Raw genomic sequence first — 121896 nt, forward strand, 5'->3', positions numbered from 1 at the left:
ATAACTAAAAACTGGTAATGTCCTAAATATTCAAAACAATGGATTTTTTAAAATAAATTATTTTTAAACTGAGTATTATATGTTACAAAGTGGTGATAGAAGCCCATAGCTTAAGATAAAGTTGTCTGTAATATTCTTGAATAAAAAAGTATAAGTACTTTTAATATTTGACTTATAAAAATATTTAAGAAGATGCACATATAAGTTGTTATCATAGACCTTCTTTGGGTATTATGATCAAGAGAATTTTTTGCTTTAATTCTTACATCTTTCATGGTTCTTAGATAGTTTAGTATGTATTTCATAGTACATTTGAATAAAAAAGTACTTTTTGAAAATAAGAAAACCATATGTTTAATACTAAACATGTGGTTCCCAGACATTCTTCTTGCACATGAATTTCAGAATTATTTCCCAATTCTTCTATGTCTCAAAAAAAAAAAAACTTTGAGTTTACATTAAATATTTAAACATATGAACATTATTGATTTGGGGAAAGAATACAGTAAAAACTTAAAACTGGCTTGTTTCCAGTTGTTTCTTGTTACAATTAGTTCTGCTATTAATACTTTCCTACAGTGTATGTCCATTGTATGTATATGTGCACATTAACGGTACACACCAATGAATGGAATCTGGTGGCTTATGCATTGGCTGAAATGTAATCAATTCTGAAACTTTTACAAATTGATTTTGCAAATTTATGCTCCTTCCAAGGGTACATAAAACTTTCAGTTGTTATACAGGGCTGGCTATTGTTATAATATCATAGTAGTACATATTGTGTTTTTGATTTGTGTTTTCCACCTGATTATTGAGGTTTAGAACATTTTTATATGTGCATTGCTCAAATTCTCTTTTGCAGTACATATTGAAGTATTTTACCTATTTTAATCATTATGCCTTTCTTTTACATTGTCTTTTGTAGGAATTCTTTTTGCATACCATTTATGCAGAATGTAAACAAGTATACATATGTTGAATACAAGTATGTCTTCCAATCCTGTCGATAACATTTTTACTCTCATAACTGTGTTTAATGACTAGAAACTCCTAATTTCAACAAATCCATGGGTTTTCTTTTATGGTTAATATTATTTGTGTCTTACTAAAGGTAAAAACAATATTTGATATTTCCAAAGATTTTTTTTAGATATTTTCTTATTTTATTTTTCACATTTATATCTAAAATAAGATTAGAATAAGTTTTTGGGGGGCGCATATTTGAAGTTGTTTTGCATTGTGTTTGTGTGTGTGTGTACAGATTTTCAGGTAGTAGACAAGATTTTTTCCATGAAATTTTTCAACCAACTATATATTAAAACCATAATTTTCATACTGCACTGAAATCTCTCTTTTGTCATGAACAATTGAGCTTAAAAAGTCAGTCTTTCAATTTATAAAAATAGCATATTCAACTATTTCTTTGTAATTTCTTTAATGCTATTTCACATTGTATGTCTTTTGATGTGTATATGGACTGAACATATGTCCATAGCTTTCTAGATATTTGATGTTTCCAGGTATTTATATAACTCATACTATTCTAGATGAAATACTTAAAAGTATTAAAGCGTACAAAGTCTTAAGTGTTAAATTCAATTTCACAAGTGTATTCATCAATGAAATCATAACTCAACTTATATATAATTTGTTATTAGTACTTCAGAAATATATTTCATTTTACTTCCTAGTCAATGGTACCTAAAGGTGTCCACTATTATATCTAGAGATTTGTTTTGTCTTGAATCACTTTTTATATAACATGAATAATCCCATCTTGTTTCTGACTTCTTTCAATATTATGTCATTGAAATTTATCTTGGTTGTTGTACCTAAATAATGTTTGTAAATTATCACTGCAGTACAGTATTCCATTAGATAAACAGGGCAGGATTTATATATTTATTCTTCTGTTGAAAATTTTTGCACATTATGAATAAAGCTACTGTAAGCATTTATTTACTTTCAATTAAAAAAATCACTCATTGCTATTGGAGATAGAGGAATTGCTGAATCATAGGTTTACCTATTAACTACATAGTGCCTCCCAGATTGAAATTCACCTTTACATATACGTTCTGCAATTTTTAGTAGAATCTCTTTAGGCATTTCTCTTTTAAAGTGAGCATAATCTCAGGAGAGGGCATCAAGGAATGGAGAATGCAGAAGAATGGAGCATTACTGTAGTTATCATCTGCTGCATGTAAGTCAGCAATATGAGTGTGTCCTCACATTGAGCCGCTCCACTCGGATGCATACCCAGAAACTGGAAACTGCTGTCTTTGTAAGTAGTTACCCTTGCTCCTTTTGGTGCCATTCACATAGAATAGTTTCATTCATCCCTTCATTTTGAGTTGATGGGAGTCTCTAAATATAAAGTTAGCATTTTGGAGTTAAAATAGAGTTGGATTTTGTTTTTCATTTTTTTTAATCCATTCATCTCTTTTGATTGGGTAATTTAATCCATATACATTTAAATAAATTGTTACATAAGGACTTAATAGTGCCTTTTGTTAATTGTTTTTCTCTGCTTGTACTGCAGTTCTTTTGTCCTTTTTTCCTTTGACTTTATTCCTTTGAGTTTCTGTTTTTTTTTTTTTTTTTTTTTCTCCCCTATGGATATGTTCTTATTCTTCTTTTTCTTTCGTGTAACTTCCATAAAGTACTTTCTTTGTGTTGCTAGGTGGCTTATATAAAACAGCTTATAGTTCTTTTAAGGTGATAATGAAACTGGAGTATCTCCACTTCTGCTGGTGTATGGGGTCTTGAATAAGCTTCAGGCTTCTAAAGCTGAGAAACATGTTGCAACTCTTAATGGTGGGCTATGTCCTCCAGTATTACAGCAGACCCCAGATGAGGATGAACAAGGGCACGAGTGGTCCTAGAGGACTTCCCACTTGAGTGCTAGTCTAGGGGTTTATATAGCACTTGGGTCCACACTATTGGTCCAAATTTATGCTAATAAGGGTTTGGAAAAGTATTAATGCTATTGGTTAAAATTTATGCTAATCAGGTTTTGGAATAGTACTAATGCTATCAGTTAGCCCTTGAGTCTGAACTTCCATTCAGGTCTGCCCCACTTTGTTTTCTCAATGCTCACCTGCAATCCCACTTTCCCAGTAGGTTGAGGTTGGAAAATCATGGATACTCAGGTGGTTTAGGCTATGGTGCTGTGTGGATTGGGCATCTTCCACAGGCCAGGCCACCATGGGGTGAAAGGTCTTTGTGCCCTGGCTTGCCTTGACCTTGGTCCCCCACACCTTAGGCTCACATGCAGGTGGCATCACATGCATCCTGTGGCTACAGCCAGTGCTCACTGCCAGACACCTGACTGCCTAATTCGCCACTTCCCCACCACTTCTCTGAGGGCATTCACAGGCCAACTGTGTGACTGGGCAGCTGGGGAATCATGTCAATAAGAATTTAACCCGTGTCACATGAAAAAAAAATACTATACTTTTATCACTCTGTCCCATGTTTTATGATATTGATGCAACCAATTACATTGTGTACACACTAATGAATATTTTACTATAGTTTATTACTACTTTTGACTTTTGTCTTTCATACCAGAACTAAAAATGGTTTATCTTTCATCATTACAATATTCTGAATAATGTCAAAGCAAGATGGCCAACTCTAAGTGCCTAGTGCTCATCCTTCCCCTCAAGAAAGGGATCAGAGCAAAAACTAAGGATGTATGTTTCAAGTAGAATGAATACAGGCCTTGGTCCTTTCTGCCACCACCTTCAGGCTTACAGAGCCTAAACACTGATGTTTTCCACTACTTTGGGGTACACTGCTGTACACATCAAGAACCAGAGCCAGTGTACCCTGCCCAACTAACACCACAGGACCCCATCTTCAAGCAAGAGTCTTTTCCTGTAAAAGCCTGTCTAAAAAGTAGAAGCGGTAACTATTTCACCAGATGTGCAGAAATCAACACGAGGACACATGATACATGGGAAAAAAGGAAACATGACACCAAAGGAACACAGTAATTCTCCACTAACTGACCCCTTCATTCCCCTTTGTCTAATCTACTGAATATCTATTCTTCTCCTCTCCCCGCTTATTGTGGATTAGTTTCCATATATCAGTGAAAACATTCAACCTTTTATTTTGGGGGATGGTGTATTTCACTTAGCATGACAGTCTCCAGGTCCATCCATTTACCAGCAAATGCCATAAAGTTGAACTTCTCTATGTTCTATTATGTATATATACCACATTTTCTTTATCCATTCATCTGTTGAAGGGCACTTAGTTGGTTCCATAGCTCAGTTATTGTGAATTCAACTGCTATAAATGTTGATGTGACTGTGTCATTGTAGAATGCTGTTTTTAAATCCTTTGGGTATATACTGAGGAATGAGATAGCAGGGTCAAATGGTGGGTCCATTCCTCGTTTTTTGCGGAAACTTCATACTTCTTTCCATAGTGGTTGCACCAATTTGCAATCCCAACCAGCAATGTATGCGTGTACCTTTTCCCCAACATCCTGGCCAACATTCATTGTTACTTGTATTATTGATGATTGTCGTTCTGACTGGAGTGAGATGGAATCTAGTGTTGTTTTAATTTGCATTTCTCTACAGGCTAGAGATATTAAACATTTTTCCATGTATTTGTTTACCATTCGTATTTCTTCTTCTGTGAAGTGCCTGTTCAGTTCCCTTGCCATTTATTGATTGGGTTATTTGGTTTTTTGATGCTAATTTACTTGAGTTCTTTATGTATACTGGAAAATTAACACTCTATCTGAGGTGCAGATGGCAAAGGTGGCTCTCTCTTCATGTTCTTGATTTCTTCCTTTGCTGTGAAGAAGCTTTTTAGTTTGATGGCATCTTATTTATTGATTTTTTATTTTACTTCTTGCACTTTAAAAAGAGTGTTAAGGAAGTCAGTTCCTGAGCCAATATTTTGGAGTATTGGGCCTAAAATTTTTTTGTAATATGTTCAGAGTTTCTGGTCTAATTCCTAGGTCTTTGATCCATTTTGAGTTTTGTTCAGGGTAAGAGATAGGGGCTAAATTTCTTTCTACTACATATGGATTTCCAGATAATTCTTTTTCATCTATAAAAATGATAAGGTTTTGCTTTTTTCCTTCTGTTTGTTGGATTATATCATAAACCAACTTTCTGTTTCTAGATTACCCTTTTTCCATGGTCATGATAATACTGTCCACTTTTTTATTAACTGAATTTATTTAGAAATGTTGTGTTCAGAATTTCTGCATCTCTAACTACAAATCAATCTACAATTTTCCTTTCTGATAGGTTCCTTAAGTTTTTGTATTAAAGTTAGGCTGGTCTCATGAAAAACTTAGGAAATGCTTCCCTCCCACCCTTGTATTCTCTGCATCAGAATGTATGGGATTGGCATTATCTGTTCCTTAAGTATTTGGAGGAGGTAATCATTTAAATTAGTTCTCCAGTTCTTTACTAATATCCTAATATATCATCATTTATCTGTTTTATTTGTCATGTGACAATGCAGTACATCCCATTAAAGTGAATGCAGCATGTTATACACACTTTTCCTTGGATGATGAGTTTGGTATTGAAATTCATTTGATTAATCAAAATATAAGCTTACATGAATATGCAAGTGTTGGCTTAATTTTCCTTAGTTGTTGTGTCCTGATGCATGCCATGAAAAGAATATCAAAGTTGCCAAAATATCAACTTTGTAAGGAAATTTAAAATTATAGCTTGCAGATATGGAATAATATGGTCTTATTAATATTTTATTTTTTTTAATATTCCATTTTGGGAAGATAGAAAATGTGTTTTTAGAAAAATGTGTTGTATTTTATCTAAATATTTAAATTTATTGACTGATTTATTCAAATGCCCAGAATATTTTAAATAATGGTTTTTTATTAGCTGATATTAATAATTTGATTGATTTCCTTTTATTTCATGTTATTTTCTTATTTATATAGATTTTATTCATCTTTTCAAAGAATTAGATTTTGTCTCTGCTTATGTTATTTTTCCTGTTTATTTTTCTTTTCATTTATTTCTGTTCTTTATTATTTTGCCATCCATTATCTTTAAGTGCAATTAGCTCTTCTTCTTTTTCTACCTTTTTTATTATTATCTGTTCTGTAATATGAATCTTCTTGTAATTTTTATAGAATCTAAAACACCTTCAATAAGAATACTTTACAGTGCTTCTTTTAAAATTTGCTCAGGATATTTATTCTCAATATTTTAAAATCAATAATCATAATCACTGTGCACTTTTGTATTTTGATGATAAAAAAAGAACCTGAAAAACAATCTTGGATGTTATATGAATATTCTCTCCTTTTCTATTCATCATTTTACAGGTAAATTTTTATGTACTGATAATAAAGAGGGAATATCTAATTTTATAAGATGTCTGATTCTTCCATAATCTGATTTTTAAATCTACTATCCTGGATAAATTAAGACAGTGTAAATGCATGACAACTCCAAGGTTTTATCTTACTAATAACAATTATCTTTGAGATAATAGCACAACTATAAGGACATATGTCATCCTTTAGAATATCAGTAAAATGATATGTCAGTAAAATGTCATTGATATATAAATGCTCTTCCCCAATGGTAAAAAGAAGGAACAATTTATATATTCATAAATACTAGGGTGCAGAGACATCTTTCTTTTAGGATAGGACAGTGAGAATCATAAATAATATTATGAATGAATATAATTATTTTTAAAGTAGTCCTAGACAACAATCAAAACATAGGTCACAAGGTGATTAATTACATTGTTCCATACTCACTTCTCAGTGGGGGATGACTTGATGCTGCTACTGATGGTGTTCTCTTCTGCCACAGATCTATAAAATTGATACATTTGTTCAAAAGTGGAAAAAAATTTAAATCTCAGAACAGTTAAATTATCATTTAAAGACTGTTCTTCAAACAAACAATGTCAAATATGTAAAATTTCTTTTTCCAACATAAAACAGGCACTGTTTAGAGTGAGTGCTATCAAGCACCTTGCTTTGTTGATTGGTTCTTTTTACTTCAGTGTGTACTTACTCAAGCATTTCGGCCATAAGCCCATATTCGTATAGGAAGGCCTCTGTATTCTACAATATTTCTAATTCTTCAGGTCAAATTAAGCCAAAACTATAAAGCAGCACTTAAAAAAATTCAATTAATCAAGACATCATATGACACCCCATGTGGCAAAATCCTGCAAATTATGTAAAGAAACTCAGTATCATATTTTAAAATGTGTGTGATTGTTTACGATAGTATGGTGATTTCACTTATTCAGTTGATGCATCCAAAAGCTTTTGATACATTAGAAAGCCATTATCATCTTCTACTTTATAGAATAGTTTTAAGTACATAAAAATTAAATCATTTGTTCAAGATATCAGTTTTACATGCAAGATTTACAACTTATGAACAAGTTTTCCAAAGAGTGATATTTTAGATGACATACAATATTGCTTTCTGTCTCTTAACCTAATATTATTAGCCATACATATAATATCTATTTAAGAAGTGACATATCTATCTATTGTGGAAGCAGATTCAAAGATATATCATCTCTAATGAGGAAAGATATTGTGTTCAAATAAAGATGTTGTGTTGACTACTGACCTGAGAATTCATATTTAATAAATTTATTTTTAGCAAGTTCCCTTGAAATGCAGTGTCACCTGTTCTTTTAAAGCCTATGGGGAATATGGCTGTTTTGACAGGGTCAAGAACTAAAGGCTAAATACACTTCTAAGATATCCTTGGCAGCCATGGTTCCTCCTGCAGAGAGACTGGTAGTAAACTTACGGATTCTAGTGACGAGCAATACTGGAAAACACACAATGGCCATCAAGCCAGTTTGAAATGTGTCTCCAGACTTCTCCTTATGTTGCCTTACCTATAGTCATAGCTGTCTTTGATAAAACATGAATATTGTTTTCTTGATTTGCTTAATGTTTTAAGAATAAATATATGCCAGTACACATGTAGATATATACCTTTCAGTTTCAGTTCCCTCTTTGAAGCATCGTTTTCTTATTTTATTCTGATTAATTAAAAGAGCAATAGTAATGATAAGCAGAGGCACAGAAATGTACAAACTGACTCGAAACTGTTGTTTTTGTGAACTGCCAGGACTTCCTTCCACATATCTTGGAGCTGGAACAGAAAATATCCATTTTAAACTATGTCAGAGATTTTATTAATGAAATGAAAAGGTGGAGAAGGCATTGTGATCAACATTATTCCCAAACCTCAAACACCTCATTTATATATATATTGTGAATAAAATAAAAAAACAAAAAATGAACAAAGTCTATAAATGTGCTATTGCTAATATTTTACTGATGTTTTTATTGCTCAATATTTATGTGATGTTTTCTTAGATTATATAATATTTGCAAACATTTATTAAATTATTTTCCAGGCTGTCAGTTCACCTTTTAGATCTTGGAATTTGTTAACTTCCATATGGCAATTGAGCCATTTCCATATTTGTTCTGTTTCTCTGAAGAACCCTTGACTATTATTGGTTTTGGTGCTGGGAAGTGGGTTGCTGTGCTAACAAATACCTAAAAATGTGGAAATGACTTTGGATCTGGAAATGAGTAAAAGCCAGAGTAGGTTTAATAAGCACCAAGAAGAGGGGTCAGGGCCACCACCTTGAATCGTGGTGGGGACATTGCGATCTTAGTGGACCTGGAGAGAATGATATTAACCAAAATGGAATTATTGAGAAGCGGTAGATACAAGGCAACTTGCCTTGCTAGATATTGGACTTTCTTGGAACCTAGCGCCTCTTCCTTCTTTCCAATTTCTCCCTTTTAGAATGCCTCTCCTGTGCCTATCTAACCATTGTACTTTGGAAGCACTTCTTTGACTTCATAAATTCATAACTCTAGAGGAAAACCGTCTCGAGATGAATCATAACTTGATTCTCTCAAACCTGACTTAAACTATATTCAGAAGAGATTTTTGGACTTAGAATTAATGCTGGAAGAGGTTAAGATTTAGAAGTCTGTCGTTAGACTGACTATATTTTGCATGTGAGAAGGATATAAATTTGGAAGGCATTGGGTATAATATTATGGATGAATTTTCTCCTCCTAAACTCATATTTTGAAGCTCCACCCCCAAAGTAATGATGTTTGGAACTGAGGCCTTTGGGAGATAATTAAGGTTTAATTAGGTCATAACAGTAGGGCCCTATCCCAATAAGATATTACTGCCCTTGGAAGGAAGACTAGAAATAATCTCTTCTCCTGTGTGCGTCTCTTTCTCTCTCTCTCTCTCTCTCTCTCCCCAAAGGCTATATAAAGATTCATCAAGAAGGCAACTTTCTGAAAAACAGGAAGAGAACTCTCACCAGAAACCAAATTTATCAGCACCGTGGTGATGAACCTTTAATCACCAGAATTGTGAGAAAATAAATATATGTTAAGATGCCCAGTCTCTAGTATTTTGTTATTTTGTTATGACAACCCAAGAAGATTAATATAGTATGTTTTTTAAGAAGAAATAATGTCCATTTAATACCCAGGGCATCCCTTGAAGGGAGAAACAGTTATGGAATGTGTGAAATTTCTGTGAAAACTTCTTTTCAGCCACATTCGCTATGTAATAGCCTCAAGAACTTCAGGTTAGGAGACAAGGTGCTTTAGTATTAGAAAATCCTCAAAAGCAATTATGAGAAATAATATAATTGTTGCAATAGATGCCATACACATGTGTATTTAATAAAAATCTAAAAGGCATTCCTATTTTTTTAAAGTTAAATTAGAAGACATAAGTATTTTCTCAACAATTGAATCAAAGGTAGCAACCTTTTCATGACAACACATTGGAAGTTTTCCTAGGAGTAATGAACATCATATTCATGATTATTTTCTTTTATTCTGAATGGATTACCTGATGCAACTTTGAGGCAGAAAGAGAAAGAGACAGAAGTACTAAGAGAAAGAGAATGGGAGAGAGATTAACTTAAAAAGAAGATGGAGAGATAAATTATTACTTAAAAGATGTAGCAATTAATTACAACTTATAATATTTAAAAAAGAACCCTCCAAAAAATCAACTAAAAGATTTCCAAAATCAATGATAGTTAATTAATACATTTTATGCATAAAAATCAGGAACACTCCTATCTGTAAGTAGCGACAGGTTAAAAACACAATAATATATGTTCTCCCCATAACAATTTTTGATAAATTCATAACAAGATCTATAGAACTGGAAACATAATTCCATAGATCCTACTCCATGTATAGAGGAATCAAACTCACAAGAGGTTATCACCTCATACTCATCAGCCAGATGGCTGCTACCAGGAAAACACACATATGCAAGATAACAGATGTTGGCAAGGATGTGGAGAAATTGGAATCCCTGTGCACTCCTGGTATGGAATTTTCTCAGAAAAATTAGAAATAAAATTACCACACGATCTACAAATTCACTTCTGGACAAATATCAAAAAAATTTGAAAGCAGGGTCTTCAAAAGATCTTTGTGAATCCACAGACATTCAGAATAGGCAACAGGTAAAAGCAACTCAAGTGTTTATCAATAGATGAATAAATAAAATGTGGTATATATTCATAATAGAAAGTCATTCAACCTTCAAAAGGAATGAAGTTGTGACTCAAGCTACATGTCTCACATTAAGGACATTATACTAAGTGAAATAGGTCAATCACTAAAACACGAATATTGTATGTTTCCAATTATGTGAATAGTCAAATTCATAGAGAAAGTAAAATACTGATTTCCAGGGCCTGGGGACAGGAACTGACAATTGATATAGTGTCTCATTTTTACAAGATGAGATCTAAAGAGGGATGATGGTTGCACAGTGATGTTCAACAATGTACTTTAATGTCAGTGAAGTTTACACACTGAAACACATTAAGGTCATAATGTTATGTATGGTTTGCCACAATTAAATGTGTGTGTGTGCATGTGTTTTGAAAGGTCAAATAAGCCAATAGACTAGATCAACAAAGGTTATTAAAGGGCATGTCACAGAATTATAAATGTCCTAAGACCATAAGGGAATGTAAAGCCTCATACAATTAAAGAATTTTAAATGTAATATTTCTTTGGTCTTTCAGCTTGTCAAAGATATTAACCCCTGAAAATAGGAAAAATTTATAGCATTATTAATGGCAATCTCTAGGGATTGGAATTATATGAAAACTGTTGAATAAAAATCAATAATGTGAGATTGAAGTACACTTTTTCTAATTTTTTATTAGGGTATAGCTCAGTGGTAGGATGTGTGCTTCGCATAGGTGAGGCCCTGGGTTCAATCCCCAGCACCACCAAAAATAATTATAAAAACAATTTTATATAAGCAGACAGGTAGATTTGAAGATATTTGCATTTATGCCCTAATATGCAAATAGGTGCTCCTATCCACAAGTACGCAAGTATTAAATTACGTACATATGCACAGCTAATTTTATGCATATATATCGCTGTAAAAGCAAATTATGCTTTTTTGAAAATATCCATGAAATAGAACAAAAGTTGACATATTTAAATATAAAAAAGGACATCATAAAACCTGCAATTTGAGATTTTTTATAGCTCTTATTCTATTGACATAAATCAGTCATATTCAAAATCAGTAGAACAAGGATAATAAAACAAAGTAGGACTCCATAAGATTATTTCTTACTTCCAAAATTCATTCAGGATCAACAAGGGCCTCTCCCATGTTGAGTGCAGGACCCATGAAAAGTAGTTAAGAACCTCCTTTACTGAATCCTGGACCATTTGGTGGCAGAACATACAGCCAGTTGTCATACCAGCCCAGGACTTTTAGGGTAGACCTGCAAGCTCTAGAACTGAGGGGATAAAGGAGAGCCCATGGAGACTGGCTAAAGAAAACTAACTGGGTTAGTAAGTTTTCTCTGACCTCAGACTCATGCTGCCATCCATAGTGACATGTGGACCCAGAGAGGCAGGCCTAGTGTACCCAGTCATATAGGTTTGCCTGCGACTGTTCTACTTGTATTACTGAAAGTCTCAAACACTGGTGGATTCCTCACTAGGCTAAGAAACTATTTCTTTGCAACTGGTGAGGGAAAGAACAAAATCCACATGGAAGATAAAAAGGAATTAAAAGCAACACAGTTTTAGTGTCAAATGAATACAGCACCTATTTCCCACCTTTTGTACTCTCTGCTGATATTGACAGCCACGCTCTGTGGTTTACTCTGAGTGATGTACCTAAATGTGCAATTTTAGGGTATTGCAGTCATGAGGGTTAAAAGTCCATCTTTGAGTTAGTCTGTATGTTTTAATTAGCTTTTTGGTCACTGTGACCAAAAGACCTGACAAGAACAAGAGAGAGAGGAAGATTATTTTGGTTGATGGTTTCAGAAGCTCAGTCTATGGTCCACTAAATGCATAGCTCTGAAGCAGAACATCAGGGCAGAAGGGTGTGGCAGAAGGAAGCACCTAAGACATAGCAACCAGGAAACAGAGAGAGCTCCACTCACCAGGGACAAAATATAAATCCCAAAGGCATACCCCCAGTGACCTACTTCCTCCAACCACACCCTGCCTGCTTACAATTACCACCCAGTTAATCCATATCAGTAGATTAATCCACTGATTAGGTTATATCTCTTATAACCTTATCATTTCACTTCTGAATGTTCTTGTCTTGTCTCACACATGAGCTTTTAGGAGACACCATATAATCAAATAATAACACCATTGCAAGAACTATTATGCTTTATATTGAAATAGTGCTATTTTTACTATTGGAAATCCTGTAACTATGTTTTCTACAAACTCAGATAATAAAACTGAGAAGAGTTAGAATACTGACACCATCTTGAACAGGGCTAAATGACTATCTTCTTTTAATGACAGATGGGAGTTCCAATGAACAGTATGCCAAGAATGATTTGGCATTTGTCAGGGTAGTAAAGGGGATATGAAAGCACACATTTCAACTAAATTCAAATGTCTAGAATGAGACAGTACTTTAAATCAACTATATAGATAGATAGATAGATATAATCAATCATGTGTGTGTGTGTGTGTGTGTGTGTGTGTGTTTGCGTGTGTGTATGTGTATTTCAAACAATAACAACAAAATGTCTCCCCAAAAGACACCAATGTCCTGGCAAAACAACTACATACACTAACCTATCATTTATTTCCTTCATTGTTCTATGAAAGTAAATGAAGCAATCTTTCCTAATTGACAGATTGCAATCAGCATGTGATATGGGAGAAAAGGGAGAAATTTTGAGAAAAACTGTATTGTCCCTTACTGTGTAATTAAAGATGATTCTACCAGATGTTATCAAGTGAGTACAGCAGCAAAACATTCCCCTGCTAGCACTTAGGTAATGTGGATTCAAATATGGAGTTTTGAATAACCTCCTCAAATTCTATGAAATTTCTAATTAAAATACAGAAAACCTAAAATAAAAGACTGCTACCTTCAGCAAATACAAAGCACACTTTGCTTATCTACATGCATACTTAGCTGATGGTAGAAAACCAAATTTTTGTAACTTTCATTTAGTCTATAAACATTTTATGGGAAAAGATCTTACACGTTCAATATACTGCATACCTGGTACACTACTCTAAAGGGAGTATTATTTACTTACCTGTGATACAGAAGATTTCATAAAAGTCTTTGGTCACTTCTATTACAAAAGCATTTAATGATTTTTCTTTTACTTTATAAAATGAAAACAGGTAACTTTTGTAGACATATACATGTACAAAGTGACTAATACTACTGCCAAACATAGAAAGTATATTTACATGAGCCTGCCATAAAACCTTGAATTTAAATTGTGGGAAAATAATATTATTCTTCTCTAATTTTTAATAACATGGAGGATGAAAAGAGAAAAAAGGGGATACAGTAAAACAAATTTATACACTCTTCGACACAGTTTGATGATCTATAAAGATTATGCTAAGTGAAATAAGCCAGATATGGAAAGACAGGTATAACATGTTCTCCCTCATACATGGAAGTTTAAAAAAAAAAAAGAGGTCAAACAATATAGGATAATGAATAGTCTAGGCTGGTAAGGGTGTGGTGGGGTGAGGAGAACAAAGAGAGGTTGAATTTTATCAGTGCCTATTGTATGCTCATGTGCATGGGTAACACTGGACGCCACAAATATGTACAATGAATACAAAATAAGAAGAAATAAATAAGAAGTCATTAAGATCCCAGAAAGAGATAAACATACTGCACCTGAGTGATTCCATGTATGTGCAAGTTACAACCACTCAGACAATAAGGAAATGACTCATGTTTTTTTTAAATAAAGCTGCTTTCCAACTCAAAAATTGTTACTAGAAAAAGGCAAGCAAGTTAAATGGGATTTTCATACTTCCTTTATTAAAAAGATAATTTATTTGGAATTCAACTTAGATTTCACAGATTCAAATTACCTCTGATTTAAACCACATCCCCTAAGTGAAATTTCATTTACAATCACATCTAAGGTACTTTTGGAGTGTTTAAAAATGACAAGCATTTCAGACATGGATAACCTAGAAAATGAAGTTATAGATGCAAAGGACCTGACACAAATAGCTGTTCTGCCAGTACAAGCCTATATATACAAAGTTAGTGAACATGTTTTGGAGATCTGAAAAATAAAACTTCCAAATCTAAAAATCTGCTTCTGGTAAATAAAATTCCAAGTATTCCATGCTGAAATACTTTTACTACAAAGAAATTTTGCTTGATGATATCACCTGCTTTGAAAGCACTTTGCTTTGCTTACATCAGCAATCAAAATAATAATGGCTTGATATGGGGTAGAGTTGCAAGTCAAAATGACTTTTACTGTTGAAGTTTATTCAGTTTTGCTAATACATAAAAATGAAGGATTAAATGCTAGAAGCAATTCACAGAAGTATAATTGGAAAATAAAATGGAAAGGATAAAAATATCTGACTGTATCATGGGACAAAAAGTTATTTCTATTTAATATAGGGAATGTCTATTTAATTATTCCTATTGTACTTATGTTTTTTAAAGTCTTGTATTTGTTACCTTAATAAAATAGCCAGCATAATTTACCCAGTAAAGAGTTATTAAAGTTAAATTGCAACATTGGAGGACTTTCTGTTTCTCATTATAAAATACTATTATATCTTTCTCAGAAATAGCATTTGTTTATGTCATAATAAACAAACTGACACTGTTAACTAGTCCTATTATTTTTTAAACAATAATCGTGGAAACACCCCTCCCCCCGCTGGAGCGGTAACACGGACCACTGGGATCATCGTAGAGGAGGCGACTCAGCACAGCGCTTGGACTCGGAGCAACCACTGGGGCTCCGGGCAGCTGCCTGAGGAGGAGTTGCGTAGCGAACTGTTTGGACTCAGAACGACCACTTCTGAACACCAGGGGGTTGCCGGGAGGAAGAGGAGAAGTGCAGCGGGTCGCTTGGTCTAGGAGTGACTGCATCAGAGCCACAGGTAGTTGCCAGAGGAGGAGGCAAGTGGTGAGTTGATTGGACTCAAAGCGACCGCTCCTGAACACCAGTGGCCTGCCTGGAGGAGGAGAGCGGTGGGTCACTTGGTCTCGGAGCCACCGCTCCTGAACACCCGGGGGGGCTACCCCGAGGAGGAGGAGGAACAGGAAGGGTCACTTGGACTCGGAGTGACTGCCTAGGGCTACGGGCGGTTGGCGGGAGGAGGACACGCGAAGTGAGTTGCTTGGACTCCTAGTGACTGCGTCGGAACAGCGGGCGACTGTCCAGAGGAAGAGATGTGTGGCGGGTCTCTGGGTCTCAGAGCTATTGTACAGGGCTCCAGGTGGCCGCTCAGAGGAGGGGCCGCATAGCCAGGTGATTAGGTGCAGAGCAGGGTCCCAGGACCCGCTTCTTGGTGGAAGAGCCGCACAGAGACACGCCTAGGGGCGGAGCGAAGTTTCCAGGACTGCGGGCAGATTCTCTGAGGACAGGCAGCCTAAGGAGACTCGCCTGTGAAGGGTGAGGCTCCCAGGCCCAGGAGGTAGGTCCAGGACCCTGAGAACATTGCAGAGGAAGACAGCCCAGCCCAGGTGGTAGTTGTAGATTGAGGGGAACCTCTAGGAGGGGAACTGACCAGTGAGACCTCCCCACCAGGTGAGTCTTCCCCGCCGGGTGAGGTTTTCCCACAAGGACGGTAAAACCAGAGACACAGGCACAAACAGGCCTTGTCTCAGCCCGCAGCCTAGTTCCCCATTGGATGACCATTGGTCAACAAGTGAAGACACCTCTGCCCACTACCAGGGAATATACCCCACCTGAGGGTCACCACCCCTAGAGAGGCAGCTTCTTCGTGGAGCTCTGCATTATCAACTTCCTCCAAGACTTCAGGCTACTGAAGGATAAGAGGGGATATACTAGCAATCTTCAGGGACATTATAAGTCGATAGAGGAAATCTGCAATATCTTAATGACCCACTGATTCCTGAACAATATGAGAAAACAAGGGAAGAAAATGCCCCAAACAAATCTAGATGTTACATCAATAAAATCCAATGACAGCATGGCAGAAGAAATGACAGAAAGGGAGTTCAGAATGTACATAATTAAAATGATCAGGGAAGCAAACGATGAGATGAAAGAGCAAATGCAGGCATTGAATGATTGCACAAATCGACAGTTAAAAGAGCAAATACAAGAAGCAAAAGATCATTTCAATAAAGAGATATTGAAAAAAAAAACAAACAGAAATCCTTGAAATGAAGGAAACAATAAACCAAATTAAGAACTCCATAGAAAGCATAAGCAATAGGATAGAACACCTGGAAGACAGAACTTCACTTATTGAAGACAAAATATTTAATCTCGAAAGCAAAGTTGAACAAACAGAGAAGATGGTAAGAACTCATGAACAGAATCTGCAAGAACTATGGGATATCATGAAAAGGCCAAATTTGAGAATTATTGGGATTGAGGAAGGCTTAGAGAAACAAACCAAAGGAATGAACAACCTATTCAATGAAATAATATCAGAAAATTTCCCAAATCTGAAGAATGAAATGGAAAACCAAATACAAGAGGCTTATAGAACTCCAAACATACAAAATTACAACAGATCCACACCAAGGCACATTATTATGAAAATACCTAACATACAAAATAAAGACAGAATTTTAAAGGCTATGATAGAAAAGAATCAAATTACATTCAGAGGGAAACCAATAAGAATATCAGTAGATTTGTCAATCCAGACCCTAAAAGCCAGAAGGGCCTGGAACAACATTTTTCAAGCCCTGAAAGAAAACGGATGCCAACCAAGAATCTTATACCCAGCAAAACTTACCTTCAAATTTGACGATGAAATAAGATCCTTCCATGATAAACAAAAGCTAAAAGAATTTACAAAAAGAAAGCCAGCATTACAGAACATTCTCAGCAAAATATTTCATGAGGAAGAGATAAAAAACAACGATGCAAATCAGCAACAGGAGGCGCTAGTCTAAAGGAATAGCCAAATAAATGAGGAACCAAGTTGTGTCAAAAAATAAATAAATAAATAAAATTTTAAATATGAACCAAATGACTGGGAATACAAATCATATCTCAATAATAACCCTGAATGTTAATGGCCTGAATTCATCAATCAAAAGACACAGACTGGCAGATTGGATTAAAAAGAAAAATCCAACAATATGCTGCCTGCAAGAGACTCACCTCATAGAAAGAGACACCCATAGACTAAAGGTGAAAGGATGGGGAAAAACATACCATGCACATGGACTCAGCAAAAAAGCTGGAGTATCCATCCTCATTTCAGATAATGTGGACTTCAAGTCAAAGTTAGTCAGAAGGGATAAAGAAGGACATTTCATACTTCTTAAGGGAAGCATAAATCAGCAAGATATAACAATCATAAACATCTATGCCCCAAACAGTGGCTCATCCATATATGTCAAACAAATCCTTTTCAATTTCAGAAACCAAATAGACCATAATACAGTAATACTAGGTGATTTTAACACACCTCTCTCACCACTGGACAGATCTTCCAAACAAAAATTGAATAAAGAAACCATAGATCTCAATAACACAATCAATAATTTAGACTTAACAGACATTTATAGAATATATCATCCAACCAAGAGCGAATACACTTTCTTCTCAGCAGCACATGGATCCTTCTCTAAAATAGACCATATATTATGCCACAAAGCTAATGTTAGCAAATATAAGAAGATAGAGACACTACCTTATATTCTATCAGATCATAATGGATTGAAGTTAGAAATAAATGAAAGAGTTAAAAACAGAAACTACTCCAACACCTGGAGATTAAACAATATGCTATTATATGATGAATGGATAACAGAAGACATAAGGAAGGAAATTAAAAATTCTTAGAGGTAAATGAGAACAAAGAAACATCATATCAAAATCTCTGGGACACTATGAAAGCAGTACTTAGAGGAAGATTTACTTCATGGAGCGCATTTAATAAAAGAAGTAAAACTCAACAAATAAACGACCTAACACTACAGCTCAAAGCCCTAGAAAAAGAAGAACAGACCAACACCAAAAGTAGTAAAAGACAGGAAATAGTTAAACTCAGAGCTGAAATCAACGAAATTGAAACAAAAGAAACAATACAAAAAATTGACAAAATAAATAGTTGGTTCTTCGAAAAAATATACAAAGTTGATAAACCTTTAGCCACACTAACAAAGAGAAGACGAGAGAAAACCCAAATCACTAAAATTCGGAATGAACAAGGAAATATCACAACAGACACGACTGAAATACAAAACAGAATTAGAAGCTATTTTGAAAATCTATACTCCAACAAAATAGAAAATTTTGAAGACATCAACAGGTTTCTAGAGACATATGAATTGCCTAAACTGAACGAGGAGGACATACACAATTTAAATAGACCAATTTCAAGTAATGAAATAGAAGAAGTCATCAAAAGCCTACCAACAAAGAAAAGTCCAGGACCAGATGGGTTCTCAGCCGAGTTCTACAAAACCTTTAAAGAAGAGCTCATTCCAATACTTCTCAAAGTATTCCATAAAATAGAAGAGGAGGGAACCCTCCCAAACTCATTCTATGAAGCCAATATTACCCTGATACCTAAACCAGACAGAGACACATCGAGGGAAGAAAATTTCAGACCAATATCCTTAATGAACATCAATGCAAAAATTCTAAACAAAATTTTAGCAAATCGCATACAAAAACAAATTAAAAAGATAGTGCACCATGATCAAGTGGGTTTCATCCCAGGGATGCAAGGTTGGTTCAACATCAGGAAATCAATAAATGTCATTCACTATATCAATAGACTTAAAGTCAAGAATCACATGATTATTTCAATAGATGCAGAGAAAGCATTTGATAAAATACAGCACCCCTTCATGCTCAAAACACTAGAAAAAATAGGGATAGTGGGAACATCCCTTAACATTGTAAAGGCCATCTATGCTAAGCCCATGGCTAATATCATTCTAAATGGTGAAAAACTGAAAGCATTCCCCCTAAAAACTGGAACAAGGCAGGGATGCCCTCTTTCACCACTTCTTTTCAATATTATCCTTGAAATTCTAGCCAGAGCAATTAGACAGACCAAAGAAATTAAAGGGATACGAATAGGAAAAGAAGAACTCAAACTATCCCTATTTGCTGATGATATGATTATATACTTAGAGGAACCAGGAAATTCCACTAGAAAACTTTTAGATCTCATAAGTGAATTCAGTAAAGTAGTGGGATATAAGATCAATGCACATAAATCTAAGGCATTTTAATACATAAGCGATGAATCTTCAGAAAGAGAAATTAGGAAAACTACCCCATTCACAATAGCTTCGAAAAAAACAAAATACTTGGGAATCAATCTCACAAAAGAGGTGAAAGACCTCTACAATGAGAACTACAGAACACTAAAGAAAGAAATTAAAGAAAACCTTAGAAGATGGAAAGATCTCCCATGTTCTTGGATAGGAAGAATTAATATTGTCAAAATGGCCATACGACCAAAAGTGCTATACAGATTCAATGCAATTCCAATTAAAATCCCAATGATGTACCTTACAGAAATAGAGCAAGCAATTATGAAATTCATCTTGAAGAATAAAAACCCAGAATAGCTAAAGCAATCCTTGGCAGAAAGAGTGAAGCAGGGGGTATCGCAATACCAGATCTTCAACTCTACTACAAAGCAATAGTAACAAAAACAGCATGGTATTGGTACCAAAATAGAAAGGTGGATCAATGGTACAGAATAGAGGACACAGACACAAACCCAAATAAATATAATTTTCTCATACTAGACAAAGGGGCCAAAAATATGCAGTGGAGAAAAGATAGCCTTTTCAACAAATGGTGTTGGGAGAATTGGAAATCCATATGCAACAGAATGAAACTAAACCCATATCTCTCACCATACACGAAACTAAACTCAAAATGGATTAAGGACCTCGGAATCAGACCAGAGACCCTGCATCTTAAATAAGAAAAAGTAGGTCCAGATCTTCAGCATGTCGTCTTAGGACCAGACTTCCTCAACAGGACTCCCATAGCACAAGAAATAAAAGCAAGAATCAATAACTGGGATAGATTCAAACTAAAAAGCTTTCTCTCAGCAAAGGAAACTATCAGCAATGCGAAGAAAGAGCCTACAGAGCGGGAGAAAATCTTTGCCAATCATACTTCAGATAGAGCACTAATCTCCAGAATCTATAAAGAACTCAAAAATCTCTACACCAAGAATGCAAATAATCCAATTGACAAATGGGCTAAGGAAATGAATAGACACTTCACAGAAGAAGATATACAAGCAATCAACAAACATATGGAAAAATGTTCAACATCTCTAGTAATAAGAAAATGCAAATCAAAACCACCCTAAGATTCCATCTCACCCCAATTAGAATGGCGATTATCAAGAATACAAGCAACAACAGGTGTTGGCAAGGAAGTGGGGAGAAAGGTACACTCATACATTGCTGGTGGGGCTGCAAATTAGTGCAGCCACTCTGGAAAGCAGTGTGGAGACTCCTTAGAAAACTTGGAATGGAACCACCATTTGACCCAGCTATCCCACTCCTTGGCCTATACCCAAAGGACTTAAAATCAGCATATTACCGAGATACAGCCACATCAATGTTCATAGCTGCTCAGTTCACAATAGCCAGATTGTGGAACCAACCTAGATGTCCTTCAATTGATGAATGGATAAAGAAACGGTGGTATATATATACAATGGAATATTACTCAGCCATAAAGAATGATAAAATTATGGCATTTGCAGGCAAATGGATGAAAGTGGAGAATATCATGCTAAGTGAGATAAGCCAATCTCAAAAAACCAATGGACGAATGATATCTCTAATAAGTGGATGATGACACATAATGGGGGGTGGGAGGGGTTAGTGTTAGGGTTGGAGTTAGGGTTAGGGAGGGGGGCAAGAATGGAGGAATGAAGGACTGTATAGAGGGAAAAGAGGGGTGGGAGGGGAGGTGTTTACGCCATGTACAAACAGAGAAACAACATGTATCCCATTTGTTTACAATAAAAAAATTTTAAAAAAAATTGTAAGCAATACAAAATAATATATAATCAAATAAAGACCTGCTTTTCATGCTTTTGTGAAAATAATAATATATACATGTGCATATGTCATATCTTAGCTTTTCTTGTAGCATCATATATAGTTGGATATAGCTATACATTGTCTGTTTAAAAGTTAGTCATCTTATAACAACCAGCCTCAGAGAAGTCTGACTAGGACTTGAATGATGGTCTTATAAAGCCCCACAAGGAAGGAGGATAATGTGGACAGCTCACCAATGTTCCCAGTCAACTTGAGTGGGCTTGATATACCTTGTAGAACCAGGGGATGCCCCCTAGTTTACCCCAGTCTCATCCATGCTTATTTATCTCAAAATACTACTCAGGAATAGTAGAGGTGAAATGCAAAAGAGGAAATATCATAAGATTACTTGGGAGTCATTATGGCAAGAGAAATACAACCAAGTATCAAGTCAGTAGAAAGAAAAGATAGTCTAAATCCCAGGAGTATTAATGTAAAAATGTCTACTGACACTATTTGAAACTAGGAATATCTGAGAAAATTAAAAGTGAACAATTTGAATTAACTGGTCAAATTATATGCAATGGAATTTCTACTTTTAAAATTACCTAATATTGGGCACACTTTTTCTTTCATAAACAATGTCAGTGCTAATATAGAAAGAACAATACAAACATATGCTATCAGATATTTTTAAAATATCAGCAATATCTGTTGACCTAAGGTGTATGCAATCTAACTTCAAACTTACTATTTACTCTCTTATATGCTATATTTAATTAATAAAATATTAAGGACACCAACCCATTTTAATCATATGTCCATCATCAATACTTCCAAACTCTCCACTTTTTGCCTGGCAGTTGGGAGGGACAAATCCTTTATTACAATGGCAATGGTTTAAATTGTTGCAAATCTGAAATAATAAAAAAATAGAATAATTTTTGTACAAAGACAACTTTCTATTAAGACTGATAGTCTATGATTAATTCACAGAATACATCATTCTAAAGAACTTATCTTAAATAAACAAATTCATCAAATTTTCCCTTGCTATGTATAACTTCTATTGCCAAATCAACTTTTTAAAATTCTTTCAACTCTATCCACAGCCAGACTCAAATACCTTGCAATTACTAATAATATGCCACTGATTATCATTTACTTGCTAGCTTCACACAACAGCCCATACTAAATTAACTAGCTAGCTGAGCAATAAAATTATGACACTTTTAAACACTTTCTGCCTTCTCTTTGTTAAAAATAAGATCAATTTTTTACAAGGTGACACAAACACATCCACTACATGCATTTATTAAATCTTATACATCCAGAATCATCTTTAATTTCCGTAACAGTTTTGCAAATTTCTTAATACAAGTTTGAAGCTATAAATTATAGACTATGAAAGAACACATTGTAGCACATAGTGACAAAAAAAAAATTCAAATCATTTTTTAAATCCCCCAGTTGTTTATCAAATTGTTAATAGTATGCTGCTTAAAATGAACACCGAAGTCACTTACCCCCTGGTCACTGCAATCTCTTGAAACATGGCAGCCCTCCTCATCCACAAAGTGTCGAATTTCTCTACAAACCATTTGGAAACAAAACTAAGGTAAAGCAAAAGGAAGTAAAAAAGTATGCAATCAGATTGTGTGTATAATAACACGTAAGAAAATTTCAAGAAAATTCCAGAGTTAATATTATTCAGAATTGGCATAAAAATCCATGAGTGCACCATGAAGAAAACGGTAACTGTGACAATACTGAAATAGTTATGCATTTCAAATTATAAAAATATTATCATATATTTTTTTGTCTTACCATCTAGCATTAGAAGTCCTCTTATAAAGACAAATGACTGGGAAAATCATTTGATTAGCCCCTTGAGTTCAATAATTATCTCAGGAGCATCTTAACAATACCTATGCCTGGGTTCCACCTGAGACCATTATATCGAAAGTTCTGGGGACAGGCTCCATCAATTTTCATGAGCAGTCAGGGTTCAGAACTATTAGGTAGCGAGGCACGATCTTAAAATAATGAATAACTACAACAAAATAAGAGAGTTGACTATTCCATATGGAAAAAATGAGGAGGAAAGAGTGAAGGATAACAGATAAGTATAAGAGGTAATAGGACAATGAGAAATGCATAATGATGAGATTGATAAAAGACCTTCTAAGAAAAGGAATGTTCAATATACAAACTTAAAGTCTTCTAACACATGATGTAAATTTACATGATCTTTCCTAATTATCTAAAAACAAAATTCAGGATTTGGTGAATGAGTTTCATAGTTTGTAGTTTTGTCTTTGGATTGTAGTAATGACAGAGTTTACAAAAAAGTAATCAGAACTCTGGAATATAGGTTCAAGGTAGTATCATTTCTATCACAAGGAGGAGGGACACTTCAGGTCATATATGAACTCCACAATGTTTCAAAATGAGCAAGATATGACATATACTCTGTTTTCTTTCATGTGCTATTCTCAAAATGCTATTATATAAAATAAAGTTGTATTTAGCAAGCATACATAGAAACTTGCTTAAAAATCATGTTAATTTAACTTTACATATTATCTCTTGGACTTAAAGTTACTAGGATCAAATAGAATATTAAAAAGTTAATAAATATATTATTTATAGAAGTTTCTAGTGATATTGATAATTGTTATGACATTAATTACTAATACTGTTTTCTTATTCTTATACATAATATACATAAATGATCACTGTAATATGCATTATAATATTGCAGAATATAATATTCTAAGTGTCATCTTCAATTGAATTATTCACTTACCAAACAGAAAAAATTTGAATCCATTATAAAAAGTAAAAATCAGCAAAATTTGACTTTTCAACTGAAACAATGAATACAACTCTAAAAAAATGCTATTATAAAAACAGTCAAAGAAAAATGTTTTATAATATTTGTTATTGAGCTATACTGACATCATTCTGTCATACTCAGGTGACTGTAAGTCTACAACTCTGGAAAATCAGAACTCAGAGGAACAGCTTAGTGCTATTCTCTGTGGATAGCACCTGACCCCCCAGAAATAAGCAGCCATACACAGTGGTGAAGCTGAGTCAGTAATCCCACCACACATGCCCTTGACTTAGGAATCAGCCTAGCACTCCACGCCCAGCAAGGCTACCTTAATGTGAGAACAACCCTGGAACCCCCATCCCAATAAGACCAATCCCCAAGCTGGTATAGCTTCAGTACCAAGCATACATCAAATTTAAGAATCACCCTGCCCCAGAGAAGACTCACCAGTGTCCACATAAACTTCTGTAACTTTTGCCACAGAGGCACACTTGGTATTGCAGTCATGGACTATTGCTGAAGAAACAGCACTAACACTACACTACTTAACTCATGCAGAACCAAAGCCAAGGCACCCTACGCAATTAAAACTCATCTGTAAAAAAAAATCTTTTAAAATTCTAGGAAAGAAATTGTAAAGTTGGGAGAGACAACTGTTTCAACATAGGCACAGATATCAATACAAGGACACAAGAATGATGAAAAACAGGGAAACATGACTGCATCAAAGGAATCCAAGAACTGTGTTATGATGTCTTACAAAATAATAATTAAAAATAAAAGGTTCTTTGGAGTCTAATCCAATAATTCAAAAAATTATCTTTAGGATACAGAGTAAGATACAAGTGAATATGCATAGAAAATTCAATGATATTAGAAAAAATTCATGATTGGAATGAGAAATTCAACAGAGAAATAAATACATAACAAGAATTAATCAAAATATTGGAATTGAAGAATTAAATGAATGAAATAAAAAATGCAATTGACAGCTTCAACAGCAGAGTGACCAAGCAGAAAATAGAATTTCCGAAAGTGAAGATAAGTCTTTTTAAATAATCCAGTCAGAGGGGAATAAAAGAAAAAAGAGTGAAAATATTAAGAACCCCTGCAAGACTTGTGGGATACCATTAACCAGACAAATAATTGTTCATGGCAATCCCAGAAGAAGAAGAGATAGAAAAGCACATTTAACAAAATAATAGCTAGAAACTTCCCCACTCTTTGGAAAAATATTAAAATCAACATCAAAGAAACTCAAAGATCCTTAAAAATATTCAGAACAAAGAAGTTCTTTCTGAGGCACATTACAATCAAACTGTCACAGGTCAAAAAAAAAAAAGAAAGAGAAAAATTTTAAAATAGCAAGAGAAGAAAATATCAAGCCAAATAAAAGGAATCTCTATTAGACCATTAGAAGATTGCTCACAATAAATTTTGCAGGTCAGAAGAGAATGGAATAATTAATGTATTCATAGGGCTAAAAGAAAAAAGAAAGTCAGCCAAGAATATACCAAGCAAAGCTACCTTTAGAAATAAAGAAGAAACATTAAAGTCTTTAGTAGACAAGAAAAAGTTAAAGAAATTCCTCACAACAAGGCTAACAAGAAATGCTTAACTGAACAGACCAATTGGAATCAGAAGGATAATAATATCATGAAACCAAATGAAAGTACAAAAATTACTATAAATTTATACTATAATTCAGAATACATCATCACTTTCATGGTGTTGTGTAAATCTTCCAAATGTCCAGTGTGAAGATGAAAAGTCAAAAGGAGGGCTGGGGATACAGCTCAGTTGGTAGCATGCTTGCCTCTCATGCACAAGGCCCTGGGTTCAATCCCCAGCACTGAAAAAGAAAAAAAAAAAAAGAAAGAAAGAAAAAAAGTCAAAATGATCAAAAATAACTATGGGCCATGGGCCTGACTCCTGCACCGAGGACGGCCACCATCACTGGTCAGTCGCAGTCGGGCGCAGCAAGCTGGCAGGTGAGTAAGGCCACCTGCATCACGGAGGTAGCTTTTAGGCTCCCAACCCACCTGCCTTGCGGAGTTAGGCGGCAGAGAGCCAACCCGCCCAAACACCAAAGACAGACGCCATCACTGAGCAATCCTGCCCAACCACCACGCCAAGGTCTGTCTCCATGGCGGAGCAAGCCAACAGACAAGCCAGCCTGCCTGCATGCGGAGCTAGCCAGAGGCTTCTTTATAGGCTGGTGCAGGCATTTTGAATTATTCCTGAGGGCGTGGCCATCATCATCGGAAGGGCAGCTCCCTTCCTGAGACACCTACAGGAGGCTAGAGGACCTTTGACAAGACCAAGGAGTCAACAAGAGGAGGTATTGAGAGACTCGGGACAAACTCAGAGCCACTGGGTGAGTCTCTCCCAGTGGTCGGGCTCCCCAGATGGGGCAGTAGTCTACTCCCCCGGATGGAGTAGAGGGCCCAGTGAGACTCCACTGCTGGAGCCAAGAACCCAGTCAACCGGAAGCATTGCCGAGGAGGGCCACACAGCAAGAGGCTTCGATGCAGAGTGAGGGTCGGATGAGGACCGCTCAGCAAGAGAATCCCTCGCAGGGCCAGGCTCCCCAGCCCAGGCAGTAGGTCAGCACCCCTGGGAATATTGCAAAGGAGGGCTTCCCAGTCCAGGTGGTAGTTCTGGACCAAAGGGAACTTCTCAGAGGAGAGCTGCCCAGCGAAACTTCTCCAACAGGTGAGGCTTCCCCGCTGGACGAGGCTTTCCTGCCAGGGCAGTAGAACCAGAGACGTGGGCCCAGATCAGACATGCCCCAGTCTGCAGTCTAGTCCCCCTTTGGCTGACCATCAGTCAACAAGTGGAGGCACCTCTGCCCACTGACAGGGAATATACCCCACCTGAAGGCCACCACCCCTAGAGGGGCAGCTTCCTAGTGGAGCACCACATTATCAAGTTCCTCCAAGACATCAGGCTACTGAAGGATAAGAAGTGAGTTATTGGAAATCTACAGAGACAATATTAATCAAAAGAGGAAATCTGCAATATCCCAGAGTTCCATTACTAGAGGGGTAGATACCTGAGCAATATGAGAAAACAAGGGAAGAAAATGTCCCAAACAAACCTAGATGGTATAGCAATAAATCCAATAACAGCATGGCAGAAGAAATGTCAGAAAGGGAGTTCAGAATGTACATAATTCAAACCATCAGAGACGCAAATGATGAGATGAAAGAGCAAATGCAGGCATTGAATGATTGCACAAATCGACAGTTAAAAGAGCAAATACAGGAAGCAAAAGATCATTTCAATAAAGAGTTAGAGATATTGGAAAAAAGCAAACAGAAATCCTTGAAATGAAGGAAACGATAAACCAAATTAAAAACTCCATAGAAAGCATAACCAATAGGATAGAACACCTGGAAGACAGAACCTCAGATATTGAAGACAAAATATTTAATCTTGAAAAAAAAGTTGACCAAACAGAGAAGATGGTAAGAAATCATGAACAGAATCTACAAGAATTATGGGATATCATGAAAAGGCCAAATTTAAGAATTCTTGGGATTGAGGAAGGCTTAGAGAAATAAACCAAAGGAATAAACAATCTATTCAATGAAGTAATATCAGAAAACTTCCCACATCAGAAGAATGAAATGGAAAATCAAGTCCAAGAGGCTTATAGGACTCCAAATACACAAAATTACAACAGACCCACAGCAAGGCACATTATAATGAAAATACCTAACATACAAAATAAAGACAGAATTTTAAAGGCTGTGAGAGAAAAGAATCAAATTACATTCAGGGGGAAACCAATATGAATAACAGCAGATTTTTCAATCCAGACCCTAAAAGCTAGAAGGGCCTGGAACAACATTTTTCACACCCTGAAAGAAAACAGATGCAACCAAGAATTTTATACCTGGCAAAACTTACCTTCAGATTTGACGAGGAAATAAAATCCTTCCATGATAAACAAAAGCTAAAAGAATTTACAAAAAGAAAACTGGCATTCCAGAACATTCTCAGCAAAATATTCCATGAGGAAGGATGAAAAACAACAATGTAAATTAGCAAAGGGAGGAACTACCCTAAAGGAATACTCAAATAAAGGAGAAACCAAGTCGTGTCAAAAAAAAAAAAAAAATGAGCCAAATGACCCAGGAATACAAATCATATCTCAATAATAACCCTGAATGTTAATGGCCTGAACTCATCAATCAAAAGACATAGACTGGCAGATTGGATTAAAAACAAAGATCCAACAATTTGCTGCCTGCAAGAGACTCATCTCATAGAAAGAGATACCCACAGACTAAAGGTGAAAGGATGGGGAAAAACATACCATGCACATGGACACAGTAAAAAAGTCAGAGTATCCATCCTCATCTCAGATAATGTGGACTTCAAGCCAAAGGTAGTCAGAAGGGATAAAGAAGGACATTTCATACTGCTTAAGGGAAGCATAAATCAGCAAGACATAACAATCATAAACATCTATGCCCCAAATAGTGGCTCCTCCATATACATCAAACAAATACTTCTCCATTCCAGAAATCAAATAGACCACAACAAAATAATCTAGGGGATTTTAACCCACCTCTCTCACCACTGGACAGATCTTCCAAACAAAAATTGAATAAAGAAACCATAGATCTCAATAACACAATCAATAATTCAGACTTAACAGACATTTATAGAATATACCATCCAACCAAGAGCGAATACACTTTCTTCTCAGCAGCACATGGATCCTTCTCTAAAACAGACCATATTTTACGCCACAAAGCTAATGTTAGCAAGTACAAGAAGATAGAGATACTACCTTGTATTCTATCAGATCATAATGGATTGAAATTAGAAATAAATGACAGAGTAAAAAACAGAAACTACTCCAAAACCTGGAGATTACATAATATGCTATTATATGATGAATGGATAACAGAAGACATAAGGAAGGAAATTAAAAAATTCTTAGAGGTAAATGAGAACAAAGAAACATCATATCAAAATCTCTGGGACACTATGAAAGCAGTGCTTAGAGGAAAATTTATTTCATGGAGTACATTCAATAAAAGAAGAAAAAATCAACAAGTAAATGACCTAACACTACAGCTCAAAGCCCTAGAGAAAGAACAGAACAACACCAAAAGTAATAGAAGACATGAAATAGTTAAACTCAGAGCTGAAATCAATGAAATTGAAACAAAAGAAACAATCGAAAAAATTGACAAAATAAATAGTTGGTTCTTTGAAAAAATAAACAAAATTGATAAACCCTTAGCCACACTAACAAAGAGAAGGAAAGAGAAAACCCAAATTACTAAAATTCAGAATGAACAAGGAAATATCACAACAGACACAATTGAAATACAAAATATAATTAGAAGCCATTTTGAAAATCTATACTCCAACAAATAGAAAATCTCAAAGACATCAGCAGCTTTCTAGAGACATATGAATTGCCTAAACTGAACCACAATTTAAATAGATCAATTTCAAATAATGAAATAGAAGAAGTCATCAAAAGCCTACCAACAAAGAAAAGTCCAGGACCAGATGGGTTCTCAGCCGAGTTCTACAAAACCTTTAAAGAAGAGCTCATTCCAACACTTCTCAAACTATTTCATGAAATAGAAGAGGAGGGAACCCTCTCAAACTCATTCTATGAAGCCAATATCACCCTGATACCTAAACCAGACAGAGACACATTGAGGAAAGAAAATGTCAGACCAATATCCTTAATGAACATTGATGCAAAAATTCTCAACAAAATCTTAGCAAATCACATACAAAAATATGTTAAGAAGATAGTGCACCATGATCAAGTGGATTTTATCCCAGGGATGCAAGGTTGGTTCAACATCCGGAAATCAATAAATGTAATTCACCGTATCACAGATGCAAAAATTCTTAATAAAACACTGGAAAATTTCATACAAAAACATACTAAAAAGATAGTGCACCATGATCAAGTGGGGTTCATCCCTGGGATGCAAGGTTGGTTCAACATATGGAAATCAATAAACTAATTCATCACATCAATACACTTAATCACATGATTATCTCAATAGATGAAGAAAAGGAATTTGAGAAAATACAGCATACATTCATGTACAAAACATTAGAAAAACTAGGACTAGTAGTAACATACCTCTACATTGTGAAAGCTATATATACTAAACCCAAAGCCAACATCCTTGTAAATGGAGAAATATTGAAAGTATTCTGTCCAAAAACTGCAATAAGACAAGGATGTCCTCTTTCACCACTTCTATTCAACATAGTCCTGGAAACTCTAGCCAGAGCAATTAGACAAAAGAAAGAAATTAAAGGGATACAAATAGGAACAGAACTCGAACTATCCCTAATTGCTGAAGAAATGTTTCTACATTTAGAAGACCCAGAAAACTCTAGTAGAAAACTTCTTGAACTCATAAATGAACTCAGCAAAGTAGCAGGATAAAAAGTTAATATCCATAAATCAAATGTGCTCCTATATATCTGAATCTATAGAAAGAGAAATTAGAAAAACTATCCCATCTACAATAGCCCCATAAGAAAATAAAATACTTGGGAATCAATATAATAAAAGAGGCAAAATCCTCCACAAGGAAAACTACAGAATACTAAAGAAAGAAATTGAAAAAGGCCTTAGAAGATGGAAAGATCTCCCACGCTCTGGGATAGGCAGAATTGTCAAAATGGTCTTACTACCGAAAACTCTATATAGATTTAATGCAATTTCTATTAAGGTTCCAGTGACATTCTTCATAGGAAATGAAAAAGCAGTCATGAAATTCACTTGGAAAAATAAGAGGTCCAGAATAGCCAAAGCAATCCTCAGCAAGAAAAGTGACAATATCAGACCTTAAATTATACTACAGAGCTATGGTAACAAAAATGGCTTGGTATCAGCAACAAAACAGACATGAAGACCAATGGCACAGAACAGAAGACACAGAGTTATCTCATAACTCTAAATACAGTTATCTCACCCTAGACAAAGGCAGCATAAACCAACAATGGAGTTTTCTCCAGAAGATAGCCTCTTCTACAAATGGTGCTGGGAAACCTAGAAATTCTTATGTAATACAATGAAATTAGACCCCTATCTCTCACCCTGCACAAAACTCAACTCTAAGTAGACCAAGGAGCTAGACATTAGACGGAGATTTTGTGCCTACTAGAAGTAAAAGTAGACCCAAATCTCCATCATGTTGACTTAGGAACCAAATTTCTCAACAAGAGTTCTAAAGAGCAATAAGTAAAGTAAAGGAAAAAAAAAAATAAGTAAATGGAATGGTATCAAAATAAAAAGCTTCTTCATAGCAAAGGAAACAATCAAGAACATGAAGAGAGAGCCAGCAAAATGGGAGAAAATCTTTGGCACCTATACCTCAGATAGAGCATTAATCTCCAGGATATTTAAAGAACTCAAAAAACTTAACACCAAAAAATAAAAATCCAATCAATAAATGGGATAAGGAACTGAACAGACACTTCACAGAAGAACAAATACAATTGATCAACAAATATATGAAAAAAATGTTCAATATCTTTAGTAATGAAAGAAATTAAAATTAAAACTACACAGATTTCATCTCATTCAAGTCAGAATGGCAATTACCAAGAATACAAGTAACAATATTGGTGAGGATGTGGAGAAAAAGGTATGCTCAAACACTGCTGGTGGGACTGCAAATTAGTGCAACTATGGAAAGCAACATGGAAATTCCTCAGAAAACTTGGAATAGAACTGCCATTTGACTCTTGGCATATACATATTGAAGTGGCCACATCAGTGTTAATACCAGCTCACTTCACAATAGCTAAGCTATTGTGAACCAACCTAGGTGTCTTTGAACAGATGAATGGCTAAAGAAAATGTGGTATAAACACACAATGAAATATTACTCGGCCATAAAGAAGAATGAATTATGGTATTTGCTGGTAAATGGATGGAACTGGAGACTATCATGCTAAGTGAAATAAGCCAGTCTCAAAAAACCAAAAGTCAAATGTTCTCTCTGATATGAGGATACTGGCTCACAACAAGCAGGGGGTAGGGAGGAGGAGAGGTTCACCAGATTGGACAGAGGGGAATGGGGGAATGAAGGGAGAATCAGAATGGGAAAGACACTAGAATGAATCGAACATAACTTTCCGATGTTCACATATGAATACACAACCAGTGTAACTTCTCATCAAGTACAACCACAAGAATGGGAATTTTGGGCTGGGGATATGGCTGAGTTGGTAGAGTGCTTGCCTCACATGCACAAGGCCCTGGGGTCAATCCCAAGTACCACAAATGGAAAGTTATACTCCATATATATATGATAAGTCAAAATATATTCTACTGTCATGTATAACTAAAAAGGACAAATTTTTTAAAACTAAAAAAATTAAATTATTACTATAAAAAAAGAAAAGATAAAAATAGAAGAATAAAATAAAATTAGAAATGAAAAAGAAGCTACAACCACTGATTATCATAGAAATGCAAAGGATCACAAGTAACTACTATGAAAAATTATCCATTTGGACAATCTAAAAGAAATGGATAAATCCTAGATACATAAATCTTACTAACAAAATCAGGAGTTAATAGAAATATTAATCTTAATATCCCAATTAATTATTAAAGAGACAGAATCACTAACAAAATATAAGCTACCAACAACATATCAGACTTAATTAATTTATCTCCCTCATCCATCTCTAGCCTTTCCTTTGACAGGGTACATTTTACTACTACAATCAATCTTTCTCAAAACTTTTTCAAATATTTAAGGAGTGAAATATTTTAAATTCATTTTATGAGGCCAGAATTTCTCTGATATCAAAGTGAGACAATAAAATTATAAGAAAAGAAAATTAAAGGCCAATATCCCTCTTGAAAATAATTCGGAAATCCTGAAGAAAATAATAGCCAATAGAATTCCCAGCACCATAATGGGTCATTCACAATTATTAAATAGGATTTATCCCTGGAATTCAGGGATAATTCCACAAATATAAATCTGTCAGTGTGATATACCACATCAGTAAGAATGAGGGGGAGAAATGGTATGATTGTCTCAATATATGCGGGAAAAGTTTGACAAATCCTAACATCCTCTCATGATTAAGAAAGAAAAGAAAAGTTACATACAGAAGGAACGTACCTCAACACACAGACAAAAGGAGGCCATATGTTAACACCTACATCCAATAACATACTCTCTGGGGGGAAGGTAAAAATTCTTCTATAAGATCAGGAAGCCAAGGTGGGGACAGAATAGAAGTTCATTGGATTAAACAGAGGGGAACAAAGGGAAGGTAGGGGAGATAGGAATTGGAAAGACAGTGAAATGAATCTGTCTTAACTCTCCTATGTTAGTATATGAATACACAACCAGTGACTTTCTGCATCATATACAACCACAAGAACAGGATCCTAATTAGAATAGTTATATACTCCATATCTGTATAACTTGTCAAAAAACACTCTACTGTCATGTACATCTAAAAAGAACAAAAGAAAAAAATTAAAAGAAAAAGAAACCTGCCCAAGTCGCACAGAGAGTAGATGATGGAGCAGGATCTGAAGCCATGCCACCTTTCTTCAGGGTTTGCCTCTTTGCTACTCTACTATCAAACCTCTCTTTGTGAAGTGTTGGGGGGAAATGGTAATAGAACTTAATTTTGCTATTGCTCTTATTATATTATTACATCTCTTCTAGTGTCGGTGTGAGAAATAAAAGTGTCAATTAAGAGAAAACCTGACACATGCAAAAAAAAAAAAAATCAGGAATCAAGAGAGTCTACTGTCACCAATTCTATTCAACATAGTAATTGAAGTCCTGTTGAGAGCAATGTGGTTAGAAAAGAAACAATAGGCCTCCAGATTGGAAGAAAAGAAATTAAACTGTCCCTGTTTTCAGATGGCATGCTCTTATATGGAGAAAATCCTAAATACTCCACCCAAAACTTTAAACTATGAACAAATTAAGTAAAGTCATAGAATCCAAAACCAACATGTAAAACTCAGTAGCATGGCAGTCATATGCTAAAAATGAACTACCTGAAAAAACAATCAAGAGGTCAATCCAATTTACAACAGCTAAAAGTAAGATTCTTAGGAGTAAATTCAACAAAGGAAGTGAAGTCCTATACACTAATTATAGAGCATTGATGAAACTATGTGGTAATAAATAGGAACATTTAACTTTCATTTTCCTCATTAAGGGCTTCATCACTCTTCCAGTGGCTATTTAATAGGCTGGTTTCTGAAAAACTTGCATGCAAGAGCTAACAGTACAAACAATGGCTCTCCTGCAACAGGAACCGGTGCACAGCATTTCATGAGTTTTCCCTATTGCTTACTCCAGGGATAAATTCTGGACGACTCATTCTTCCTGGAAGGACTATGGTCATGCACTCAGCAGTACATCTATGGCTCCCACTGTTAGTACTATCTCCTTAATGACCTAATTCTGGGACTCGATGGTTTTGCATAGATCACAGAAAATAGAGAAGTGAATGCACAAAAATCCCACTTTCAGCAGTTATCTCCCCAGAATGTGCATCCCAAATGTGAATACGGCACTGGCCACAGATCCTCTTCTAGTTAGTGCAGAGGAAAAGGGAGATAAATACCCAGAATCAGCACTGTCATTAATATGGAAAAAAACTGGAAAACACAGCTACACCCCCAACTTTCCAGCTACTTTTAACTAAGTTTGGTTCTTACTTTACCAGTGTTGGGATACTAATAGGACAAGGTACATTCCTAAGCTCCAGAGATCACCAAAAAACAGACAAAGGTCTGAATAAACAGAAATATTTGAGGAAAACCTTAACATTTCCCACCAAGTAGATTGTTGAGATCCTTCTCCTTCCTAAGGCCAGCATTACAAGACTGAGCAAAGTAGTTGTTTATCAAATATGTAGACATCAACACAGAGAGTGAAGGAAAATAAGAAACAAAAGAATATAGTCCAGTTAATGGAACAAGATAAAATCTCTGGAAACCAAGTCAAATGAGTTAGTGATATATGACTTATCTGACAAGAATTCAAAATATGGTTTTACAAATGCTCACCAAAGGCAGGAGAGGAAAGCAAGAATAAACTGAGAGTTTGATTTTAAAATTAGAAAATATAAAAAAGTGGCAAATAAAAATTACAGATCTGAAGAATACCTTAATACTTTAATTGCTAAAAAAAAAAATCAATGGAGGCACTCAATAGCATACTAGATCAAGTAGAAGGAAGGATAAGTGAACATGAAGACAGGTCCTTGGCAATCATACAATCTGAGGATCAAAAAGCAAAAGAGCAAACATAGTTTAAGAGACTTATGAAACACTGCCATTCATAATAACCCAAGCAATTATTGCTATACCCAAACAATAAGAGAGAATAAAACAAACGAACAAACAATATATATATCAAATAATAATGGCAAAAAAATGTTCCAGTCCTGGCAGACCTAGATCAAGAAAGATCACAAGACACCAATAATATAAATCCAAATGATCTCCATCAAGGCACATCATAATCACAATGTATAAAGGTAAGGACAAAGGGATAATATTGAGAGCACCAAGGGAAAAGTAAATTGTTATGTAAAAGGGAACCTCTATAAGATTATTAGCAGATTTTCATAGATCGAAATGGAATGGGATGATATATTCAAAATACCGAAAGAAAAAAGAAAGTGCCAAACAAAAATATTACACCCAGCAATCCTGCTTCTCAAAAACTAAAGAGGCTCTAAAGACTTTCCCCAACAACAACAGCAACAAAAAGCTGAGTCTGACGGTTTACCACCACAAGAACTGACTTACCAAAATACTAATGGGAGTTCCTCAAGCTGGAGGAAGAGGAAGCTGATTAGTAAGATGAAAACAAAATTCACAGGTACAATGAATACAAAGAGAACAATGTCATATCAACAACAATCTGATGCTATAATGATGATGGGTAAATCAATTATATCTGTAGTATAAAGTACTAGTAAAGGTTAAAAGGTAAATTATTTAAAAATAACCAAAGTTGCAATAATAGGTTAAGGATAAAAATTAAATATATTAATTGTAGCATAAAAAAAAAACCCACAAAAAAGTGGGAGAAGGGAAAGTAAAAGTAACAGTTTGTATATGAAAAGTTAAGTTGTTATCCATTTAAAATAGTCATGAATAGATACAGAATATTTTACGTAACCCTCAGAGAAAAGTGAACACAACTTATAATAAAACAAAAGCCTATAACAGACATAAAAATTAAAACTACAATGAGATAACACCCATAACTGTTTAAAAGGAATTATTATCAAAGGGTAAAGGATAAGTATTGATATAGGAAGAACACTTATATGCTATTATAAGATCGTAAATTAATACAACCATTAAGGAAAAACACTATGGAGATTCTTCACACACACTCATACAAAAAATAGAATTGCCATATGAACTAGCTAGTCCACATCAGGGTATCATATGTCAAAGAGATATCCCCAGGTTGATATTTACTTCAGCATTATTCACCGTAGCCAAGATACGGAAATAATCTGAGTATCCTCAGTGGATCAATGGATAAAGAAAATGTGGGATGAATACATAATGGGATACTATTCAGCCTTAAAAATGAAGAAATATGTCATGTGTAGCAACATGAATGAATTTGGAGGACATTATTTTACATGAAATAAGACAGGTACAGAAAAACAAATACCTTTCCATCTCACTTATATGCAAAATCTAAAAAAGTTGAACTCACAGAAGCAGAGAGTATGGTGGTTACTAGAAGTGTGTGCGTGACTGGTGGGAGGTCGTTGGGGAGATGTTGTTCAAAGGATCCAAAATTTGTGTTAAATAAGATTAGCTGTTGTCCTGGTTTGGCTAAACTGAGTCTAAATTTATTTTTCCAATATGTTGTTTTTCTCTTATTCCTTGTGCAGGCAGGTGAAAGTCACTTGAGACCCCAGATTCAGGTCTCTTACCTGGGCCCTAGTAACAAAGTTTGGTGATCCTGGCATATCTAAAGTCCTCCAATGGAGTCATTTGTAGATTACACTCCCAGGGGCTGTGCCCTTGGCTATTCGTCCCTGAATGAAGGGAACAAGTAAGGATGGTCCCAATAGCTGCAACACAGCTTTGGAAAGTTCCTTTGAGCCAGAGTCAGCTGAAATTGTTACTTTTAATAAAACAGAAAAATGAATTTTAGAATATGGGTCCAATATTTGATCTCTTAGTAAATTCTTCCCAGCAGTGGATGTTTTGCTCTCATCCTTCCTTTTCTATTTTTTTTTTTAATTGTTTAAGAATTTTGTGGCTCTTCTTTCAAGCCCATTTGGAGTTCTTCTTGAACCAGGTGTTGGACATAGACCAGTGGATTTTTGTTTGTGATTATGATACCAATTTCCAGGTAGGTGAAAAGAGAGGCCTTGTTCAACTAGGGTGTGTTTAGAGATCTCTGTTGTGATTTGAATGAAAAAGGGACGCACCAATTCTTTCACAGAGCTCCTTAGAGAATTTTTGTATAAACCTGTGACAGAAAAAGATGATTTTTATTTTTATGGTATACCATAGACTATATAACTGAAAGTATACTCTAATTTAATGCAGGTGTTTATGTGTTATTAAAAGGTAAGAGGCACCAGCAGCTCAGGAGGTTGAGGCAGGAGGATCACAAGTTCATGTGTTTTTTCCTGGTGAATTCACTTTTGGTTCTGCATGCTTAAATTATATATTTTTGCTTTGTTTGATTGGAGGCTTTTGGCTCTCTATCTTATTCTTTTTGATAACCATTTATTAAAGGATTATTATTTTTAGACAATCTAACTGGAAGACATTGAAAAGTTAACTTTCAGACTGGAAATTCAAGATTTATATAAAGACTTTCAAATATAAATCTTTAAAGTTTAGTCATATAATAAGTAGCCTCAACTTGTGTCAGCTTCCATAAATATATTTTTGATTTAACTGTCTGGTTATAAACTTGCCGAATTTATATTTCTATGTTTCTTTGCCTTATGACTAGAATTTTACATAAGTAGATTCCTGACAAGTTGCTTAATGTAAATTTATTAGAAAGGTACAACACAGCTGTCTTCATAACAGTTAACACTTTTTTGCCTGTGTTTCTAGTCAATCGGGATTATTACAGCAACTCTATTTTTCCCCCCTTGGAAAAAAATAATAATAATGAAGTCTATGTTTGGTATCTCAAATTTCATGGATAGTGTAGAAACAACTGTTAGAAATAAATTAGATAAATATCCATTTTAATATTGTTTTAAAACATGATAGAAGTAAAACATCTGAGTCATTTTCAGACAAGTTAAAATATGGAAATATCATTTGCTAAGTGTAAATTCAAGTACTTGTTTGTTAAAATCTATAATACAATAATGTATTTGGGTCTATAAATGTGACTCATAAATTGCTGGCATTAAATATTTGTGATGTATTATCAAGAAACGTTTAATCTTTGAATAAATTTGGAACAACCATTGTAGAAGAACAAGTAATGAGAATGACGACTTTAATTAAAGCACTTTTTCATCTAATATAGGTCAATAATTTAGAAGATTTCAAACAGTAACTTTTTTTTAATGACTAAGGGTGATATTTGTTCATCAGTTTAAAATATGGTCATGTTAATTTGTATAATGGCAACTTATTCAATATTTTCGTTTTTTAAAATAGCCACCATCTATTTTAGGTTGCAGTTAATTTTAGAAAGAAATCTTGTATTGTGCTATCAAGACTCATTAATGCAGACGAGAGTTATAGAGTTATAGCTGCCACTTACCTGACCTGTCAGTAAATGCACTTACTTATGTGACTTAATGCCAACAATAGTCATATTCTAGCCTAGAAAGGCTTCCCTGCTTCTTTGTAATAAGTGACTGCTGTTTCCCTTTCTGTTCCTTGCTTAAATGATATATATTTTTTTTAAATATAGGGGTTTTTAAATTGTTTTTACAGTGAAAACTTTCAAGATTATAAAACAAAATCATGGGCCTTTTACATTCCAAATATATGTGGGTTTTTTTTTTTGTTATGTTTTGTTCTTTGCTTTTTATTTTGGTGAATGTACAGTGCTTACATCTATCTATATATGGTGTTCTTAGTTTATCTGGAGTATGAATGTGAGCATATAAATATCAGGAATCCACAAAGGAGACTATATACTAAGTGTAGACACAGATTGAGTTCTAAACAGTTCATAATTAGAGTTAATTAAAACATAGTATCAGAATTTTAAAATCAAAAAAATTAATTTTATTTGATGTTTCTTTCCTTATTCCAAGGTTAAAAAGGAAATAACAGATAATTTAAAAGAACCAGTAACAAAGATATATGGTTTCTGACTTCTGGGGTGAATGTTATGTTTTTGTTACAAATGTATCATATATCCTATGTTCTAGTTAGAAAAAATATACTTAAAGACAATGTTTTAGATAAGAACAATCCTACATGACATTGGGTAATTAAATTAGCAATAAATAAGAAAATTTATGTATAAGGTGTGTTGTCACTGTGACCAAAATACCTGACAAAAGTAGCTTATGGGAAGGGAAGTTTGTTTGGGACTCAGTTTCAACACTTCCATTGTTCTTATCCCAAGATAAGGCAGAACATTATCATGGAATTCTTCAGTCTTTCTGGTTTATTTCAGTTTGCATAAAGTCAAATACTGAAGGATCCCACCCATGTTAGTAGAGTCACATTCATAGAAAGAGAACCAGAATTGTGGTTTCCAGGACCTAGGAGGTAGGGGGAGTGAATGGGAAACTGTGTAGAGTTCCAGTTTTACAAGAGGAAAGGGGTCATGGAGACACATGGTTATTCAACATTATGCATTTATTTAATACCACTAAATTATATACTTCAAAATGTTTAAGGTGGGAGTCTTTATTATGTTATTTTACCACAATAAAAATTGGGAAAATATGTATTGGTTAGTATACTGTCAAAATGAGTATAACATAAAAAGTAACTTTAAATAACTTGAAGTTTTGTAGTTCTAATTACCATTCGAGGACCACACATGCTGCCATCTTCTACAAATGATTCATCTCTGTGCTCATGTGTTTGGTAAGTTGTCATTGTGTCCAGAGGTGGCGACCGACCAGTTAGATATGTAGATACACATATTTCCTCTCGTACATGTGCATAAACCACAGATAATTTGGACGTATTATTAAATCCTTATGTGGCCATGAGCAAACTAATTTTCCACATAGTAAATTACTAGAAGCATAAGGGGAAAAATTATCTTATCATTATTAATAACCTAGGTAACTGATAAAATAAGTTAATAACTATGTTCTCTATTGTTAGGAAAATAAGTGACTTCAGCCTTCCCTATTTCTTCTAAATGCTGATTTTCTGTCTTAGTTCTCTACCAAATGTGAAAATATAGCTTACTCTATTTAAGTTAGCATACAGATAAGTTAAAAAGAATGTTTTACTAATGGAAACCTACGTTTTAACCATTTTTTCTAAGTAAATTTTTATTCTAAAAATTACCAATGACTTAAAATATGACTCTTTTTGTTTTATGAGTCAATTTAGCAAGTGAAAATGATTGTACAATCTGACAGCCCTTTTCTGCCCTATACTAACTTCTTAAATTTGAACAAATGATCATTTCATCAATTTTTCATATACAAAATGGGATAATTTTAATGCACACATGATATATACTATATATATTTATGATTTATGATATGTATTTGTGATTTATGTCATAAATATATATTATATATATAAACTGCCTAACAATATCTAGCTCCTTACAATCATTAATAGAGGTTCTTTTATGATTACTTTAATATTATAGATCTGAACACATGTTATTATAGGCAGTAAATAATATTGTTCAGCTCAAAGAACCCAGGAAAAATATGCCATTATGGTTTTTACAGACTAGATTCTGGAATTTTAGTAACCTATCGTCTACATTCCAAGTAGAATTGTAATTTTGTAAATACATACCTAAAACGACAATATTCTTTGCCACAATTTCCAAATCTATCCCATCTGGAATTTATTTCCTCAAAACAAGTAAATGAACCACCTGTAGAATCTAAAAACAACAACAATAACAACTTAGGTAAATTATAATACAGAATTTAGATTATATAATAGAAATAATACAGCTGGTCTGGAAATCATTATATGATCCTGAAAGAGGTGTATGATTCCCCAACATTAAAAAGTTGATCATGGTAGAACTAGATTAAAAAGGGGGGCTCCTAATTTTACAGACTTCGTTCTGTATTAAACAGAAAGTAAACAGCAAAATTATTAGGAAGATTCTTTATTTTTAGGAAAATAAGCAACAATGGCCCTTTTTCTTCTAAAATGATTATTTTGTGTCTTAGTTCCCTACCTAATATAAAGATAGACTTCACCCTTATTAGTAGAGAAATACTATCTGGAGTGTAATACTGATAACCAATTCAAAGATCATTTGATTTAACTCTCTTTATCCCATACTACAGCCCTATCCCTGTTCCCTTGTATCCTCACCATACAAAAGTTACTGAATTTTAAAACTAGAAAGGACATTAATGTTTATCCACTTCAGCCTTTTTGTATATTTAATTATGTCTAATTTTTAAATTGTGAAAAATTCAAATATCTATAAAAACTGCCCATCACTCTGACATGGTAATTTAGGGGTAACTGGAGGTTGGAACATTTTAGGACAGACCCTTGAAGCCTATAGCTGCATCAGAAGTTACCAGGCAGCACAGTAAAGGGACAGATAATGTCAGGACAATGACAATAGGAACTCCAATAACCTACTGTGGGAATGCTCTTAGAAGAGATTCTGAGGAAAAGATGCATTTTTCACCCAGTAGGCCTAAGTCGTATTATTTGCTTGTTTAGTTTAGTTTAGTTTTGTTTTGTTTTGGTTTGGTTTGGTTTGGTTTTTGTTTGTTTTGTTTTTGGTCTTTTTTTCCCCCTTGCCTTGCCTTTTGGTAGCTCAAGGATCCTTGAACAAAATGTATTTATTTTATGGAAGTTTTAATTCCTTTATGTTTATAACTCACAGTACTATTCCACCATGCTTGATTCCCAGAGCAGGTCTGTGATAAAGGCTTGCAGATATTTGTGTTTCGATTATGGATGAGGAAATCCAGAGTCCTACACTTGGTGAGGTCAAGCCCAGTGATCAAGACTACCATAAGCTTCTATTCCTTAAGGTGGGTCTAAAATTTGAGGTATAGAGGAGATACAATCAAAAGGAAGCATAGCCTGGCTTGGTGGTGCACACTTGTAATCCTAGCAACTTGGGAGACAGAGGCAGGAAGATCGCAGGTTCCAAGCCAGCTGTGGCAACTTAGCAAGACCCTGCCTCAAAATACAATATAAAGAAAAGGGGGGATGTGGCTCAATGGTAAAGCACCCCTAGGTTCAATCCCTGGTAACGCGCGCACACACACACACACACACACAAAGATGGAGAAGGAGAAAGAGAAGAAGAGGGAAGGAAAGGGTGGAGGGAGGAAGAGGGAGGAGGGGTATGCATAGTTGTATTCTCCTGCAGTTAGATATCTGGGAGAGGATAAAATGAGCTGACACAATTTCATAAAATGCTTCTATGTAAAAATACTCCAGTTCCTACCCATCACTGAAATGCTTAATGGAGCTTTAAAACAGGCACTGGCTGGGGCCAGAGGTACTGATAAATACATCCTCTGGTATAAAATAGATATTACAGCCAGTGCAGATCTACATGTCATCAGTGGTTCCTGAACACGTCTCCTGTTGCTCTCAATGATGTCAGGGTAGGGTAAGACATGGTACAAGTTCTACATAGGTCCCTAACAGTCACCACAAGCTAAGGAGTCAACAGTGTAAGCAGGTAAATCACTGTCCACGGTCAGAAATGAACGTTCAGAGTCATTTTTCCACTAGGTAGTGGTACAGGGCAAGTTGTACGACCTCCCCGTACCTCACTTTCTTTGTAAAGAAGAACTAAGCAGTCAGACTCTTATTATACTAAAGTTTTACATTCATTAAGCATACTTTCAAAGTTAGAGTTTTAGTTGTCATAAGCAAAGTCATAGGCCCTTTTTTAAGCATGCAGCCTATGGGAAGTCATGTGGTTTTTGATATTATAGAATTTTCTTCACCTTTTTCTACTGGGTTCAAAACATGGGAGGATTTTCTAATAAGTAAATATGTGAGTGCACATTTTTCCTTTTGACTAAGGCTCAAATATGACAGCCTGGCACTGTTTCTTATTGTTTATTTAGTGAGAAGCTAATTTATCTTTTGGTGTTTGCCCCATGTCTGAGCAAGAATTCTCCACGAATTCAGTTTTCCAAATTAAAATGAATTATGACTGCCTACTTCGACTGAAAATTCCTTGGAAAGTCTTGCCTACTGTATTGAAAATGTCATACTCCGGAACAGAACTACATGTTCCTGGGCCCTATGTGCTCAGGGCCCATGAAGTAGACCTGTCTAGTAGTAATCTGAAAGGCTGACCCAAAAGAAAAGAGGGAGGGAGAATTATATGCTGTTACTTTTATTAATCAAGTTATGGAATTATATGTCCTTCCTCATCGTTTATAACATTGGACCCTGTATTGAATGTTTTTTATAAAACCTTCAAAAGTCTCAAGCAGCTGGGAGTGGTGTCACTCACCTGTAATCACAGCAGTTCAGGAGACTGAGAGACAGGATGATCTCAAGTTCAAAGCCAACCTCAGCAAAAGTGAGGTGCTAAGCAACTCAGTGAGACCCTGTCTCTAAATAAAATACAAAATAGGACTGGGGATGTGCCCCAGTGGCTGACTGCTCCTGAGTTCAATCCCTGTTACTCCCCACTACAAAAAAAAAAAAAATTCAAGTAGTAACATAGATACTATAAATCGTCTCTGAACAATCTTGAGAAAAAATGTATAAAGGCGCTCCCATTAGAATGGTGTTCCCCCACAAGAGCAACAGGCTTTGCCCTGAGTTCCCCTAAAAAGTCCTCAGAAGAAGAGTCTTTTGTCTGTTTGGTTTTTTTTTGTTTGTTTGTTTTTTACTAATAACACTTTATCATAGAAAACCTCCCTATCATGTTTCCATAGTCTGAGGCTAATTGCTTCCGGGATAGTAACTGTATGTGCTGAGAGAAATAATCAAAAGACTGAGATGCCATTTCACAAAACTTAGGGACCCTTTCTGAAGACACTCTGTGTTAAAAATCAGTCTTTGTACATCTAAAATACAATACCTGACAAAATTCTGCTGTACACTATCACTTTAATCCTAATTCCTAGCTTACCTCATTAACCTGGGTTATTTCAGGAAGTAGAAGGGCAATTGCCATCATAGAGAACTTTTGACACAGCCAAAAGTAATTAATGTTTCTAAAAGAGCTTGAGAACACAAGGAAGGAAAGCTACAATCTTTAACACTGTTATCCTAAGTTAGAGCGAAATTATCTCCCCAAAATTGCATCACTCGAAATTATGTGCTAAAATCAGAAGAAATCACTATGAAATTTGTCCTCTTGTGCCACTCCCATTCTTCATTGGTATTCACACCACCTTCAGTACTTCTGTCCCCTCCCCGTTCTTCCCTAATCATATTCAAGTTAATGTCATCTCAGGGTCTCCCAGAGGAACTACCAATTCAACAATATAATATTTATCTAATATTGTTAGTATATATGGGAACTAATAGAAATTTAATTTAAGCCATGGTCTAGAACTGAGATGAGAGCCATAAAAAAGTATATTCCAAAGACACAGAGACATAAAAAGTTTGCTCTTGAATTATGAATGTAAAAAAAATTTTTTTAGTTTTTTAGATGGACATAATACCTTTATTTTATTTATTTATTTGTATATGGTGCTGAGGATCAAACCCAGTGGAGCAAGCTCTCCACCACTGAGCCACAACTCCAGCCCCTGAATTTTATTGTTTTATCATCATCATCATCATCACCATTATCATTATTACTTTATTATTTACTGCCCAGGGCAGTTGAACTTTAATAGTTAATCTATTAATTCCTTAGATTTAGAAAAATTCTTGAAGACCCCTAGGTAGAAAACTAAAATGAAAGGAGTACTGTCCTCTCTTTTTTATAATATCCCGAATATAAGATTTCTGAAAATAGGAAATTGTAAGAAAGAATAAATTGGGATGAAAATTCACAAATCTGGGAGATTCCAATATTGTGAGTAAACATTTTTAAAGAAACTTGGAAAGTTAGCAAATTAGGAACACTAACTTGGGTTACCTTTGATGACAACTGACCCCAAGCATAGACACTGGATCAAAGAATGTTTATTCTCTAACAATCAAGGTATTTTAGGAATAAATTGCTTGTCATTTTTCTGCATTTGTCTACAGATATTGCAAGCAAAAACATTTTTGAAAGACTTAATGTCCCATGAGCTATTTCCTTTACTGGTCAAATAAAAAATACTTCCGACTCAGGTGCCTGTAATCCAAGTGACACTGGAGGCTAAGGCAGGAGAATTGCAAGTTCAAGGCCAACCTCAGCAACTTAGGGAAACCCCCAGGCAACTTGCAAAGCAAGGAGTGTTTCCAAAATATAAGTACAAAAACAGATAGGGGCAGACTTACCGTGTCTGAGATGAATGAACACATTGTGGTCACTAGGATTGGACAGATATTATTCTGAACCAAGATTCTTTAGCTGTCATGCTTCCCTTTAAGAAGAATCTGTACTATTGAGGCAAAGACTATTGCTACTCTCATTAAAGGCTTTAAAATCACTCAACACCACTGCTAGCTAATTCTAAAGAAAAAGTAAATGAGATAAGAAATACAGGGGTAATGACTGAGAATCACTGTCTGTCCAACACTCAGTTCTGGTTTTATCTGGAAAATCATTTAGACCATAGATCAGGAGCACTTTTTCATTTCCCCCAAGTTTACTGGTCATTTGTGTGTATCACAATTATGTTTTAAATACTACCCCATAGTCACTGTATTACCAGATGCTGCAGCTAAAAATTCTGATAGAAAAGCAGAATTTATTTTTAAGTTATAATAAATACCAAAACCTTCATCTCACCTCCTTGTTAAATTCTTGGCAGTCCTGTCAATCTGGACAATACCTAAAGGTCTTTCCTAGGACTTGAATTTTAAAATACCTGAAAGAGGACTGAGAATGAAACTGTTCACTCTTTTGGAGAATAAAAACTAAATGTATATAGGAAATTGTATATTTCCATGAAGCAAATGATCCACACTTTAAAGGAACCTATCAAACTGAACCTGAACTGGTTGTGAACTGAAATCCTCACTCATCAGCAAGCACCTGGAAATCCATCTAATCTGTGAGTACCCTTTACTAAAATCCTTATTTCCTTTAAGTCTAAACCAAACCCTACCACCACAAATTCTATACAGTATTATGAACAGATCTCATTTCCACTGAGATTTCTTCCTTTAACAAATAGGAAGTCCACATAAATTGATTTTTCTTTTTCAGATTCAAGAAAATATGATTTCCTTTAACATAAATATGTACTAGGCAAGACTTTAGTCATTAACAAATTATGTTAACATTTTGTAGTATAAAATTGAGTAATAGACTTTAGAGTAACTCAGATTCAAGGAACTAAGAAGAAAATTATGTTCATTACCGCCTCCGATTAATTTTTACACTGTCGGTCAAAAGTCCGACAAAATCCTTCAAAGCAGAAGCCTGTACCCGAACCACATGGTTGTCCAGTGCGAGCAAAGTGTTAGCCACACAGTATGCTTCCTTTCCATTGCAATATTCTTGGAAATCACAGTCTTTATCAAATGATTTCCTACAAGTATATTAGCTGGTTTTAACTAGGAGAGGAAAGAAACACAAGAATTTTATCAATGATGTTTAATTTTCTCTCTCTTTAGGTTCTAAATTCCCATCCAATTATTTTCCTGAATTGCCAACAGCAATTTTAAAAAAAGGAAATCTCAGGCTTGGTGTGGTGGTTGCATGCCACTAATCCCAGTGGCTTAGGAAGCTAAGGCAGGAAGATTGCAAGTTTAAAGCCAGCCCTCAGCAATTTAGACAGGTCCTAATCAACTTAGTGAGTCCCTGTCTCAACATTTTTTTAAAAATTAATTAATTAAATAAAAGGGCTGGGTATGTGGCAAAGTAATTAAGTACACCTGGGTTCAATCACTGGAACCACTCTCCCCCACAAATAAAAAGAAAAGAAAAAGAAAATCTCTTGAAATCTACTAAAGCATCACATAGATATTAATGAATTTCTTATGCATATAAACAGTCGATAATGCTTGTAAGAGGTATTAGAAACTCAAAGGTGAACAGGCTGCTAAAACAGAAAGAGGAGCTAAAAATTTAATATAAAAATTTCTTGTAACCCATTATGGCTATGGGCAGCTTCTGGTGTATATATATTATCAATCTTAGAAATTAGCAACATTATGAAATGATAGCATACATCATAAATATTGTGAAAAAATATCAATTTTAAAGTAAGATAATTGAGGATACACATGACAAAGTTTATGTCACATTTCACGTTGTAAAGATCTTAGAAAATAACTTCTCCAATTAGTATTCAGTGTTTATGATTTAGCTGATATATTTCAGGGTTGCCTTCTGCATGCTTCATTTTGAAAGGGACATTTAACCATCAACTCTGCAAACAGTCCTCTCATCAATGAAAGCACCAATTCCTCATCATTATCCTATTCAAGAAAGTTAAATATTTTCTAGTTTTCAAAGGTCCCAGAGGCCAGCTGATATGGACATTCCTGTCCCCAAAATAGGTTTCTAGGTAATTTTTCTTGAGTATTGACAATTATTTGCTACCTGTGGCAAACATCACTCAAATTCTTCAAGTGATAGACAAGAACACAAAACACAGCATCTATTGTGTCACCCAAACTTACAAATTAACATTCAACTCAAAACCAATGAAAAGTTAAATAAATAAGAGTATAATAAGAAAGTTATCAATACTATTTTCTCAGAATTTGCTTCCTTTTACAAATTAATGGGAATTTTAGCTTTATTCTAACATATTTTTAATACCTAGGAATACTCAGTTTCTCAAATGCTCTCTGAATGAAGCTTAAATTTCCTTACTATCTCTACCATGAATGGGTAAAGGAAAAAAAAACATGTTTTTATTTTTTACTTGTAGGAGAGTCATGCATTTAGACTTTTGAAAAGTTATATTTCACAGTAATAGAGATTAAATTAAATGAATTTAATTATGTTGCTCCTCTTGGGTTTCATCTTATGCTTGAACGATTTCTTCCTGACACTCTTGATTAATTTCTGGTTGCTGGAAAGCTTAAATATATCTCTTTTTGTTTATGAGATTTTTCCTTCTGATTTGGGGCGGGGGTTGTAAAGCTTTTTTATTCTTACAAGACTCCGTTTGTACATGTTTTGTCTAATTCATGGTCAAAGTTTTATGTCTTTCCACAACTGGACCAGGACATGAGTAAGGTTCATAACCTCTGACTGCTTCTTCTCACTAAACTTGGTTGCATAGTAAAGAAACTGCCATTATCTATCAAAAAAAAAAAATCATCATTTGAACTAGGTAACTCTCCACAACTGGATCTAGGGACTAATGTGAAATGTGTCTACTACCCAAGTCTCCAGAGTTTTGTAAATGTATCCCTGGGCAGGTGTGAAATGTACTTTATTCAGTCAAAAGTAATTTCACTTTGGTGGAAACTGGTAATCACTATAGTACTTGCATATGATAGATAAATAAAAAACTAATTTGTTTAAGTTATATCTAATGTGAAGAACTAAAATTATACTATGTTTAGTGAAGAAAAGTAGGAGTGAATGTACTCAGAATGAGTACATATTTAAATCGAGGGAAACTTTGAGAAGGGAAAGTAATAAAATGAGTTAAAATTTTAAAGAAGTCTATAAAGGCCCAAATTGAACTTTTAGAAGTGAAAATTTTAATTTCTGAAATGAAAATACATTGATTAGGATTAAGAGCAGATTAGCTATTGGGAGAGAAATACATTTCTATTGCTGTGTTTTCAAGTTCAAATTCAAGTGAACTTAAAAACAGAACAATAGAAACTATTAAATGTGAAATGGAAAAAAAAACAGATTTTAAAAAATTAATTGTGGCATATTCATACATGTACTTCTAACATAATTTAATCTGTTTCATTCCCCAGTACCTTCCTTTTCCCTTCTTTTATCCCTCACCCTGATTACTTTATCTACCATTTATTTTCATGAGATTTCTTTTTTTTTCTAGCTTCCACATATAAGAGAAAACATATGCCTTATTTCACTTGATATGATGTTCTTCAGTTCCATTTTTCTACTGATGACATAATTTCATTCTTCCTTATTGTTGAATAAAACTCCATTAGTTAACATATATCATAATTCATTATCCATTCATCTATTGATGGACACCTAGGCTGGTTCCATAATTTAGCAATTATGAATTGTGCTGCTATAAACATGTGTAGGCATGTATTTCTATAAGGTATGTGTGTATCACTATAGTATACTGACTTCAATTCTTTTGAATAAATACCATGGAATGATATAACTGGATCATTGAGTGGTTCCAACTCCAATATTTTGAGGAAATTCCAAACTGATTTTCATTCTGACTACATGTTTTAGTCAGTTTTTGCAAGGCTATGATCAATATGCCTGACAAAAACAAAAAAAAAGAGGGAAAAGTTTTATTTTGGCTTGTGGTTCAGGGTTTTCAGTACATGATTGGCCAACTCCATAGGCTCAAGGTGAAGCAGAACATCATGGTTGAGGGGCATGGCAGAGGAAAGCAGCTTAGGACCTGACAAACAGAGAGTTCTGCTCACCAGGGACAAAATATGAACCCCCAAATCTAAACCTTAGTGACCTACTTCCTCTAGTTACAACCTACCTGCTGAAAGTTGCCACCCAGATACACAAGCCTTTTGGAGAGAACATCACCATGTAATGTGCCCCAGGTGCCAGATGTGGAGCTTCAGGACTTATTTGTACAGCTGGATTTCAGTCCTGCTTTGGTCCTATCCCTTCTTTCTATGTCCCTATTTTCGTGAATGGAAATGTTTATACCTTTATATCACTTCTGATTTTACAGGATTTCACGATGGAACTTGTCCTAAGTCTCAGAGGAAATTGGGACTTGAATTTTGGGGCAATCTTGAACTGCTTTGTGAGATGGTCATAAGCTTTTGGGGGCCTGGGGCAGAATGTTATGGTTTAGATCTGAGGTGTCCGCCAGAAGTTCAAGTGTGAGACAGGGCAGGAAGGTTTAGAGGAGAAATGATTGGGTTATGAGAGTCTTAACGCAGTCAGTGAATTAATCCCCTGATGAAATTAACTAAGTGGTAACTAACACTGAGTAGGGTGTGCAGGAGGAGGGGTGTGTCTTTGGGGAATCTTTTTGTATCTGCTTTCTGTCTACTATAAGCAGTTTCTCTCCAGCCACACTTTTCACTCATGATGTTCAGCCTCACCTGGAAACCCCTGGGGAATGGAGCCAGATGTCTGTGGACTGAAAACACATGAACTCCTAATACACTTTTCCTCATTGAAATTGTTCTTATCAAGTATTTTAATTATAGCAGGGAAAAAGCCCAACTAAAACTACCAGCTAATCAATCATGAATAATTGCACTGATTGGGTTAAGACTTTCGTAACCTAATCTTTTCTCCTCTAAAACATTCTTATGGGGTCTCACACATGAGCTTTTAGAGACACCACATATCCCAATCATAGCTCTGTACTAATTTAGGTTCCCACCAGCAGTGTACAAGAGCTCCTTTCCCCCTACATCCTCACCAGAATTAATTATGACTTGTATTCTTGATGATTACCTCTTTAACCAGGGTGACATGAAATCTCAGTGTAGTTATGATTAGCATTTTCCTGATCTCTAAAGATGTTGACATTTTTTTCACAAACTTGGCCATCAGCGCTTCTTTAGAGAAATGTCTGTATTAGTTACTACACCCCTTCATTGGCACATTTATCAAGGATAAGATGATTGTATCTGTGTATATTTGTCTCTATATATTCTACATGTCTGTTTTTATGCCAGTTCCATATGATATTTGTTACTATAGCTCTCTAGTGTAATTTGAAAACGGTATTGTGATTCCTCCAGCATAACTCTTCATGCTTAGAATCACTGTAGTTATTCTGAGTCTTTTTTTCTTCCATATTAATTTTAGTCTATTTTTTCTAGTTTTGTGAAGAATGCCATTGGTATATTAATAGAAATCACATTGAATCTGTAGATCACTTTTAGTAAAATTGCCATATTAAAGATATTAATTCTGCCTATCTGTGAACATGGAAGCTCTTTTCCTCTTCTAGTATCTCCATCTATTTCATTTTTATCATTGTGTAATTTTCCTTGTAGATGCCTTTATTTCTTTCATTACGTTTATTCCTATTTTTGTCATTTTTCTTGAACCTATTGTGAATGGGATCATTTTCCTGGCTTCTTTCTCACAGATTCATTATTGGTATGTAGAAAATTTGTTGATTTTTGAATCCTATTTTGTATCCTACTACTTTACTGAATTTGTTTTTCTGCTCTAAAATTCTTCTGGAGGACCTTTAGGATCTCCTAGATGTAGAACCACATCATCTGCAAAACAGGAATGATTTGAATTCCTTTTTATTTCTATCACTTGTTGTGCATTTCTAATCTCATTTAATTCAAAGAATTTTTAAACATCTCCTCTAATCTCTGTGATGACACATTCACCTCTTAAAAATGTATTCTATGCATTTGTGTAGTTTCTGTGGGTAGCCTTGCTATTGATTTCTAATTTCATTACGTCATGATCTAATAAGATTCAAGGAATCATTTCAACATTCTTATATTTGCTAAAACTTGCTTTCTGGCCTAAAATATGATCTATTTTTGACAAAGTTCTGTGGGAAGCTGAAAAGAAAATATATTCCACTGTTGGATTAAATATTTTGTAGATGTCTGTTAAATTCATTTGATCTATCCTATGTTTTAATTCTGTAGTATTTGTTATGCCTGATTGACCTATTAGTAATAGAAGTATTGAAATCACCCAGAATTAGTTTATTAGGATCAAGCTGAGGCTTTATGTCTGATAGTGTTTATTTTACGTAATTAGGTTTCACCAATGTTTGTGGCATAAAAACTTGTTATCATTGTACCTTCTTGTTGGATTTTCATCAATATGTAGTGATCTTCTTTGTCTCTTCTAACAAATTCTGGCTTGAAGCTTACTTTTTGGACATGGATACACCTATTTTCATCCAAGTTCTATTTACATGGAATATCATTTTCCATTTTTTAACCTTTTAGCCTGTGAATGTCTTTAGCTATGAGGCAGAGAGCATATAGTTGAATTTTGCTTTTTAACCCAATCTTTTAGTGTATGTCTTTTTTTTTTAACTTTTAATGGCATTTCACTTTTAATGGAAAAATACAACTCTTTAGGTTAAAACAGGCCTTTTTATTTTATGGGATAACAACTGTTTACAATATGCTTTTCTTCGACCTAAGTTACATTTGTAGAGACAGTATCCTTGAGAAATACTGGGGCACATTTATTATTATTAGTGTATAAACACAGTCTCAGATGAACATATTCTGAGGAAATTCTGTAAACATCAAAGTGATAGTGTATGTCTTTTAATTGGAGAATTGAGACCATTTACTTTCAGTGTTATGATAGAGTGGTCATATCGATTTATTTCTAATGTTTGATTCAATCCTAATTCTCATTTGCCTATCTACTTTTCTAATGAGCCTGACCTCTCCTTATGACTCAACTATGCTATCCAAAGGAAATGAAGACAACATACAAAAGATAAACCTACATACCTACCTTTATTATAGTGCTATTCATAGCAGCCAAATTATAGATTCAGGCTAGGGGCTTGTCAACATATGAATATAAGGAAACATAACAAGTATGGACAATGGAGTATTATTCATCCACAGACAAAAATGAAATTCTATGATTTGCAATAAAATGTTTGTAGCTGGAGAACAAAATATTAAGCAAAAAAAAGGAGACACAGAAAGACAAGTATTGCAAATTTTCTCTCATATGTGGAAACTTAAAAAGAATGAACAAAAAAAAAAGAATTAACCTGAAAGTAGAAACATCAGGTATTATGACGATACTGGAAAGGATAGATTGCTAAATGGAATAAAGTGTATGTAATTCGGTCCAGTTGTGCTTGAATATAATATAGAAAAAGGCTAAATGTGGTACTGATATGTTTTCCATCTCCTTAAAACATACATACCTCAAGTAAAGAACATTGAATTTTTATCAACTACAAATTGCCACTTACTTTGCACGCTTGTGAACAGCACTCTCCAGAGCCACATTCTGAGTTACCTTTTAATATACATGCCGTAGGATCACAACACGCTTTATGTGTACAATTCTGTAAAGAAATGTTAGATGTTATGAAGCATATATAATTGAGTAACAGCACATAAAACTACAACACAAAATTTTACAAACTATTTTCTCACATTTGTATTACATATTTACAGAAATCAACATTTCATTTAGAATTTTGTAAATGTGTTGTTCCTCTACATTAAATATAATTTGAAAAATACCACTATGAAGTCAAAACTTAGAGGAACATTATAAGGTACCTAATTAACTACCATTTTCTTTAAATATGAATATATTCTTACATTTATTTTATTTTATTTTTTGTACTAGAGTTTTAACCCAAGGGTGATTTACCACAGAGTAAAAAACTGGGGAATCTAAATAAAATGGATGAATTCTATCTGTATTTATTTCCTGGTGATTATATGCTGTAGTTTTATAAAATATTAAGATAAGGGAAACTGGATAAAGTTTGCAAGGGATATTTGTATTATTTCTTACAACTCCATGTGAATCTACAACTTTTTAAATCTAAAATTAAAACAGTATTCAGAGGATTCAGACTAGTGATGAGGATGTTTTAGGAATACACAACCAATTACTGTGCTTATAATTTCCTTTTGTGTATGCAAATATTATATTAAAAGAATGTTATGTTTAAATAAGTCTAAAATAGCTTTCGTTAGTAAAATAAATTCCTAATAAAATAAAAAATACTAAGGCCATTTTAAGTTTTCAATAACCATAGGTGGCTAGTATTCGACAACTTATATTGGATACTGAACAGCATAAAGAACATTTCCATTGATACATAAAGTTCTATTGATCAGCACTCCCTAGAAGGCATATGAATGGTTATTCAATTTTTTTATACAGGATCTGTCATATGACCTTTTCTTTTTCTTTTTTTTTTTTTTTTCTTTTGGTACTGGAGATGGAACCCAGGGATGCTTAATTTCTGAGCCACATCCATCCCTTTTTATTTCTTATTTTGGAACAGGGTCTTGCTAAGTTGCTGAGGCTGGCTTTGAACTTGCAATCCTCCTGCCCCAGCCTCCCAAGCTGCTGGGATTACAGACATGTGCCTCTACACCCAGTTTATTTCTTTTACTGTAGTAAATAAGACTGATTTATTGCTAAATATTAAGTCACACTTACATTCTTGAAATAAGCCTGTATTTATCTTGTAAATATGCATTTTGGATTTATACACCTAGGTTCATGAGTGAACCAGGCTTCTAATTTTTTTTCTTACAATGAACTTCACTAGGTTTTTTTTTTTTTTTTTTTGTATCAAGTTTACACTGACTTCATAAAATGAATTTACCTGAGAGGTCATCTAGTGTATTTAAAATATGAATTTAAAGTATTTAAAATATGGATACAACTATTTTAATGGTTATAAGACCATTCAGATTTGCTGTTTCTCAGTGGGGTCAAAATTTGTGTTACCATTCTAGCCTATTTTCAATTCTCGTTAAATATTCATATTTATTAATATAAAATGTCTCATCATATTCTCTCTAGCTGTCTTATTTGGCTTCAGTTCGAAGGAACCAGATTTTCTCTTCAGGCCCTCCATTTCAAAATGGTTGTATGAGTCAATTTTTGTTCTTTATTGTTGACCTTTTCTAACACTTCAAATGAACATTTACTTTACTGGGTTTTCTACTGTTTTTCCCTTTTCTAAAGCAGACGTTTAAATGTGTAAATTTCCATTGAAGTAAAATATATACAATAAATTTTGACCTGATTATGTTCTCCAAAGGCTTGACATGGCTAAAGACCAAGGGCAAGCTGGCTGTAATTGGAACAAAATACTGAAATATTTAATGTATTTATTATTGCCATAACCTTTTCAAGAAAATAATACCAGTATACACTCAATCTCTTACTGTGTAATTTTAATCCTTTGAAATTTTTCAAGACTAACAATAAAATTTTTAAAATTCTGTTTAATGTGTAAGCCCAATGCGGTGACACATGCCTGTAATGGCAAGGCTGAGGCAGGAGGATTGCATGGTTAAGGCCAGCCTCAGCAGCTTAACCAGGCTCCAAGCAACTTAGTGAGAGCCTATCACAAAAAGAGAAAAAAAAAAAAAAAAAAAGAAAAGACTGGGGTGTAGCTTAGTGGTAATGTACCTCCATATTCAACCCCCAATACAGAAAAATAAAATAAAGAGAGAAAGAGAGAGAGAGAGAGAGAGTTAAAACAAAATATATTTTGAAATGATGTGTACTGAGCAGCTGCTAGGAAAATATTCTGAACATTATAATTAGGTCATTATTATGTTGCTCAAACACTGTATGTCTTTGATGACATGTTCATTTGCTTTTTCTATTACTTATAAATCCTATTTGAACATTTTCTATTTTTCTCCTAACAAAGTTTTGCTTTAAAATATTTTGAAACTATATTTCAGTGCATTTAAATACAGAATGATTATGTGTTCTGGTGTGAAGAACTCAATCTGTTGTGGCGAACTCAATCTGTTATGGCTTTGCAGCGTCTTAAATTTTCAGGAATTGTTTTGAGCTGGTTTCTAACAAATCCATTATTTAAAAATGAATCACATTAACTTAAAATTAAATAAATTGTATTAAAAACAATGTAGGAAATATTGAAATTTATCATGTCTTAATTATTTTCCTACATTTCACTTTGAACTATGCTCTTGGGATTATTCTTATTATCTATTTTTGGTGGAAATACTATATAATTTCTTGCTGCTGCTCATATCTTTCCAACTCTGAACTCAATAATATTGCAGTTGTCAGCTGAAATCAACAACAGTTGAGCATTTATAGGAAAGCATTTTGCAAATGCTATAAATCAGGGCCTAATTTATGGATTTATTTATTGTCTGAAGGCCGATGCTGGAAGGGTAAGCTTAATAAATATAATTCATCAGTGATCAATATGCCAAATATAAAAATAATGAATTTACCCAAAAAAGGGCAAATTGGAATGTGACTCCATTTATGAAATCATCGTTGAGCACCCAAATCATATTGTATCTTAAAACAAATACAAAGGTTTTGAAAAATCAACAAAAGCATTCAGTTGACTATGCAGATTTACAGTAAAGGATGTTGTATGTTTTATCATTGCTTTTAACAGTATGAAATAACCCTCTTCATCTCTGAAATACATCTTACTTCCTTTATCTGATGTCTGAATACATTTGTTTTTATTCTTTCATCTGATACTCATATAGCTATAACTATTTACTTTTGGTATATGTTTGAATAATTTATCTTTCCTGTTTACCTTCAACTGTATGTTCTTATATATAAAGTATGTCTCCTTGGGTTTAGTGGTTTTTATCTGTCCAATCGGACAACCTATTATATTTAATATAATTACTGAGAAACTTTGATTTAATTGACTTCTATTTTCTGTTTTCTAACCTTGTCTGTATATGTTTTTACTTTCTTTGCTTGCTTGCATTTTTGGTGATCCTGTTTTTATTATTACATTTTTCTTCTTTCTCAAGTTGGAATTTATGTATAGCATGTTATTAATAGCTTTGTCATTTCCTCATGTTTATAACAGGCATCCTTAATGTATTAAGTATAATGAAATTCAGTACTTTTAGTCTATTCTTGTATAATACAAACACCTTAAAATATTGTCCTCTTGAATTATGTGCTATTGGTGTCATGTAATTAATCACTAATTATTTGAAGGAATTGACATTATTTTGCATATTATGTTTTCATTTAAATTTGCCACATATTCACCCTTTTACTGTTTTGTTTTTACTTATATTATCATTCTTCCTTCTACGATTATTTTTCTTCTACCAACTGAAAATGCTAGAAATACTTTAGTATTTCCTTTTAGTAGCATTCTGCTGGTGATGAGGTCTCTCAATTTTTTAATTCTTCTGCAAATAACTTTTATACCTTAATTCTTGGATAATACTTTCCTGAGGATGAAATTCTAGAATGGCTGGTAATTTCTTGTAACATTTTTAATGATATTCTATTGTTTTCTGGATTTGATTATTTCTTTTTTTTTTATTTTTTTTTAATTGTATACAAATGGGATACATGTTGTTTCTCTATTTGTACATAGAGTCAAGGCATACCATTTGTGTAATCATACGTTTACATAGGGCAATGATGTTTATTTTTTTCCCTTCCCCCCCACCCCTCCCACCCCTCTTTTCCCTCTATACAGTCCTTCTTTCCTTCATTCTTACCGCTCTCCTTATCCCTAACCCTAAACCTAACCCTAACCTAATGCTAACCCCTCCCACCCCCCATTATATGTCCTCATCCGCTTATCAGCGAGATCATTCGTCCTTTAGTTTTTTGAGATTGGCTTATCTCACTTAGCATGATATTCTCCAATTTCGTCCATTTGCCTACAAATGCCATAATTTTATCATTCTTCATTGCGGAGTAATATTCCATTGCAAATCAAAACTACCCTAAGATTTCATCTCACCCCAATTAGAATGGCGATTATCAAGAATACAAGCAACAATAGGTGTTGGCGAGGATGTGGTGAAAAAGGAACACTCATACATTGCTGGTGGGGTTGCAAATTAGTGCAGCCACTCTGGAAAGCAGTGTGGAGATTCCTCAGAAAGCTTGGAATGGAAACACCATTTGACCCAGCTATCCCACTCCTTGGCCTCTACCCAAAGGACTTAAAATCAGCATACTACAGAGTACAGCCACATCAATGTTCATTGCTGCTCAATTCACCATAGCCAGATTGTGGAACCAACCTAGATGCCCTTCAGTTGATGAATGGATTTGATTATTTCTGTTGGAAGATTTACTTATGAGTATTATTCCTTTTAAAATTATGTATTTTGTTGTTTCTTTTAAATTTTTCCTTTCTTAGAAATTACTAACTCTGTGGTTCTCCAAAAGGTGCTACATAGACTCTGCAACTGCATTTTCAATCCGAAGATTATCGTTGAGGTGTAATATCAAGTCCTTTACATATTTCTTTGAGTGAAGAAAATGAATACATGGCAAAAGAAAGGAAAACATCCTGTTATATCAAAAGATGAAAACAATAACAAAGTTAAGCACCTATTCTTGTGGGGGAAATCTCATCAAATTAAAAATAGAAGAGAATAGAACAACTGGTAAAGAACATTTAAAAACAAAATCAAAACAAGTCCTGGAAGCAAGATGGTGAATAGAGGCACTAAAGAAAGAAAGAATATGAAAATGTGCAAGAAATAAGTGCCAAATCACATTTAAGGGAGAACCCAAAAGCCTAACAAAAAACTTCTCAGTAGAGGATCTAAAGACCAGAAGGGCATGGAATGCTATATTTTAATTCCAGAAAGAAAATAGCTACCAAGCAAAATTGCTATACTCAGCAAGGCTGACATTCAGAATTGAAAGATAAAAACCTTCCCAGATACACACCAAATAAGAGAATTCATGACCTCTAAAACAATATTATAATGAATGCTTAAGAGAATCCTATACCAACAAGAAAGATAAGCACAAACATGGGAGCTTCTAAAAAAAAGACTCCACTGCAAATGAGAATTAGGAAAGAACAAAAATTACCAGTATAGTAAAACTTCAAAACTCAAAGATAAAAAAAGAGGAAGAAATGAAAAAAGAATATTCAAAACAACCAAAAGAAAATCAATAAAATGACAGGAACAAGTCCATAAACTTCAATAATAACTCTAAATATACTGTATGATATTAACTCTCCATTTAAAGGACACAGACTGACAGAATGGATTGTAAAACAAGACCCAAAAATATTCTGCCTATAGGAAATTCACCTCACCTGTAACAACCTACACAGACTGAAAGTGAAAGGATGAAAAATTATATTACAAGCAAATGGAATCTGAAAGCAAGCAGGAGTAGTTACATCCAAAAAATATATTTAAATGAAAAAAATGTTAAGAGGATAAAGAATGCCATCAACAAGTCAAGGGAAAAACAAACTATGATATGTTCATGAAATGGAATACTACACAGTAATAAAAAGAGGTTAAATTATTCATTCAATATCATGGATGAATCTCAAAACAAGTATAAATGAAAAAAGCCAGGTAAAACCAAGAAGGAACTTATTAAGTTCTAATTATATCAATTCTAGAAAATGCATCTATAGTGACAGAAAGCAGATTGGGGTTTCCTGGGCAGGGGATGAAAGGAGTGGGGAAGATTCCAAAGGGTTATGCGGAAACTATGGGGTGAAGGATACGTTTATTATCTTGATTGTGGTGCTTTCATAAGGATGTACACATGTCTAAATCTATCAAACTGCATATTTAAATCATAGGCTGTTTATTATATGTCAAGTATTCTTCAATAATGCTATTAAAAATTTTAACCATCAATTGGCAACCATCTTAGTAATAATTGGTTAAGGCAAGAATTATCAATGGATGTTAAAATGAATGGATTTAGCATTTGTTGAAGGAAAAAACTGGATGTTTACGTGGTATCTCCCTTCAACACACTTATTAATTGCAAAGGGGAATTCAGTAATTTTACAGGGAGAAACTAGAAAACACCACTGTGATAGGCTAAAATAATAGTCCCTTAAGGATCCACAAACTAATTCATAGAACCTAGGAAAATGCTTCCATGTAGAAAAAAAGGACTTTGAAGATGTGATTAAGAATCTTGAGATAGGAAGATGATCCTGGCTTATCCAGTCAGGCCCAGTGTAATCACAAGGGTTCTTATAAGAAGATGGTGGGAGGCCAGACATGGTGTTGCACATCTGTGATCTCGGTGAGTCAGGAGGCCGAGGCAGGAGGATTGCAAAGTTGAGGCCAACCTTAGCAACTTAGTGAGACCCCCATCTCAAAATAAAAAATTAAAAGCACTCAGGTGTAGCTCAGTGGTAGAGTTCTCACTAAGCATGTAAGAGGCCTTGTGTTCAATACCCAGTAACAACAACAACAACAACAATAACAAAAAGAATAAAAGAAAAAGAAAAGGCATATGTACATGTGTAGAAAGAGGGAAGTGAGGGAGAAAAGAAATGTCACATTTGAGGAAACCAAGTGAAGAGCACATAGTCATTCTCTGTACTATTTTACAATTTTTTTAGAAAATCTAAAATTATTTTTTTAAGTTAAAAAGATTAAAATTCCATGTAACAAAAGATACTCTAGCCAGGTGTGGTGCCCCACACCTATGATCCCAGTGACTTGGGAGGCTGAGGTGGGAGGATTGCAAGTTTAAAGCCAGCCTCAGCAACAGTGAGGCACTAAGCAACTCAGTGAGACCCTGTCTCTAAATAAAATACAAAATAGGGCTGTGGATGTGGCCCAGTGGTCAAGTGCCCCTGAGTTCAATCGCCAGTATCCCCCCTCAAAATAAAAGATACTCTAAACAAAGCAAAAAGGCAAATGGTAAATTAGGAACAGAGAACAGTGGCATTTATTCAAGGATTAACATATATAATAAGCACCTAAAATCAATCACATGAAGATGAACAATCAATTTTTTTTTCAGGTGGGTAAGAGATATAAACAGGCAATACTCAAGAAGAAAACCAACTGGGCATGGTGGGGCACACTTGTAATCACAGCAGTTCGGGAGGCTGAGGCAGGAGGATGACAAATTCAAAGCCAGCCTCAGAAACTTAGTGAGGTCCTGTCTCAAAAATAAAAATAAAAGGACTGGTAGAGAGTATCCCTGGGTTCAATTCCCTATATATAAAAAAAAAAAAAAAAAAAAAAAAAAAAAAACAAAGCCAAGTTGAAGATCTGGAGGACATGCCTGAGGGGAACACAATGACACCTATCTAGGGTAAAACCAGTGGTGTCTCAGCATCCTCCTCCTGGCCCATAGGATTCCCTGCAGACTCCCCCAGACATGCCCAACACTGCCTAGAACTGCAGAGGCAGGCAACTACTGAGAGGTAACTGTCCCCCAAATTAGAACTAGGTTCCCCCAGGGGGTCAAGAGTAAGACACCAACCTCAGCAGTCCAGACACCAAGCCAAGAAAGCAAGCCAGATCAAACAATCAGTGGCTGCCACTACTATCAAAAGCAAATATAGAACTGGAAGCCAGGAATCCAAAGGAGGTCAAGCCCAAGGGGACAGCCAACGATGCTGTACCAGCTGACGTGTGACCTCTCACTCCAAGTGCAAGCTTTGCAGCCAATCCACAAAAATTTCGAGCAGCTTCTGATACCACCATGCCACATCCCAACCACAATACAATTTTGAAGATCTTTAATTTCTGTCAATTATCTTCCTGGTTGAACTGAATGATCAAAAGGGAATAAAGTTGGAAGTCTAAAGAAACCAACTGAAAACAAGCTACTGCATCCCTACAGAAGTAATGTCTGGGGAAGGGTGCAGTGGTGCATGCCTGGGATCCCAGCAGCTCTAGAGTCTGAGGCAGGAGGATCACCAGCCTCAGCAATTTAGCAAAATCCTGAGCAACTTGGTGAGCCCTGTCTCAAAGTAAAATATAAAAAAGGGTTGGGGATGTGGCTCAGTGGTTAAGCACCCCTGGGTTTAACCCCTGGTACCAAAAAAAATAAAAAGAGTAATGTCTTGGGTGCATTGCACAGCTATAACTGGGAAACCTCAGCTTAACTCTTCATTCCAAGGAATTCCAAGAAATTTCATGTTAAGGGAAGCGGTTCTTTTCTAAGGTAAAACCTGGCTTCAGCACATTCATTGCCATTCGGTTTCTTCCATCTCATCCATTTCCATTCCTGAAACCTCCACACATAATCAGAAGAATCCTCAAAAACAAACAAACAAAAAAATTCCTTATGTTCTCTAGACTTGGATATTTCCAGACAAAGATTCATGATTTCTAACAAGTTTTGAACTAGAAATTAATCAGGGTTAATCATCACTTAATCAGAATATCCCATTTCCTAAACATTCTAGGTATTGTAACAATCTCTTTGCATTCCTGCCATGTTCCATAGTACTAGGATGTTAACAGTTTGAGGGCATCTTGGAGATTAATCACAAAATTAATTTCCACCTTTTATAAATGAAGAAACTGAAGCCTAGTTTATGCTTTGCCTAAAGTCTTTATACTCCTAGTAGGAACAGAAATATATAAATGCAAAAGGTGTTACTCAACCAGTAATATTCAAATAAGTGCAATAATCTCCAGGTTTGCACATCAGACTAAGTAACTTTGATTCTGAGAAACAACACCAAGTAATTCAATGTGGATTCCAGGATGTACTCACTCTCCATGTCTCAGTCAGCCAGGCTCTTCCCACCCCCAAAATATGTAGCTTTTGTTTCTACTTGTTCCTTCTAACTCTTTATAAAATTGACATCAATTTGTGTTATTCTAGAGAATTTTTTCCAAAGTTTTAAATTGAACTTAAACTTTAAAAAAAAAAGAATGCCAGTATATATTTACCAAAAGAACAATTCATCAAGATAAAATGATTGCAAATACATATGAACTGAACATTGCACTACCCAATTTTATAAAATAAATATGACTAACATAGAGATATGGGCCCCAAAACAATAACAATATTGGAGAACTTCATTGTCATATTCACCAATTGATGGAGAATATAGGGAAAAAAAATCAACAAAAACTTCATTTTGTGTCCTCCCTTTTATCTATTCTTGGTATTATTTCCTGAGGTTTAGTAGGACTATTAAGGAAGTCCTTGCCTAAGTGTATATACTACAGTGTTTTTCTGTGTTCTCTTTTTTTTCTTTTTTTTTGGATGGTTGTTGTTTGGATTTTTTGTGTGTGTGTGTTTTTTTTTTTTTTTTTTTTTGGTCTAATTTCTTTATTCCATTTTAAGTTCATGCTTGTGCAAAGTGAGAGATAAATGTCTCATTAATTCTTCTACATGTGGATATCTAAGCATCATTTGTTCTAAAAACCAAAACCATCTTTTCTCTATTGTATGTTGTTTGCATCATTATCGAGGATAAGTTGACTATATAATCTGTGTAGGTTTGTTTCTGTTCCTTTTGTTCTTTTCCTTTGGTCTGCATGTCTGCTGTTATGCCAGTATGATCCACTTTTTCTTACTATAACCCAGGATAATTTGAAGTTGGGCACTGTAGTGCTTCCATCATTGTTCTTTATGCTCAGAATTACTTTGGTTGATCTGAATTTGTTATTCTTCCATATAAATTTTAAGACAATTTTGCTAATTCCATGAAGAATGTCATTGGTACTTTGATGGGGATTCCATTGAATCTATATATTACTTTTAGTAATACAGACATTTTACACCATTAATTTTATCTACCCATGAACATGGAAGGTCTTTCCATTCTCTAGGATCTTCTATATTCCTTTTTTCAGTGTTCTATAATTTTCTGTTTAAAGGTAATTCACCTCTTTGATTAAATTTATTCTGGGGCAATCCAAGATGGCAGACTAGAGGGTGACTGCATCTCCAGTTGCTCCAGAATCCAGGACTCAAGAAGGGGAGGCATTGAGAGACTCGGACTAAAATAGAGCCACGGGTGAGTCTCGCCCACTGGGTGAAGCTCGGCCTGGGCGGTAGACCCGAATAGAGGTGGCTTATCGGAGCAGGGCAGGGCAGCTAGAGTCTTCCCCAGGCAGCCCTGCACACTCCGGCGGTGGGCCCCTCCCACACTGCCAGCTTCTCCAGCTTCTTGGAGCAGGCCCCCCAGTGACAGCCTTTCTGATCAGAACCAGCTCCAAGTCTCGGAGCCAGTGTGGCATGCTCCGGCCCGCAAGTGACTTCAGGGACCAGGACAGGGCAGCCAGGGACTTCCCCAAGCAGCCCGGCCCCCTGGGGCAGAAGGCGCCTTTCAAGGCTAGCTTCTCAGAGCAGACCGCCCAGTGAGAGCCTTTCTACACAGAGCCAGCCACAAGTCCCCAAGCCAATGAAGAGCTTCAACCTGCAAGCAGCCTCTGGGATCAGGGCAGGGCAGCCAGAGACTTCTCCAGGCGACCCTGCCCCCTCCAGCTGCAGGCCCTTTCCACGGGATGAACCAAGATGGTGGCCTAGAGGGTGACTGCATCTCCAGTTGCTCCAGAACCCAGGACTCAAAAAGGGAAGGCATTGAGAGACTCGGACTAAAATAGAGTCACAGGGCGAGTCTCCCCCACTGGGCAAAACTTGGCCTGGGCGCGAGGCACAGATAGGGGTGGCTTATCAGAGCAGGGCAGGGCAGCTAGAGTCTTCCCCAGGTAGCCTTGCACACTCCGGCAGTGGGCTCCTCCCACGCAGCCAGTTGCACGGTGCAAGCCCCTCAGTGAGAGCCTTTCCACACAGAGCCAGCTCCAAGCCCTGGAACCAGTAGCAGGCTAGGGGCAGCTTTCTTCGGAAGCACTGCATTATCAAGTTCCTCTAAGACTTCAGGCTACTGAAGGCTGGGAGGTGATACACTGGAAATCTACAGGGACACTATAAGCCAATAGAGGAAATCTGTAATATCTCAGGGTCCCACTGACATCTGACCAATATAAGAAAACAAGGGAAGAAAATGTCCCAAACAAACCTAGAAACTATATCAATAAAACCCAATGACAGCACAGCAGAAGAAATGTCAGAAAGGGAGTTCAGAATGTACATAATTAAAACGATCAGAGACGCAAATGAGGAGATGAAAGAACAAATGCAGGCATTGAAGGACGAGATGAAAGAGCAAATGCAGGCATTAAATGATTGCACCGATCAACAGCTAAAAGACCAAATATTGGAAGCAAGAGATCATTTCAATAAAGAGTTAGAGATACTGAAAAAAAAACAAACAGAAATCCTTGAAATGAAGGAAACAATAAACCAAGATAAAAACTCCATAGAAAGCATAAGCAATAGGATAAAACACCTGGAAGACAGAACCTCAGACACTGAAGAAAAATAATTAATCTTGAGAACAAAGGTGACCAAACAGAGAAGATGGTAACAAATCATGAACAGAATCTACAAGAATTATGGGATATCATGAAAAGGCCAAATTTAAGAATTATTGGGATTGAGGAAGGCACAGAGAAACAAACCAAAGGAATGAACAATCTATTCAATGAAATAATATCAGAAAATTTCCCAAATCTGAAGAACGAAATGGAAAACCAAGTACAAGAGGCTTATAGGACTCCAAATATACAAAATTACAACAGACCCACAGCAAGGCACATTATTATGAAAATACCTAACATACAAAATAAGACAGAATTTTAAAGGCTGCGAGAGAAAAGAATCAAATTGCATTCAGGGGGAAACCAATAAAATATCAGCAGATTTTTCAATCCAGACCCTAAAAGCTAGAAGGGCCTGGAACAACATTTACCAAGCCCTGAAAGAAAACGGATGCCAACCAAGAATCTTATACCCAGCAAAACTTACTTTCAGATTTGACAACGAAATAAGATCCTTTCAAGATAAACAAAAGCTAAAGGAATTTACAAAAAGAAAGCCAGCATTACAGAACATTCTCAGCAAAATATTCCATGAGGAAGAGATGAAAAACAACGATGCAAATCAACAACGGGAGGAACTAGCCTAAAGGAATAGCCAAATAAAGGAGAAACCAAATCATGTCAAAAAACAAAAATGAGTCAAATGACTGGGAACACAAATCATATCACAATAATAACCCTGAATGTTAATGGCCTGAACTCATCAATCAAAAGACATAGACTGGCAGATTGGATTAAAAAGAAAAATCCAACTATATGCTGCCTGCAAGAGACTCATCTCATAGAAAGAGATACCCATAGACTAAAGGTGAAAGGATGGGAAAAAACATACCATGCACATGGACACAGCAAAAAAGCTGGAGTATCCATCCTCATTTCAGATAATGTGGATTTCAAGCCAAAACTAGTCAGAAGGGATAAAGAAGGACATTACATACTGCTTAAGGGAAGCATAAATAAGCAAGACATAACAATCATAAATATCTACGCCCCGAACATTGGCTCATCCACGTACGTCAAACAAATCCTTCTCAATTCCAGAAATCAAATAGACCACAACACAATAATACTAGGCAATTTTAACACACCTCTCTCACCACTGGATAGATCTTCCAAACAAAAATTGAATAAAGAAACCATAGATCTCAATAACACAATCAACAATTTAGACTTAACTGACATATATAGAATATACCATCCAACAAAGAATGAATACACTTTCTTCTAAGCAGCACATGGATCCTTCTCTAAAATAGACCATATTTTATGCCACAAAGCTACTGTTAGCAAATACAAGAAGATAGAGATACTACCTTGTATTCTATCAGATCATAATGGATTGAAATTAGAAATACATGACAGAATAAAAAACAGAAACTTCTCCAATACCTGGAGATTAAATAATATGCTATTATATGATGAATGGATAACAGAACATATCAGGAGGGAAATAAAAAAAGTCTTAGAAGTAAACGAGAACAAAGACACATCATATCAAAATCTCTGGGACACTATGAAAGCAGTACTTAGAGGAAGATTTATTTCTTGGGGCACATTCAACAAAAGAAGTAGAAATCAACAAATATACGACTTAACACTACAGCTCAAAGTCCTAGAAAAAGAAGAGCAGATCAACACCAAAAGTAGTAGAAGACAGGAAATAGTTAAAATCAGAGCCGAAATCAAAAATTGAAACAAAAGAAACAATCAGAAAAATTAACAAAATAAATAGTTGGTTCTTTGAAAAAATAAACAAAATTGATAAACCCTTAGCCACACCAACAAAGAGAAGGAAAGAGAAAACCCAAATTACTAAAATTCAGAATGAACAAGGAAATATCACAACAGACACGAGTGAAATATAAAACATAATTAGAAGCTATTTTGAAAATCTATACTCCAACAAAACAGAAAACCTCGAAGACATCAACAAGTTTCTAGAGACATATAAATTACCTAAACTGAACGAGGAGGACATACACAACTTAAATAAATCAATATCAAGCAATGAAATACAAGAGGTCATCAAAAGCCTACCAACAAAGAAAAGTCCAGGACCAGATGGGTTCTCAGCCGAGTTCTACAAAACCTTTAAAGAAGAGCTCATTCCAATACTCCTCAAAGTATTCCATGAAATAGAAGAGGAGGGAACCCTCCCAAACTCGTTCTATGACGCCAATATCACCCTGATACCTAAAAAGACAAAGACACAGTGAGGAAAGAAAATTTCAGACCAATATCCTTAATGAACATCGATGCAAAAATTCTAAACAAAATTTTAGCAAATCGCATACAAAAATATATTAAAAAGATAGTGTACCACAATCAAGTGGATTTTATCCCAGGGATACAAGGTTGATTCAACATCTGGAAATCAATAAATGTCATTCACCATATCAACAGACTTAAGTTAAGAATCACATGATTATTTCAATAGATGCAGAAAAAGCTTTCGATAAAATACAGCATCCCTTCATGCTCAAAACACTAGAAAAAAATAGGGACAGTGGGAACATTCCTTAACATTGTAAAGGCCATCTACGCTAAGCCCATGGCCAATATCATTCTAAATGGTAAAAAACTGAAAGCATTCCCCCTAAAAACTGGAACAAGGCAGGGATGCCCTCTATCACCACTTCTATTCAACGTCATCCTTGAGACTCTAGCCAGAGCAATTAGACAAACCAAAGAAATTAAAGGGATACGAATTGGAAAAGAAGAACTCAAACTATCCCTATTCGCTGATGACATGATTATATATTTAGAGGAACCAGGAAATTCCACCAGAAAACTTTTAGAACTCATAAGTGAATTCAGTAAAGTAGCAGGTTACAAGATCAATGCTCATAAATCCAATGCATTTTTATACATAAGTGATGAATCTTCAGAAAGAGAAGTTAGGAAAACTACCCCATTCACAATAGGGGTACTTGGGAATCAATCTCACAAAAGAGGTGAAAGACCTCTACAATGAGAACTACAGAACACTAAAGAAAGAAATTAAAGAAAACCTTAGAAGATGGAAAGATCTCCCATGTTCTTGGATAGGAAGAATTAATATTGTCAAAATGGCCATACTACCAAAAGTGCTATACAGATTCAATGCAATTCCAATTAAAATCCAAATGATGTACCTTACAGAAATAGAGCAAGCAATTATGAAATTCATCTGGAAGAATAAAAAACCCAGAATAGCTAAAGCAATCCTCAGTAGAAAGAGCGAAGCAGGAGGTATCGCAATACCAGATCTTCAACTCTACTACAAAGCAATAGTAACATAAACGGCATGGTATTGGTACCAAAATAGACAGTAGATCAATGGTACAGAATAGAGGACACGGACACAAACCCAAATAAATACAATTTCTCATACTAGACAAAGGGGCCAAAAATATGCAGTGGAGAAAAGATAGCCTCTTCAACAAATGGTGCTGGGAAAACTGGAAAACCATATGCAACAGAATGAAATTAAACCCCTATCTCTCACCCTACACAAAACTCAACTCAAAATGGATCAAGGACCTCGGAATCAGACCAGAGACCCTGCAGATTATAGAAGAAAAAGTAGGTCCAAACCTTCAACTTGTTGGCTTAGGATCAGACTTCCTTAACAGGACTCCCATAGCACAAGAAATAAAAGCAAGAATCAACAACTGGGATAGATTCAAACTAAAAAGCTTTCTCTCAGCAAAGGAAGCTCTCAGTAATGTGACGAGAGAGCCTACAAAGAGGGAGAATATCTTTGCCACTCATACTTCAGATAGAGCGCTAATTTCCAGAATCTATAAAGAACTCAAAAAACTCTACACCAAGAATACAAAGAACCCAATCAACAAATGGGCTAAGGAAATGAACAGACACTTCACAGAAGAAGATGTACAAGCAATCAACAGATATATGAAAAAATGTTCAACATCTCTAGTAATAAGAGAAATGCAAATCAAAACTACCCTAAGATTCCATCTCACCCCAATTAGAATGGTGATTATCAAGAATACAAGCAACAATAGGTGTTGGCGAGGATGTGGGGAAAAAGGAACACTCATACATTGCTGGTGGGGTTGCAAATTAGTGCAGCCACTCTGGAAAGCAGTATGGAGATTCCTCAGAAAGCTTGGAGTGGAACCACCATTTGACCCAGCTATCCCACTCCTTGGCCTATACCCAAAGGACTTAAAATCAGCATACTACAGAGATACAGCCACACCAATGTTCATAGCTGCTCAATTCACCATAGCCAGATTGTGGAACCAACCTAGATGCCCTTCAGTTGATGAATGGATAAAGAAACTGTGGCATATATATACAATGGAATATTACTCTGCCATAAAGAATGATAAAATTATGGCATTTGCAGGCAAATGGATGAAATTGGAGAATATCATGCTAAGTGAGATAAGCCAATCTCAAAAAACTAAAGGACAAATGATCTCGCTGATAAGCGGATAAGGACATATAATGGGGGGTGGGAGGGGTTAGTGTTAGGGTTAGGGTTAGGTTTAGGGTTAGGGATAAGGAGGGTGGTAAGAATGGAGGAAGGAAGGACTGTGTAGAGGGTAAAGAGTGGTGGGAGGGGTGTGGGGGAAGGGAAAAAAATAATGAATCAAACATCCTTGCCATATGTAAATTTATGATTACACAAATGGTATGCCTTGACTCCATGTACAAATAGAGAAACAACATGTATCCCATTTGTATACAATAATAAAAAAAAGAAAAAAAATTTATTCCTAGGTTGTTTTCTTTGACTTTTTTCTATTTCCTTTTTTAAATTTTTTTAAAGTCCATTGTGAAGGAACAGTTTTTCTGATTATTTTTTCATCTGATTTGTTACTGATGTATGGAAAAACTATTGCTATTTGTATGTAGATTTTTAATCCTACTATTTTACTGAATTTGCTGTTACAGTAGGCTATTTTGCCATCATTACCAAAATGTCTGACAAGAACAATTTTAGAGAAGGAAAAGTTTATTTGACACTCATGGTTTTAGAGCTCTCGGTCCATAGACAGCTGGTGCTGCTGCTCTGGGCCCAAATTGAAGAAGAAGCCCATGCTGTAAGAGAGTGGCACAGGAAAGCTGTTCAGGACATGGCAAATCAAAAAGCAGAGAAACTGCCCTTATCAAAACAAAATATAAATCCCAAAGGCATGTCCCCAATGACTACTCTCCTCCAGCCACACCCTACTTGCCTACCCTTACCACCCAGTTAATCCACATCATTGGATTAACCCACCAATTAGGTTAACACTCTCATAACCCAATCATTTTACCTCTGAAAATTCTTGCACTAACATGTGAGCTTTGGGGACACCCCTCATATCTAAACCATAACAAGTCTTATGCTGGAGTTTTTTGGGGTCTTCCAAATATAGAATCTTAACTGCGAAAGGGCATAATTTGACTTCTTCCTTTCCTATTTTTATTCTTTCATTTATTTTTCTAAACTAATTACTCTGGGTGAAATTTCAAATACCATGTTGGATGGGAGTGAGGAATGTAGACAGCCTTGTCTCATTCCTGTGATTTAGGAAAAAATGTTTTCAGTTTTTCCCCCTTCAGTATTATGTTGGTTTGGGGTTTTTCATGTATTACCATTATGATATTGAGGTTTTCATAAATAATTTGTGCTGAATGTTGTGAAAAGTTTTTATGCATCTATTGAGATGGTTGTGATCTTTGTCCCTGATTTATGTGGCGAATTATATTTATTGATGCACGTATGTGGAACCATTCTTGCATCCCTCGAATGAAGCCAATTTGATATGATGATATTCTTAACGTGTGGTTGAATATGGTATGCAGGTATTTTACTAAGGATTTTTACATCTATGTTCATCAAAGATATAGGTTCCTTTTCTAGTTTTTGTTTCAGGGTGAATGATACAAGGTTCACAAAATGAATTTGGAAGTATTTCTCCCATTTCTAGTTCATGGAATAATTCTTAGAGGGTTTGGTATGATTCTTTAAAGGTTGGTAAAATTCATCTGAGAATCCTGAACCTGTTTCCTAGGTTTTTCTTTGTTGGAAAACATTTTATTACTGCTTCAATTTCATAGCTTTCAAAGGTTTTCTATATCTTCTTGGTTCAATTTTGGTATGACGCATGTGTCTAGAAATGTGTGTCTATTTCTGCTAAATTCTCCAATTTATTGGAATATAAGTTTCAAAATAGCCCCTAATGATTCTCTAGATTTCACTGACTCCCTGTTTTTCAATATCATTGATTTCTGCTCTAATATTTATGTTTGTTTTTCTTTTTGTATTGTATTTAGTTTTTTTCCTCTTTTTCCAGTTTCCTAAGGCAGAAGCTTAGATCATTAATTTAGCTCTTTCTTCATTTCAAATATACAATTATTAAATGTGACCAAATTTACTCTTGACCCTGATTTATATTCCTGCCAAGTAGTCATTTACATTTAGGACTGGTACTGATTTTTGTATGTTGATTTTGTATTGGACAATTTACTGAATTTATATCTTAGTTCCAATGCTTTTTTGTGGAATAATTAGCATTTTCTATATACATGCACATCATCTGCAAATAGACATAATTTTACTTTTTTCTTTTGAAAATGTGTGCCTTTGATTGCCTTCTTTCTGATTGTTCTTGCTAGAACTTATAATACTATGTTCAATAGAAGCAGCATCAATAGAGATGACCATTCTGTTAATGTGATATGTAATAGTACCCCACCCAGTCACATTTTATAATTATTCCAAGGTGTTAACACATATATATTATACATGTTATATATCGTATAGTATTCAATTATTTAATTTTAAATACTTAAGTGAAATATTGCATCAATACTCATAAGAAATATTGGTCTATAATCTTTTCTTTTTGAGTTTTTTTATTTGTTCTTTTTAGTTATACATGACAGTAGAGCTATTTTGACATATTTACACAAACATGGAGTATATCTTATTCTTATCAGGATCCCAGTCTTGTGAATGTACACAATGTTGAGATTCACTGTGAGGTATTCATATATGTACATAGGAAAATTATGTCAGATTAATTCTACTGTCTTTCCTATTCCTATCTTCTTTTCTTATAGTCTCTATCTGGCTTAGGTCAAAGCAATGCAGGCTATGCTGGTCATGACTCTAGATGCTGAAGTGGTGGGAAACATCAGTGGTCCAGGCACTGTGATGTTGAGTGTTGCATAAATACTCAAGAATGGTATGGTGCAGATGAAACTTGGGTTCTGGGGGATAAGAAATGTAGTAATGATGGCTCCACTTCCCTGGGAGGCAAGGCACCTCAGCAATTCAGACTATGGATAACTTCTCCATATGCAGAAAGACAGGACACTGGGTGTTTAACTCATAGAGCAGGGAGGCACAGCTCAGAAAAGCCTGTTTTTCTGGTCAGAAGTGTACCACATCAGCTCCAATATTTAACAGCTACTCTTTCAGGCCTGGATTCTGAGAAGCCAGTATCAAGGCAAAGCAGTAAGAATGTGGGAGATAAGTGCTTCCTAGGTAGCTTATTCCTGGGAGACCCAATAGATGCAGCACCTGACTGAGAAAAATTGCGTACTACTGTGTGAGTATAGTTTAATGATGGTAGGACCATAGAGATGAAGTAGTTACCAAAGCAGCATACACGTTTTCGGAGATTCTGGTTTCAAGATGCCACAATACTCTAGCATTGCGTCATGGGTAACAGACCACAATCTGGATTTGTGGACTGGAGTACTGCAGGATTATCCTGTATCAAACCTGAAGGTGTTGGAAGCAGTAGTGTGAACCAGTAGGAGCCTCTTGCTTACATTTTACCTGAAAGGAAAAATCACTCCTGGTTCTGAGATGATACCAAGTGGTAGTATTTTGTAGCAGGGACAAGATATTCTTTATGGTCTCTATGTGGTCAAACTTAATAGCTGTACTCCACAGGGTTTCCACCACTTACCATCTTGCTGATGTCCCTCTGACATCTTTCATCTTTGTTTTGATTTTAGGCTTATATTTTTATATTTTTGACAAATAATAGACAATTTGAGAATATTTTAATTGATATCATTTGAAAATATGATTTGTATATATTATCAAACACATTTTGCTATTCTACTGGATACTATCTATTTTCTTCTGAAGTCTTGTAGACTTCTCTTACTACTGTTGTTAAAAGCACATAGTTCAGCAGCTTAGATAGTCTTTGTGGTCATTAAATTTTTAGCTAATACACTAAATACTGACTGAAGGCAATATCTGCAGATAAATATTATTTAAGAAACCTATTCATTCTCTTCCAAAAATAAAATTAGGAAATGTAAAGTTTTCCATATTCCCAAAAAAATGTCCTTTTTGAATCTTTCTTCTTTCTTACTGAAAGATAAAGTTTGTTTTTCTTTTCTTTTCCTACTTTTATATACAAATATAAGAAACTGAGAAGAATTTGGAAAAAAGTTTCTACTAACCATTGAAGTGCCACAATCACATTGTTCACCTTCTTCAATCAATCCATTGCCACATATTTTCCTTTGTGCTTCTACACGAACTGGTACATCAAAAGGATTACTCTCAAGACATGTGAGGCCATGTTTTGAGGCCAAATATTTAAAATCATCCACACTACAAGTGCTAAAATCCTTTATACCCCCGGAGTATCTAAAATATAAAAATATGGATATGACAAAAATTATTGCTCTATATCTCTATATTTTTCATGCTTTGGGGAAAATTTCAAGAGCATTCACTATTCTTTGTGGAAAAAAATAAGTACACTTTTAAAAACATCAATTATATTGTTAATGCTTTAACAAATTTTATAATTCCACCAAGAAAAGAACAAAAGTAATATATTCCAAAAATTCTTCTCTGTCATAAATAAGAACTAGGTTAGGCAATCCCTCAATATCTGTAAAGGATTTGTCCCAGGGTCCCCTGTGCTCCAAATCTAAATATCAAAATTCACAAATGTGAAAATCATTAATATATATTTAAGAAATTTATATGTATACATATATATGTAACATTTTATACATATATGTATATATATATAAAATCTCCTATGACCTTCGAGTTCTTAAACACAAGAACTGTGTCATTCTTATTTCTTATCTAGTGCCAAACAACTGAATTTTTAACTTTTGGCCTCAATATTTAATATTTTTATATATTTAATTCTATTTTTCACTGTTTCTGTAAATGTATGAATGTTAGTGTCAATAATATTAAGAACATATTTTGTGCCCTTCATAATTACAAATTTTCATATAAAAATTGGTTATAGATTTCTCATTGAGAAAACATGGCATAGACTTAATTTTCCTGCTTTTCCTCACTAGGTATGAATTCTGAAAATAATGCGAGACTCTAAGAAGAATTCAGAAAAATCAACAGATAGGTAAACATGTTTGGACTCATAGAACAAGAGGAAGGACATAGTACCTGGGTATCTTATATCTCTCCACCCAATAAAAGATGATCTAGGTTTTTCAGAACCACAACCTGGCAACAAAATGTAACTCAGATATGTTCCTTATTCCCTGTACCCCAAGACCAAATGCAAATCCTACTGAAAGCACAAGGTAATCCTGGCACCACCAGAAAGTAAGATCAATTAGAATCTTACTTTTGGGGATTGGGATTGTACTGTAACTACTAGAGAGAACAATGTGGTTCCCCAAAAAACAAAAACAGAACTTCCATGAGATTCAGAAATCTCCCTACTGGGTATACACCCAAAGTAAATTAATGTGTCAAAAGACACCAGCATGGTGTTCATAATAGAAGGAAGATCAGTAGAGTACAGTAAGTGGATCAGGGGATGGGAGAAGGGAAGGGAAAGGAATGAGATTCATCAAATTATGTTATGTGCATGTATGTATATAAATATGGCATAATGAATCCCACAACTAAGTATGATTGTAATGCACCAATAAAAATAGCAATAATAATAATAATAATAATAATAATAATAATAATACCTGCACTCCCATGTTTATTAAAGCACTATTCTCTACTGCCCAAGATATGGAATCAATGTAAATATTAATCAACAAATGAAGCATATTTTTGCAATGGAATACTATTCAGCCATAGAAAGCATGAAATTCTATCATTTACAACATTATGTTAAGTAAAAAAAAGTCAGGCACAGAAAGGCAAACACCACATCATCCTATTCATAAGTAGAATACAAAAAAAAAAATTGACCTTATAGAAATTCAGAAATTCAGAGTAGAATAGTGATTACCAGAGGTTGGGAATATAGACAGGGGAGATAGCAAAAAGTTCATTAATGAATACAATATTATAGTTTGATAGAATGAGTAAGTTCTGGTGTTCTCTGGCATGGAAGGGTGAATACAATGAAAAGTAATGGACTAATATATCTCCAAAATGGTTAGAACAGAGGATTTTGGATGAATTCACCATAAATAAAGAATAAAAGTCTAAGATGACAGATACGCCAATTACTCAGAACTGAACAATGCCCAATATATACAGGAAACAAAACATCACAATGTACCTTAGAAATTTGTACAAATACTATGTGTTGATCAAAAATAATAATAAAATAAATATCAAGAAGAAAGCACAAAAGATAAAAAGCATGAGTGAGAATATTAGGGTGGACATACTATTATACCCTGTTGGTGGAAACTAAAACTAGTGTAACCATTAATGCAAATAGTATAGAGGTTCCCCAAAAAGTTAAAAATAGAACTACCATTTGACAGAAATCCCACTACTGGGTATATATTCAAAGAAAATAAATCAGTTTGCTGAAGAGATACCTGAACTCACATGTTTATTGCAGCATTGTTCACAATAGCCAAGAAGATACAGAATCAACCTGTGTTCAATGAATGCATAAATCAAGAAAATATGTCATATATATAATATACATATATGTGTGTATATATACATATGTACATATATATATATATAATCAGAATACTACTCAGCCATAAAATAAAAAACAAAATATCATTGGAATTTTAATATGTATTACATTAAATCTGTAGACTGCTTGGACATTAAGAACATCTTAATGAGAATTTTAATGAGCAATGACTCTCTTTCCATTTATTTGTGTCTTCTTCAAATTCTCTCACCAATGTATTATAGTTTTCAGTATATGAATCTTTTACAATAACTAAAATTTCACAATTTACATTGATTATAAAGGGTGTCCTTGAACTAATCACAAGAAAAGATTATGATCCAGATTCTAGAAAACAGGAAAGAGGGAGAGTTTCCCTAGGTATAGAGAATCCTGAGAGCCCATGACCTATTTTGGTTAAGTGTTCTATTTGCATTTGAAGAGAAAGTTAATTTCAAAGTTGTCTTGAGTAGTGTTCTATCATTACCAATCACTTTAATTTGATTAATAGAAATATAATACTAAACAAAAAGAAAGATAAAAAAGAAATATGTGTACTTAACAAAGAACATTATCTTACACTGCATTTGGTGTCATTGTGCATGCTTCTCCTGTGCAATAGCAGTGGGCCCTATCGTAAGTCAATCCGATATTAACTCCGAGCAACTGAACAATAGCAACAGCATATGACTCCCAGGATAAACCCTCTGAATACTAAATATGAAGAAAAAAGAAAAAACTTCTATTAAGAATTATTACAAGTTATAAAATAAAGCAATATTAACTATAATGAAAAAATAGTATATTTAAAGCTCATTTTTTAAACTCATTAATGTATTCAAGGCACCTGTGTTGATGTAATTTATAGTAGAGTTATATAAACTTTTCAATGGTCAATTTATTAAACATGAATGAGTCAAAATAATATTTAAATTTAATTTCACTTACTGATAACTCAAGTGATCCCATCAATTCCAAAGACCTCACACATCACATTGGCATTGTTTCTTTGAATTAAACAGTATATATTTAATATTTTATTTTAACAATCAGTTCTTTATTCCTTCTGTAATAGGCAGCTTCTAAAATTGGTCTCAATTTTTCTTGCATCATGGTATTCACACACTGTGTAATTATACTCCGTTGAGTAGAGTCAAGCTTTCACTAATGTTTCGGACATTTCAGTCTACCCTCAAAGGAGAGTTAGTCATTTCATTTTCTGGAAGGATTGAGCCCATGCAAGCCTTCCTTTCCTATCTCATCTTTGATTAAAATAATTTAAGGAAGAAATAAAGTATAGGAAATATTTTTTACTAAACTTTGCACACTCCATTTCATCTACTCTCCAGAAGAGAAAATATTGTTCACTTTTGAAGGGTAAAAAAAAATACCAACCAATTAACTAAGATCCCAAGGAATCCCAAGGAAAAAAAAAAGATACATAAGATACATAGGATGAATACAAGCCCTAGAAAAGAGAGCAAAGTGGATCCCAAATTCATCCTTCTATACTCTATAGATCATGTGACTAAGATACTGAAGAGTATGTCTCCTATATTTTTGTCATCAAACCATTGATAGTTGGGAGGAAGAAGAGATTTTTTTTTTCTTCTCATATACTGTTGCTTTCGTCAGCATTGTCCAACCAGCAGCATTTTGTCTCTAAAGTGGAAGTTTATTCCAGCAATTTCAGTTAAATTCAGGATCAATTGTTTCACAGCTCCAGCTTCTTCCAGTACTATCATAACCCCTAGAATTTGAAAGTAGCAGCAGTTAGAGGCACCACTTCTTCCTCCATGGACCACTTGTGAAAAACCCACAGGTAATATCATAATGATAAAAACGGAAAGCCTCTCCTCAGATCAGATACAAGGCAGGGATATCCACATTCAACAGTTCTCTTCAACATGGTACTGGAAACACAAGCAAGAGAAATCAGGCAAGAAAAAGAAATAAAAGGCATCCAAGTCGGGGGTGGGGGCAGGTTTCAAGATGGCAAAATAGAGAAGGTTGCTTTCCTGGTTGCTCATGGTGTGAAACCAAGAAAGCAAATAGGTAGCTTCTCAACAAAAAAGGGAGCAGGGGACTTTACTAGAATTTGATACTGAACAATAAAGAAGATTGTGGACAGAGGATATTGGATATAATAAAATAAGGAAGAAAGTGCCACCTCCACTGCCATGTGAAGCAACAACAATACCAGCTCTTCCAAAAGGAAAGTGGAGAGACAAGAGAATTACAGAAACCCACATTTTTAGGAGGCCGGAGTCATGTCTGGGTATGAAGAGTTTAAAGATCAAAGACACTGCCCATGTAAACTGAAAGGCATGGTGCACAATATCTTCATGCAGGAAAGAAGCCACATTTCTCTCAGTTGTGTGCTGAGGACACAGGAAGGAACCACTTTGCAGCTGAGGCATGGGGGCTGGCATGGGAGCCAATTCTGGGCAAACCTGAGTTTGGCCTGAAATAATAGCCTGGCAAACTCGCACTGCAGGACATATAGTATGCCTAAGAAACAGGAGAAATCAAACATGGAAAGGGATTTACACAGGGGAATGCTAGTTGTGGAAACCCACCCTTCTTTCCCCCTCCCACTTCAATATGGTTGCTTGCAGAACCAGGTGGGACAGACACACCTGGCTAGGAATTCCACAGGGTGGGGGCAGGAGAGATGGAGTTTGAAGACTGAATCCGAAAGTAGGAAACGTGGGGTCCACAGGTGACAGAGTGGCCTACAAATTGGCTCCTTCACCACTTGAGTGAAACCTAGGGGAGATCCCTAGGATGCAGTCTTCTAGTGTGGACTAGAAATTGCTGGGTCCTGACGGACCACTGATTTAAAATCTCCAGACCAACTGGCATTCATCAAAGAGTCTGGAGCCTACCTAAGCCTAAACCACCTCCAGGAGTTCCACCAATGAGATTACCGCTCTCACTCCAGCAACCCCACCCTAAGGTTGGAATGAGCATCAAATTGCAGACAAGCCCAAGTAACACTGTTGAAATGGAAGCTGAGACTCTTTTGAACTCCAACAAAAACAACTCTTCAGCTTTTCATTGAGATCTTTTTAGTTGTTGTTTCATTTTTTTCTCTGTTTAATTGGGATCTTAATGGTTTGTGGACATTCATTCATACGGGGTTTTTTCCTCATTTCTAGCATTTTTGACGCCAGTTATTTTTCAAGGACCAGTATTTTGAGAAGTAGGATGTTTGATTCTTTTATTTTTAAGTTTTAAATTTTTACTTTATATGTATTTTCTCTCACTTATCTGTTTCTCTTGGTTCTCTTTCTCTCTTTTCTTCTGCTAACAATCTCTACTATTCTCTTTTGCTCTACCTTTATTGTTTTTTTACTCCTATCATCTCTCCTCCTTCCTCAAAATCATAACAACCTATATATCACTTCTGTTCTCTCTCTGTTCACCATTTGAAATTATAAACCTTCTGCAAACTTATTGTTTATTGTAGGAAATGATCATATCATTTATGTTTACTGTAACAATTAACATTGTAGACAACACAGCAGAAACTATTTGCTTTAATGCTGCATATTGTTTGCATGGGTTTGTACTCTCATAAATGGTGAGGTACAGGAAACATTCAGGGACACTATAAGTCCACAAGGTAGAAACTCTCCTGCTCAAATCCATACTGTTAGATGGGGAGACACACAAACAACATTAAAAAGCAAAACAAATATCATCCCAAATGAATCAAGATGCTCCAGTAACAGAATTCATTGACACCACACTGAAAGAAATGTCAGAGAAGGTGTTTAGAATGTACATAGTGAAGTAAAGGACAGTAAGAAGTAAAATCAGAGAAAAAACAAGGAAGTAAAAGATCACTTCAGTAAAGACATAGAGATTCTGAACAAAATCAAGTAGAAATCCTTGAAATAAAACTAAAGTTAAAATAAAATTTAAAATTAATTGGAAAGCATCACCAGCAGACTATATCACTTGGAAGACAGAGTTTCAGACAATAAAGACAAAATATTCAATCTTGAAAATAAACTTGACCATGGAGAAAAGATGTTAAAAACCATGAACAGAAATTCTAAGAAATATGGGATAACAAGAAAAGACCAAATTTAAGATTTATCTAGATAGATGACAGCTCAGGGATAGAAACCAAATGACTGCACAATCATTTCAATGAAATAATATAAGAAAATTTCCCAAACCTAAAAAATGAAATGGAAAATAAACTACAGGAGGCTTACTGGACCCTAAATATACAAAATTGCAAAAGACATACAACAAGGCACATTATATGCCTAACATATAGAATAAGGATAGAATTTTAAAGAATCCCAGAGAAAAATGACAGGTCACATTAAGAGGGAAACTAATCTGGCTCTCAGCTGATTTCTCAACCCAGATTCTCAAAGCTAAGAGGTCTTGGAATAATATATACCAAGCTCTGGATAAAAATAGATGCCAGTCAAGAATACTACACCCATTAAAATTAAGCTATAGAATTGACAATGAAATAAAACCTTCCAGGATTTTAACTTTTAAACAAAAGTTTAAAAATTCACAACTAAAATAAAATATTACAATAAAATATTACACAAAGAAATTTTTTTAAAAAGTGAAAACCAGCAAACAGAGGAACTACACTATAAGACTAGTTAATCAAAGGAGAAACTAATTCAAATTAAAAACCAGAAGTAACTCAAAGTTACATGGAAAATCATTTTTCAATAAAAACATTGACTGTAAATGGCCTAAACATATCAATCAAAAGACACAGAATGGCAGATTGGATTAAAAAATAAGACCCAACAATATGCTATCTCCAAGAGACTCACATCAAAGGTAAAGACATCCACAGACTGAAGGATGGGAAAAGACATAACATTCACAATGACCTCATCAACAAGGAGGGGGTTCTATCTTCATATCAGATAAAGTGAACTTCAAATCAAAGTTAATCAGAAGGGACAAAGAAAGACATTTCATACTGCTTCAGGAAATTATACATCAACCAGATAGAGCAATCATAAATATTTAATCCCCCAAACAATGAAGATTTACATACATCAAACAAACCCTTCTCAATTTCAAGAAGCAAATAGACAACATCACAATAATACTGGATGACATTAACACACCTCCCTCCACTGGATAGACTACAGAAACAAAAACTACAGAAAGAAGCTATAGAACAAAATATATATATATATATATATATATACACTTAATAATTTTGACTCAACTGACACATAAGAATATTTCATACATCAATGACTGAATATGTTTTCTTCTCAGCAGCACATGAATACTTCTCTAAAATAGACCATATCTTAGGCCACAAAGAAACTCTTAGCAAGTACACCAAAAAACAAAGAGAATAACTTGTATTATAGCAGAACATTTCAGAATGAAATTAGTAATTAATGACAAAATAAACAATAGAACCTACTCTAACACCTAGACACAAAATAATATACTATTAAATGACCAGTGAATAGCAGAAGAAATTAGGGATTAAATTTTTTAAATACTTAAAGGTAAATGAGAATAGCAATACAACATATCAAAATCTCTGGGACACTATACAGGCAGTTCTAAGAGGAAAGTTCATTTCATTGAGCTCATTCAATAAAAGAATAGAAAGTCATCAAATAAATAACCTGACATTACACCTCAAAGACTAGAAAAAGTAGAACTAATCAACACCAAAAGCAGAAGACAGGAAATAAATAAAATAAGAGTGAACTCAATGTAATTCAAACAAAACAATTCAAAACATCAATGAAGCAAAAAGGTTATTCTTTGAAAAAAATAAAATTGGTAACCCATAGCCAAGTTAATAAAGAGAGAGAAAAAACTCAACATACTCAAATTGAACCCAAATTGAATCAGGAGGACATAGAAAAATTAAACAGATCAATTTCCAGCAATGAAATTCAAGATGCCATCAAAAGCCTAGAACCAGATAGTCTCAGATGAGTTCTACCAGAACTTTAAAGAAGAATGAACACCAATAATCCTCAAATTATTCCATGAAATAGAAAAGGAGGGAACCCTTCCAAACTCATTCTATGAAGCTAGTATCACCATGAACCAAAACCAGAAAAAGACACATCAAGGAAAGAAAACTTCAGACCAATATCCCTCATGAACATAGATGCAAAATTTCTTAATGAAATACCAGCAAACTGCATACAAAAATACATCAAGAAGATAGTGTGCCATGATCAAGTGGGGTTCATCCTGGGATGCAAGTTTGGTTGAACATACAGAAATCATTAAATGTAATTCATCACATCAACAGACTTAAAGACAAGAACCACGTGATTATCTCAATAGACACCAAACAAGCATTTGAGAAAATACAGGATCCATTCATGCTCAAAACACTAGAAAAACTAGGGATAGCAGGAACATAACTTAACATTGTAGAAGCTATATATGCTAAACCCAAGGCCAACATCATTCTAAACAGAGAAAAACTGAAAGCATTCCCTCTAAAAATGAAAACAAGACAAGAATGCCCTCTATCACCACTTTCATTCAATAAATTCCTGGAAACCCTAGACATAGCAGTTAGAAGAAATAATTAAAGTGATACAATTAAGAAAAGAAGAACTCAGATTATCCCTATTTGCTGATGACATAATTCTATATTTAGAAGATCAAAAACACTCTACCAGAAAACTTCTAGAACTCATAAATGAATTCATCAAGTAGTAGGATACAAAATTAACATCCATAAATCAATTTTATTCCTATATATCAGTAATGAATCAACAGAGAAATTAGAAAAGCTATCCCATTCACAATAGCCCCGAAGAAAACAAAATATTTGGGAATCAATCTAACAAAAGAGGTGAAAGATCTCTACAATGAAAGGCACAGAAGACTAAAGAAAGAAATTAAAGAAAACCTTAGAAGATGGAAATATCTCCCATGTTCTTGGATATGAGAATTAATATTATTAAGTGGTTATGATACCAAAAGCATTATACAAACTGAATGAAATTCTTATTCAGATTCTGATGGCATTCTTCATAGAAATAGAAAAAGCAGTCATGAAATTCGTTTGGAAAAATAAGAGGCTCAGAAAAGCCAAAGCAATCCTCACCAAGAAAAGTAAAGCAGGAGGCATCACAATACCAGACCTTAAATTATACTACAAAGATATAGTAACAAAAGCAGCATGGTATTGGCACCAAAACAGAAAGAGGATCAATGGTACACAGTAGAAGACACAGAGATAAGCCCACATAAATACAGTTTTCTCATACTACACAAAGTGCAATAAACATGCATTGGAGAAAAGATAGCTTCTTCAACAAATGGTGCTGGGAAAACTGAAAATCCATAGATAATAAAATGAAATTAAACCCTTCTCACCCTGCAGAAAACTCATTTCAAAGTGGATCAAGGACCAGGAAAACTGTGTCTACTAGAAGAAGTAGGTACAGATCTCCATCATGTTGACTTAGGAACCAAATTCCTCAACAGGAGTCCTAAAACTCAAGAAGTAAAACCAAGAATCAATAAAAGGGATTTTATCAAACTAAAAAGCTTTTTCACAGCAAAGGAACATGAAGGAATCAAGAACATGAAGAGATATACACAATGGAATATTAGTCAGCCTTAAAGAAGAATGAAATCATGGCATTTGCCAGTAAATGGATGGAACTGGAGAATGTTATGCTAAGAGAAATAAGTCAGTCCCAAAGAACCAAGGGCCAAATATTTTCTCTGATATGCAGTGCTAATTCACGATGGGAGTGGTGGGAATCAAGGTATTTTAAACTAGACAGAGGGGAGTGGATGAGTGAAGGGAGGGCAGAGGGTATGGGGGTAGGAATTATAGTAGAATGAATTAGATATTATTACCCTATATGCATATATGATTACATGACCTGTGTAACTCTACATCATGCACAACCAGATGAATGAGGAGTTATACTCCACTTATTTACAATGTGTCAAAATATAATGTCACATATAACTAATTAGAACAATTTTTTTTAAAAAAGGGAAATACTAGGGAATGATATTGGCCAAATTATTGTTATATTGTGTACATGTATGAATATATAAAAACAAATCCCACCATTATGTACAACTATACTGTAGCAATTAAAAAATGTGGAAAAATTTTATAAACAAATAAAAAATAAAAACAAAAATGTAATAAAAACTGAAAAAAAAAATGAACATGAAGAGAGAGCCTAGAGAATGGGAGAAAATCTTTGCCACCTGCACCTCAGATAGAGCATTAATCTCCAGGATATATAAAGAACTCAAAAATTTAACACCAAAAAACAAATAACTCAATAAATGAGAAAAGGATCTAAACAGACACTTCACAAAAGAAATACAAATGGTCACAAATATATGAAAAAATATTCAACATCCCTAGCAATTAGAGAAATGCAAATCAAAACTACACTGAGATTTCATCTCACTCCAGTCAGAATGGCAATTATCAAGAATACAAGTAACAGTAAATGTTGGCAAGGATATGGGGGAAAAGGTACACTCATACATTGTTGGTGGGACTACAAATTGGTGCAGCCACTCTGGAAACAATATGAAAATTTGGAATGGAATCACCATTTGACCCAGCTCTCCCACTCCTTGGCATAAACCCAAAGAACTTAAAATCAGCATACCACAATGATGTAGCCACATCAATGTTTACAGCAGCTCAATTCACAATAGCCAAACTATGGAACCAACCTAGGTGCCATTCAACAGATGAATGAATAAAGAAAATGTGGTACATATACACAATGGAACATTCCTCAGCCATAAAGAAGAATGAAATTATGGCATTTGCAGGTAAATGGATGGAACTAGAGAATATCATGCTAAGCGAAATAAGCCAATCCCCAAAAACCAAAGGCCAAATGTTCTCTCTCATATGCGGATGCTGACTCACAATAGGTGGGTGTGGGGGATACACCCTAATGGCGGCTGCACCCTCCTGACAACCTCTTCCTCATACGTGGCACTGCCTGATCCACCAACAGTTTACCCGGACTTCTTTGTACTGCCACTCTCCCCCGGAAACTGAAAAATGTGTTCGTACCCAGCAACTCCCTGATTGGCCTGCTCATCTCTACCAGCTACTGTTTGGGATTGGTTAGCAGCAGTTCCGTGAACGTGATCAGCTTGTGCTTGCCATTTAGTCCTATGGGACTCTCTCCCCTGCGTGATTCCCCGTGCCTTGCTGACCTTTAAGCTGATTGGTTCCCATCTAGACCCCACCCTACATAAAAGCTGTGTAACTCCCTCAATAAACGAGTTCCTGCTGTGCTTCGTGCGCTGACAGACCTCCCGGCTCTGGTGGGTTTCCATTGCCTCCGACACTCATCATCCTGCTCGCCCGTATTCTCCTCAGGCAGGCCCTGAGGAGATACATCGGAACTTGTTGCTCGACAGGGAGCAACAGGTGGGTGAGAGTTACCAGTGGAGGTTCACTGGATTGGATAGTGGGTAAAGGGCTGGATAAAGTGGGGATCGGAATGGGAAAGACTTTCCTATGTTCGTATATGAATACATAACCAGTGTAACTCCACATCAAGTACAACCACAAGAAGGGAAGCTATACTCCATGTACATGTAATATGTAAAAATACATTCCACTGTCATGCATAACTAAAAAGAACAAATTTAAAAAATGAAACTTCCAAAAAGAAACATTATTTTCAAGGGTAATTTTCAATGACACCAATGATCCAAACAACTGCTGATGGGTTCTTCTCAAATCCTGGTTGAGAGATAAGCAAAAGCAAGATGGAGAAATAAAAACAAGTGCCAAGGAAGTATCAGATTATTCTTTAACCTCAGTGAAAACATAATCTCACAACTAGCTTTAGACTTAACTAATCAATCAGTATTTTTTTTATGGCAAAGGTGGCAAGGAGACACTAAAATAAAATTAAAACTTATCTAACCTGTCAATGACAATTTGTGCTTTGTACACACCACTAGAAAGTAACAAATAGGTCAATACATAATCATAGTGCAGATATCTTTTTCTGACATACTCTCAATTTAGTTCCCCTTTCTAATTTGTGTATGACTCAGTTGTACAAGGAATGTGACCCTTTAGTAAGAAATTATTCTCCCTTTCTCCAGGAAACAATATATTAGTAATATTCAATAGTAGATCTTTAGTACAACATTCTGCTCCTCCCAAACACAAGAATTTAATGCAATAATATACAAATTACTGTTAAAAGGCAATGAATTTTTTAATAAAAAGTATATAGTGTATACCAATAATTAAACTAGAAAATCAATAAACTAAAAAACATAAAATCATAGTAACTATATAATTAGTGTTGATGAATAGCACACCAATGTTCAAAGAAGTTAAAATTTGACTTACAAAGACCAAACATGCTTTTAAAAAAATATGATATTAATAATCAGTTGGACTTTCCAATATCCTATTTTTAAAGCAATGTTTAAAGTTTTTTAGTGTTCCCAAGTATGAATATAAAAGCTATACAAGGATGTGTGAAATATTAGTAATATATTTATTCTTGCTTTAAAATACTTAGGAAATTTTAAACATAAAAATAGTGGAAGCAAATTAGATAATGATTACATACCAGAGCAATTACTGCATCATAATTTTCATTACATACTTTTCCTGGAAATGTGACACCTATAGAGGCAGCATGTTTCACAAAGCTAAAAAATAAAAATTTTACTCACAAGTGTATTTAAAGTAGTATTACTAATGAAAATAGTTTTCACAGCAGAAAATACTATTGAATAATTACTGGGTCAAACACCATGTTTCTCTCAATTATACTAAATACATTGTTTCTCCAAGTTTCAATGTTAAGAACATTTCAATATATCAATTTTGAATTTAATAAACATCTCAAAATATAAAAGACAAGACCTAACAACTGATGCAAAGTGTCATTTCACTGTTATAATTTTCATTCTGGTTCACTCTACACTTACATCCTAAAAATTCAATTTTCTCTGACCCTAATTTTTCATTTAGGCTTTTTTTACATTAGATCCTAGGCAATATGACAATTTAATATATTCATTTCATTAAAAATAAAAATATAAGAATTAATTAGATAAGTGTCAGGAATGTAGAGATACAATAACAGGCAATAAAAGTTTATAAGCCAAAGAGAAGCAAGAAATTGTAACATTCATAATTAAGCTCTTTCAGTTATTCCAATTCCATTTACATGATTTTACTTTTTTTCATTACTTAATTTTATTGTGGCAGTGATAACATGCAATCTACCTTCTTAAAACATCAAGTGTACCTTACCATATTGAATAATATTGTACATCAGATCTCTAGTAGTTTTTCTTTATTAAAATTTTAAGCTTTATCTCATATTAGCTTGAGGACAAAGACTTTAGCTTACGTTTTTTCATATCCCATGATATCCATCAAATTAGTAGAACAAAATACATGCAAACATGCATGTTTTCCATGATTAACATATAAGGTCATCTTGGTTTATTCCTTTAGCATTATGAAATGCAAAACTCTGTACTTACACAAATAAGAAAGAAATGCTATATTGTAATTTTAAGTTGTCTTGTTTCCATTGTAAAAATCTAAATAACACATTCTCAGGAGGTCCTACAGTAGAAATCTTGTTTTTATTTGACCAGATTTTAATGGAAGATAGCATAATAGTCAGTTTTAACTGGGCAAGCATCTAAAGGACAAAGATAAATGAGAAATTTTAAATAAGTTTGAACATTCTATTTACACTTTTATGAAAATATATTTAATACGGTATTTTGGTTACAGAAAATCTTCAAGAGCACAACAAGCTACTAGACATATTAATTCATATTATCTATATTTTTAAAAATATATAAATGATTTTTAAAAACTTACAGTGTTAACAAGGCCAACGATATGAATGACCTTCTGTGTTACAGTCTTTATGTCAGAGCCCATATAATCAAACTGAAAAAGATAAATTATTTTAAAATTGAGTTTATGTTTATGTTCTTTTATGAATATGACATACTGAATCCCTCAATGATAAATAATGCATCAATAAAAAATTTTAAAAACTGGTGGATGTAATTAATATATAACATCCCTTTCAACTGAAGTCTGGAAAATAATGATACATAATAACAATAAAAACATTCAATAACATAATTGTAACAATGTTTAATGCCCTTGACATTGGGAACAAGGTGGTAACCAAGGTACTAGAGCTATTATATTCTCATAGAGGCATTAATTTGAATAGCCATTCATGTACCGATCTACCTTCACAAGAAAATGAGGAAGCCAGGTAAGAGACCACAGTACCTGGTTTTAGCATAATAAAAGTGAGAAAATAGCCAGGCACAGTGGTGTACACCTATAATCGCAGAAGCTCAGGAGGCTGAGGCAGGAGGATTGAGAGTTCAAAGGCAGCATCAGCAAAAGTGAGGTGCTAAGCAACTCAATGAGACCCCGTCTCTAAATAAAATACAGAAAATAGGGCTGGAGATGTGGCTCAGTGATTGAGTGCCTCTGAGTTCAATCCCTGGTACCCAAAAGAAAAAAAAAATGGAAGAAGAGATAAAAATATTCATAAAAGTTTTTGAAAACCTCAACACTTCTCTCAACAATTGCTAGAACACTTAGACAAAAAACCAGCAAGGATTTAGAACACTTAGCAACAGCATGAACCTACAGTACCTATTCAATACTCCAGTCAACAATAGCAGAATACAAATTCAAAATAATTCAAATTATACAAAGGGGGTGTTTTGACCACAATGAAAATAAAAGAAAAAGAAAAAAATAGGAAAATCATCCAAATAATTGGAAACTAAATAACCTACTTCTTAATAATAATAATCCATGGATTAAATTAAAAGTATTGAAGAAAAATTTTTTTAATTATTTTTTTATTTTTACAGACTGCATTTTGATTCATTGTACACAAATGGGGTACATCTTCATTTCTATGGTTGTGCATGATATAGATTCATACCATTTGTGTAATCATACAAGTACATAGGGTAATGATGTCTGTCTCATTCCACCATTTTTCATATCCCACCTCCCTCTCATTTCCCTCTATGTAGTCTAAAGTTCCTCTGTTCTTCTCTCACAACCCCCAATCCCATTATATATCATCATCCACTTATCAGGGAAAACATTCGGCCTTTGGTTTTTTGAGTTTGGTTTATTTCACTTAGCATGATATTCTCCAATGCCATCCATTTATCTGCAAATGCCATAATATTATTCTTCTTTATGGATGAATAATATTCCATTGTGTATATAAACCACAGTTTCTTTATCCATTCATCTGTTGAAGGGTATCTTTTAAAGTATACATTCAGCAAAATGAAATGAAAATATAACATCAAAATTTGTGGGCCACAGAAGTTCTTGGAAGACAATAGAATTCAGTGTATACATTTTCTAATATTAGGAGTCATGTGGTTTCATCTATTACATGAAAATTTATAACCCCTTCGAATTATTTTAGCACATGATTTGAACACATATGATCACTTTTAATTTTAAAAATAGTACCTTCCAATACCAATATTTTTTAAATCTATCTTTATCATCTTTAATTGTTATGACACTTTTATGAAACTAATGACCTTGGGTATATTGCTAGATTTTTTATTTTATTTATTTTATGTGATAGTATCACTTTATGTAATAGCATCTGTTTTCATTGATAAATTAAAATAAATATTTTAATGTCTGATATATCCAATTCCCTTATTTCTTTTTCATACAGTGCTTTCTAACTTAATCATACATGCTTATTTTTCATGTGAACTTTATTTTCGTTGTACTAAGAACATTTAACATGAGATTTACCCTCAGTAAAAACAAGTGTATACTATAGTGTGGCTAACTATAGGCACTATCTTATATAACTGATCTCTAGAACTAACTCATTTTGCATAACTAAAACTTTATAACCACTGGACAGCAGCTCCCTGCTCCCCTCAATTCCCATAGTCCCTGGAAAACCATCATTCTCTTGCTTCTTTGAGTTTGATTTCACTTAAACACTTCAGATAATTGAAATCACACAGTATTTGTCCTTCTGCAATTTTTTATTTAACTTAAAGTAATGTCCTCCAGGTTCATCATTCTTATCACATAATACAGGGTTTATTTCTTTTTAAAACTGAATAATACTTCATTGCATGTACATACCACATTTTCTTTATCTACTTATCTGCTAATGGATATTTATGTTGTTTCCATATCTTGGCTAATGTGAAAAAAAATATGTCAATGAGCATATCACTTGGAGAGAATACACACATCACTTTGAGATCCTGATTTCAATTCATTCAAATGTATATGCAGAATTGTGAGCAATAGATCATGGGGTAATTCTATTTTAAAAACTTTAAGGAACCCTCTCCAAACTGTTTTCAATTTCCATTGTACAATGGATCTTTTTTCTTTTCATCCTTATGAACACTTTCTTTCCTTTTTAACTCTCTTTTCTTTCTTTGGTATTTGCCAGTCTAACAGGTATGAGGTGAGAGATCATTTAGATTTGCATTCTTGTGAGGACTAGTGTTGTTGACCACCTTTTTTCATACTGTTGACAATTTGCATGTCTTCCTGCCTGAGGAACAAAGTTTTTCTTATTTTCAGAAGCCTGCAATCTCTTCTCCTCTCAGCTGTGTGACCATGTCAGTTTTGCCAGTGTTCTGTGTGAGGTAAAACAGAAATTGGACCCCCTAGTTGTTCACTACATGTCTGGGAATAATCCATTCTTCCTTTCCTCTTCACAGAGGAAAAGCCTCAAAGAAAGTGTTGCACTGAAGGGTCACTGCATAATAATGTAGTCCTCTTTCCACTCTTAAGTAAGAAGTTTCATTTCAATGCCTTCTCTAAGCCACACAGGTTTGAGTTGGTTTCAAGAAAATGGCCATAACCCTCACTGTCCTCCGGTCTCTGGACTACATCAGTGCTTTCAATACTCTGTGTGAGGTGAGCCAGAAGTCTGTCCCTCAGGGAGCTCACTGAAAGGCCAGCACTATTGGTCACTTACCACACTCGCCCCACCCCCACCCCACGAGCCCAGCCACCTCCTTAACAGGAAGGAATTATAATCTCTCTTGATTCTGAACCTTGATAGTGCAGGAGAATGGCCAATGCAGGTAAAGTAAAATTCTTCCATTTACCTGTTTCTATGTGACTTATCTGAGGTTTGTGCTCATCTGGGATGCTGTAACTTTTTGATTAGGTTCTGGACTTTTAAGAAAAGTGTTCTGTTACTTATGTAATTGTTAGGTCTGTTGGGGTAAAGAGGCCTGGAACTTCCTATCTTGCCATCTTGTTATATGTCACTTCCCCATGTGAACTTTCCTATCTCCAAAATTTCATTAATATTTTTATTACATTTATAAATTGCCTTGGGAAGAATTTATTTCTTTCCATTATTGTTTTTTTCCTAACTAATAGCAATGAATGCCTTTCAATTTTTATGTTTGCTTGTGTGTATTTCAGGAATGTTGTAAAAATTTCCCTATATAAGATTTACATTTTCTTATTAAGTGTATTTCTAAGATTTTTCTCTTTTATTGTTGGTATTTAAAAGAAAATCTTCACACTGTTTATATATTTCATATTGGTTACTGCTTTGATAGTGTCAAACCAATCACATTTCTTGTGGAAAAGAAAGAAAACTATTTTAGATAAATGTGTCAATTTGTAGTTGGTTTCCATAAAAACTTAAGTTTTTTGTATTTATTTTTAAATATGGGAAAATCTGTTCTTTTGCTCTAGTGATCATTTTGATATAATACTCTTATTTATCATTTTTTAACCTCTGTGCATCTTTTCCAAAATGATTGTATAAATTTATATCCCTAGTTATGGTATGAAAATTCTCACTGCTCTACACCTATAGGAACAGTTAGAATTTTCAATCTTATTAAATCTGTAGCATTATTTCATTGTGATTGTTTCCACTTCTAAAGAAAAGCACATCAAATATAAAACACACACACACCAAAAGTGCACAGATCAGTTAATCATTATGAGAAACGTCTATTCTTCAATCCATGCCTAATGACCCTCCCAATCACTATTTTCTCTCGGTCCTCTTCCCTAAATTCTAGATGTATTAATTCTTTTTGAAATTTATAAATGAAATTATAGTGTAAATCAAAAATTTCCTCTGTGATTGGCTTCTGCTGCTATTTTTAAATTAAGTCAAATGCTCTTTAAAGCATAAATTGAAAAGATCATGTGACTTTTCTTTGTATTAAATTATATGAATTATTTTTAAATGTTATTCCACCTCCCTTAATGAGGGTGTGTGTGGGTATATGGGTGTGGGTGTGTGCGCGTGCATACCATTCCGTTTATGAATATTTTTGTGAATATTTGTGATTTGTGCATCTAGGTGAATGAGTGCTATGAATCTCTAGTTTATCTCATAAGACAAGCTAGAGGGAGTTCCATATCTACCTATTAGATGGAAGAATTTGTCTAAGATATGATTGACCCCCTAAAATGGTGCTAGAATTTCCCAATAAAAACATTAGAACTTGAAAGTTTTCAATTTAGAAACTTGTTTTAAAAATTGTATGGCTGGGATGTAACTCAGTGGGAAGCACTTGCCTCACATGTCTGAGGCACCGGGTTTGATTCCCCAACACTGAAATAAATTAAGTTGTAAAATTTGACTTTATTTTAAAATATATCTTATAGTTATTCACTGTCAGCTCTTATAAATTGTAATTTTCAAGGACTCTTCCTATCATGTCTAAATCTTCAAGGTTTTGCCCCCTCAAAAGAAATGCTTATTATAAGCCTTCACATTTTTTATAGACTATAAGGTTTGTACTGATTTTCCCATTTCTATTTCTTATATTGTTTTTTATAGAAAAGGATATGTCATTTTCTATATTTCTTGACTAATCTCACCACAGGTTTATCAATTTTATCAGTTTTCTACTGTACCAAATTTTGGGTTGTAAATGATTTCTGTTTTTTCTGCATCCATAATTTGTGCTCCTACCCTTATTTTCTTTATTCTACTTTCTCTTGGTTTAACTTGCTCTTTTGTTCTACTATCTTGACATAAATGTCTTGATTATTTATTTTCAGTATTCCTATTTTCCCAGTATATGTGCTTAACCACTAATGAAGGCTTTAACTGTATTCATGAAGTTGATATTAATACTGGGTACATACTTTTTCTAATTTCTACTCTTTTCTCTGATCATGGGTTATTAAGAAGTGTAATTTCCAAAAGACAGGAATCTTCTAGTTCACTTTTTTATTAAGAGTTTCTAGCGTAAATCCACTGTAGTAAGAGAACACACTATATACATACTAATGCACAGCCGCTGTCTATGGAACTTCTATTCTGGCTGGCATCAAAGGTGGATGATTAAAGTGGTCTTAGTCCACAAGTCACCTCAGCAGTACGCAGCCCATGGAAATATGGGTCTTAGACTTAACCAATGCTGAGCTGGTCTCAGAAGGCTGTGGGCTCAGTGTGCAACACAATATTGTCCCATTCCCGGCCATAAGCATGGCACAGGAGCCAGGGGCAACAGCAGTTTGAAAGAAAAGCAGACCAAGTTAAAACATGACAGGATAAGCAACTATTTTTCAGAGTCCACAGCTAGTCAGTCTCCCTAGAAGAAATTAAATCAATACGGCTTCTCCCCACCTTCAGATAGCAACAAATAAAACCAGAGGGAATACTATTAAAATGGGATATCTCAATAATCAGTCTAAAATGAACTTGTACTAATTGAGTTACTGAAACCCTCCCCCCTCACAGCAGACAAGGAAAATGGGGAGCACCAGACCTAAGAGCTCATCACTCCCAGCGAGTGAAAACCCTGACCCAACATTCAACACAACATCCGTGGGAGTGCAGACAATCACAGGCCAGCTGACACTTCATCTTTATCAATGGTGACAGATAAAAAGCCCATGAGCTACACCAGCTAGGGCAGAGGCTTCTGTCATCAACAGAAAAGAAAGAAAGAAAATGTGCTATTTACACATTGGAATTTTACTCCATCATTAAGAATGAAACCTATGGCATTTTCTAGTAAATGAAGAACATCATGCTAAATGAAATAAGCCAGACCCAGAAACTCAAGGTTCAAATGTTTTCTCTCATACGAGAAAGCTAGACCAAATTAAGGGAGAGAAAGTGAGGGAATTCCATGAAAATAGAAGAGACATAAGTGAAGGAAAGGAAGTGGATTAAGGGGGAGAGAGGAAACGTGGGAAAAGAAAGGATTTGAGAACCTGTATCTTAAACTTTTAATATCTGATTATTTTGTGGATCTAAATCCATTGTTTTGCTTGGCATGATAGTGCACGCACCTAATCCCAGCAGCTCAAGAGGAGGACAGTAAATCAAGGGGAGTCTTAGCGATTTAGCAAGACCCTAAGCAACTTAGCAAGACTCTGTCTCAAAATAAAAAATAAAAAGAAGGTTGGGGATGTGGCTCAGTGGTTAAGTACCTGTGGGTTCAATCTCTGTAGTAAAATAAATAAATGAATCCATTGTTTTTGTTTTGCTAACCATTTTTCATGGCAAATTATTTCCATATGGATTGTGAGCTTATTACTGATACTAATCTGTAGGAATCATAAGGTATCCTTCTTAAAAGCTACATTTTTTCCAGATAAAAAAACTCCCATCAGATGCCCTCAGTTTTTACCAACCTTGGAAAAATGTAACCTCATGGATTAGAATCATGAATTAGTCATGAATTCTCAATATGAGAATTTTGTTATTTGTTTTTCTTTTTCTTTAATATAGCTAGAACTGAAAAGAAAACAGAAAACTTGTTTTCTCCCTTTGCTTGAAAGAAGTGGCATATTTGTTGTGTAGACTACCCTTCCAATTAGGCTGAAGCAGTTAAGTATTACTACTAAAGGTAGGGGATGAGAGTTCTGAGGGAGTTGTAACCTATCCATTCATGGGGGGGGGGGTATAATCCTTTTGACAAAAGAAAAGTAGTCAATCATTTTTTAAAAATAGTGCCAGGAGCTAGGCCTGGTGGCTCACGCCTATAATCCTAGTGGCTCAGGAGGTTGAGGCAGGAGGATCACGAGTTAAAAGCCAGCCTCAGCAAAAGCAGTCACTAAGCAACTCAGTGAGACTCATCTCTATAAATAAAATGCAAAATAGGGCTGGGGATGTGGTCAGTGGCCGAGTGCCCCTGAGTTCAATCCCTGGTACCTGCCCCACTCCCCCTCAAAAAATAGTGCTAGGATTTAAACCCCAGATCTTATGCATGCCAGCCTAGGGCTCTGTCATGAAACAAAGGGAGAAAGGATAGGATAAGGGAATGACAGTGGAATGAATCTGACCTAACTTTCCTAGATACATATATGAATATACCACAGTGAATCTCACCATCATGCACACTAATTAAAGAAAAAAAAACTATAAGTAAATAGCAGAAAGATCAGAATAGAGGGAAGGGAACAACAGGAGGGAGAAGAGGAGGGGAAGGGGAAGTACTAAGGACTGAATTAGAACAAATTATATGCATGCTTTTATAATTATGTCAAAATGAATCCTATTGTCATGTATAACTAAAAAGAACCTATAAAGAAAAGTAGCCAACAAGTTTCAGGAAACAAGGTGCTTCATCTTAAGAAAGTAGCAGAGATCCTATCTATATACAACATAGATTAACAAAACAGCTTACACATAATTTTTAAAAATGGATTAATTAAAAATGCAAATAAATGGATGAAATTTTTCATAGCATCACTGAAATCAAGTTAAAAATAAATGTCAAATAAATTTAAAATAATAATGTATAAAATAGGACATACCATATTTTTATCCACAACAATATGCATTTCAAGATACCGAGGGAATAATGTAGTATATTCAGTTTTCTGGAAAACACAAAACATGAGTCCTGAGGAACTTGTGAAACTTTACATTGCACTGAAATTACATTTGAAGATAATATTACTGCTGACTATAGTATTAGGCTGCTTACAAATAGGAAATGTAGGTACTATTCAGAGGATTCCAGTTCAAAAAGTGCTGTGATTAGCAAGAATTTTCAGTTAGACTTCCCAAGCTATCTAGCAATCTAGGCATCTTACTTTTGTAATAATTAAAATGAAAATGTAGATCTATACTCTAGAGAATTGTATTACTTATCCTTGTGATAATTATCCTTACCATCTATGTGGGCACATTTTCTACAACTAATTTTAAGAAACTACTTTAGTTTAGAAAAAAAATTACTGAAGTTTACAATCAGTGGCAGTTCACTACAGCCTGGTATGTTATTTGTGGTTAGTTTATAGGTCTTTGTGGATGAAAAATTCATCCCTTCGTTTTATGTGTGTACCTTATGTAAACCACTAAAATTATCCATTTTGAACTCTCTTGAAACAAAGACTTATGTTTTCATCTAAATTTTCTGTAACTGAAGAAACAGCATATTTTATATTACTATGTATAAGCCCATATATGAAAATTAATGTTTTCAGTCCTATATTCACATCTCCCTATTTTCAAGATTGATAAACTTGTATTTAATGACAAGCATACAATGAACATAAATTCATTCTCTAGTGATTTTAAGTCATGCAAGACCTTCATGAAAAAGTAAAATAATGATAAGATTTGCAAGTCACAAATTCAGCTCTGAAAGCATTTTTAGTTTCACAAAATTATATGAAATAAATGGAAATAAAAGAGTTAATACTTACCAGTATAGTTCTTTTGCTTTCATGTGTTGATTCATCAAACTCAGCTAAAATGACTCTTTTTCCCGAGCGAGGAATATTAATCTGATTACTTTTTTCTTCATAAATCATGTGCATAAATCCTGATAGAGTCTCAATTGGTTCAATTCCATAGGAAACATTTTTGAACTGCAATATTCCCCTGAATGTTAAAATAATCAAAGAAAATCTGAAATGATTCTAGCAAAACCATAATCTAAGATTCTAATGAGAAATTGTGGCCAGATTTTTTTTTAAGATTTCAAAGTCACCATTTTTTTTCCACCTTATTTCTTTGGTCTTTGAGGTCTTATATCAGAAATAGACTACTACATCACAATGTATGCTTTCTGTTACAAATTTTTTTTATTATCTTACAGAAAGCACGTAGTGGCACAGATTTGTGTTCTTACACAGGTGAGGATCCCTTTCTAGTACATAGGTTTACTGAGCCAGTCTGAAGGAGCTGTTAGTCTTGGGTCTCTTTTCTTTGATACATGAACTCTCCTCTAATACCTAATGCTCTAAATCATTTGTTCTTGTGGGCCAAACTGAAGGTACTACACGTCTAAAAATGACTGCATGCAGAACCAAACTGTCTATTAGTCTCAGGCATTGTACAATTGTCAATTGTTGTAGAAAATTAAGAAACAGGACAAAAACAGAATTTGGGAAAACTAGAAAAGTATGGAGAGACCAATCAACACTCCCTATACTCCAGACTGGTCAAAGTCACAAGCAGTAGATCCTTTCAGTATTAACAAAGCCTCTCATCAGGCACCAATGCTACAAGGGTACCAATACTGTTTTATTAGTTATACTGATTCATCCTTAGGGAATTGAAATATAAACATGATTATAGAACTAGAAAACAGGTATGGGGAATTAATTTGTAATTGAATATCTTTAAATTGTCAACAACCTGAGTCCTGAACAAGTGTTGAGTGTCACAAGAGAATTTACAAAACCTGCAACATATCCATTATAATTGCAATCCATCTGAAAAATACACAAAGAAAAACAAGTGTATAACTTATTTTTAAAATGCACTCCCCAGTATGTCATTCATATTTATTACTTTATCTATCTTAGTATTTTAATATGATCGTCAATTACTCAATGAACTTGTATAACATAGAAATAATCAACAGTTCAGGATATTCAATCTCAGTAAATGTACCAACTAATATTCTAGTGATTATAGACTATTCATATTTTTTTTTAATTTCAAAATAATAAGCCTGTAAGGAAAAAAAAAAAATCCCTAAGGCTTACCTGAGCTAACAAAGGCTGAGAATGTTCGGTTCCATTTTTGTCATAAGAATAAATAAGAGATGATGGAGATAAAAATGATCTAGGCAAAAATCAAAAAAAATGCTCAAATGAAATAGAAAAAGTAGAAAAAAAATATTCTTCATAAACAAATTGTCTTATGTATTGAGGAATTCAAAGTACTGCCAGTCCACTGGGTATGTTCCATTCTCCAAATATTTCCAACTACAGTTATACTACTAAAATGCAGGTTAATGAAAAAAAAAAAGAAATCACTAAACATATCAAAATAAAATCATATAGGCCCCATTTCCAGCACAGAACTTTCAAATCTTTGTCTTTATCATTCATTGATTTCATAAGTTACTCTTAAACTTCAAAATTAAAATGTAGCATTAGGACCAAATTTTAAAAGATTTGCTTTGTCTCACTATAAAATCATATAAACTCAGCTTAGCTATGTGCCAAATTCATTTAGATATTGGTCAGAATTTTCTTTCATTCCTCTAATTATTCAAAAACTAAACACCACTGCTCCCAATCATTCCACAAAATCTCCGTGTGCCCATCCTCACTCCTTCACTTCAAGAGGATTACTTATTTTATTTAAAACAGTCCTTTATACCTGTTCTATAGATCCTATTCTATTCCATATGCTAAAGATACAAACTCTTTCTGCCCTATAATTTCAAACTCCTCCTGTCCTATAATTTCAAACTCTTCCTGTCTATGGTCTTTTTACCCCAATGCTAATTTAAAAGTCATTTTTAAGTCATTACCATCCTAAATAACTTTCCTTTGGCCCTTTGCCCTATATTTTTCAACTCTTAACAAATTTTATTAAAAGAATAGTTGTTAGGGTTTGGATGCGTGGTGTCCCCAAAAAGCTCATGTATGAAACAATACAAGAAAGCTTAAAGGTGAAATGATCAGGTTATGAGAGCCTTAAACTCTATCAGTGAATTAATCCCCTGATAGGGAGTAACTGGCTGATTACCCTAAGCAGGTAGGGTGTGGTTGGAGGTGGTGGGTCTTTGGGTGTGTGGCTTTGGGGTATATATTTTGTCCCTGGTAAGTGGAGGACTTTCTCTCTCTCTCTCTCTCTCTCTCTCTCTCTCTCTCTCTCTCTGTGCGTGTGCGTGTGTGCGTGTGTGTGTGTGTGTCTGTCTGTCTGTCTCTCTCTCTCTCTGTCTCTCTTTCTCTCTGTGTTTCCTGATTGTCATGTCTGAGCCGCTTTCCTCCCTCGCACTCTTCTGCCTTGATGTTCTGCCTCACCTCAGGCCCCAGGAGAATGAAGCTGGTTGTCTATGTACTGAGACCTCTGAAACATGAGCCCCCAAGTAAACTTCTCCTTCTTAAAATGTTCTTGTCAGGTCTTTTGGTCACAGCAGTGAAAAAGCTAACTAAAACGGTAGTCTACACACACATACTCCACTTTGTCAATTATTATTCAACATGAAACTTCTCTGTAAAATATCCATAACCACCTATAGGTCAAATACAAAAGATATTTAAAACACATTACTGTACTCAACTACTGGCTTCTATTTGAAAATCATGACCGCTCAGTCCAATCAATTTATATTCACTTCACTCTCCTCCTGTTCTTCCTACCTGTCTGGCTGCTCCAGTTTCATCTTCCATGTTGGCTACATTTTTTTTATTTACCTATCCCTTTTTCTCTAGGCTCAGACTTTAGCCACTAATCTGTTCATAAATATAACTCTCATTAAATAAATCAATATAGCCAAATTATTACTTACTGATAAATCTATATCCTTATACCTATATTCATCTGTCCAGTGGGAAAAATCCACTTGGATATCTTTTAGGCCCTAAAATCCAAACTCACTCTCTCCTCATACAAATATCTCCCTTGCTCATATTGCTCATTTAATTACACCATAAGCTATCCATTTTCTTAAGCAACAACTAAATTATACCTGAGGTTCCCCACTGTTTCTCAATCATTCTACCAAATCTATTTTGAAGGCCATTGAATTTTTCTTTCCAGTGCTATAATTGATGATGCACCACCAGCACTGACCTAAACTATTCCAATCATCTTATTGGTCACCCCTACAAGACTCTATTTGACTATACAAGTACACAAGTAAAGTCATTTTTGGCTCCCAATATCCTCAACCAGACTCCCACCTTATTTTTCAGAATATGTTACCTCTATTCTTTAGAAAAATATATCATTCAGTAATTCACAATGACTTTTTGCATATCCAAAAAAACCCACTCTGTCTCACATGTCCTTGTTTTGCAAATGATTTTCTCTCTCCATGGAATGTTCCCCTGTTCTACTTTTATTCTTCACATAGCTAGCTATACATCTTCCCTCAATGTTCAAATACCCTTTTACCTTTTTCCAATAAGGTTTCTTTGATTTTCAAATAACACTACTTATACATTTATCATAATAAAATACTATAATAAAATTTTCTCTATTCCTGTATCTCCTTGAATTACTGTGTACCATATTTATTCTCTTTTTTTCTGTCTAGGACTTGGTCTAATACCCAACATATAATAGGTATCAATACATTTGAATTGAAATGGTTCTAATCATAAGTATTTTTTATGATCAAGAAACCAAAAAATTCAATTTGAAAAGATGAAAATATTACTTACTGCTTTTTAAGATGGACAAAATATGGTTTTCCTTCTATTGTAATGATATAAGCAACCTATAACAAGAGTATCCAAAAATTTCAATAAGATTTGTAGATAATATATTCTAAATTACATATTTTTCTAAGTACTTATGCTTTAAGAAATTGACAGAATGAATAATAATATGTAATCATTTTATTTGCTTCCCTATGCTTCAAGATTCTGAACTCAGAACTAATTAAAAAAGAACCCTTTGCTTTGTACCATTACTCAAATATTTCTGGGAGAGAACTTGCCTAATGTTAACTGTTACCTTTTGACTTAGACCCCCAGATCACCCATGCCAAAGGCAAAATTTCATGATTCACCTCACTCACCTTAATCCTGTCTTGGGGGAAACTCAGTTTTTGTTACCCCCTTAAATTTCACACTTGTGGAATCTTATCCCTAAAGTCCTTCATCTTCAAAGAAAAAAGTGTCATGCATATTCATACACATCAAAATGCTCTGCTGTGAACCTATTCTAAGCTGTCAGCTCTGCCTCCTGCAGTAGCTTTGGTTGTCACATTAAAGGCAACTTAACAGTATCTAAGATATAAAAAACATTATTCCCAGATCATTAAGTAGAGGGAAAGGAACAGGAAGAAAGAGGAGAGGAGAGAAAGTGGAAATACTGAGGATTGAAATCAAGTAAATTATATCCCATGATTTTATAATTATGTCAAATGAATCCTAAAGTAATGAATAACTAAAAAATAAAAAATAAAATAAAATGTACACATATACATTATTCCCCAATTACTTTATTTTCTGGATCGTGTTTTGCATCTGTTGATGAAATCTTTTCAGGAACAGTGGTGTGTAGAAAGTTTTTATGAGACTCTAAAAATAAAAATAAGTGATATTATTTTAGTACCTGCGATTTCACATTATTCATTGCTAAGTCTAATTCTGCATTTCTTTCTTTACATTAGCCGCTATTTTTAAATAGTCTATCCATCTCCTCTTTTCTACCATTTTTCTAGTTATTCTATCTCAAGTTTTATTCTCTCTCTCTCTCTCTCTCTCTCTCTCTCTCTCTCTCACACACACACACACACACACACATACACACACAATTCAGCAGTTTGACAGCTTGAAAAAGTACTTGGTACCAAAGTACAGTTTTGTGACAGGAGCAGAAATGAAAAAACAAACTGATCAAGAAAGTGAGATCATTTGCGGGAAAGCGTGCCGATTATTAGGTATAGGAATGCTCTGCAATTTTCAATACAGTAGGTGGACTGCAGTTGTCAGACCAGATGATCGTTGAGAGTTTCTTCCTGGTGATTAACAGAATTTTGTATGAGACGGGTCCAGGGTAGGGGGCGGTGCAGGGAGACACATATTTAATTTTTGTCCATTTTGTAGATAAGAACACCGTCCCGGACAAGTGAATATATTCTATGCCAGAGGCAGCAGCCTTTCTGGTTTCGCTTTTTGGTAATAGGCTAGAGGCAAGGAGAAATCGCGTGGGAGATCATGGAGCCAGAGTGAAGTCTGGGCTTGGATCTGGGATGGGAAGGGAGAGCCCCCTAAATGAACACAATCAGCACTCAGAAGTCCAGGCTGGGAGAGGGGATCAAGTCTCAGAACTCACTGTAGCCTGCGTGCAGCCCACCAAGCCCGGTGAGAAACACCAGAAGAATGAACATGGCTCCACTGTCCTGAAGCCCGACTGCGACAGCGTAACAGCGGTTGAGGCGTTGAGGCCAGTGCAGGAGCAGCTCGCGCCAGGCTGCTGCGCAGACAAGATGCCATACAGGAAGGCGATCCCGGGAGAAGAAAAAGAAGAAAACCTCTGCGAAAGGACGCCATGGGGGTGGCTGATGCTCCTTGCTAGTGGGCCCCTGAGCGCTCCAGAGAAGGCTGTCAGAGTTAAAGCAGTCAGCTAAGTGTTAAAGACAAGTTGGAAAGCCTCAGGGATTTTCAGGTTAAGGCAGTATCTGGTGAGGATTTTGTTTACATCTTTTAGTAAAACTATCGCTTTTCAATAATTTCCATGTTACAGTGAGGAAAATCAACAAATATGCACGTGATGAAGTCACTGATAGCAACTAGGTAGCCTCTCATTACATTTGTATACATCCAAACCATTGTACTAGAAACAAGCAAAATGCATGTTTTAAAACAAACAAAAAATGTGGCAAAGGCTGTGACTCGTTGGATTTCACAATTAGATACACCATTACAGGATAGCTATTGAAGGCAGGATACTCCATAAAATAATCTCTGATCAACTAATAGACTTACAAAAATATCTTCTGCGATATCCCAGGTTATTATTGCTACATTCTGTAATCCCTTGGCCCCTAGTTTTTATTTTAATTAACCCTTTTGAAATTCTGCCTGAATTAGAAGCAGAAGCCTTTTGACTTCTTGGAGTCCCTAAACCTCGATCCTCTGCAAGCCCTAGCTCACATCATAATAAGTAACAGAGCAATACCCCTGCATTACCTATAATTTTGAAAATGCAGAAACCATGTTTATAAATTGAATTGGAAATTACTTGGTCATTATGCAAATCTAAGAGAGGTTATTAGCAGAATAACAGTAACAAATCAACTTTAAAAGGAGCCAAGTAACCAAGAAATAAAAGACATAATAAGTGGAATAAATTGAATGGACACAATTGCTTAATGAATTAGCACATTGAAAAAGCACATAAAGGAACAGAAAAAAAGATTTAAAAAAATAGAAATACAAAAATGAAATTGAGATAAGGAAAATTGAAATATCTAGATAACAGCATTTTCAAAAAGAGAAAAAAATCAAAATAGAAGGAACTACTTAAAGAGATAATAGGGAAAGTTTCTGTAGATTTAAAATATAAAAGAATAGGAAGAGATTGAAAAGATTCTGAGATTACAAAGTGGGCATTGATGAGAAAATTAAATGAAAATTTAAAAGGCCTGAAATTTTAAGTGGCAGCAAAGTTATAAAATCTTCCAAAGGAAAAGAACAGTTCACCTATCAAGGAACAAAAATCATGGATGCATGAAATCAATGGGTCAATATTATTAAAATGTTAACTGAGAAGAACTTTGAAATATTATTCAAACATGAGGGCAGTATTTTTAAATTTTTCTCTGGTATATAAGTTCAAAGGTTTTATTTAAGGATTCATATTGAAAAGGCATTTTATAGAAGAAACTACAGAAAAAGAGAAACAAGATATTATGAAGTGCTATCAGAAGGAATAATGCTCCAACATCTTTGAAGTTTGTTTATATGTAACCAAGAAAATTATCAAAGCAAATGATGAGTATATATACATATACATATATACAAATGTGTATAGTAGCTCAGAATCAAATTTTTAGATAATATTACTAAGAATGGGTGAGATGGAGAAGAGAGATAACAAAACAATAATGATTTTCTCAATTTGAAAAATTCTAAGCATAAATTTACATGACTAAAGAGATTTAGAAAATATCAATGAAAATTGATAGAAATAAAGGAAAATTAACAAAAACACCTTCAGAATTGGAGATGTAAACACATCTGTTATGATTACTGATAGATCAAGCAGACAAAATTTAACAAAAATATATGAAGATTGAATAACTCAAATAAGCTCTCCCTATTAAATATTCATACAATTCTAAATTCAATTATAGAGAATACACATTCTTCCCTATTACCCATGGATTATTTATAAAATGACTATGTCTTAGGTCTTAAAATATTTCAACTAATTTTAAACAATAAGCATATAATTAAATAGACATTTATTTTCAATTATAATGATGATTAATTATTTTAAATAGACCATTTAGCCAATTTCAAATGAAGGAATTGATGTAGTTGCATTGTAACAAGTCATATCATTATTAATTTTCTATTGGCCTTATCCTTTTTATGTATTTCTCTCTTTTATTGCCCTCTTTTAGACTGATTATTTTTTATTAATCCAGTTTCCCATTTTATTGACATGACAACTACATAGTTTTTAATATTTTTTTCTTTTAGTGGTTATCTTAGAATTATAACATTTACCCGGAATAATCTTCATATCTATTGCTGAGCAACCTCAATCACATTTGTGAAGTTCCCTCCCAGAAATACCCAGATTAGTGCTTGATTTAAATTGATTAGGGAAAAGGAATCTTGGAAGTATTTCAGAGCTATGACCTTCTGGGAAAGTGAGGCAGTGCAAAGATTTGCCCTTCAAACCCTGATCAAGTCAGAAAGATTTCAGAGTAACAGGAATGAGTTTATTGAAGGGATAGGGAAAAGGAAAGGGGACACTATTGAAGGAACAACATGCCTCCCCTGCACTCCAGTTATATGGGGATTCCAAAGAAGTTTCCAGAGAGTCCTGCCCAGGTGCACCTCTGGACTTTTGACTGACAACAAGAAGATTTCGGACTTTCAAGAACCCACTCTCATGGCAACTGCAGGTCACCTTAGCCCATGCTGACCAGTTCTAATTAGATTCTTATCCATACATTCTCACAGATTTTACTGTTAGAAGGAATTATTCTTATCTCCCTGAGTTCAGGATCTGTTCACAAAAGTCTCCTGGGTTCCTCCCATTGAAATTTTCTCAGGCCTGCATTTCTCCTACTGAGGAATATGACATAACCTGTCCACTTAAGCCAGGCAGGTCTGCACATAAATTGTTTCTTGAAAAAGAAAGCATGTGAGGGTCAGTATAGCCCATTTTATACAATTATTCTCTTAACCTTGTATTCCCACCATCCTCATCTGTCTGTTCCCTAACAAAAGGACATCTTTAGACAGTATTAGCTGGGGGTATTCCTTAGTGGAGGCATCCCTGGGTCCAACCCATGACATCAAAAAAAAAAAAAAAAGAAAAGAAAGAAAGGAAACAAACAAACACAAACACACACACACAATGGCCCATGAATTTCACCAAGTCCTTCTGTAACCCAAGATAACTAACCTGAATTGGATCATGCCCAACCTGGAAACCCACAAAATATGGGAAAATGAGAGTGTCATCGAAATGACATAAAGTTATCTCTCCACACAAGAAATAGCTGGCATCCTGGAGCCTTACTTCGTATGAGGTACTTTTCTATGACTTACGTATTACTCCACCATGCTCATTTCCAAATGGATAAACGTACTAAATACAACCTCTTGGCACAAATTTGAAGATAGAGATAAAGGATCTTTGACAAGTGGGCAAGATTGATGCCAGTATGCATGAAATTTACCTCAACTCTAGAGTTACCATCAGGCTGCTGCTTATAGACTTCCATTTGTTGTCTTTGCCTAACGGGTTAGCTGACTTGTCTGGAATTCAAATGGGTGAAGAAATGTGACCAGTGTTGACTTGATCAAGTTCTATATAAATCCAAGTTTCTGACATTCCTGACAGAATTGAAAAACTAATTTCCTAAGTGTATGCCCACCAAATCTTTAGTAAACATTTACATTGAACGATATTGTTGATATATAGACAAAGCTTCTAGCCTCTCTAACACATTCAATATACTGAAAACAAATAAGTGAGGTAGTAAATAGAATGCACAAAAAATTAGATATTATTATATGGGCCCAGACCAAGGGGATTCCTATGACAGCAAGAGAACTTTATGAGTATTAATAACGATGTTGATTGTGAAATATCTCTTTGTGTCCACAAAGAAGGAGCAGGTCACAAAATAAAGAACATATTTATTCAAAAGAAACATCCCATATTCATAGATTGGAAGATTTACTATTCTTAAGATGACAGTACTATCAAAGCTATCTAACCCCACCAGTGGCTTCTTTTGTTTTTGTTTTTGTTTGTTTGTTGCTGTTGTTTTGGCAGAAATATAAAAATTCATTCTAAAATTCAACTGGATATTTCCGAATTTCTCCAAAGAAGCTAAAATTTAAACCAAATATTTTGACTCCACTAAGGAATTCTAAAAATCTACTTCTACAGTATGTTAGTTAAATACTCAGATCTCATAAATATCTGTAATCATTAAATTACAGGAAAAAAAATTATTAGAAAACTAATGGAGCTCTTCTCCTCTCCTCCACTTTCATGCTTCTCTCTCTCCTCCCCGCTTTCATGTTGTCTCCTCCATTTCACTCTCTTGCGTGTGCACCCTTTCTCTTTTCCCCTCATTTTCTCTCTTACCCTATGGGGAGACACTCTCTGTGCTTAATAAACTCCCTTATGTGAAAAAAAAAAAAAGAAAAGAAAACTAATGGAAACATAACAAACTCAAACTCAAACTCATAACAAACTCAAACTCAAAATTTACCTTCAGTTTTTATCTTTTAAAGATGGTGTTGGATAGATTCTTACAGAAAGAATTTCTGGGATAATAGAGACCAGCAGGAAACTGAAAGAATATGATCCTGATGGGTTTTACAGCTCCTGAGCACTTGTTTTGCCTAGAACTTTTGAAAAGAAGAAAATATATATATTTTATGACTCATAATATGAAATTATGAGTCTCACCAAACCTCCAGAGTTCTGAAAAACAGAAGAAAAAGCTTCGCATTAAGTATTACAAGTATAACAAATTATCCACAGTGATCTTTAGCAATTGCAAAAAAATACAATCCTCCTGCTAGTGAATACTACATTTGTGCCAATATCCTGAATAAATTCTTCTTTACTGAAATTAAGGAAGATGAATTAACAATGAATTATTTTCTTATCTTTCTTAAAAATTAATGTACTTCTTTTTTCTTTTTGTGATGTAAATTTTAAGATCTTTTTAATTATTATAATTTTCCTATCCCCTCCTCCCTAGATTCCACATGTGGAAGAAAAGATGATACTTTGTCTTTCTGAGTCTGGCTTATTTCATTTTCCTGCAAATATTGTTTCATTATTCTTTATGACTGAATAATACTTCATTTAGTATATACACCACATTTTCATCAATTTTCCCAGCACCATTTTCTAGGTTTTAATCTCCTTTGCAAAGAATCAGATGGCTGTTGATGCATGAATTTATTGCTGGGTCTTCTATTCTATTGCATTGGTTTAGATCTCTGTTTTATACCAATACTGTTAGAAATTCCGAGGTGCTGCAGGATATCAAATGCATTCCAGAAGTGGATTGGCAAGGCAAATTTTACTTCTGCCAGAAACGTGGTCTACTGAACCTGTTTAGCAAGCACACTTGCTGGCAGGCCACCTGTTTTTATCTCTAACATAGGGCTCCCCCTTGCCCTGATTGGAGGAGATCAGGGTTATAATCTACCCAATTAACTAAATTGAAATAGGAGCAGGCAAAGGTAAGGGCTATAATTAAAATGTCTCCGATTGATCTTACATCCCAACTAAAGCTAAATACTATATTCTGAAAATGGACCATGACACTTTCTATTTCTCACAACGATATGCTGCTGTTGTGACAATAGCTCTATAGTATAATTTGAAATCAGGTACTGTGATGACTCCAGCATTGCTCCTTTTGCTTGGGATTTTTTTGTGTGTGAGGGTGGGCAGTTGCGTCTTTTGTGTATCCACATGAATTTGATTTTATTTTTGAAGCTCTGTGAAGAATGTCATTTTTGTGGGGATTGTATTTAATCTGTAGATCACTTTTAGTGGTATGACCATTTTAACATTATTAATTTTCCAAACCTGTGAACATGGGAGGTCTCTCCATATCCTAGTGTCTTCAATTGCTTTCTTGAATACTTAGTAATTTTCATTGTAAAGAACTAGCACTTCCTTGGTTTGTTTTATTATTTTTATTTTTATTCTTATTCTTATTTTTTGAGGCTATTTAAAAAGGGATATTATTCTCAAAAATTCATTATTGTTACATAGAAAGACTACTGATTTTTGCATATTGATTCTGAACTGGGCTACTTTGCTGAATTCATTTATTAGTTCTAAGAGACTTCTGATGAGTTTTCTAGGGTTTTCTACATACAAAATTATACCATTTGTAAAGAGGGACATTTTTAATTCCTCTTTTCCTGCTTGTATTCTTATTTTTTTCTCTTTCCTTACTGTTCTAGCTAAAATTTCAATCAGTTTTTCCCCATTCAGTACAACGTTGACAAAGAGTTTGTTGTACACAGCATCTTTATGTAGAGGTATAATTCATCTATATATAGTTTATTCATAGTTTTTAATCACAAAGGAATAACTTTTATTGAAGGCTTTTCTATATCAATTGAGATGATGTTATTCTCATCATAGATTCTATTTTTGTTTCTTCCATTCATTGATTCATACATGTTGAACCAACCTTGCATTCTTGGAATGAAACCAAATTGATAATGGTGCATGATCATTGTAATGTGATTTTAATTTGTTTTGAAGTATTTTAATTTTAATGGGGATTTTTGAGACTATGTTCACCAAAAATATTGGTCTACTTTTTTTTTTTTTTTAATGTCCTTATCAGGTTTGGATAGTAGGTAATACTGGCTTTCTACAATGAATTTGGAAGGACTCCTTCATGTTGTTTTATGCAATAATGTGAGGAGCATTAGTATTAGTTCTTCTCTAAAAGTTGGATGAAATTAGTCCTTGACTTTTCTTGTTGAGAGGCTTTTTATTACCACTTCAATATCATTGCTTGGATTGATCTGTTTGGACTATTTATACCCTGTGGGTCCAAATTTAGTAGATCATACATGTCTACAAATTTTTCCATTACTTATAGATCTTCCAATTTATTGGCATTGAATTTTATTTATTTATTTATTTTTATTGTAAACAAATGGGATAGATGTTCTTTCTCTGTTTGTACATGGAGTAAAGTCATACCATTTATGTAATCATAAATTTACATAGGGTAATGTTGTTTGATTCATTCTGTTATTTTTTCCCTTCCCCCCACCCCTCCCACCTTCTTTTCCCTCTATACAGTCCTTCTTTCCTCTATTCCTGCTCCCCTGCCTAATCCTAAACCTAACCCTAACACTAACCCCTCCCATCCCCCATTATGTGTCATCATCCGCTTATCAGTGGTTTTTTGAGATTGGCTTATCTCACTTAGCATGATATTCTCCAATTTCATCCATTTGCCTGAAAATGCCATAATTTTATCATTCTTTATGGCGGAGTAATATTCCATTGTATATATGTACCACAGTTTCTTTATCCATTCATCAACTGAAGGGCATCTAGGTTGGTTCCACAATCTGGCTATTGTGAATTGAGCAGCTATGAACATTGATGTGGCTGTATCTCTGTAGTATGCTGATTTTAAGTCCTTTGGGTATAGGCCAAGGAGTGGGATAGCTGGGTCAAATGGTGGTTCCATTTCAAGCTGTCTGAGGAATCTCCGTACTGATTTCCAGAGTGGCTGCACTAATTTGCAACCCCACCAGCAATGTATGAGTGTACCTTTTTCCCCACATCCTCACCAACACCTGTTGTTGCTTGTGTTCTTGATAATCACCATTCTAATTGGGGTGAGATGGAATCTTAGCGTAGTTTTGATTTGCATTTCTCTTATTACTAGAGATGTTGAACATTTTTTCATATATCTGTTGATTGCTTGTACATCTTCTGTGAAGTGTCTGTTCATTTGCTTAGCACATTTGTTGATTGGATTATTTGTATTCTTGGTGTAGAGTTTTTTGAGTTCTTTATATATTCTGGAAATTAGTGCTCTATCTGAAGTATGAGTGGCAAAGATATTCTCCCACCCTGTAGGTTCTCTCTTCACATTACTGAGAGCTTCCTTTGCTGAGAGAAAGCTTTTTAGTTTGAATCTATCCCAGTTGTTGATTCTTGCTTTTATTTCTTGTGCTATGGGAGTCCTGTTAAGGAAGTCTGATCCTAAGCCGACATGTTGAAGATTTGGACCTATTTTTTCTTCTATAATCTGCAGGGTCTCTGGTCTGATTCTGAGGTCCTTGATCCATTTTGAGTTGATTTTTGAGCAGGGTGAGAGATAGGGGTTTAGTTTCATTCTGTTGCATATGGTTTTCCAGTTTTCCCAGCACCATTTGTTGAAGAGGCTATCTATCGCGCCTCCTCTGGCCGCAGAGAGAGACACGACAAATGTCTGAAGCTTTGGAAGTTTATTGTGCACAGTCCCTCTCCTACGCTTCTCTTACTCCTATCTTCTGCGCACTCCCAGCTTCCCTTCTCCCAGCTTCTTTCAGCTCCCGCGTACTCCCAGCTTCCAGCTTGGCTTCAACCTCCGCCTTCGCCGCTTCTTCCGCTTCTTCCTCTTCTTCAGCCCCTGCCGCTTCTGCCTCTTCCTCAGCTTCTGCCCCCTACTCTCCCACCCACCAGGCTTATATACACTTCAATCAATCAGGGGAGAGTACACGAGGTAAACGTGGACAGCTGCAAGCCTAGGATAGGTACACGAGGGGGGCATGCTCTAATCACATCGTTAACTAGCCAATCATTGGAATTCGCTGGTTGTTTACTGTATAGCTGGCCACTTTTGGCTCAGCATCAGGCACCATCTTGACCATGCCTAAGGCTGGGGGTCTCAGAAACCCCGACATATCCCCCTTCTTTACTATTAAACTAAGGCTCGGGACTGTGTCTGTCTTAGGCTGAGTGGTCAGCATATGTCCTTACCCGTCATCAGAGCCTGCAGAGCATGCTGCAGCTCCTGTCTTAGGTTGGTACACAGCCACCTCCTTCATTACCCGTCTTTGACTACCGGTCCAGCATCAAGAGCCATACTAATGGGGGGCTGTCGGCCTTTAGGGCGGTCATGGCCTGATGAAAGATAATTTGATCTCTCTATTGGCTAGCTTGTAGATGCATGCCAAAACGAATGAAGAGAAGGAGGCCAAGGCAGAGGAATACCACCATAGCTCCTAAGCTTGCCCGCTGTTTGACAAATCTATAAACAGAAGAAAAACCATATAGCCATATTAAATACAGAAACAATATACATCCCAATGGAGTTACAATATGGGCAACACAAAACAGCTCTCAGGGAATAAACGCATCCCAGTCCCAAAAGTTCTTGCAAGGTATCCACTTGTTCTTATAATGAGTCCATTCTCTGATAGAGTCTCTATGGTCTGTAAGGCTGCAGCTGCATTCTCAGCCAAATGATCGTTGTTATGGTTGTGTCAATGCTGCTACTGCAAGGACTGTGATGGCAGTGATCACGGCTGTTGCAATGTCAAAGCCTCTTCTGTTTCTTGATAATAGCACTGGCAATTCTATATCTGCAACAGAAACTAGGACTGGTAGGAAGATAGAAATGTGCAAATTGCACGGGTGGCAAAAGAACCATTCCAGTATTGTGAGAGATAGCACACGGTTAGTGAACAGTTAAGAGGTGTTATTAGAAATGTTAGTTGGTAGAAACATAAAAAAGAGGAAATACACAAGCTGACGTGGGAGGAAAAACAACATCATAGCTAGGGTCAGCAGAACGAGTTGCTCTACTCTGGGTCTGATTTGTAGTATGATTCCAACGGCAAAGTGCAGAAATTCCTCCTGTTAAAGCAAAGAAAGGCTAGAAATATCCTTGTCTCCAAAAGCAGCACGACCTGAAAAATCATCAGTAGAATTGACAGACTTGTAAAGGAATTGATGAAAAGCAAGAAAAGGAAGGATAAAAAATGTATTAGTTAGAAATGAAAAATATGGCCAGGCTAACAATGGCCCATAGGTTCCGGGTTTGCCTTTCCGTCTGAGTTTTTGTTATTGGAGGAAGGCTCAGACTCGCCATTGCGAGGAGGAGCAGCATCACTTGCATGCTGTAAAACTCTGATTAGCCTTTCTGGAATCCAGACTGGAGTCTGTTGATCCTGTGGGAAAATACAAACAGACCCTCGGACCCAACGAAGGACTGGATCCGGTCCTTTGCAACAACCTGTCAGGATATCTTTCCATTTTGCCCATACTTGAGGAGTATTATGGGGATTATAATGTCGATCAGCTGCAGAATGGCCGTCCCTATCCAGAGTTAAGAAATTTAGAATGAAAAGAACTAAATTAAGTTTATCTTTAGGAGACTTATAGGAGGCTCCTATTCCCCCTTTTTGTTTATTTAAACAATTTTTTAAAGTAAGATGTGCTCTTTCCACAATGCCCTGTCCCTGAGGATTATAGGGGATGCCAGTGACTGATTGGATGTTAAATGTTTGTAAAAACAACCGGAAGCTTTTGGAAGTATAAGCAGGACCATTATCTGTTTTAATAACTTTAGGTATGCCCCAGCCAGCAAATGCTTGTAGGCAGTGTTGAATGACATCTTTTACCTTTTCTCCAGAATGAGCGGAAGCCATAATGACCCCTGAAGCAGTGTCTACTGACACATGTACATACTTAACAGTACCAAATTCAGAAATATGGGTTACATCCATCTGCCAAATATGACCAGGCAGCAGTCCCCTGGGGTTAACTCCAAAGGATTGTACTGGGATTAAAGGAGCACAATGTTGACAATTTTTTACTATTTGTCGAGCCATACATTTAGATATAGGAAATTTTCTGCTCAAAGTAGTGGAATTTACATGAAATTTTTCATGAAAGAGTTTTGCTTGTTCCTCTATGGAAAAAACAAAAATTGATTTGGTGGCCATATCTACCAAGTCATTAGCATTGGCCAAAGGTCCTGGTAAATTAGAATGAGCTCTAATATGTCCTACATAGAATAGATGTTTACGCTGTAGGATAAGGTTTTGTAGCATAGTAAAATAAGAAGCTACCGTGGACATGGAAGAAATATGGGGTACCATTTCAAGAACCTGTAAAGCGTTAACGATATATAAGCTATCAGATAGAAGATTGAATGGCTGATTATCCGCTAATTTAAAGGCTAATATTACAGCTGCAAGTTCAGTAACCTGTGCGGAGTTGGGTGGAACTATTATGGTGTGAAGTTGTTTACCAATAAGTACTGCACCTACTCCATTTTTGGAGCCATCAGTAAAAATGGTTACACAGTCTTTAAGAGGCTGGACACTAGTCACTTTTGGAAAAACTATGGGAGTATTTTTACAGAATTGAATCCAGGGATGTTGGGGATAATGGTTATTGAACTGAGCTGAAGTGGAACAATATAATACTGACCAATCATCATCATTATTAATTAGCCATTTAATTTGCTGAGTGGAATAAGGAGTTATAATAATAGACGGATGGATTCCAAAAACAGTAATGCAAGATTCTACTCCCTTGAATATTACCTGAGCAATAGCTTGGGGATATGATTGCAATGTTTTAGCCGGAGAGCTAGGGAGATTTATACTTTGCAGAGGTCCTCCTTGCCAAACTATGCCAAAAGGGGTATGCTTTTCTGAGATTATGATTAAACTTAATGGTTGAGTAGGATCACAACGATTAACGTAACACTGCTGAAGTCTATTCTCTACTAGCTGTAAGGATATCCGTGCTTCGGGAGTAAGTTTCCTAGGGGAATTCAAGTCAGGATTACCTTTTAATATATCGAATAAAGGTTTTAATTCCCCTGTAGATAATTTTAAATAGGATCTGATCCAGTTAATGTCACCTAAGAGTTTCTGAAAATCGTTCAAGGTATTCGATTGATCTGTCCTGATGGTCAACCTTGTTGGTCTGACTGTAGTAGCAGTGAGCCTTGTACCCAGATATTCTTGGATCTCCTCTAATTGTAATTTTTCAGGAGCTATCGTTAGTCCTCTCTTTTCTAATGCTTGAGTTATAAATTGTAATGCTTCTAACAAAACTTCTTTTTCTGGATGGCAGATAAGTATGTCATCCATATAATGATAAATCAACAATCTCTTAAACTTTTGTCTAGTAGTTGTTAACGCTTTATCTACGTATATTTGACATATAGTAGGACTGTTAGCCGTACCTTGAGGCAACACGGTCCATTGGAATCTCTGTTCAGGCTGAGTGTGATTAAGAGAGGGCAAAGTAAAAGCAAATCTCCAACAATCATTTTTGTGTAAGGGTATAGAGAAAAAGCAATCTTTTAAATCCAGAATAATAGTAGGCCAATTTTTGGTAGTGCAGTGACAAGAGGGAGTCCACATTGGATGGGTCCCATAGGGTACATTTGTTCGTTTATGGCTCTTAAATCATGTAATAACCTCCATTTTCCTGATTTTTTCTTTGTTAAGAATATTGGAGTATTCCAAGGAGAGGTAGAATGTTGTAAATGATCTGCTTGTACCTGCTCTCGTACTAACTTATGAGCTGCCTCTAGCTTCTCTTTTGTTAGGGGCCACTGTGGAATCCAGCGAGGCTTATCATCTTTCCATATTATAGGGATTGATGGTTTATCAGTGGCCCCTAGGAAAAACCCAATCCATGAGAATCATTTTTTGGTGGAAGTAAAGGCAGTGGTTGGGTAGATCCTTGACTATGTCTTCCTAATTCTTTTTTATCATCATAGTTCATATTTTGTAACATATTTCTTACAGGAGTCCCTTGGTAAATCTGATCAGTGGTGAGTTTCACATCCATTTGCTGCAGGACGTCTTGTCCCCATAGGCTAATAGGAACATCACAGACATATGGCTGAAATATTCCTGTGTGTCCCTCTGTATCTTTCCACGATAATGAGGAAGCACTTTGATTGGGGCTCTCTGCTACTCCTAAGCCTCTCAAGCTCTGAGCTGCTGTGATCAATGGTCAGTGCTTTGGCCAGACCATTGCGCTAATAATACTTTTGTCTGCTCCCGTATCTAATAAACCTGTAAATTCCATATTTCCCACTTTTAATTTTAGGAGGGGCCTCTGTCCCATGTCCATAGTAAGGTTTATTAAAGTGGTTCCTGTTGATCCAAAACCTCCTTGTCTTTTATTTGTATTTTCACTGGGCCACAAAGAATGTTGACTGGGCAATATAAGCATTTGTGCGATGCGATCCCCTGGAGAGATGACCGTAATTCCTCTTGGTGAAGAGACCAAGGCTTTTATTTGTCCAGTGAAATCAGAATCAATAACCCCTGGGTGTACTATAAGTCCTTTTAGTGTTGAGGAACCTCTTCCTAGTAATAGTCCTACACTGTTCTGTGGGATTTTTTCATGCCAATCAGTATCAATCATCTGCACCCCCATATCTGGGGTTAGTATGAGTCTGGAGGTGGCACAGATGTCCAATCCGGCACTTCCTGAGGTGGCTCTGCGCTCCCCTTCTCTGTGGGAGGATACCACCGTCGGGGAACTTGTTGAATTACCCCGTATATTTGTTGCGGGCCCCGGGGAGGGCCCTGTCTCCCGTTTTTTTGAAGTTCAGGATTCAACCCTAGGAAATTATTCTCCCTATCTCTAATAGGCTGACAGGCACTATTCCGATGACTTCCTCTTCTGCATCTTGGACATAGCCCAGGTCCGGTTCCCAGGTTATTCTTTGTATAGATGTTCCCACCCCGGGCAAAAGGTGGCCTTTTGTTTGGACAAGTGGCTTTTAGATGTCCCTTCTGTCCGCACACAAAACATGATCCTAAAGACTCTTTATTAGTTCTTGAAGGGAACCTCCCCTGGGCTTGTGCAAGTGCAGCAGACAGCAAGGTGGTTTGTCTGTCTATGGCTGCTACAAAGGCACTGCTCTGCGCCGAAGTATCATTTACATCTCTACACACTTTTAAGTAGGCGGACAAGTCTTTGTTTCTCCATGGTCTTATGGCCTCCCTACACCACCTGTTAGCTTGTTCGTAAGCCAACTGTTTTACTAAGGGCATGGCTTGCTCTGCATCTCCAAAGATGCGTGATGCTGTCTGAATTAGCCTATCGACAAAATCCGCATAGGGCTCACTATTCCCTTGAGTTACCTCTGACAACTGGCCCTGCAAATCTCCTGCTCCTTGTAATGTTTTCCAGGCCTTGGTTGCAGCCACGGCAATTTGCGCATAGACTGCTGGATGATAATTAAGCTGTGCCTGAAGGGTTTCATAAGGTCCTACGCCCATAAGCATGTCCCTATCGATTTGGGGATTCCCCGCTGCTGCATTTCGGCGGGCGGTGTCCGTAGATATTTCTTGCCATGATGTTTTCCACATAAGGTACTGTCCCCCAGACAGAGCGGCCCTAGCAAGATTAGTCCAGTCCTGAGGCACTAAGTTTAATGATGTCAAGGTATCTACTAAGGCTATAGTAAAAGCTGACTGAGGACCATATGTGCTAACTGCTTCTTTTAACTGTTTCACTATTTTAAAGTCTAAGGGTTGGTGGAATCTTTGATTTTGAGCATCCTCAAAAACAGGATACGCTACAGATCCAAGATGACTCCTTCTGAGCGTAACCCGAAGCCGGACGCTTCATGAGGGGGTTCCCTATTTATGGGAGGTGCACTAGGCAACACGGACACTAGAGGGGGCTTTTTATCTAGTCTTAATCTTTGTACTCTTTTTTCCAATTCCTCTCCCGATAATTCCCCTTCCGATAGTTCCTCATCTGAGTTAGTTCCTTTTTCTGAATTTTGAGAAAGATATGAACGTTCCTCTTATTTCTTCCAAAACCTGTCTTCCCTCAGCTAAAGGTTCGGTGAGTGAAGGTTTTTTGTTTTTATCTTGCAGACAGGATTTAATAAGAGACCAAATAGCCATAGTGCCTACTGGCAAAGGATTTTGCCTATCCGCTATACGAAGGTCTTTCCCCAGCTGTTCCCACTGTAGGGTATTCAAAAGGCCCTCATCCAAAAACCAAGGGGAAATCCTTTCCACAGTATCAAGAAATACTTTAGCTGTTTTTTCCTTTAATGGCGTCCCATGGTATTTTAATAATTCCCTAAGGGGTTGCTGCATTCTGAATTTAGACGTTTCAGACCCCATTGTTACTAATTTGAATAGCTTTAGTTATGGTAATTACAATAACAAACAGTAGCCTAGCCGCCAGGAGCAACAAAATTACTGAAGGGAAAACTATCAAGTGCGCATTAGAATTTTTATAGCGGCTTTTCACGTACTACCTAGTTGGACCGCTTCAAACGTGTTTCTACTTTCACTTTAATTAGACCTCGTTCCACGCATCAGGACTGCTGATGGCGTGTCCCGATACCCCCCCGACCCGCGTTCTATGCGTCAGGATCCCGATACCTTTCAACCCGCGTTCTACGCGTCAGGACCGCTGATGGCGCGTCCCGATACCCGCGTTCTACGCGTCAGGATCCCGATACCTTTCAACCGGACCGCACTCCGCGTGTCCCCAGGACCGCCAATGGCGCATCCTGACACCCTTTAACTTTTTTATAACCGGTTTAACTTGTATACAAAAAAAATTTTTTCAAATATCTTACCTCGTTTTCTTTTATAAGGCCTTCATCTTTCCTTCATGTCCCGGTTTCGGCACCAGTTATTGCGCCTCCTCTGGCCGCAGAGAGAGACACGACAAATGTCTGAAGCTTTGGAAGTTTATTGTGCACAGTCCCTCTCCTACGCTTCTCTTACTCCTAGCTTCTGCGCACTCCCAGCTTCCAGCTTGGCTTCAACCTCCGCCTTCGCCGCTTCTTCCGCTTCTTCCTCTTCTTCAGCCCCTGCCGCTTCTGCCTCTTCCTCAGCTTCTGCCCCCTACTCTCCCACCCACCAGGCTTATATACACTTCAATCAATCAGGGGAGAGTACACGAGGTAAACGCGGACAGCTGCAAGCCTAGGATAGGTACACGAGGGGGGCATGCTCTAATCACATCGTTAACTAGCCAATCATTGGAATTCGCTGGTTGTTTACTGTATAGCTGGCCGCTTTTGGCTCAGCGTCAGGCGCCATCTTGACCATGCCTAAGGCTGGGGGTCTCAGAAACCCCAACAGCTATCTTTTATTCATTGAATATTTTTGGCCCCTTTGACTAGTATGAGAAAATTGTATTTATTTGGGTTTGTGTTCGTGTCCTCTATTCTGTACCATTGATCTACCTATTTTGGTGCCAATACCATGCCGTTTTTGTTACTATTGCTTTGTAGTAGAGTTGAAGATCTGGTATTGCAATACCCCCTGCTTCACTCTTTCTGCTAAGGATTGCATTAGCTATTCTGGGTTTCTTATTCTTCCAGATGAATTTCATGATTGCTTGCTCTATTTCTGTAAAGTACGTCATTGGAATTTTAATTGGAATTGCTTTGAATCTGTATAGCACTTTTGGTAGTATGGCCATTTTGACAAAATTAATCCTGCCTATCCAAGAACAAGGGAGATCTTTCCATATTCTAAGATTTTCTTTAATTTCTTTCTGTAGTGTTCTGTAGTTCTCATTGTAGAGGTCTTTCACCTCTTTTGTGAGATTGATTCCCAAGTATTTTATTTTTTTCGAGGCTATTGTGAATGGGGTAGTTTTCCTAACTTCTCTTTCTGAAGATTCATCACTTATGTATAAAAATGCATTGAATTTATGAGCATTGATCTTGTAACCTGCCACTTTACTGAATTCACTTATGAGTTCTAAAAGTTTTCTGGTGGAATTTCCTGGTTCCTCTAAATATATAATCATGTCATCGGCAAACAGGGATAGTTTGAGTTCTTCTTTTCCTATTCGTATCCCTTTAATTTCTTTGGTTTGTCTAATTGCTCAGGCTAGAGTTTCAAGGACGATGTTGAATAGAAGTGGTGAAAGAGGGCATCCCTGACTTGTTCCAGTTTTTAGGGGGAATGCTTTCAGTTTTTCACCATTTAGAATGATATTGGCCATGGGCTTAGCGAAGATAGCCTTTACAATGTTAAGGATTGTTCCCACTATCCCTATTTTTTCTAGTGTTTTGAGCATGAAGGGATGCTGTATTTTTTCAAATGCTTTTTCTGCATCTATCGAAATAATAATATCATGTGATTCTTAACTTTAAGTCTGTCGACATGGTGAATTACATTTATTGATTTCCAGATGTTGAACCAATCTTGCATCCCTGGGATAAAACCCACTTGATCTTTGTGCACTATCTTTTTAATATATATTTGTATGCAATTTGCTAAAAATTGTTGAGAATTTTTGCATCGATGTTCATTAAGGATATTGGTCTGAAATTTTCTTTCCTCGATGTGTCTCTGTCTGGTTTAGGTCTCAGGGTGATATTGGCTTCATAGAATGAGTTTCTATTCTATATCTTTTCTATTTCTCCTCTTCTATTTCATGAAATACTTTGAGGAGTATTGGAATGAGCTCTTCTTTAAAGGTTTTGTAGAACTCGACTGAGAACCCATCTGTTCCTGGGCTTTTCTTTGTTGGTAGGCTTTTGATGACCTCTTCTATTTCATTGCTTGAAATTGATTTATTTAAGTTGTGTATGTCCTCCTCGTTCAGTTTAGGCAATTCATATGTCTCTAGAAAACTGTTGATGTCTTCGAGGTTTTCTGTTTTGTTGGAGTATAGATTTTCAAAACAGCTTCTAATATGTTTTGTATTTCACTCGTGTCTGTTGTGATATTTCCTTGTTCATTCCAAATTTTAGTAATTTGGGTTTTCTCTTTCCTTCTCTTTGTTAGTGTGGCTGAGGGTTTATCAATTTTGTTTATTTTTTCAAAGAACCAACTCTTCATTTTGTTAGTTTTTCTGATTGTTTCTTTTGTTTCAATTTCGTTGATTTCGGCTCTGATTTTAACTATTTCCTATCTTCTACTACTTTTGGTGTTGGTCTGCTCTTCTTTTTCTAGGGCTTTGAGCTGTAGTGTTAAGTCGTTTATTTGTTGATTTCTACTTCTTTTGCTGAATGCACCCCATGAAATAAATCTTCCTCTAAGTACTGCTTTCATAGTGTCCCAGAGATCTTGATATGATGTGTCTTTGTTCTCGTTTACTTCTAAGAATTTTTTTATTTCCCTCCTGATGTGTTCTGTTATCCATTCATCGTATAATACCATATTATTTATTCTCCAGGTATTGGAGAAGTTTGTTTTTTATTCTGTCATGTATTTCTAATTTCAATCCATTATGATCTTATACAATACCAGGTAGTATCTCTATCTTCTTGTATTTGCTAACAGTAGCTTTGTGGCATAAAATATGGTCTATTTTAGAGAAGGATCCATGTGCTGCTGAGAAGAAAGTGTATTTGTTCTTTGTTGGATGGTATATTCTATATATGTCAGTTAAGTCTAAATTGTTGATTGTGTTATTGAGATCTATGGTTTCTTTATTCAATTTTTGTTTGGAAGATCTATCCAGTGGTGAGAGAGGTGTGTTAAAATTGCCGAGTATTATTGTGTTGTGGTCTATTTGATTTCTGGAATTGAGAAGGATTTATTTGACGTACATGGATGAGCCAATGTTTGGGGCATAGATATTTATGATTGTTATGTCTTGCTTATTTATGCTTCCCTTAAGCAGTATGTAATGTCCTTCTTTATCCCTTTTGATTAGTTTTGGCTTGAAGTCCACATTATCTGAAATGAGGATGGATACTCCAGCTTTTTTGCTGTGTCCTTGTGCATGGTATGTTTTTTCCCATCCTTTCACCTTTAGTCTGTGGGTATCTCTTTCTATGAGATGAGTATCTTGCAGGCAGCATATAGTTGGATTTTTCTTTTCAATCCAATCTGCCAGTCTATGTCTTTTGATTGATGAGTTCAGGCCATTAACATTCAGGGTTATTATTGTGATATGATTTGTATTCCCAGTCAATTGACTCATTTTTGTTTTTGACATGATTTGGTTTCTCCTTTATTTGGCGATTCCTTTAGGCTAGCGCCTCCTGTTGCTGATTTGCATCGTTGTTTTTCATCTCTTCCTCATGGAATATTTTGCTGAGAATGTTCTGTAAAGTCGACTTTCTTTTTGTAAATTCTTTTAGCTTTTGTTTATCATGGAAGGATTTTATTTCGTCATCAAATCTGAAAGTGAGTTTTGCTGGGTATAAGATTTTTGGTTGGCATCATTTTCTTTCAGGGCTTGGTAAATGTTGTTCCAGGCCCTTCTAGCTTTTAGGGTCTGGATTGAAAAATCTGTTGATATTCTTATTGGTTTCCCCCTGAATGTAACTTGATTCTTTTCTCTC

At 35.2% G+C, this 121896-nt stretch overlaps 1 protein-coding gene across 1 annotated transcript; it reads right to left on the reverse strand.

Annotated features, from left to right (window-relative positions):
- Positions 1 to 22353: 22353 nt before the first annotated feature.
- LOC124982705 (disintegrin and metalloproteinase domain-containing protein 5-like) lies at positions 22354 to 103204 on the reverse strand. Its single transcript, XM_047549668.1, is given in 22 exon segments — positions 22354 to 22479; positions 23090 to 23176; positions 40412 to 40566; positions 40569 to 40630; positions 41378 to 41468; positions 47034 to 47111; positions 47114 to 47184; positions 52188 to 52195; positions 53695 to 53790; positions 74048 to 74237; positions 77042 to 77175; positions 87057 to 87138; positions 87985 to 88148; positions 88334 to 88405; positions 96263 to 96328; positions 97160 to 97337; positions 98097 to 98173; positions 98450 to 98528; positions 101087 to 101142; positions 101871 to 101950; positions 102708 to 102998; positions 103117 to 103204. Coding segments are annotated over 22 exon segments (2331 nt in total).
- Positions 103205 to 121896: the final 18692 nt, after the last annotated feature.

This window comes from Sciurus carolinensis, chromosome 4 (assembly GCF_902686445.1).
Source record: "Sciurus carolinensis chromosome 4, mSciCar1.2, whole genome shotgun sequence".
Classification (NCBI taxonomy): domain Eukaryota; kingdom Metazoa; phylum Chordata; class Mammalia; order Rodentia; family Sciuridae; genus Sciurus; species Sciurus carolinensis.